We start from the raw sequence: 123,428 nt of genomic DNA, 5'->3' as shown, positions 1-123,428 counted from the left end.
TGACAGGGCACATATTTAATTGTGTTCATGGGAAATGATGTGAGTGAGCATAAGGACTTCAGGCTTTTTTTTCCTTCATCAAACAGCATCAGCAAAACCATTTTCTCCAGAAACCACTGATAGACTGTATGACCACCAACTAAGCAGTTATAGTCTGACAACTTTTAATGAATAATCATTTTTGATCTGGAATAATTTATAGATTGGTTTTTATTAATTTTGAATTATTATCAATTAAAATTATTTTGTATTTTTCAAGTTTTCAAATAAAGTTTTTTTAAATTTGCCAAATTCAAAATATGCCAAGATGTAGAAAGTCTCTTAAAGTATGGGTGAGTATATCTGCATATTTAGCTTTAAAGTCCCACACCAACTATACTTTTTTCTACTGTAAAATTGTTCCCAGTGGTCTTGATTATGCCGTTTTTAGCCAAAATCAAAAAGCCTCTTTTAATAAATAAATTCTGCAGCAATAATCAGAAAATCACCACTGAGTTGTGGGCGGGACTTTTGATGCGGAGGTAACCATCCACTGATTTTCCATCAGTCCTTTATTTACACTATCTCCTGCAAGCTTACAGCCCCTCGTAACCCCAAGCTAACAAAATAAATGTGGAGAGCAATATCGGAGGTATAAGATGTATAGTTTTAAGTAGATCAGACGAAAGCAAAGACGTTAATGGATCTATTTGTCTGCAAGTCGATGCATCAGAATGGGGCAGAGAAGGGAGACTTTGCCCCGCCCATTTCAGTCGCTGTTTTAGCAATTGAGAGCTTTTGCTGTTAAGAGTAAAAATACCTAAATGACAGTAAAATACTGTTTTTCAGATCCCAAGAGTCCCGTCTGTTTTTCCATTTCTACACATTTAGAATATATTGTATTAATATTAGAGGCTGGATTTGTGGCCCATTTCACATTTATTTGTAAAAAAATTTGTGTTTTTTCACCTAATGTATTTATTATGTGGAATTAATTATCAACTGCATTAAATAACAACTAAAATCAAAATTGATAAATGAATTAAGTTGGAAGGTATACTTGTCCCTGTTTTTTTTTTTTTTTAATAATTTTTGTTTTGGCATTCTTTATTTTTTTAATACATAAACAAAAATTAGAGCACAAATCCTGCATTATATGAATCCACTTAAACATGACTGAAAAGTGACAGATTTGGTCTTAACAACCCAAATACACAGTATGGTACCAATGAACCCTGAAAATTCCAAAAAATGTATGTGGCTTTTAAACTAAATCTGTATTGCAATACCACCAAATATGAATTCATCAGTGGTTTTTCGGAGTTGTCCCACAACATGCATTTTCATGAAACATCTTTTCACAACCAGAAAACATTTGTTTTGTTTGCAGGAGGGATTTAAGCCAACCACAGTCTTCCTTCCTGTTCACCCCCTGAATCTGCCCCATATACCATTCAAATAAACCATAATGTTACCAGATCAATTTAGATGATGAATGGTAACCAGATGAAAAAAAAATGCTGGTGGTGACTCAGATTTTAGAAATGTGGCTCCAAAAGCCCGGAGCTGCTTTCCCAGAGGCAACTCAGCATGAGAAAACGACCACAGCTAAAGTCTCTGTTTTACTAGTACATGAAACAGGTTGTAAGTATGACAAATGTATGGCCTTTCATTTGAAAGTAAATCATCGAGTTGAAATAAAAAAGGCACGTGGCAGTTTTGAAACGGGGTCCGGTCACTTCAGACATATTTTTTTGTCCTAAATGTGGTGAAAGAGGTTCCACGGGGACGCAGAGTGAAAACGATTTACTCGTCAAGATTTCAACAGGAATGAGGAGAGCCGTTTCCTAACGTAAAGGTTTCTGATGCTCGCCCCTGTGAAGCTGCGAGGCTCTTTCTGCTACTTCTGCACTCAAATGGAAATCCCTTGAACCCCCGAGGCAACCCGCTCCATGTTTCTGAGTGCTTGTTAATCAAGATTTATGAATGCCAAGCAGCCTCACAAAGCTAAAAGTGAACACCAGTGACAATCAATAACAGATGGGCTTTGTGCACAGCCAGATTGCACTTTGGGGGGGGGGGCTTCAACTTAGTGAAGACATTTTTAGTGAGTTACTTCAAAAAGCTCCCTAGATGTGAAAACAATAGAAACAAAAACACAAGAGGCTCCAATGCGATTAATTTTAAACTAATAATTTTTTTTTTTTTGTTTATTCACAAACCCAAATATTTATAGGATCAAAGACCCGGCATATGGGAGTTCTGCCGCGGAGTCGATTTTTGTTTCAGGTCAAGACAAGTTTGCAGAGACAGATCTTTTGACAGATTAAAATTGATGTTCAGCGTAGGTCAAATAACTGGGAACTAAGGTTTCAACAAGACTGACAGATTTCTGCAGGCGCCAAGTCGAGCAGCTAGACCTTCACTTTCTTTCTTTCTAAATCATTTATCTAATGAAGACTTGCACTGAAAAACAAAAACTAAAATCAAGGCATGTGGTTCAGGATATTAAAATGTTGCTAACCAGGTTAATGTACATTTTTATGCAATCCAATGCATTGCTTTGCCATATTTCTACTTTAACAAGGCAATAATTCATTATCTTTTTAAGTCTAATAAAGCCCTCACAAGTTTCCAAACATCTTCTCCAAGCACATCTTTAACTGAATGACTAAAACCTTTTATTTTGCAGATCCGAACTGTTAAATGTGATTGACTAAGTTCTAAAGTGTTTTTTTTCTCTCTTTAAACCTGTTTTTGCAAACTCCACAAAAAGCCCAACAGTACTGTCATCTATTCCTGTCATCATATTTCCCTTCAATGTGAACAAAGGAATTTATGCTGAAAAGCAGAGAACATCAAAAGCTACGTCAGTGCTTTGATTCTCACTCCTCTAATGTTGCAGCATTTCTTTCATACTTCAGATTTTAAAAAAAGAGTAGCACAACAATTTTCCCATGTACATTTTTTTGTAATATTTTGCAAATTTTTAGCGATTTCTTTAACTCCTGCAGCCCCATCCTCAGTTGGAATCTGAGGTTACTACAGTGGTGCAAGTAAGAGCTTGTGTCCTCCAAGTCTGCTAGAATGAACCCATTGAACTCCCCAAGATGTGGGGAAATATCTCAGAGGCCAAATTCCTGGACCAACTCTGACATCTAGTGGTCAAAAGGTGCAACTTCCCTCTAATAGTAGAGACAACAAAACTAACATTTACCAACAACAACATGTTGGATTGCACATTAGAGTTAGATCAGAAACATAAGTAAGTGTACCATTTTAAAAGGTGATTAAATAGTTTTAAAAAATCCACAAAAAGTTAGAACGGTAGCTGATTTATTGCAGTTGTGAACATGAAGATAAATAAAATAATTCTGTTACAGAGCAAGCCATACATTATCTCTGAACTTCACTGTATGCTGTTATTGCAAAATCAAAACATTATTTTTTGACTGAATGAAACTGGATGTTTTATTTGCAATACTAGAAATGAACAAATTATCAACTGAGCTATTTTTTTTATAGTTATAAGCATTTTAACCCATTCTGTAATACTACAGCTCTTTGAAGAGTGCAACAATTTAAAAAAATGGAAGTACAAATAAAATTTGATTTTTTTAATAAACAATTAATGCAAATAAAAACAGAATTCAATCTACATTAGTTTTTTTGCAAATAAAAAAAATATAAAATCTATATTCCAAAATTAATCTTTGAAACAAACTTTCCTGAACTGAAGTTTCTATATTCCAGAATTAGCCTCTTAATCTCCAACAAGTTACTTGATACACTAACTCAACCAGAAAACCACTAACTAGAGTGGAATAACTATATGCAACCAGCCCTGTTTGGGTGTGAGAGGATTGACATCCATAAGAAAACTGCAGACGTCTGTCTGATTCACTTGTCAGCGTCTGCAAACTGGTCTGGCTCTGAGGGAATGTTGTAGCAGAACCACTTGACAGGGTGCGGGTGGTGCACTTTTGGTTTGTAGTCCATTGTTGTTGGCCTCTCCAAGCCATCCCTTTGTGTGAAAGATGTCCCCCGTAGAGAAAAGTGGATCAAATCCTCAGGACCTGAGAAAGCCACAGAGCAGCAGTCACTTACAAAAACAAGAGCAGAAGCACTTTCTACTAACATGAGTTTAAATGTGCGATTTGTACTGATTTTAGACTATTTTCAGCTCAATTATTGTATTAAATTGTAAGAATCGAGACACAATCCAGTTGGGCTAACTATGTATGTTTCATTACGTGAACAATTATTTTAATTTTTAAGAGTATTTTCTGCTTTTTTTAATGGAGCTAAAAAAGACAATTCAATAAAGTTGTATTTTTTTCTATAAGAGTGATATCTTTTAGACTTCTTAGGAGTTTAAAAAAAAAAATTCCGTACATTAAACGTGTCCCCGATTTTCTGTTTGAGTGTGATAGATCCAATCAAAAAGTAGCTGATTTTATTTCATTTTTTTACCCTATTTTACCCTATTTACTGTATTAGCTTTATTTTTAAACCTTTATTTAACGAGGTAAGCTATTAAGAACAAATTCTTATTTACAATAACGACCTGGGCAGAGAGGAAACACAAGGGTGGTTTGGATATCTCCTGCTAGCTTACAGCCCCTAGTTTTAAATATTGGCTGTTTACATGTTTCCTAATTAATTGCACATTTTAAGTTAACAAAATATGCTTTTAAAAACATTCTGTGCCAATTATTTTGAACTTTTTCACCTCTTAATACACAAATGTACTTAAAATACTAAGCATATATCTGCTGTGCTTTGTTCTTATATTTTTGCACCATAAACATATTTGTTCACATGAGCCTATAGGAAGATTACTGTCCAATAAGAATGCATTTTAGCCTAAAAAACAATCAAAGATAAAACAATATTAAATCCTTAATTTGTTTTGAACGTTTGAGTGCATAAAAGCAGTACTGATGCCATGTTGTATGGAGGTAGGTTACCAAAATGATTGTTTCTCTGTTACCATAAGGGTTGACTCCAAAACACATCTCATCCCAATTATGGAGAGTGACTTCTCGGATCTCATTTTCCCAGTTTTCCTCCTCCTTCGATTGCATGACTGGCGAAGTAGATCCGGCAGGAGGAATTTCATGCTTCCTACAACAAGATTCAAGTTGTAGGTCTTAAAATGTCACCTTTGTGAAGCAAAAACAAATTAAACCATTTAAAAATGTTGGCTAAATTATCAAAGCAACTATTTCCAAGCAGCAAAAATAGATAAAAAAAAAATCAAACATAAGATGACATTGGTTCTTATTTTAATTTACTAGGTCTAAAGTAAATTTCAAAGGAAATATCTAAATCAGAGGTGTCATTTAAGAATGTTAGCTATGTAAAGACCCACTCCAATGAAAATTCTGTTTTATTATTTAATCACAATTAATCACAATTGTTACCAGGTAAAATGTATTTTACAATATGGCAGTTGAGCATGGATCAAATAGGCCACTTTTTATGAAAAAGTGATCTAAAACACAAAAATAGCAATAATAAAGTACTAAAAACCGATTTAATATGTATTTCTTCTGTAAGTGACCATGGGATAAGCAGGATAATATCCGATTAAATGTTTTTACGCACACCGTGGAAACCTGAACCAACAAGTTAAAGGGAAGGACTGTTTCTTCGATTAATTTGCGTTAATACACTGAACCATTCAAATTACAGTGATATATGACAGATAAGTGAATGATGCTGTCTTACCATGTCTTTTTCTGGTGTTTAAAGGTTTTCCCTCTTCTGTTATGCTTCGAGGTTAAAGAGCCGGGATCTGGTTCCACTCGATGAAATTCATACGAATGAGCAACACCGTTTACCCCGACATCCAACGCGCCGCCCGCACTCCCAGCGGCCACTTCATTAGTGGCAGATAAAGGTTTTTCTTTTGTGCCTTTGCTCTTGTAGTTGTGTTTAATATAACCATTAAGTCCACGTGGAGGTGTGGGGCCATGCCATGTACAGGCGTCTGCAGCCTCACTGGTTCGAATACCTCCCATTCCATTTATCAGACCTGTGCTTGTGTTGTCCTTGCTGACCAGGCGCTTGCTTCTCCACCAGTGGGGATGCTCTCTCCTCTCATAGTTCAGGCCACTCTGGGGCATTGCGTCACTTGTAATAAAAAAGGAAAGTCACAACCAGGAGGATTACAGCTTTACATTGTTTGATAAAGTTTTATAAAGTTAAGCAACTCTTACAAATACAAAAATTGACCTACATTTTCAGTTTAAACAATATTAAAAAAATAAGTATTTGTAATATTAGTAATTCTTAATATTAATATTTTTTGTCAAAATCTGCAACACGATTTTCTTTTACAAAATTAGAACCACTTACTTTACATAAATCAAACCTTTACTAAAATGTAGCATAAAAGTGATGATATTTGTATTTTGTAGATAAGTTTTGCTTTGAAAATATTTTATATCTAATGCATTTCAACATTGCTCAACATTTTTAATTTTACGTCAGCTTCTCTTTCGCTGTAGTCACAGTGTTTTGACGCACATCTGCGTCATAAGTCTACACCCTGCATGCGCTTTGATGGTGCAACGCTCAATGGAAACGCTCACTTGAATTTCCCGGACCGTTCTAAACCAGCCAAGACGGGACTGGTCTGGTCCGTACTGCTCAGTGGAAATAAGGGATAATAGAGCTGTTCATGTACAATCTGTTTTTGTTTTATAAGATATTTGTTTGTCACTGATTCTTCTCTTTTTTTAATTTGTCCTTCTCATTAGTCTGTTAAAGAAAATCAATATGTTTACAAAAACTTTAATTCTGGAAGACTTAAGAAAATTAAAAGGTTAAAGTTATTCATGCTAAAACACGTAAATTGGTGTATTCATGTTTCTTTCTTGTCATTTTAGAACTTGAGGGGAAATAGAATTCAAATCATTTCAATTAAATTTAATGAATATCTATGCATATCAAGGGAATTTTTTTTTCCATTGTTGTCAATCTGAAGGTTGGTTATTAAAGTGCCCTATTTGGGCCATTTGTTTATCATCTGTATAAATTTAAGCCAGAGTAGGATCAACTGCAATGGTTTACATTTTATCATCCATCACACACTTGTGAGTAATGGCCTTTTTTCCATTAAAAATGAAATTAACAAAATAGTAAAAATTCAAACATGAAGAGTGGTCATTAATAAATAAAATGCGCGTGGTGTAAACAGAATAATTATTATTTTTACACCACATCCAAGTGTTGCGTGTGTGTGGAGGGAGTTAACATTTTTTGTAGGTTTTTACCTATTTTGCTACCTTTAAACACAAGTCTTTTAGGGTTTTAGGTGTGTACATAGTAAATAGCCAACTTTTAGTTCAGTAAAGTTAGAAAGATATTCACAGATTCAGACTTCCAGGCTCAATAGCTCTTCAGAAAAACATTCAAATATCTCAACCGTCTTGTATCAACACATCTATTTCAAACGAAAAAAGATTGTTTTTTTTCCCGTTTAATGAGAAGTGTTCTCTTCGAGCTGCAGACGGAGAGACGGCACCGAGACGGCTGCAAAGGGACCGTCTACAAAATAAAAGCTTCCAGAGAAGCATATCCTGTAAAAATCAATAATCTCTCAAAAACAAATAAATGTCGGCTTTTATGTGAACTAGTGATGAAGATTTGTCACCATATTCATGCTACAATCAAGATTTTGAAAAAAAAAACCAATTCTTTATTTTATTTTATTATTTTGACTAAATCAATTTTTAATAGATATATAAAACATGAAAAATATGCTCAATAGCTCTTTAAATATTGAATCTACAGTCAATAAACTTTCTGTACGGACTAATGTCAGGCTTACTGTCCTACTACTTTAAAGATTATGGCAGAAATGTACTTAAATCATTTTCAATATTTTTTTTTAATTTAAATATGAATCATATTTGGTCTGGAATGCTTAATAGCTCTAAAGATGTTGAAGCTACTGTCACCAAACTTATTGTACTAACTAAAGATGATCTTACTGCCCTACTACAACCAACATTAGGGCAGAAATGTACTTTATTAATTTTCTAGTATTTTTTTAAATCGAAGTATGGTTTAAAAATGGTTTAAAATCCTCAATAGCTCTAAAGGTATTGAAGCTACAGTCACCAAGCTGTCTGCAATGACTAATGATGAGTTCAATGTTCTACTAAATTAAATATTATGGCAGAAATTTACTTTATTTATCCCCCCCCCCCCACCACCACCACCCCTTTCTAATCTAAATATGGATCATAATTGGTCTAAAATGCTTAATAGCTCTAAAGATATTGAAATTACAGTGACCAAACTTTCTGTATTGCCAAATTATGAGCTTACTGTCCAACTACAACAAATAATATGGCAAAAATTTATTTTCTTTAATTTTTTACTTTTTTTTAATTTTTTTTATTTTGGATCATATTTGGTCTAACATGCACAATATGTCTGAAGATATTGAAGACACCAAACTTTTTGAACTGACCTATTTTCTAGTAGTTTGATCAAATTAAGCTAGCAGCTAGTAGCATTAGCGCAAGTTAGCTCCGATTGACAGCGAAGACGACAGGTAAAAAGCCATAAAAGAAAACAATAAAATAATAGATTAACAGCGCCAAACGTGTTTGTAAGAATTCAAAATGATGGTTTAGTTATAGATAAACATATACGTATTTGTAATGCCTCACTCACCCTTTAAATCAAAGCAGACACGTCAGGACCGGGCGGTAAACACGAGTTGGAGGTAAGGAAAGGATGAGCATAGGTGAGGGCACCTTAACAATTTCAGGTAGGTTTTTTTTTTTTTTACTTTACTTTTTTTTATTTATGTTGCAAACAAAAATGCAATGACATTTTCAATTTAGCAGATTAAATAAATAAGTAAATAAATAAATAGAGCACAAATTTAATCTACACAAGTACTTCCTATGTAAAAAATAAAAAAAGGAAAGCATTTTAGTAAAGGATTAAATTCTCCAACTTCTTTTCAAGCAATTAATTCGACAAATTACACCTTTATGGATTAATTGTGACTTGAAATTATTTAAACATGTCTATGGTTAAAGAGTAATTATAATAGCATTATTGACATGTGTATGTGTCAATATTGGATATTTTTACTTTTAATTTTCCAATCAAGTCAAAATTAACCCTCCAAATTTAACTCTGTATAGCCTATGTGTTAAAGTCAAGGCCCGGGGGCCGGATTCGGCTCTCCGGGTAATTATATCCTGCAGCCTTCCAGATCATTTTAATTTATTGTCATTAATAGCCCAATCTTATCTTGCCTTCATTTCTAACTTTTCTAATTTTTAACAAAACATATTTTAATAAAAAGTAAAATATTGAAAGTTATTTAAGGTTTAAGTTGATTTATTCTGAAATAATATTCCTAGTAGTGTATTTTTATTCATAGTTATGTTAAAAAGTCACATTTTTAGGGTTTTAAAAATTTGGTTTTAGTATGTTTAATAAATGTTTGTCCTGTTCGACCTGCGACCTAAAGTGTGCTTTGGATTTTGGCCCCATTTTCAATTGAGTTTGACACGCCTGCTTTAATCTGCTTTAGTTTTTTTTTTTTTTTTTTTTTGCTTACTTTAAATAAATACAAATCCTAATTAAAAAGACAAATATTCATAAATAGATTTCATGAATATACACATCCTACACAAAGAAATATATAAAAAAAACTTTGAAACTTTATTTACTGAATATACTAAATATCTTCCAATCTAAAAAATATATTTTTTCCACTTTCGTTGGTAAGACTTTAACTGCTACAAAACCTTATGGCATAAGTCTTTATCATGTAAATCAGGTGGATATGACTAAAAATTTACTTTTTTTATTAACTTTATCAAGCAAAAAGCAATAATCTGTCATACACATAATTTGGAAGGTCACTTTTTTTGTTTTATTGACATAAGAATGCATTGCCCACTACTGCAGCTCAGACCACACACTACAACTGAAGAGACAGCACAACCGCCAAAGCCATTTTTATTGCAGTTTAAAGTGGCAAATAGACATCATGAATATTTTCAGAGCAACAGAAGTTTGTGACTTATTTCTTCAACAGGTTGTACCCTTTGATTTGATTCAAATCTTTATTGGCACCAACAAGTACTACTGAGAGGTCAAGTTTGTGAAGAAAAACCAGACACAAATCAGTAAAGTACCGTAATAAGTTAATATTGCTTTAAAGTTGTGACTAAATAAGTAGGAAGACGGGATGTAAAAAGCCAGTTTAAAATGAAATGAATAGAATTTAACCTTAACAAAAAAAAAAAAAAAACGGTGTAAAATTTACTCACAAAACGTATCAGGCTCGAGTACCATATAAAGCATTGAGCTGTACAGCTAAAGCATTACTATCTATGCAACAATAGGTCGCTTTTTCTTGATAAAACAGTACAAAATAGTATTTTTTTTAGTACCAGCTGAGAAAAAACAGTGAGTGGCACATGAATACAAATCGTCACTTTAGAAGTACATTTACAGTTCAAAAACATATAGACAGAATGTACCCTCAGTCTTGAAGAATGTCCTTGAAAGGCACAGACAGAAGAAAAAAAAGGACCATGCAAACAAAACGAAATGTTTGTGCAAGGAAGCAAAACTCTGGTTTAGAATAGTTACATAATACAGCAGATACCCACCTTCTTACACAACTGAATACTGTAGAGTTTTTGTTTTAACATAAAATCTGAATTTATTATTATTATTATTATTATGGATATTCTTTTGACCACGTAGGAACTAAACTGTGAAGTTGTACATTCAAAATATTTACAGCATTAGTTTCAGGGAGCTATCCGGGCTTCACTTAATCCTGTTTTTAGGCAAAAAAAGTTAGTCTCCTGTGCGCATCCAGAATCTGTCGACCTCACTGAGAACAGATCAGGTTCAGAAAGTCTTTAGAATGACTTCCCATCACTCCAAAGTACATCCACCACACATCCAGTACATTCATATCCCTACTCCTCTGTGCAACATTGTTTGGGTCAATTACTACAGTAGAAATACATTTTTTTTTATTAAGTTCTGGCTTTGCCAGCTCATCGAATGGAAGTTCCAGTTAAAAGACCCTCCCTGATTGCCACTTCCGTGCCATAAAGCAGCAGTCTCTCCTAACTAAGGGACACTTCTTCGTGAAAGGGTTCACCATTGTAATGATTGACACTTCAAGTGCTGTTTGCAAGGTTTCCTGGAAGACATCTTATTAAGATTATAAATAAAGTTTGACGCACTCACAGACTTGACAATATTCCTTTTTTCGCCAGCTCACTGAACCTCGACAGTTGTACAGTTTTATATTTCTATTTAAGTCATCCCTCTTTGCTTTATTCTGACGACATCTGCCTCATCTCCTTCAGTCCTCTATTGTCCAAAAAGTAGTCAGAACCAAACCTCCATGATGGGTGTTCGTCTGCAGCTCAGGCAGCAGGCTTGCCTTCATGTCTGCTTCTTAACTTAATGTATTTCCCATATGTTGACAATACATATTAAAAAAGAAAAGATGCTTGTAAATGAAACACCCATTATTACAACAGAAGATGTTACTCTATTCCAGTATTTATGTTCAAGTATCCTGTTTCCACTGACTTGTCAGTTTTAGATGAAAACAAGTCATTTGGGTAAAAGTTATCGGCTCAACGCGTTAAATCAAAGTAGTACAAACACATTTCAGAGCACAGAGTGAAGACAGTTGTCGACTGAGATGGGCAGTCACAGTTTTTTAAGCTATTAGTCAGTAAACGTTGGTTGACTCAGTTAAGTCCCTTTACCTCGACTGAAGATTTAACTGAGCGAGAAGTCCCAACGCAACAAGCAGTCTTGTTCAAGACCGAGTCGGCTTCTCCTTGTTTTCTTCTGTACAGTTCCTGTCCTGAGTTGCCTGCGGGGTCAGATCAGTCAGTTGGAATGACCCAACTCTGCCCGACATTATCACCGTCTTCCTGCGGGCTCACTGCTTGATCTCCAGAATGGAGGGGTTATGGTCGAGGATGGATAGGATGACTTTGTCCATGTACTGCCTCAGACGTAAGTTGATTTCCTCCTGCTGCTTCAGGGCATCCATTAACTGCAGAAACATGTCAAACACTTCATTTTAGTTCATCAGTGATGTTTACACACATCTATGCAAGCCAAAAAAAAAAAAGAAAAAGAAAAGGCAGCAATTATTTATTTTGTTGCTATTAGGAAGTTAATGGACTGTGTCTTGATTTATGAAAAAAAAGAATCTGGCTTTTGTTCTTGAGAGAACATCTGCTATCACTAGAAATTCAGTTTAATTTGCAACTTCTGGCTGTAACGTCCTAACAGATGCAGCAGATAGTTTCAGTGCGAGTTTGCTTTCTTTGCTGAATGTTGATGACAAAGGAAGCTTTTAGAGACCCACTCCAATGAAATCCATGTTGTCAACATGTTCTTTTGGCATTTTTCTCATAATGGAGGACACATTTAAAGAAAATTACAAGAAAATCTGGCTACAGAGAAAAAAATATGGCGCCCCAAAATTCCCAGAAATCCCTCCCCCTGCTGGAGCCGGCTGCAATAAAAGCTTCGTTTTAGCTTTCAACCTTTTTCCCCCTGTTTCTTCTCTTTTATCGACCTTTTTTGACGTTTTTTTAATTTTTTTTTTTTATTCTGTCCGTCACACATAACTCAAAGAAAATTCCGCTAAAAACTGCACTTCTGAGTATTTCTTTATTTAAATCCTTGTGAAGTGAACTGTTAATGTCATTTAATTTGCTTCTATTGAATCAATATTTTTATAAAGTATTAATTAATTCAAAATACAACATTCCATATTAACTGATAGGAATTAATACACTTCAAAAGACAATGAGGTAATAACTTTTCATTTGATGAAAAAAACTATTGGGTATGAAATACTAAAGGCAGTTGAACTGATGTGCATAATATTTATGCTCTTCAAAACTGTTTACCTGGTCTCTGGAAGCGTTCTCTATTTCAGCTGCTAGAGACTGGGCCTTGGTCTGCGTGGCAAACAGGTTCTTGGCTTCAAACAGGCTCAGACTGAGGATCTGACCATTCAGGTCATCATTCTGTTCTTTGAGTTTGTGGTTCTCCTAAAAATCAGGGGAGATGAAAACAGGAACAGATCAGTGCATGTCACACACAAGAGTCTTACAAACGAGACTTGTTCTTTTTTGTGTTTTTTTAAATAAAACAGCCTCTACTTAAGCCTCACACAATATGACAGCAGAACACAGAGCTCAGTACCAACAGACACAGCAATGCTCTTCTAATCTGGACGCAACATGAGTTATGCATGTTAACTGTTCCCTTATTTGTCTGTCGTGTTATGAAAGCTGCAGATTGAAGCCACATTTAACAGCTGGGATCAGATGGGCTTGCTTTTCCCTTGTTCTTTCTCTTTAGACTCCAAACAAGGGAAGTGCAGTGCTGACCCCAAAACGAAGTCTGGGCAAGTTTGAGTCTTTTATTAGTGGTTAATCGGGATGTCAAGAGGCACAGAAGCAATTTTTACCATTACGCCGGGGCCGAGCCCAGCCCCAGACAACACCAGCTGATGGAATTCGGGGGGAAGAAAGTCCTGGGACGTAAACGGATGGACACACACAGAAATATTGAAATAATTGCAGAGGCAAGTAAAAGATTGTACACGGTTCTGCCTCTCTTGTTGTTACAACTGAAATAACTGGTCTGTATGATTCGTCTGGCGGCCATTTTGTCTTTTGTCTTTTCTGTTTTCAGGTTATTTAAAAGGAAATGTGTGGCTTCTTATCTGCTAATAGCAGATACATTATTATTTTCTACAACCTAAGAAACATGTTCAGCTGAAATAGTCTTGATCCAAAGAAAGAATAAAGATCAAGCTTAAAAAGTCTGTTTTTTCTTAAATCTTAAGATCAAATACTTTAGATATATATCTTTAGTTGATGTTAAACCCAACCGAGGCAAAATTAATTTAAAAAAATGTTTTTCGTGCTGCCCATTTCATTGGGTATTACACACAATGTTTTTAACATGTTTTTTTTAAGTGTGCTTTACCATTTTGTTGAGTAGGGAGTTAAAGGCTTAATCCTCCATATTTATCTCTTAAAAGGCCGTGGGGATTATGATTAGTAAAATTACAAGTGTTTTCATTCAATATATAATTAAGCACACCAGTGAATGTTATGGTGAGAACATCAGGGTGTCATCTGCAAAGAGTGTCACTTTAAGTTTATCATATTACATGTTATATTTTCTGTTTTTCATTAAACTTGCCTGATTGATTATCAGCCAGTATTTTTCTATACAGTTCCTAATCTTTAAAAAAAAAAAAACGTCTTAAAAGTCACTTTTATAACCACATGAGACTTTGTTCTGCCGTTTTTTTTTTACTTAGTTTTTAAAATCATTTATTTTTTATTTTACTTTTTGATCGTTTTATCATTTAAATTACCATTCGAATGTTTTGATTGTTAACGTAAAGGGCCATGTTTGATTGTGGTAATGTTAAGGTGCAATATAAATAAGGTGATTGATTGATTAGTTGATTAATTTAGAGGAATCACAAACAGCTCTTTTATTCTTAAATTGTGGCTATTTGGCTTTGAAGAAACTTCAAACTTAACCAATTAACTAACTTATGTTGAAATTTTTGACATATATAGATAGGCTTAACTGATTGAAATTATATTAAAAGGTTTAATCTATTGTCATAGTGGTTTATAATCAGAACAACATAATCTTATTGTATTTTTATGCAAAGATTTGAAAAATATTTGGATTCTACACTAATGTCATGTTTTTATTCACTAGTAAAAGAAGAAAAAGGATGAAGGAACACAAAAGTCATAATAATCAAAAATCTCATGTTTCTTTCATTTTTAATTAAAACTGTTGCTGGAAGATTTGATTAAACACCAAATTAGTTTTATTTTGAAAGGAACTTGAAAACTGTCAAAAGTGAAAGAGGTTAAATTTGTTATATATAGATAAACTCAATTTTAAAGAACATTTCAAAGCTATATTTTATTAATGAATGGCTTAATGGCCATAAAAACATAAATAAAGTGTATTTTTGTAACTTTTATGGATGTGAAACTTTGCAGCTCTCATTGAGTTTTGGCCCATTTTAGTGTTCTTTTAGCGTTAAAGGTTGCAGACCCCTGCTTTAGATTATTAGATCTTAAAAGTTTTAAAAATAATAATCCAAAAAGTGACGTTGCTTGATCATCTGACATCTGCAGCTGAAAAAATGTAGTAAATATGAATAAAATCTCAATGAAGCTCCATCGTTTGAGGCCACAGCTTAAGTGTTGTAGGTTTTGTTGAGGACAGCACTGCTATAAAAAGCTTTTTTGTGAGCTAAGAAAAGGGAACATTATAATTGGTTGTCAGACCTATAGCCTTCCTGCTAATGTCCTACCTAAATCCACTCTGTTGTAATGTGTCTGCAGACAGAAATGTCAAAGGTCTCCCTTGATCTATGGAATGAGTACACCTGCTCCTCGGGGAACACATAAACTCCAGTTTGTGTAAAGATCCGTGACGTTTGTCGGACAAGCGAAAAAATGCGAACGCAATGGCTCAGCAGTTTTTGTAATCAGCGCAAAAAAATCATTTCTAGCCTTAATGATGACAAAGAAATCTTAAACGGAGCGTTTGATTCATACCTGCCTGAGTCTCTTGACCTCGTGCTCGAGCTCCACCTCCCTGGTCCTGCAGCTGAGGTCTGCAAGTCCCGAGGACGAGCTGCGGCTCCGGCCGGGCTTCTCTGCCTCCAGCTTGAAGAGCTGCAAATGCTCCAGCTCGCGGCGCAGGTCCTCTATTAGCTACAAGTCAAACAATGGAGCCATTAACATGGTTACGTAATGCCACGGGGGAGTTTTTCTATGAGCTGCAATAAACAATGCAAAAAAAGGCAACTAAGATGAAGCTCTGAGTGGACGAAATCTACCCCCCCCCTCCTTATGTTGACTGCATAAAATAAGCCTCCTCACCTCCTGCATGGCTTCCTTCTCTTGCTGGAACTGCTGTCTGTTTTGCTTCAATTTGTCCATCATTTTTCTGTAGAGGTCCATTTCATCCTTCAGTCGCAGGCTGGTGTCCTCCAGCTTATTGGTCATCCTTTGCTTCTCCTGATGGTAGGAAAATACACTTTTACCTCCTTTCATTATATAACGGTTGTTCCATTTAATATATGCACCAATTGGCAACAAACAATTTAATAAAATGATTTCTAATTCTGATAATGTTTTAACTCAATTTAAATTTTACAAAAAGGAAGTTACAAAACATATTTTTTAGGAACGTCCACTCTGCAGAGTAAAAATGGAGGAAGAAAAGCCTCACCTCGTCCAGCTTCTCCGTCTGTGACTTTAGACGACACAAGTTAAGAGACATCTCCGTGTTCTCGTCTTCCAGCTGCTTTACTCTACAGAGAAAAAAAATGGAGTAGCATTGATTTTAACTTCAAGATTTTAACTTCATAGATAAGGGGAAAATAATTAAAAAGGAACCCTTTGATAATTATGAATTAAATGATAAAATCCAACGATTCTTCAAAGAAAGGAAAATTTTACACTAAACTAACATGAACTCCAACAGTCTTTACAACTTGTATTAAATTATATTTTGTATCTTTAAATGTATCAACACTTGTGAAAAACAGAAGGATCCTTGTAGTTTAAAACAAGTCAAATATAATAATAATAATAATAATTTTTTCAGGTAAAATAATTACTGTCACTCTTGAAGGCTATATTAGGCATGTCAGTCGTGCATCAGCCTGTGATCAAACGCCATGAACATATTTATGGCTTCTGTCTTGCATACTTGACATTTTTTTAACATCCTGGAACCAAGAGGTTCATCCACTGCTCTAGCGCCCTCTTGTGGTGTTTTCTACCAACAAGCGCACAGAAAGAAGTAAAACTTTACAACAGTTATGATGCCAGGAGCAAAAATGAATGCAGGATTCAGACGCCAACATATTTCTGCTGTAAAAGATGGTCATGAACAACTGTGCAATTTACTGCCCACTAAAAGTGTAATGAGTTTCTACCAACGACACATTTGCAATTAAAATCTTGGCAGAAATCAATCCTGGCACTCACTCAAATAAGACCCCAACAGTTCAGCTGTTATTATATTACCCAAAAAATGCACAAAAGAGGATTTTGTGCTTGTGTGCTTCTCACCGACTGTTGAGTAGATCTATGTGTGTGCTTTTGTCCCTCTCCATCTTGATGTAGACCTCCCGGTGTCTCCGTACCTCCTCCTGCAGAGTTTGCTCTGCTCGGGTTTCTTGGTCCTTCAGCAGCTCCTCCAGTTCGTTAACTCTGAGAAGAAATTTTCTTAGATACTGCATAGAAAAATGATCATTTTATGTCGAACATTTTCTAACCTTACCTGTGCACTAGCTGAGTATTCTCCTGCTTCAGCTTGGACTTGAGGTCTCCATTTATCACAATCTCATTCTCCAGTTCTGCCACCTTCTTCTCAAGAGAAGACACCTGTCATGCAAGGGAATATATAGTTTACATATTAAATAACTGTTTTTGTGCACTTCCTGCTTAAACTAGTGCCACATTCTGCTGCAATTCACAATACTGTGATCCACTCAGATAATTTGCAGACTTCTATTAGAGTATTTATCTGTAATAATAATGAGAATTAAATAAAATATCTGATCCCCGTTTGGGATTCGTCATCCCTACTTAAAAGTAAAAAACGTAAATATTAACAGCTACAAATGTGCAGATGTGCACAATATTAGATGTCTGTCCACCTTCTCGTTGATGTCGATGTCACAGGAGTCGATGCTGTCTCGGAACAGGTCTTCTGTGCTTCCATTACTGCTGCTCAGGTTGCTGTTGTGAAGCAGCTGCCTGTTCAAGCATACATAGAGCTAAACACTCACAGAAAGCAAAAGAAATTGAACAAACTAAACAAACACTCAGCCGGGCACAACACAGAAGTGTGGGCGTCTGACTGTGAACGACTGTGACATGCACGCCATGATGCGGCAGAGTGACTCGACAGTGGCAAGCATACGGCTTCATTACTGAGAGATGGTGACGTAGCAGGGATGAGGAGAGGAGGAAGGAAGGACAAGACAACAGATAAAGAGCAAAAAAAGAGTGGAAGACGTGATCCAGGTCGACACAGATGCCAGTGGAGAGAGGGAGCCAAAGCTTTTATTAAGAACATAGATCAGGCCTGACAGAGCCATTTTAAGTGTCACCATAACTCAGTATATAAGGTTACAATAGACAAAAGCAGCAAAGGGGGACCCAGTACCCAGAGGAGACTATCTAGGCAATGTACAGGCAAAAATGCCGGCTGCTCAAATGTTGATAGGTCTGAACTAACTTTTAATTCAGGAATAGAAGCTTCTTATCCTATACGGTTTACTAAATTACTTAAGTGTTTGAAGGTAGAAAAGCCGTTATTGTGTTATTGCTGTGTGCAAATACAAACAGTGCAGCATGCATGACACAAAAACACAGCCACACCATAAAGGGAATTTTATTTTCAGGACATACGTGTGCTCGGACACTCTTACCTTCCAAAGGCCGTGCTGGAGATTTTTCTGTTGGGACTACAAAAGAAAAAAATAAATAATTGTACATATATACTTAAAAAAAATGTTGTTTACATTTAATTGTCCCTGATATAATAAAGATTGAAGGTGTTAAAAGACATGAAATTAAAATTCTACTGAAAAACTGCATTTAATGTTATAATTTTGTGTTCTTGCAGCATTTTTCTGTTGCTGGAGGACACATAAATAGGCAATTAAAATCAAAATTGCATTTCTAAATATTTATCTATTCAAATTGATGTGAATCAGGAACAGATGCTAAAATGTCATTTGGAAAAGGAGCTTATTTGTGACAGAAAATAAGCCGAGGTTAGCCACAAGCTCCCCTCTCCCAACTCTCAGCAGCAGTGAAGGGAAGGGGGAGTGGGGTTGCCACACATCAATGTCCCACCCACAAATCAGAGGCAAATATTCTATCCTAGAAAATGACATGATAGTCCTAATTAAAAGACCACTGGAAATGCAATTAAATTGATTAAAATATGATCAAAGTGGGTCTTTAAAGGAAAAAAATCTCAATAAAATAAAATGTTACAAGTGGAGTGCAGATTAATTGAGCAGTCTGTGGATTCCTTATTGACAAACAACAACAAATACAATTTTCGAGATCAATTTCTGACTAGATTTGATGATTTTACTTTTTGCATTTTTAAGATATTAAGACCTTTAACGAATAAATCATGTACGTTTTTGGAAAACGTCCTCTACAGTAAAAGTTTTCTGACATAATTTACCAGGAAAATGGGGCACTAGGATATTTTAGGTGGAAATTTCATGGCATCCCTTTAAAAAAAAAAAACTTTAAAACTTAAATTAGATTCGGTAAAAATACATTTTTTATATTTTTTACTGGATTTTTTTTCCCAATGTCACTAAACATGAACAGATAAAACGCATCAGACTGCCAGGCCGTTTAAGACACACAAAACAAAAATAATTTTGATGACATTTTGTTTTGTTTCTTTGAGTCTAGAAATTGTTCATCTTAAAATCTTTGCACAAGCAAAATAAAAAGAATAAAACACAGTTTTACAAGTCTATGCAATAAATTCTGAATAAATGATTTTAAATTCATTATCTTTATTTTACCCTCTGTTTTTAGAAGCTATATGCTATTTACAATCCGTCTTCTTCCTGAAAAAAAAAAATCCTCTTCCACTCTTGACTTATTTTCCAGATTAATTCAACATTTTACTTGGATCAATAGTTCCCTAATGTGTCTGTAGGTTTGGGAGTGTGTTGGTTGGGGAGATTGCAGGTTATCTATACGGCTAATAATGGTGACCTGCAGGGATTTGGTTTCCAGGAATAGCTTTGTCATTACGGTGGCTGTGAAGGTAAAGCCGATATCCTTACATAACAAGTAATTAGCATCTGTGTGTGTGTGGACATGTGTGTGAGACTACTGGAAGAACATTTAGCAACTGTATTGCTCCTCTTTGGTTTAAAAAACAAAATCTAAAGTTCTAAATTAAAATAAACTGAAAGGTTTAAGACAGAATTGAGTAATTAATTAACGATTAATTTGGCACACTTTGTGTTCAATTTTTGCACATTGACAGCCACATTTCAGTCACTACTTTAATTTAGGATTTAAAAAAAAAAAAAACAACTAAAATTAAAAATTTGTGCATTACTTAATTTTATTATGACTCGTTTTGTTCTACATACTTTTAAGAAATCAAGTTTTTCTGCATTCAGACAAAAATTAGACAAAATCTGACCAGTTTTATCACCTATAGAAAGAAGAATTACATTTAAATTAAGCATGGTGGTCTGGATAATGTGGAGACTGTGCCCGGCCGAATCGCAAACAAACATGAGGCACAAGTTTGTTCCTACAGATCAGATCTTAAATTTACATTTCAGCTGGCGAGAACTTCCGCCCGTCAGGTCAGGTGAGGAAAAAACAAAGACAAAGCAGTTTGATATTTTCATGCGTGTTACCTGTTAGCCCTGAGGTTTTTGAGGCGAGCCTCCAGATCATTTAGCTGGTTGACCTTTTTGCTGCACTGTGAACAGTAGACATCCATGAGTTCACCGGTGTAATGGTGTCGCACTTTGCGAGGTGTCTGGCCGGCACTGTAAACAAACAAAAGTACAATTTGTAAAGAATTGCATGGAGACGATTAACAAATTCAGATTCTTTCTCCTATTTGTTATAAATCTCCTTCTCTATTATGAATCAAATCAACATGCCAGCCCTATTGTGTCTGTTTGGTATGCAAGAAAGGAGCATTAGAACTGTATTGACAGTCTATCAGATGAAAGGCTTAATCCCATTAAGGACAAGGCTCTGATTAATATTCATGTGGCCTTGAGGGCAACAACTCCTTCCCTCCACTCCTGCAGGCAGGACTGAATAATACGAGTCGGGGAAGGATTCTGCAGCCGGCAGAGAGGAAACTAAGATGCATGAAATTAAATGGAGCCGGAGCCTCGTTTGCATTTTGCTTCATCATTGCTTAATCTTGGAGAAATTGAACAGACACAAAAAGTCAAATGTATAGTTTTTTTTGTTGCTCTGAGCAGTGATGAGAGTGTGGGGACCACATGCTGCAAGAACCTGCAGAAAACATTGTGGTTTTGAGTTGAGAGGAAGTGTCAGGTTTGGTTCCTGCATCCTGTCAATACATGAAGCATATGCTGAGGTTTGCAGACTCCCTGATCTCTACAGCTCTTTTACCTTTAATCTTGGTGTATACATTGTTTGGTTTTTTTAATTACTTCAGTAATGTTTGTTCTCTCTCATAAATTCCCTTTAGATTGGCAAAATTCTAATGAACTCCTGCCGCTCTGCAGAATCTATGTTCTAGAAAACGACACAAGTTTCTTACATTTGGCTAAAATCGACATAATCATAATTAAAAGACTTCAGTGATAAAGCTTAGTCTCAGTCAGCTTAAAAAGTGCCTTTGACAGGAATGGTTGATTCATTTCTCCTTTGATATTTAACCAACTTTTATGAGGGCAAAAACCAATAACACACCTTACAGATTATTCTCAGACTAATTACTAACCGTTTTATTGCTTACGAAAGCGTCCAACTGTGGTCAAAAGTTGCAAGCATTTATAAAAAGACACAAATCAATGGTAACCTAAAAGACACTGGATTAAAAAGAACATTTAAAGTAACCCTCCTGCTATCTTGTGGGGTCCAGATGACCCTTATATTGATGTGTGATTCCTCCCATGACAAAAACGGACAGGATTTCATGTCTGCCACAGATAAAGATAAAAATTCCTTGGCGTCTTGTGGGGTCCAAATAACCCCATGTGTAAACAGGCATAGATACCACAAGGGTTAATATCGTCTCTGGTGGCACAGGAGTACTTCAGACGAAAAAAATGAAAGAACTTTTTGATTAAATTAAGCCAATTAAACCTAATACAACATTAGGTTTGTAAGAGAGTGCTTTAGGCTTGAAAAGGTCAAAAACAATCACTGTCACCATGGTGGCGTAGCTACACACCGAGTTCCACGAATCACAGAATCAGAGTAAATGATGTGTAAATAAAGAACAATGCAGCTCTGAGTATCACTTTTGGAGTTAAAATGACACCAAAAGGTTGTCAGTGCACATCAGAACTGACAGATATCAACTCCTGAGTTATTTCATGAAAGATGAACACATTTTTGGTTAATGCTGTGTCACACTGCCACTATGTACAATTAGTGCATATTATGTGGATGAAAATTGATTAAATGAAAATATTCAAGGAAAAAGTGACAAAAGTTGTAGTCTTTACGTGAAATTTTCACAGAACTGCATAAAATGTCTCAACAGACAAAATATTTTGAACAGAATTCACCTGAAGAGCCATCGACAGACATCTGCACACATCGACGAATGGCAAACTCAAGAAACATTTATGAATTATGTATCACGAAAGCCCAAAATTACATACAATTTCCAAATTATACATAGTGGTAGTGTGACACAACCTTTATATTCTGTCTGTAACTCCTTATCCTTTAGAGTCCTGTCTCATAAAAAAATTAAAAAATAAAGAATTTTAGAAGCTGTTGTGCTGGAAAACTGTGCAGAACTTCCAGCAAAGCCAGTAAGTAAACAAGAAAACATTTTATAGATTAGATTAATCATCAATACTAAAAGGGAATGCTCAAAAGGGGAGGGGTGCCGTTTAGAGCTCTCACCTCGACGGCACAGATGAGCCGAGGTCAGAGCAGCCGTTGGTTCGAGTCTCGTCCTCCAGACAGGGGCTGCTGGGAGTGTAGTCCGGGTCGTCTCCCTCCCCGTAGTCCTCGAACTGCTCCTCGTTCAGGGAAGCCGAAGAGCGTGTTGAAAGGTCAGAGGTCACGGAGATACTAGTCTGCCCAGCCCTGTAATAAAGAAGGAAAAGGTCAACGTTATGTTTCATACTTTTTAATTTGTTTCTTCGAGCTAAATTAGAGAAGATACTTCTTATAAAATGGGGAATTTTATAAAAAGGTTTAAAATTAATGACAAAACTCCTAACATTTTTGCAAATACATCATTTTCTTTAGCAGAAAAGAGAAAAAAATTTTAGTTAACGACTGGAGTGACTTGAATAAACTGAAATTTTAATTTATGTTAAGTTAGAAGGTAAAAAAGTTCCGCTCGGAGACAAAAATGAAAATCTTTGTGGACATTTTGCAGAAAAAGAAAGTTTTAAACCCGACGGTTACTTACTTCTCCCCAGGAAAAAACAATTCCCCCAGTGCCTCTTCTTTATCTCCAAGTCTGGCGAGGCCGTCTAAGGTGTCTGATCCCTGAGTGCTTTCTACAGCACTGTCCCGGTCCGACTCCCGCTCCCTGCCCTCCTCTTCCTCCTCGGGTTCCTCCGCCTCTTTGGGGAACAGCTGGCTGTCGGGAACGGAGTCAGGATAGGCCGGGGTGCTCATGATGACCGGACAGCTCTGCTCCTCCTCACCTCCCTGGACAGACCAGACGTGTATGTTGTAGAACGTTAAAATGTTCATTCTAGAAGTCTAAATGAACTTTGTCGTCACAGATTCATCTTCAATGATCTTATCCAACCCTGGCTTTCATGAAAAATAGAACAAATAAGTCTCTTATTTTAAGGTTTATCAGATATTCTCTCTCCCTCAACATAAATCTTAATTTTAGATTAATTCCTGCCTTTAACCCGCAATACATCGATAGTGACAGACATCTCACTTGCAGGAATTCCTTCACAGTTGGATTGCTGCTAAGCTCATGATAGGGGGGTCCCTGTTGGGCTGTAGAGGTGAAAGGTCAGAGGTCAGGGGTCCCCCGCTCTGCCTCGCTCCATTTTTCTAAATCAGGAGCCTAACGTCACAGACGAAATGGACTTCTCTCAGCAGGTCGAGCAACTCAAAAGCATAGCTGGGGGGCAGAGTGATCTGTGAGGAAAAACAAACGACGGCAGAGAAGGAACTAGATCGGTAGATAAGAATACAGCTGAAGAGTGAAGATGGAAGAAACAAAGGACTGATTGTGTCTAACACAATGAAACGAACGCCGAAAAACTAATCCTAACGGAAAGTCGGTAAATCCGACATCAATGCAGATTTATGAAGGATTAAACCAGATTAACACTACTTTATCTAATCACCTTAGTTTACCTTGTGTTCAAATGTTCAGTCTTTATCAGTTTCAGATGAAAAAAGTCCAGAATTTGATTATTTTTAGAATGCAACTTTTTAAAATTATATCGCATATAATAGAGTGAAAAATGTAATACAGATGAGAGGAAAAGAAAATTGAAATCCTTAAAAATAACTGCTAACAATAAAAAAATTGTATATGCGTATATATATATATATATATATATATATATATATATATATGGGGATCTGTGGTGGTACAACAGGGTCAACGTGAATCTGAGTCACAATGAACAAAACAAAGCATGAAGGTCTGTTTAGCATTCCCTCCCTGCAGCTGAAAAGAAACAGTGTGAGAAACAGACAGCTATCAGAGAACTAAGAGCCCGTCTCAGTGAGCAAAAAAGAAAAAAAAAATCCAAGAAAACCCTGAAAAAATGTAAAATGTGAACATTACATTTCTGTAATCTGAATTTATTTTGAATAACAAAAGTAACTATGTTATTTGGAAGCTAAAAAATATTATAGATGAAACTGTTAAAGGTAAAAATATCAGATGAGAAGAAAATATATTTTTTTCCTAGACTTGTTGATTCAAGGAAAACTGTTGTGAATACTCGGCATTGTGGTGGCGTTCAAGGTCGTTTTCTGAGAAAGAAATGTTGCGTAGATGGCAGAAATGTGAGTCTTTTTTAGCCTAACTTTAAACTGGAAAACACGAGATCTTCAGCTTTGAAACGAACACAACGCTTTAGGTTTGTGACACACAGGACAACGCATAAACATGTTGATATTTTATGAAATATTGAAGAGTAGCTTTTGACTATAACTGGATTTTCCAGAAAGACAAAAGGGAATAGCACCTTTATGAATGATAGGAAAATAATGATTACTTTGGCTTTTTTTCTTGTTTAAATTAAAAAAGAAATTCAACTAAATATCAAGTTGAATTGGAAAATAGCACCTTTAAAAACATTGTTTTGCTGTAATTTTTAGCAAAAGTGTCCACTGTAGCTGTTTAACTTAAAAAATATATTTTAAAAAGTATTAAATTAGTCACATATTCTAATCTGTGCTGCACAAAAGTGCCACATTGTTGTTACAATAAAAGAGGAAAATATCATGTTTGACTTCTCTAATTTCTTATTTAAGTAAATCAGCTGCAGAATAAGGATCTTATTTGACACAGGAAGTACTTTATTTTGAAAGAAACTCATATGTTACTGAAGTTAACGTTGTTATTTACAGAAAAATAGAACTCTTTTATAATGCAATTATTGTAAATATTTAAAAGTTACAAATGAATATCTTAATGGCCACATAAATATGGATAAAGTACATTTTTCTAAGTGGGTTTTGGTCAGTACGAAGCTGAACTAAATGAGCATTTATTTACCTTATTTACCACTTAAAGTTGGACTCAGATAAATAACACTTTTGGCCTGTACAACAAAAAACGTTAAACTTTTAGGAAACAAAGAAGCACAGCGAGGAGTGTATGCGTGTCATCTCATAGTACAATCTGTACACTCATTCTGCAAGTGGCCTGGAGGCTCCGACTGACAAAACACAAACTCCCAGACTGCTTTGGGCTTCTCTTGAGCTCCAGCAGCATCTAAACTCCCTTTAGCTTCAAACTCAACTCAGTTCAGATCTGCTGTCCTTCACGTCCAATATTAACAGGTTGAAAAGCGATTTCACACTTCAAAATAAAGTGTAAACTCTGAAAAACATTTTTAAATCGAATATAACATTAATATTCTTTTATAAATAGCTGAAAATATGCTTGTTTAATGCAAATGTTTTTCTATAATCTCTTTGAGTCTGACCCACTTAAAATACATTCTTCATACTCTTATTTCCACTTCCTGAGTGTCACCTTACAATATGATTGTAGAACAATTCTCACGTTCAGGCTGCAAAGTGTCATTTTTGACCCACTTTGCTGCTCCCATTTCCTATTATTTCAATAGAAAATAGTCACACAAACAACGTTCATATTTACTGAAAGCTCCGGTCTGCTCGGAAAGTGAGCCGAAATTATTACAAGACAAATAAAGGAAGAAAAGGCAGTACCAGGAGAATCATGGAGAGAAGGGAAAATGTAGAATTTACATCATTTACTGCAGAACAATGGAGAAAATGTCACAGGATATTTGTAGCTTAGAAATAGAGGGGAATAATGAGGAGAAAAAAATACATCATTACAAATCCAAGTTCTTCTTTTCCCAAAATACACACAGTTGTGAATAGAATATGGATAAAAAGCTCATTTTCAGTCAGTGAATGGATATCTGGAAATACTAATTGGGCTGCAGTCACTTCTGCAGTCAACACAGGCTTGACCAGTCGGCCTTAGATCCTGTTCTTTGCTTACCCAATATTGTCAGGTTCAAAAGTGGAACAACTTCGTAGCTGAAGAATTTATGATTATGGTATATAATCATTCTCTAAGAATGATCTAAAAAGAGATCACGATTACCCCCAGTAAAAAAATGATCAAATTAGAAGTAGTATAGTCACAGCTCTTCCTCGCCTCTGTTGCCACATTAGAAGATGCTCAGACAAATTAGTTGAAGGTGTGAAAATTGCATAAAATTTAAAGGACAACCTGTTTCAACAGCACAACTTAATAAACAAACATATTTCAATAAAAATCTCCCATGAGGTTGCTTTGAATAAATATTATGAATAAAAGAAAAGACTTCCTGAAAATATTTTTTTAAGCATCTACTACAGTGATTGAAAATCATCAACAATTTTTAGTTGTAGTTTTACAACTGTTACATGCTTCTGGAGAACACCATCAAGTGTTTGGAACAGTTAGAAGAAAATTATCATAATTCAGTTAATTTTAAAAAAACGAAATACACAAACATCACTACAAAAACTCAATGCAGTCCAGTAATTCTTATTTACAACTTCTAACTAGGGCTGGGTTAAAAAAAAATTTAAAACATCAATTAAACATTCTTTAATTACTATTATTTTAAAAATCCATTGACTGATTTTTCCTAAATATAATTTCTTGTGTTATTTTCATTGTGAATATTTTTGTTTAAATAATAAAGTTGCACCTTTATTCAGTTTAATCAACAGTTTAAGAGAAAGCTGTTTTCCTAAAGAATCCAATTATGAATTTGAGAATCAAATCAAGTTAATTCAGTACTTTGGCAGTGATAATTAATCTTAACTATCATAAACTGATTTAAATGAGAAGAGACAGAAGGATGCTGATTATTAACAGTTGAAACGTCTAAAAGCATCAGTGGATGACAGTAAATGAGCCTCATCAAAAAACAAACAAACAAACAAAAAACAAAAAAAATAATTTAAAAGAAATGGTTTATAATTCAGCTGTCTAGACTAACGCCTCATTTTAAATACACCAGTTTGGAGATCTTTGGCACATTTATTTTTCTCTGAATTTAATAAAAATATGCACCAAGTCTGTTAAATGTCCAAAAAAAAAATAAATAAATAAATAAATAAATGCATCAGTTTTATTAATGAACAGACGCAAACCAAATAACTGAAGAGGACTAAAAAATAATTACAAACAACATGTGAACCAACTCGTCCCTGAAACTCCAAACACTGACTCACATATTTGTTCTTTCTTCAGAGTTTAAGCAGCACAGACGTGGATTACGGCTCTCACAACAGCAACATGCAAATGCTTTTGTTGTGCAGGTGTTGGTGCTGTGGCCGTAGTTACCAGGGAGGCCAACAGTACAGTGTTTTCTTTGTACAATATGTTATGTGTTTGTGTGATAAGGGTGCAGGACAAAAAAAAGGACTCATAAGTATACTATCTCCATAAAGTCTGCTGTGTATTTAAAATCAGGTCCAAGTGAGACACAAAAACCAAGATTTTAAAAGTTTTCAGTCAATCTGTACTATTAGATAAAGTGTATGAAGCAACAAATAGTAATAGAGCGAATATATTAAAGAATTTGATGATAAAAGGCAAAAAGAGAGCCCTGAAATATTAGGGAGATTCCTCAAAGGAAACATATGAAAAGGGGATGGATCAAAGGCTTTTAAAAAACTGAAATAAAAAAAAAAAAAAAAACGGATTTATCTCAGAAGGCTAGTGCAGGAAAAACATCCCAACTGCAGAGGAACTGCAGAGTCTGTTTAGTTTTTACCTATTGTGCATATTTTATGACTCCATCTGTGCATCTGTAAAAACTACAGGCATGAAGCCCAATGAGGCAAATTGAATTTGTGATATTGGGCTATATAAATAAAATTGAATTGAATTGAATTGAATGTGGTAAATGAGGCAAAAAAAATGTTTAAAAAGCAAAAAAAATATCTTGATCTGCTAGTGACAAAAAATGTTGTCTGCAATCCATTGTGGTGATGAGTTTGCCACTAAAAAGCAGTTTATGTGACAGCCAGCAGAGAACAGATAAAGCAAGTTGATAGTTAAAAACAAGACAAAAAACTATGTGTAACTCGTATCATCAGCAAATAAACAAATACTTTGTTTTTTTAGCAGCAGGCTGTGTAACTTAGCTGTCAGTGGACTGCTGTCAACCATAAAAACTGACATGACAAGAGTTTAAACAGCAGAAAATGACAGAAGGGTGTCTCATTTATCGATGGTTTTACAAACGTCAGTCATCCGACAAAAGATACAAAGTTGTCGTAGCCGTTGTTGAAAAGACTCCCACACCACTTGGAAACTGAATCGAGTCTGTGCCGAAAGCAGACGGTCGATACTGTTTTAGTGCTGAACAAACGTGACGGCCGTGCACGCTATTGATCTTCAATTCAAGGAAAGGAAGAGAAAATATGATTGTGAACTCATCAGTGCAAGACTGTTGATCTCACTCACAGCTTTGAGGAAAAAAAACAACTTATGGATCAATTATCAAAAAACTTTTTAATCCAAACGATTTTATAGTAGTATAGATCAATTTGATTAACACGGACAGATTGATCTGGTTGGATCGTAGGAATATAAATCAATTTATTGATTAGGTCAAATAATCGTTACACCTCAACAAAGAAAACTAAATAATTGAAAAGAACTTGTCTGTTGGATTTCTAAAAACTATGAAACTTTAGCATAAAAGAAGGTGCAATGATGCTGAATGTTTTATTATGGAGATAAAATACTCAGTGTATGTGAGTAATTCTTGATTTGTAACTAGTGTCTGCATGTGTGAGTAACTTGGATTTGTGTTTGCATAATTCTTGATTTGTAACTCATACAATACATTTTATATGTAACTGTGTGTACTGGAATTTGTGTATTTAAATGTACACATCTGTTCAATAAAGTAGAAAAAATGTCAAGTTTTTACTAGATATTATTCATACTCTAAGTTCAAAGTGGCTGATAAAAAAAAAAAAAAAAAAAAACTCACGACTCAGCACCTTAGCGAATTTATTAATCATCTACACGAAAATCTCACAACTCCCCATGCACATGCAACACTGACCTGTGTGTAGGTGTGGTTTTGTCTGTGTTTATCAGGCGATTGGTGTGTACTATTTAAAGATTTGTGCACATAGAAGCCATTTTAGTTTTAAACTGCTGTAATTTCAAGGTGTGCATGTTTTGAACATTTTTTGTGTACATGTAAATACACACACTGTTTTGCACAAAATGCATTGTATCAGCTACAAATCAAGAATCACGTACACACAAATCCAGGAAGTCCATTTTCTTTCCGTATTTTACAGAAATTTCAGTTTCTCTTGTGGAAAATTTCCGACGGCTCGTCCTACGGGCGCACGCAACATTAAAGGAATTTAAGAGCTTATAGGGCTTTACAAAGGAGCCGTTTCTTGTTGTGTAACGTAGCTGGGCAGTGAACATTTATGTGTCATCCAAACACAACAGAAAGAGACTCAATAACAACTCCAAAGCGGGAATGATGGTTCAAATCAACTGCATTGATTGGGAATGATCAGATTTAGCTTGACTCAGCGTTAGCAGACACAGGAGGGCAAGCAGAAAAAGACGAAGAAAGAGGAAGGAATATGTGCAGAGGAAAGAAGGGAAGAGAACAGATGAGCAATATCTCAATGCAACATAATTGCTGCCCTGACAAAATACCTTCAGTCAGAGTGGGACTTTGAACCGCTGCTTTGATTTCCACGGCACTGCTTCTTATGCCTCGGAGTGTCTCTGAGCCTCACATCAAGTCAGACGGTAATAGGATTATATGAGACAAGTCATTAAGAGTCTGTCCACAACTTTATATGTTTAAAAAAAAAAAAAAAACCCTCAGAATTAAGGAGTGATTTTATCTTTTTTTTAAAGAATGAGAAGGCAGAATTTCCCAGGGGGATCAGATTTCTGGAAACTACAGCTTGATTACCAGGTGTTTCCCTCAGCAGAATTATGCTGTTTATTCAAAAGGGGTGTGTCCATGGTTTCCTTTAGCTTACTCAAATTTGGAACATTCTGACAAATGTTTTAGACAAACAAATATAGGTCTAGCTATACAAAGCAACAATCTTCCTATAAAAGTGGACAGTTAAAGACCCACTCCAATGAAATGTAATTTTCTCACAATGGAGGACATGTGTAAACACATGTAAGATTAAAATAGCATTTCTGAGTACTTCTTTATTTAAATCGTTGTGACCAAATAAATCTACAGTTGTAAAAAGATTGCAGTTTCCTGCTTCGTTCCAATCTGATGCATCCGCTCGCAGACGAATACATCCATGTACGCCTTTGTTTTGGTACAAAACTGTATGGCAGGGTAGCTTCATTAATGCCGGCCATTTTTGTTGCACCAGTAATGTTATGTTGAGGTTGTAAGGAGCTGTAAGCTAGTGGGAGAGCATGTAAACAGAGGAATGATGGGAAGTGGCGGCGGGCTTACTCTGTGTAAGATCCGCCCACAACTCAGAAGTGAATTTCTTCTGCTGCTCTACAGGAACTATGTCCTAGAAATGATAGTTTTTTTTTGTTTTTGGCTAAAACGGCATAATCAAAATTAAAAGACAACTGGGACTAATGGGATGATGGTATGGCAAGCAAAAGGTATCAAAAATCGCCAGGAAAAGCGGGCAGGGCAGTGTTTTTCTGCCAATTTTCGTAAATTTGGTCTCTAGACATGTAAATGTAATCAGAAACTACAAGTTTTCACTTTTTCTTTGCGTTCAAAGATATTTTGTTTTAATAAATATACCTCATTGAGCAAATGTTTTGATGCGATGTTTGTGAGTGTATATTTATGTTTTGAGTACTTAATATATGCTTTATCCAATATATGTTTTGAAGAGTTTCAAAAACGTAATTTTAGGCTTTTATCTGTTTTTTCCCCATTGTTTTTTTCTTTTTACTGATCCGAAAAGAGACCCTAAAACCGTGACACCATCCGAAACATGAGTTTTGTGATCCCTTACATCCCTATTTTATAATAGATCAAAAGATGTTTGGAATGAGACTTTAAACTTGACACAAAGAGGAGAAACATATTCTGTAGGATCATTCATGTCTTAAGAAGTGTAATTGCCTAACAAAAACATGGGAATGCACAATGTGCAAGTCTTTTATTTTGAAACACAGACTGTATAAAACACACGTGTGTATGAGGGAGCGAACAGGCAGCTTCTTGGATTACCAGGTGAACAGAACAAAGAACAGTGCAGGGAGGAGAGGAGAGGTGTTCTCGATGAAACCCGGCTCAGATCAGCCAGATAAGGCCCTGAGAGCCAAAACATACCCCTGCGACTATTTTTACTACTGGAGTTTAAAGCAGATACAATAAGAAGGATTTAAAACAAAAAAAAAATATTTTCAGAAGGTTTTGACCACAGCGTATGTTTACATTACAGACCTGTTAAACTAGAAGAACTTGAAATAAATCCATCTCCCCGGAGTGATTGATGTGTCATAATACAATGTGCAAATGAATAAATTAAAAAGTGAACCATGCCACGGACAAGGTTCACGAGCACATCGTTAAACTGGTTCCAGCTTCTAACACTCTGTTCAGTCAGAAGACTAGATTACAGAAAGGAAAATGTGTACGCCAGCAAACATGATCTTCCTCCTGCTGCTCGAGCATCAACATTCTGACCTTTTAGGAGGCGTTTTGTGTTCTTCCTCAAAAAGTGGTGCAACTTCCTGAGGTTTTATTGACATATGTTTAGCATAAGAGATCCAAACCAAAAGTTAAATGAGATTTTTTAAACATATGTATGTGGAGAGGATATTGTCTAGTCCACTTCTATCTATTTCTATAAAGTATGTCATTAAATATAAGTTTTAAAATATTGTCCTGTCCTAGAAAAAAACCTTTTGACTTCCTGATTGAAGCTTGTTTGGAAACTGAAGTAAATAATGTAGTTCACAAAGTACCTGCTAAGGTTTTTTAGCAAATATGTCCCGGATCTTTCCTAACTCAACGATAGATATAAACATAGTTTTAGATTTTTTTTCTTTCGTTTTTATGCATCTCATTTTATTTTAGTCAAAAGTGGTTGTGGTTTTATTGATTGACAGGTTAAATTAAATGACTAAAAGTCTTCAGCTCTTAAAGGGTGTGTTTCATAAACTGTCAAATGTATTGGTCCAACCTGTTTTCCTGTCTGGGGAAAGACTTAGGTTCAGTGATGTTTTGCCTTGTCACAAAATAATAATAATTTAAAAAAAAAGGTAAATTAGACTTCAAGGGAAGCTAACAAGTCACATGACTGAACTTGACTCCCATCACTTGCATTGTCACAATCATTGCAGCTCTTACCTAATCTAAACAATAAGTATACATCTTTAATAATTTGAAGGAAAGATACCTATTTTTCATTTTTAGTACAAACATTTGACACTTTCCTGAAATGTTTGACACAATCATATAATCTTAAATCTTAAATAATCTTAATAACAGCTTCATCTGTGCTAATGCAAAATAAGAGAATGCATTTTTGGGCAAAAACAGAAAATGTCCCTGCTTTGGGACTGCTACCTGTCAACTTATAACCCTAGCCCTCATACTGTTTTGTAAACTATTGCACTGAAAATAAGGAAGCAGCTGTAATGAATGACTAAAGCTCAGTGACTGCAGATTAACATCCTCGCTGTCAGAACAGCCCTGCACTGCATGTTAATCTAGTAATTCTAGTCCGGCTGAACGCCGTGCAACAGCAAGGCATCCGGTTTAACGGTAATCTCTAAAGAAAACAAAACCACCCTTTAAAGTCCAACTCTGATCATATATTGATCTATTTTCAAAACCTTCCCAGTGGTCTTTCAATTAGGATTATGTCGTTTTGGTCAAAGTAAAAAATCCTGTGTCGTTTTTCTCGAACATAATTCGTCAAAATTTGTCCCCGAGTTGTGGTGGAACCGTTAGTGCAAAGTGAGTCTGTCCCCATTTCCCATCATCCCTTTGTTTACACACTGTACAGCCCCTCTCACACATTCAACAGCATAACCAGTGCAATAAAAAAAAAGGGCGAGCAATATTGGAGCTATCCAGACTGAAACGTTTTGCAAAGTGAATGTAAAGCACACATCTTAACCATCATTAGCTTTGAACTAACTAAAACTACAGACAATTAAGGTGATAGTTTATTAAACTTTCAATGAATTGTGAAACCTATTTTCTTAATTAGTTTCTGGTATTAAAACAAGGTTAAATCAAATGATGTCTGCATCTGAAACAAGGAACTATTTTCACTAAAGATAAAGTTTTAGTCACACCGACTCAAATATAAAAAAACGACATTGTTGTGGTGCTGAACGCACACAACTTTGTTCAGCTTAACAACACTCTGACTCCATATAATATAAAGTAACAACTAATCGACTTAAATTAGTCATCAACTTTTTTTTATTCGATTAATTGTTGCAGCCCTATCTGCAAGTGGATACATCGGAGTACAGAGGCGATGCTTTTTCCAACAGCATTTTGTCGTCTAAACCTGCTTACATTGGTTTGAATGAAAAAAAAAATACTTAGAAATGCACTTTTAAGATTTTTTTCTAAATATATGTTCTCCATTATGAGAAAAATGCCACAACAACATGTTAAAAACATGATTTCAGTTGTACACATAGACATATGTGTTATGTAATTGTTCGGACAATGACCATAAGTATTGAAAACGACAAGTGCAAATATTAGATAAGTGACTTGAAATCTAGCTGTTTGAATCTAAAAATTGAAAATATAGTGTTGCATCGTGACTGAAGGGGCATTTTAATGATCTATTGCTTAAAAAACAAAACAGGTGGGAGAAAGTTTTTGTGCAGAAATAGCAACATGGATCCTCTACCTGGACGTGCTGTCCTGGCATGACCACCCTCCCTTTCCTGGCTCCTTCTACGGCTTCCCCAGCTTCCAATTAATCCCATTAACATCAGAGGGAGGCTGAAGCGCAACAGAAACCAAACAAGACCGGCGACAGCCAGAAAATGATAGGGAGGGACGGCTGAAAGGCGAGGAGGGTGCAGGCGCAGCGTGGTACACCGACCGCAGAGTGAGCCGGGCCGGCTTTCAAGCGGCGGCGCAGCGGCCCTCCCGCTTCCCCGTCACCGAACCCCCCATTACCGACCCCCCCTTCAACGCTCCCATTCTGTCAAGTACCGTTCCATCATCACCCCCTCCACACGCATTTCGCCTCTTACCCCGTTAACTAGTGAGGGGAGCCCATGTTCGGCAGGCTCCCTGCCTCCCGCGGCCAAGCCCTCATCCACTGAAGTCATTCACCCGGTCCCGCCGCCGAGGGCTCGGCCCCGCGTCCTCCGACGAGCCGCCCTCCGCGCAGGTGTTCCGCGTCCGAGCGGGATGTGAAACACCGCAAACGCCCCCCTCTCTGGCTGCCACGCACTCCCACCGCCGGTAGAGCCACACAAACACGGAGGAGAAAGCTCGGTCCGGGCAACAGTTGTTGAATTCACGGTCCCTCCTCCTCCCCCCCTCCTTCCTGCTGGTTGCGCAGCAACTGGCTTCTGTGGGCGGGGCTTCGCATTGCTGCGCACTCCCGCTCCGTGCTGCCGCCCACTCGCTCTATATTTGCATACAAGGCCCTGCCTGACACTTGGAGAGGGCCTCTGCCCCGAGCGGGCTGGGAGGTGAACAGAAGCAGGTTGTGATGCTGCAGATCCCAGCAGAAACTCAACCAAAAGAAAACATAAACTAAGACGGATAGCTCTAACATGTGAAAAACTTTCATTCATTGCTTTTTTATTTCATTTTTCATAATATGCCACAACTTTATGAGGATTTATTATGGTGCCTAAAAATAAAACTCTTGTTTTGTCACAAATTTATATTGAAAGGACCCATATTCTGTAAAATCATCTATTCAGAGCTTTTAAGTGTATTATATTTGTTAATTCCACATAAAAACAACCCAAAGCGATATTTTGATCCATTTCTGAGCATTTCTCTAAAAAACAAAAACGAGTGGGTCCTTACATTGTGATGTCACAAACTGAGGAACAGCCCCTTCATTGATGCCACCCTCAACTTAGAACCAGATTTCTGATAAATTACTGCTGCTCTGCAGAAACTATGTCCTAGAAAATTGTGCAATTTTAAAAATTACTTTGCTTAAAAATGGTGTTGCCTTAATTAAAAGAACACTGGGAATTAAAAAATTGATCGGAGTGGGATTTTAATTATTTTACTTGTATTAGTTATCTTAAAAAAACAATGAAGTCATAAGACAAGCAATGATATGTGAAAAACATGCCTATTATGTTAAAAAAAACACTTTTGTGTAACATTTACTATTAGTAATAGTGTAGGATGTAACATTAATGTTTGTTCTTGTACGGAAGTGTACCGCACCCTGGATCCTTAATGTCTGTTAAATCTTTGGATTGTCTTCTGGTTCGCAAACCGATTGAAAAAAGTTGTATAATATTTGACCAAATTGTTGTTTTTGTTAGACATTGGAAAGTTCCACTGCTAAAATATCTTCAATAAATGATGTCTTGCAGAGCCATGAAAATATTACCTTGCATTTTGTTATCAAAGTGATAAACAAATATGGTTCTGATAATGAAAGGTCTGACTATATTTTATCTCTCACTTTATTAAAATGATGAACATATATGACATACCTTTCAAAATAAACCCAAGCTAACTTCCATACTAAAGATTTACTTTGATAAATCATGTGATTATAATTTGAGAAAATCCTTTAAAATATGTATGGAATTCAAAGTACACATGCTTTTGCTGGACACAGTTTTGCAAACAAAAGATCATTGCTGATGTATAAGTGTATATGTAATTCCCGTGCAGCGAGTCCAGACACAAGTGGTTTCCTTTTACAGGTGAATTTATTGATGTCTTACACACCGTACACACCGTGAAAACTATAAAAAATACAAACAAAACAATTAATTCTTAACAAAGTAAATACAAACTCAATAATAAACGTTCACACTCACAATAAACATACCTCGTTGGCTGTACACTGCCAAAACAGGAATTAGAACTTTTCTTTTCTTTTTCTTTGGCTTCTTTTCTTGATGGATGTTGATCTTCTCAACGGATCTTACTTCTTTCAACTCTTCTTTTCCTTTTTACTCATTTACGTCTCTGCTTTCTGACTTTGCTAACCACAGCGCCATCTAACGGTGGCTTGGAAAACTACACATTATAAAATAACCTTAAACCTTCAAAATACACATTAAGCTCAAAAGAAAATGTGGCAGTTACAGTATAGCTACACAGCATTGAAGTGTTTTGGGTCATTTTGTTATTTTTTAATGATATTATTTTTAGTAAGTAAACTGAGCAAAGCTTGCTAAATTCTGATTGAAAAATCCTGGTAAAACTGCTTCAACTGGTTGAAACATTTTCAGGGATTCGGTTTAAATTCCATTACTTTTAAGTCAGAAAAGTTATGGCAGTTTTTGAATCCTTGATCTTACGTCTAAGAAGTCACATGATCAGAACAGGAGGAAAGTGCAGGAAGATGGTGAGAAAGATACAGAACAGGAAGGAGATGTGATCCCAAGTGAGGGAACCTTAAAAACCTAATTACAGGGAATGGAATGCACCCCTCCTACAGCCTTTTTCTCTGCTTCTATTCAAACTTTCTCCTTTACTTCCCAAAAAAACTGACAGAAGCTCAGCCAATGGCCTGATCCTATTGTTTATGTGCAATTTGTTAAAAGATTGGTTCAAAGAGGCACTTTACAACCCAATGCATGACTACCTGACTTATTTAAACAACAACACACAGATCTAAATCAGACATCTGGCTTGAACTGTGTGCCAAGAGAGTGTTAACACAATTTAAAATCACAACTACACTCTGTGATTTTTATGTAAATGCATGAGAATACTAAACAGCCAAACAATGGTATAATATTGTCATCCTTTTAATTTTTTTTTCCAGCTCCAACTTAATCTTGAATCTACCTCAACCCAAAACCTAACAGGGTTTTACTTGTCATGAAATGACTAATCTATATCACTAAATATTGACTTTGAATGAAGAGTAGCAACATTAAATGACATTTATTGACATACCAACTGCTCAGCACTAAGTGAAAGTCACCTTAGCTGATCAGTCACTTTATTTTTAGAGCACCTTTCATAAACATGCATAGAACCCAAAAGACATATAAAAAAAGGTTAAAATAATAAAAAGTCATACAATTCCATTTAATAAAGACAACAACAGCAGTGGAAGGAACACAATGTTTAATTTAATTTAATTGTATGAGAGGGAACTATACTGATTCTAAAGATAGGAAGGGTAAAAATGTACAAACTGTACATAAAAGGCTCAAAAGCCAAACAAATAAATGAGTGATTTGCATGTTGATGCAAATAATCAATTTAGCATCTATTTGAAAGCAAATCCATAAGTAACTTCTAATTTCTAGCAGCCAACCAACAACTAGTTTGCGCTTGGGTTCTGTCCTCTATTATTATCCTCTTCTCCTCTCCACCTCTCCACTATTCTTTATCATTTATTTTTCATTTAGTTCTCCATGCCTCTCTTTGGTGCAGTGCGATTCATGTGTTGTTTCCCACTCCCCACCGGGGTAGGGGGATAGATTCCAGATTCCACGTGGTTTGTCTGTGCTCCTGTTCTAGGCAGTGGACGTCACGTCAGCTTTTACTGATCCATACATTTGATTTAGCAAAGGGTTTTTACATCGGATGCCCTTCCTGACACAATAAATCCGGGCTGGGGACCGGTACAAGAAGACCGAGACTGGGAACCCCCTGTTGCTACACAGTTTGGCAGTAAAATGAGTTCTGTAAATGATACGTTAAAAAGACAATTTAGATTTACAATCTTGCAGGATGCAGAAATAAAATCAACATACACAAAACATGTTCCAAGAATTCCAAGAATATATAGTCGTTTATGTTATTAAGATGGTCCATAAAGATCCCAACACAGCTTGGATTGTGGACCAGTAAATTTTCGCTTTATAATTAATTCAATTGTTGATATTTGGCTAGTTATTGAGAGCTAAGCCTGAAAAAATGTCATATTTTCATAATTTCTGAAAAAAAATGTTGCAATAGAAACACAAAAAATGACAAGTTATAGTGCAAAGTACTGGAAAACTGGGTATTTATTTATTTGCTTCAGCTTCTACTGTTTGATCATGAACTAAATATTGACGCATAATCAACTGAAGCCAACAAAAGCAAGCTTCAAAGACAAGCTGAGAGCTTAAAATCTGCTTCACACTTATCATGAATGAATATATGGAGGGCTAAAACATGCACACAACTCTCCCTCACACACATAAAAAAAAAACTCACACAGAATACTACTGGGAAAACACAAACCTAACGAACGTGCACACTCCAGACTTTAGCTGAAGCAGCTCTGTGGGGATCAGCCAGCTGCTTCGGATTCGCAATGCAGCAAGACGGATAGAGGAAGGAGAAAACGGATGCAACGGGAAAAGAGGGCAACAGAAACTTCTGGAAAAATAAATAAAGTTGAAGATTACAGATTTAGAAACACGAGTGGCTGAATATGGAATAACATGAAAACCCATGAATCTATTCATTTATTATTAATTCACTTCATAACTGTTTGGTTTCTCCTCTCATATCAACAGTATCCTGAAGAAGTTCTAAAAAAATCGAACTTCAGTATCACCAATGGAAGGATTTGTAAGACAGAACATTAACAGAAAGTCTCTTTAATCTAAAAGGTGTGATTTCATGTTTAATTTTTAACTAAAAACTAATCATTTTCCTTAGCTATGCCATACTTTTTTCCCCCATTTTTCAGTATATGTCAGTAAATGTAGTGAAGGGAAATGTCCTTTTTTTTTTTTTTTTTTTTNNNNTGGCTACTCGCAAACGTGTAATTCTTATGACCAACACTGCTATAAATATAGACATGCAGCATTTGTCTCAGAAATGACTGTTTTTCATGATAATGATTGTTTTTTATTGACATATGGTGGAACACAAGTACTGAGATATTTAAAAAAAAGGAGAAAGTATTTTTAAAGATCTGAAAAATGTAAATACTGTTCTGTTTCATGCATTTTTAGACATGCATGTACTGTGTGCATGTGACTGTAATATGATGAGTGAAACCAGGCTACTGGGTTAGTGCTGCCTGTGGGGAAAACTCCACAGTTGCAAACTTATTGATTTCTGCTCACATTTTGAAAATCATCTCTTAATGGAAGGGGACAAAAGGGCATGGTGACAGATACAACAATGAATTGTTTCTTTTAAATAAGCACAACATACGGTACAGTAGGTCAAATGTGTTGCTATTTCGCCTTTTGGAGATCCACATCAAGTGTTTACAGTCAACTATATATTTTTTTTTTATGTAAAAGCGTTCCCAGTGGTCTTTTTGATTATGATTATGCAGTTTTTAGCCAAAATCAAAAACCCTTAAAACCCTCAAAAATCATTAAAAATTTCCCTCTGAGTTGTACGCCTCAGCTTATTTCCCATTATCCCTTGGTTTACTCTCTCTTCTGCTAGATTATAGCACCTCACAAACCCAAGCTAACCTTAATGTAGCAAAAAAAAAAAAAAATGGGAGTGTCAGCTGGTGCACAGGATGAGACTGATGCGAGACACCTGTGAAGGGGGTGGGCGGGGCAGCACCTAGAGGGTTTTTCTTCCCACAGTGGTTTGGCTGGAGAGGAGGACGGCAGCGGCACGTAAGGCGCAGGACCCAAAGCAGCAGGCTGCAGGCAGCGGAACACGGCCTAGAGGACTCGCGAATTGGGGCTGCAGGGCGTGCTTGGAGTGGAGGATCTGCTAGAAGAAGATCAGCGGCGCATCGACTCCAGCAAAAGCGACGCGCCGGCTTCAGCGACACTCCGATTCCGGTCCCAGCGGCACTTCAGTTCCAGCCCCAGCGGTGTTCCGGCTTCAGACTCTGCGACTGACTCCGGCTTTGGACCTCAAGTCCCAGGGAGCCCGGTGCTCCGTAGCAGCGCGCAGACGGACACGCACCTTCACAGCAGCAGCCGGGCGGAGTTTTCTTCCCCTCCACACCCCCATGAAAAGAGCTAAGTGGCCGAACTTCCTCTTGAGCCCGCCAACCTTAGCATCCCCTTTTGTTTGATGTTTTTAGTGAAGTCCTTTTACTTTTGACTTGTTATAATGCACGGTTTGGGGGTTGTTTTTACTTCACTTCGAGTTTTAATGTGTTTGTGATGCTAAGTTCGGTCGGGTGGGAGGATTGTGGCGTGACACCCACTTGGGACTCTTTTAATCTGCCTCGCCATTTATTTTAAGGGGACATGTGGTGCTGTATGCTTTTATTTTCGTGTGACGTTGATCACTTTTATTGAAGGTGGCTTCCACTTCAAAACTTTTAATGATTTTATGTCCTTTTAAAGCTAGCGTGTCTTTTTTTTTTACCTGAGCTTTTACAAAGCCCTTTTTACTTTTTATTATTGTCATAATAAAAAAACATCTGTGTGCACACTCCCTGGCCTCTGCTTCTTGTGCCTGGTCGTCTCCCCAGTGGAAGATCGCTTTATCCACCCCTCTGACAGGAGCAACATTGAAGCTAACCAGCTGTAAAGTTTTGTTTCAGACAACACCTTCGACGAGGAAAAACAAGACGTTAATGGATCTATTTGTCTGGATGCATTGCAACAGAACTGTAGTCGAGAATTGAGACTTTGCCTAGTTGCTGCATCACAAACCTGAACTTTTAAGGGTTTCATCTGCTAATCCAACACAATTGAATAAATAAATACTCAGAAACACAGATTTCATTTTAAATCATTTCATATATGTCTTCCTTTATGAGAAAAACGCTACAAGAACATGATAAAAAGAACACCAAAAACATAATTTTCATTGGAGTTGGTCTTTAAATTCCACGAGTAGCTCTTTAATGTTTTTTTTTATACAGTTTTTAAATGTCTTATAGCTTCAGTCTTGTTTCTCCTACACGCACAAACAGTTTAGAGGCTTAATGAACAACCCTGCCTGTTTGTTTTGCTCTTTGAGCTCTGCCTGCTGCATGCCACTTTGACTTATCAGGAAGATAAGAACACCTATGGTCGGTAACTCTTCAGCCTGCGACCACGTGACCTTTTTCTGCGTTATCACACTATCACATCATTACATTTCATGATGACACTGTGACTCAGCAGGAGCAGGGTGCGGGACATCCAAACACTTCAAAAGTTCACAACAAATCACCAGCTTTCACTTGTCAGTGCTTTGTTTTTTTGGGTGAAAAAGTCAAACAATGAAACAAACTTTCCAAGAATTGTACGTGGTTTCACAAAGTGCTATTGACTTCTCAGCTAGTGGCAAATCTTTGATCTTTTTAAGTCATGGGCGTGCAACTAAAAAGCCATTTGGGCAAAAGTTGCTTTTACCAATTCATAAAAATATGGTTTATCTATTTATAATTATAAGACAAGACAATAAACTTTATTGATCCCAAGGGAAATTGGTGGTGGAACAACATATCCAAAGACAAGATGCCCAGAGGTGGGCAGCAGACGCTCAGATCACAGCGCTAATCAGTTTTTTATAATTTTTATAAACATAAGAATTTCAGTTTTATTTACTTTTGACAGTAGCACATTTACGTTCCGTTAAAAACCACCATGTGTCAAACACGGCAGATTTACTTGAATTATAAATGCAGACGAGGAAAACAAAGACGAACATTGATCTAGGTGTCTACAAGTGAATGTATCAGAATGGAGCGGAGCAGGGAGCTTGTGGCCCACCCAGCGTACAGTATGCTCCACGAAACAAATATAATCTTTTTCAAACAGCATTTTTTTCGTCTGCTCCCAACTCCCAACAATTTGAATAACAAAATACTCAGAAATGGAATTGTAATCTTAATTTTCTTTTTACATATGTCCTCCCACATGAGAAAAATGCTATAAGAACATGTTAAAAACACAAATTTGATCGAAGTGGGTCTTTGACACATTTGAAGTGTTTTCACTAATGAGGATTTTTTAGCTTTTTACTAAAAAGTTTTTAGCTATGGTGCTAGTAGAAAAGCAGCCAAAAGAAACCCAAATTATAAAGTCTAAAACCTGTCAGGATGCTGAGCAGACCTCTCTGATGGATTATTGACAGATGAAATCCTGATGATCAAATGGGTACCAACAAATGTCAGAGCAATCAATGAGTTTGATGAGGTGGAAAATGATGACAAGTCTGTTGAAAGAGGAGATAAAATAGCGCATAAGAGTTTTGCATATTCTGTTTAGGCCTGTAGAAGTGTCAGAGCTTCAAACAGAGGCTCTGAAAGAGGATACATTTGCTTTGATAGAAGCAACAGTGGATGAGGAGGGCAGAAACTGAACACAGCAAACCCGCCTCACAACAGCAGCTAATTACCCTGATGGACACAATGAAAAACAGTGAGCTGTAAAAGCAGCTATTGAGCAAGGTCGTGGAATTTAAATAGACTCTGCAGCTAAGTGGGCAAACAGAGGAGACGCAAACACATAAACAGCTTACAGATCTGTGAACCAGCTGCTTTGTGGGAGCCTCAGATCTTCAGGAACAAACGGAAGAGAATACACTTGTCAAAGATGCTTTTTCCACAGTTCAATTCTAACAAAAGGAGGATGCCATGTGTATTGTCTTTTTATTGCATGGAAAGCAACAGTTAAAGTTGCAAGTCCGTGGGTCTCTGAAGTTACGTTCACACAGCTCTCAATGTTCGTTTAAGCTGCCACTTCCAATGAAATGTCTATGTAAATGTGTGTGAATGTGCATTTTGGGCTTCTGCCATCAAAACTTTAACGCTTCTTTAAGATTTCTATAAATTGGAAAAACTATTAGTGAAGATCCAACTTGATTATAGTGATATTTTAGCAGAACGTTGTATACGGTCACCAATGGAAACAAGCATAAAATGTTGCTGTAATGTTAATGAGAATAGCTTCATATGTAGCAATTAGTGGTGTAGGGGGAAATCGCCGTATTTCATTTGACGATACTTGTATCGATTTAAAATCCTGACAAGATGACATTTAATTTATTATTTATGAGCATCCTTACTTTTGTTTTCCAAATTTAGTTGGTAGCACAGCACATCGCGTCTCTTTGAGCATCTCTACACCGCAACCAAAACAACAAGATCAATACATACAATTAATTTGACCTTTATTTAACGTTTTGACCTTTGAATTTTATTACAATGGAAGATGCATTGATATTCAGGTAGAGTTTTTTCTGAGTTATATTCTTTAAAAAAAAGTTAAAAATTGTTCTGGTACAGTATTGTGATATATAATGAGACAGGTATCGGGACTCACCATTTCACACCCCTACTAGTAATATATATATATTTTTAAAGTGCTTCAAAGACCAACAGGAAGTTCTACAAATGCACACCCTCTTTTTTTAAATCACACTTCTCATTTATGGGGAACAAAATGGAGGTATTTACGAGCTCTTGATGCTTTTTTCCTGTGTTTTGACTCCATGACAAACAGGGTTTTGGTGAAACACCTGCTGAAACTGTTTGTGGAAGCCTTAACGCCTTTATGGTGGTGTTGTAACTCTAGGGTGGAGATAGTGCGAAACTGCCGGTGTGACGAGAATTAGTGAGTCGTTCTCTTTAACAGTGGTGCTGTTGAACGTGTTGTTTTGTGTTTGGCGTCCAGACACCATGAAGAAAGACACTAGTCTTACAAAATAGGAAGCATAATAATGATAATAAATAAACCTTGTGTGGAAAACCTGTTCCCCAAACTATTAAGAAAATATAAGCCTAATTTTTTAAATAAACTCATAAATACATTTTTGATCAAACTAGAGACCATAACTCTCTCTGAGAGTGTGACTACAAGTGATTATGTCTGTGGGGGAGAAGGAAGCAGTTATCCAGAAGTGAGATTCTCTAACAGCTTTTCCATTTAGCCACCACATCACAGGACTGTCGACAGCTGAAGCAGACGGACAAAAAGACGGAAATGGTGAAAGGGGAAAAAGGAAAAACAGTTTACTTGCCCAAATTTGAATATTTTCTGCAATATTTAATTACCTTGTTTTTTAATTATTATCATTATTTTATCTACCAGAGCATCAGTAGTGTATGGAGCCCATAAAGGGACATATAGATGTAAAGAAAATTATTCTGGTTTCTTGTGTACACGAGAAAAAAACTCGCCAGTTGACCAAAGCAAGTGTATCGACTTAAGGCAATATGAATTTAGAACTCCTTTTAGCAACGTTCAGAGATTAAATTATGGTGATGCTGGGCAAGGAAAACTGCAATATATTTGTAGGCGAGTTCAAAGGTAAAATAAAGATCAACTGGAAAAGTTGCATTACTTCCAATAATGCTAGTGTGAATGCTTTTTGCTGAAAATGCAGAATCAACTTACTGTAATTACCGAAGGGATATGCTAAAGCGTGAAATATCATTAAAGAACTATGGAAGACTGCTAAAGCTGGCCAACATTTCTTAAAAAAAAAGTTAGTTTGCTTAAAAATCCTCACAGTAAAAGCCAAATTAGTCAAAAACATTAGCCTGTTGCTAAAATATTAGCTAAACTCAAAAGTAGCCTAACAAACTCCAGCAGATAACAAATTCACCAAAACATTAGCCTGTTGCTAAATATTAGCTAAATTACAAATTAGCATGAAAGAAACAGCAGATGTCATGAGCTAGCATAGTGCTAATATGAGCTTATTGCCCAATTATTTTAAAATTACTGTAAACAAGGGTTTCAAAGTGCACAAAGTTTTGAAGAATTTAAAAAATTATTTGCTCAATTTGTTAAAAATTTCAAAAACTATGAAATTTATGATTACCATAGGTCCCGAATGAACTGAATGTTTTGATACCAAGATTGCTGAAATAGCTAAAAGTGTGATTGAGTCTTTTTTAGGTAACTGACAAGCGTGAGTGCAAATGAGTGCAAATGACTGCTTAGAATTGTGTGCACCAGATACTTTCTTACAGGCATGAGATTTTTATTTTTTTTTTTTGCTTTTATGTGCCTTTAGTGTGACCCAAGACAGAAAGCATAGTTTTGAATTATTTAGTAAAATCTGCTGCAAAAGAAGAAAAAAAAAACTAACAATTTAGTAAATTTTTTATATGCATTTTTTTTTTTTTTTCTAACCCATCAACTATAAAGGTAAACCAAACTAATTTACAAGGAAAATGACTGTCACTTCACTATCACTATCAGGTTACAGCATGAGGTTGAAAAACTCATCACATACAGTATAAAAGAATCATACTTCAGTAAAAAGCTAAAACATGATGCAAAAAGGGGGAAATACCCTCATAAATAAAAGCATACAAAAAATTGCTACAGGAAGGCTACAGAACATCAGTGACAGAAAGGCTGAGGTTAGAAGCAAAGCTTATATAATAACATTCAACACCATTTAACACTAAAAGAAAACCACTCTCTCAATATGTGCAACACTCCAGCAATCCTTCTTGGACAGAATTACTAGCATCTAATGGCAACATTTATATATTAAAATCACTGATATTTCAATTAATCTACAAAACCAAACATGCTTTTGATAAAAACACAAAAAGTTAAGTTTGGCTGCATCACACTTTCCCCTTATTTATTTAAACTGCTTTTGCTAAAGTAATGTCCAGACGACATTTTACTAAAGTATCTTAAATAAACAACTTTATGTCAAAATTTCCTCCAACAAACGACAAGAATAGTAACTGATGAACATTTATACTGACATGCATGAAGAAATGTGTCAACACACCAGCTTTTCACAGGGTTTCGCTGAACAAAGTATTAACTTCTCCTTCCTTCTTTTTGGCACACTGCTGTGTTTTCAGACTGTGTTGACAGAAGTGAGCTGTGGTGACAAAGTCAAATGACTCTTACGAAAACTGAAATTGAGAGATGTTATAGTTTTTACAATCAGATATAATTTTTTCTTTGTATTCCTTCCTTCTACTGTGACTTTCAGATAGTGATCAAGTAATCACAAGGCCAAAAACAGATCAAAGGGTTTGCAGCTTATTGCCATTTTTATAGTAGCTCGATAAAAATGTAATCTGCACAGATGATTAAAAAGGTCTATATCATGCTATCATCAACTTTTTGAGTTGTAAGTGTATTATGATGTTCATTCCTCACAAAAAACAACCCAAAAGAAATTTTAATCCATTCACACATATCTGAGCATTCCTCTAAAACACTGTGCCCTGAGCACCAGCCCCTTCCAACCCATGAAAATGAGTGGGTTCTTACAATGTGACGTAGAAAAGTGAGAACATCCCCTTCCAAGAAGAAGGGGATGATGGGTGGGTCTTTAAGAATAAAATAAAATAGGCCTATTAAGGGTTAAATGAAAGCACAGTTGGTGCAGGTTTTTTATTCTTCCAAATGATAGTAAATGATACTTGTTTTGGGTTTCCACAATCAAATTTCTTGCATTCACGTGTTGCCACGCAAGTTTTTAAGTCTGTTTTTGGGCTCTACATACAAAGCACCCAGCCACTGAATGAATCCAAAGTCAAAGCAGGTTGAACAGTAGATCTTCTTGGAACCAGCAGGTACTTCCTGTTTGAAACACAGGGAATAGGGGTTGAACTGTGTAGTGATTCCACAGTTGGGGTTGAACTTTGACCAATCAGAGACTCAGATTTGGTAGTGATGTATGAGTTGCATCAATTTTAAAATAAGGAACTGGCCAACTGTTAAAAAATAGTTTATGGAGGAGAAATCAATTTTAGCGGTTTTATGCCCGGCTGGAATTTAATGACACCAAATCTTTCATGTGTTGCAGTAGAGCCTGGAAAGAGAAAGCCTGGAGCAAGATTCACTAGATTTACACCGTTTTAACATTTCGTACAATACCTCTTCCAACTGTGACAAAAAACTCTGCTGAAATCGGGTGCTATAAAAGCAAGCTCATTCTTGAACACGTGTCACATGTCTGGTGTATTTGCAGTTTTACAAAAGAAGGGACAAACTCAAGTTGTGAAAAATAAAACTTAATTTGCAGGTAAAAACCTTTGTCAGGGATCACAAATTTACCTGTTTGGATAAAAAGGATTGTCTTCACTCGGAGAGGCAAAGGACTGCTTGTTCTGATGAAGCCATGAAACATTCAGTCCAGACTCCGTCTGCTTTTTGCTTCAAAGCAGGACATTTTTTCTTTTTTTTTTTAAGTCTCACTCAAAAACACCACAAAGTAGAGTTTCACTCTGACCAAACAGGTCAGAGCAAAAACACCCAGAACTTTTCAGAATCTTAAGTCCAGAAATAAAGTTCCAACTCAAGAGAAGGATTTTGGAAGAAGCAAAGCAGGAAGCAAAGTGGGTCAAGTCTAAAACATACATTTCCACGACTGCCAAGGGGGAATGCAAAACCACAGGCAAATGAAATGGAATACAGTAAGTTGAAACACTGAAAGAAAAAAAGCAACCAGAGAACTGTGAAGGCAATGAGTTTCATTAAAATGTAGAGGAACTGTAAAAAAGATGTTACTCTGAAAATATTTGTGTAAAATTTATATAACATTTTTTAATGTAAAACTATAACATTTTCTTCAATCTCTTTCTGTTTAAGCAGGTTTTAGTATCATATGCACTCTTGCTGTATAAACACCAGAGCAAATTTAATATATGGAAAACACAATTATTCAAATGAAGACAGAGTGGGAAGAAAAGTTTGTGAATATTTAAAAAAAAAAGATGAAGTTTTCAGACTGTGTGCACATCTAATGGCTCAGGCTTCACGCTCGCTCTCAGCGGAAGGTGACCTTGGTCCTCTAACTGTCTGGTCGTGTGGGAGCACGTTTATCCCAGGATAAAAAATGAAACTCAAAGCTCTCTCAAAGTCAGAATGAGGGCAAACTTGCTTCCATAACACGGGAAGTGTCCGTAATTAATGGTGTAAAAAAATTAAAACATTTCACACCTTCCAAAGAGATACAAATTTGTGTAATTTTCTTAGTTTTGATCAATATATAACTCATTAGATGCTGCTCAGACCAGAAAAATCTGTGAAAATTTTCTTTTTTTCTGTTATGTTCCGGAGAAACAAAAAGAGGTTAGATGAAGAAAGGTGTAGACAAAAATACTTAAATGGAACAGACTTTCCGCTGAAACAGCACAGATTAGTTCAGCTAGATAAAAAAACTACAAGAGTTAGTTTAGGAACTATAAAAGGAAGAAATACTAAAAGCTCAGGGATGAGAAAATAAATCTGGTTTGTTTTATACTTCCTTGGTTGGAGGATGTTCATGCTGGTTGAATGATGATGTGTCCTTGGCTGTAATCGGTGGGGGGTCCTGCTGTTCTTTTTTTAATTCCAGATTCTGGGTGAAAATGAGTGTCGGTGTGTAACAGAACATCTTTTTCTGTTTTCTAACCAGACTTCAGTGCTGGGAGCCCAGAAAATATTCCATGAATTTGGAATGTGCAAAACCTTTTCTTGCCAATGAGGGATGAGAAGAAAATTATAAATGACTAAAATGTTTTTCTGATTTCCTGCGGAAAACGGAATTTTGCCTCTAATTTTTTTTCCTCTGAAGAATGAATGCAGGAATTTGGAGGAAGATTAGCAGAAACTTATTTTGTTAAATAAACTGAAAAATCCCCCAAACCTGAAGTAGCAACACCAGTCCACCAAAAATAACTTAAACCAGAGAACTATATATTCAGACTGAGGGAATGATCAGAAAGAGCTGCTGGTGTGGTGATTACTTAAACCGGGTGTTCACAATAAATGAAAAACAGGCTGGACAAAATGTCAAAAATTGAACTTAAAATATAGTAAAACTTACAGCAAAGTGTATTCAAGCAGCCACTTCCGATAAAAAGTCTACTTAAACGCAAGTTTAAACAACTCTTTCTAAGATCTACATACAAAATGCATAATTAATCACAACAAACCCGACGGCATTTGCGTTGTTTTTTCAAATATAAAAGGCCATTGTGCTCACATGATGGTAATCCACACCCACCATTGCAGGGACGCTAACGAAGAACTGAATTGTTTTCATTTCGTGCCCAAATCGTTAGATTTGCACCACTTGCACCAAGACTTTTCCATCTGTTGGTGGCGGAAATGCACTAGTAAACAGCAGAACAAAGAAAGAGATGAAGCCCCTCCCTGCTAGTCCAGTGTGAACACCGTAGGTTTAGCGCATTCTTGAAAGTGCATCAAATTCCTGCTTTATGCATAGATGAAGAGTTGTTGAGCTGTAATCTGATTAAAGAAAACTTTTAGAAGTTCTTCAATTTCTGTTTAATTTACACAAGCAATGATCATATTTTCAATATCTTAAAGTGAAAGTGATTTTATGACAACATTGTGCAGCTGCCTGCAGGCTACAGAAAACCAGTGAAACCAGTCTGACTGGACTGTAGTCTTGTCACTCAAAAATGATGAGGAGAAAATAATTAAATACACAATGAACCTCATAAGTTTTAGTTCAATTTAAATCATTTACCCACGTTTATTCTAAAATAGCACAGATTACTGAAACTACTAGGCTTTAGTTATCATTTTAACAAAGGATTTAAACAACCCCTTTTCAGTAAATACAATATATTCACTGGAAATAGTTGGAATATTTTTTAGCATAATAGTTTGTATTTTAATGTCATATGTCTCACTCAGAAAAAAACCAAGAAGCTTTATGTGGAAGAACAGTTTATGGTTTAAATAAGAAGAATGTACTTAACAGATACATCTTATTAATAGAATTTGAAGTTTGTATTTGGTTTAATTTAGGAAATAAAAAACGTACAAAACTTTGTCTTTGTTTTTAAAAAACATTATATATTTAAGATTGTTAAAAATATGGTCAGACTGTCTAGACATTTTCAGCATTATTTACTTTTTTGTGAAATGGGTGTGAATTGACATAACATGAGATGACTGGTTCAAAACCTCAGACATTTGTTTTTGTGCAGAAAAGTTCTGACTTTCAGATTATAGTTTTTTTTTGTAGATTTTAAGCACCTGAAAGTATAATATAATGCTGGAAATGAAATCCCCAGTAGTATTAATTCTTCATTGATGCAAAGATATTTGCAAGTATTAAAGTGACACGTGAAACACTTTCAGATCTTTTGGTTTATCGCTTTCTGTTTTGTGTTCAAAGTGGTGATACATGGAACCTCAGCTCCACTTTGCATTGGTTTAATACAGAAACATAAGCTAAAATTGAGGATTTAATAAACCTCAGAGTTGTTTGGTAAAAAGAAAAAGTCTTCATTCTTTGAATGAAGCCAGTTTTCTGTATTTTTCTGACCATAACTGACTTGGCGACTCTGCAGATTCTGCATCAGGAAAACTGCCAGTTCAATGTTCTGATCGGAACAGAAAATCTAATTCCAAAGACAGCTCGTTATTGCTTTCCTTCACGTCACATCAAAGCGAATTATCCTCAGTTTCTGCATTTTATCATGCCAGATGACCATGGCTGTCAACTGTCTGTTTCATCATGTGGTCAGAGCGCTTGCTTTAATGTTGTTCTCAGACATCAGAAGATACACCACCAGGATTAACAAAAACATTTAGTCTAAATCAACTAAACAGAGCTTTTGTTCTTTGTTACAATAATCAGATTTTCTTTAACATTTTCAGATTAGGTAACTAAAGATGAAGCTGCAACTTAGTTCTCCACTAAATCTCTTGTAGACTCAATTTTTGAGGTAATTCCATCATATTTATGATTCTACCATAATTTGTTTTTTTAAAACCACTAGCATTTTTGAAAAAAAAAACAAAAAACATTAAACTATAAAGCAAACAACTGGCCATTAGAATTTTAATAACAAAATATAACATATGTAAAAATCTATCCAAGAATGTTCACAATCTGCTTGATTTCCTGTGCAGATTTTGTCAACATTTTTGTTTTAAGCTGTATTAGTTGGTTTTATTTTTATCAAGACAATAAGAAAATATTGACCTATTAGGAACTAACAGATAACAAACTGTGGTCCATGAACTCATCATCCTTGTGAACTCCTGAGTTGGATGACCTACTTTGGCGGCTTACATACTGGTACAGATTTATATATAAGGGACTCATTGGGTTGCTGTTATAAAAATGTTCAAATATACTATTTTATTAAATGTAGTTGTATTATTTTACTCAGTAGTTCACATAAAAATCCAGGAAAACTAATGCAGATTGAATTTCCAGCTATCCTACAGGCATTCAGCCACTACGCCTGGAGCTAAAAGGGTTCACAGCAAACAGACAAGTGCGATCTGACCTTTAAAACAAACATCTGACACAGGAACAGAAGTCAAGCAGAGATGCTACTGAGCACGGCTTTGAGGAAGGCTTTCAGAGGAAGTTCATGTTACTGTGATGCTGCTTCTGCATCACAAACAATGGCTAACAAAAAGCTTCCTATTTGAACTCTGCTTCCCTTTTCCTCCCCGTTTTATGCAAATTTTATTGAACTTTTTGGTCCATAAACTCTTCTGTGCTTTCCCGTGGTGTAGATTTCTCTTCTTAATGCTTAAAATTCATGACATAAAGGCAAAGTGTGCAAACTAGTCTCCTCCTTGTACTGGTTATATATGTGGTGTGGAGATTAGGTACCAAAGAGATGATTTGGAATAAAGATGGAGAAATGAATCGATGTTGAGGGAGAGGGACTGAAAATGAGGGGTTATTTCTATAGAATGTTAACTAAATATTTTGTGAATGAAAAAAACAATATTGTCAAAAACGATTATTTAAAACAATCATGACAACCCAACATGTTAACATGTTTCCATGGCCACCTGTTTTGTATGTAGAGCCACAAAACGGTCTAAAAAATGTGCGTGAATGCGAGAATTTTTTTTGTGGAAGCCCAAAACATGAATTTACAAAGAACATTTATTGAAAGTTGTTCTTGAACATGCGTTGCCGAGGGCTGCATGAACATATTTTGTTAAATCTCTGCAAGTTTATCCCAGTGAATAAATCAGAAACAATTGTTGTTGTCCAGTTTTAGATCAAACTCTCCGTAAAAGTTGGAGACATTCATTTCAGTTCTAAAATTGTACATTTTGGTGGATTATATAATAAAAGTACAGTTTAGTAAAGTAAACAAATCACAATTTTGGTTTGATTAATACGCTCAATCAAATTAATGATCTTTTATGTTATTTTAAGGTCAATCAAATCCAGCAACAATTTGCTCTAATTAGCTGCTATCCTCAATCTGAAGCTTTTTTTTAAAAATCCAATCAAAGTGGAGCTTTTTATTCTAACTGCATCCATAAAATGCGTTTTACAGACAAGGCAATAAAACCAGCAAACCACATCAAGTCTTTATCTTTCTGCAGATCATCATTGTGCACAGCACAGTGCAAAGAAAGGGGTTACACAGTAAAAATAAAAAAAATATCTCCATGACAACCAAACAAACATTCTGCTACAACTGTCCTCGACAGGTGAGGACAGGAGGAAGGAACAGCAACTACAGACAACACTGTGAGCAATCCAGTCACCTGATATCTAACAAATACATCCCGGATAAAAGAAATTAGGAAACATTATTTGGTGCAGAGAGCCATATACTATTTTTTATGCTTTTTTAACAGTTTGTGAGGTAACTACAGTTCTCCTTGAGCATGAGAACATCTCATCTTGCAGGTGTTGGAAGCTCTTTCGCCTCACAGAGAGCAGATTAAAATGTTCAGACTGCTGCACACTGTGTGTGTTTGCACATATGTTCACGTATCCAAGCAGCCAAACAGCAGGAGAGAGCAGCCTCATAAATCTTCTACAGCATCTCTTGCAGTAATGAGACACTTCTCGTGCTTCTCTTCTTTCACTCCCAGTCTCTGTCTACACACATAAACACACGCACGCACACACACACACACACCTCTGCAGGACTTCTCTGGGCAAGCTGGCATTCCTCTGCTTTCATGCTATGGCAACACAGCCTCACCTCAGAGAATGTCCCTCACATAACTTTGCCTCTGTGCATTCCACTATAGAAGTATGCAAATAAATGTCAACTACTTTGAGTTGCACTCAATTAATCCCATGATAATAAAAAATCTTTGAGGTCATTCATCCGTTTTCTAGTCATGTTTGGGGTCAAGGGGTTGCTGGAGCCTATCACATCTAAAAATTCAGAATCATCCTTTAACCTGTTGAACATATTTTTGGACTGTGGGAGGAAGCTGGAGTGCCCAGAGAAAACCCACACATGCATGAGCAGAACTCCATGCATGCAGGACCCAGCAGACCCTTCCTACTGCAAGGCGAGGGTGCTACACTGGAAATGATCTAACACTGGCAAAGATTTACAACAGTTATTTTACCAGGTACATTTTTACCAGGTTATTGTTTTAGCCTCTGTTTGTTCTTCACCTTCACAAACTTTTCCCCCAAATCGGCACAGTGGAGAATTGTTTCTCATTGAGAGATAGGATCTAGAAATACACTAATCAGGCAAAGAAATCCTTTAACTCCATTCTCTTGACAACAGAAAATCTTGATTTAAGACTCAAAAAATTTAAATTGCTTGGTTTAAAACATTTTTATGAGACATATTATTGCGTTGTATTAAAAAGAATAACTTCATAATACAGAGAAGCCAAAAAAATGAAAATGCGCCAACTTGCATTAAGATTGTTCATGTTGTTCTAAAATGACTTATTTCCACTCATAATACTAACTTTTTGTCCCTGCAATCAAACTGAACGACAATCAGGTCAATAAAAATAAAAAAAAAACTGCAAACTACTTGTGTAAAACTAGCAAAATACACTTTATCAGGCTGTATAACATTCATCTTTAAGTAATTCTATCAAACGGGTAGATTTCTTAGCTTATTTTTCCCCTTCTAAAATGATTTCAATTTTATTTTTTATTAATTTTTCTGAGCTTTCTTGCTAATTAAAAATTACTGGCAGCATACAAAAATAATTTGACTACTTTCTAGTGATTTCTTTTCTTAGGGTCAGTGCTTTTTTCCCTATCTTTAGGCTACCTCTTTTTGTAGTAGAGAAACAAAGATCAAATAACAAAAAATATTATCTATGAAGAAAATTATATTTTACGTTCAGTGAAACAGACATAATGTAAGATATTGTAGTTTGCTCCTGTTCTGTTAGCAAAAGCAGAGCTTCATTTGTGCTGCTCGGAAGGATCAACTCCGTTTAATATCAGATCAATTATGCATACAGACCAACCAAGATGTTCTCAAGCCAGAGGTACCAAACTTTCCTTCAGGATCAAAAGCATCAACATGTTTACTCCAAGAAGGAGCAAGAAAATATATAATTCAGAAATGTTTTTGAGTCTGAACTGAGGGCACGAAGATGTGTAACATTTTTAATATGGAGTTCACATGTGTGGACTTTACTAGAAACTTGTGTTAAATAAACGATGAAGTAAAAGTGATGAAAGCCCAGACTGAATATAAAAAGATTCAGTACTTAAAAGTCTAGCATGCTGACAGTCAGAGAATTACAATGAAGCCTCACTCAGAAGCAGAAGACCACAACGAAATGCTTCTAAAGCTGAAAGATGGTCAGACAGTAACAGGAAAACAGATCTACCTCTCACTGCAGCGACGGAGAGCCAGCCTTCACCAGTCGAGCCCCTCTGGTTGTCTGTGGGCCGAACACTGCAGAGAGGCAAACAGACAGTCTAGTGAGTCACACTTTCAAAGAGCAAATGAGACAGCATTTCCAAAAACAGGGAAGTTCTGCTGCTCTGTTTATCGAAGTCTGAGGCCAATCTAACCGCACTTCTGCTCTTTTGTAAATCTAAGTGTGTACTAACTCACTGTACCAGTGAAAAGAAAAAAAAGGTTTATGAACCTGCTGCTTCTCCAAACAATTCAAGTAAAATTTTTGTTTTGTTGCTTAGTTTTCCAACTTCTAAAAGTTGATTGAAGAAATTGCACTAAATTTCTGTATGGAGCTGAAATGTGACACTTCATGTCAGAAAACCCAATATATATATATATATATATATATATTGGACAATGTAGTTTAATCTTTAAAAAAAAAGTAGGCTACAAGAAGAAAAGAAGAGAATGATATAGTTAGCAACATTTACAAGAATAATTACATTTAAAAAAATAAAAAATCAACATTTGCCTCTTAACTTTTGTGTACTAGAAGACTTCAACCACTTTTTAAATGTCTTTATTTGAAGCTGACTACTGCCGCCAAGTGGACAGGATGAAGTACTGCACCACCTAAATTCACAGCCTGAGATGAAGTTATGTCACAATTTTCCTGTTATTTTTTATTTTTTTTTAAAGGACTCTAAAGTCATTACATGAACAGTATTTTAGTTAGATGGAAAATCATAGGTGACCACAGTTCTGTACAGTCAAAATCCATAAAATTAGTCTTTTTTTTAACCCCAAAAAGTTTGAGGCCTCCAACTTTTCAAGAACAGATTAAATATTTCCCATAATGCACTGCATTAGTCCAAAGTGAGGGTTATTCCTTTTATTTAAATAATTTACATGAGTACCCAGGATGATCAAGTGTTTTGTAGGAATTGTATTCAATTTAATACACATATACCTTGCATGAAGCACACAGCCTGGATAAAATACAACGTTGTGTCATGAAGGGAAAAAAAATATTTGCCAAAAGAATAAAGCTGGTCCGCTGTGGAGATCCTGACACGATGTGTTAAAATGTGAACAACAACAACATGCCGTTGGTTGAGATAAATCAGAGCATCTTTCACATTTTTCCCAAATCCTCACAAAATTCTTCCGTCTGACTCATACTGATTTCCTGCAAGATCAAGGTTTATTTTCTCAGGAAAACAAATGAACAGATTGTAACTAAATGATGAATTCATTCGATAACCAAGGCCAATTTAACCCCACTTGTTTTAATCAGTGAGCTTTAAAAACACTGGAGATTTGATTAAAAAATACTGAAGAAATCTTTCATTACCAGATGGGAAGATGTGGGGACTGATTGCAAATTGGTTTGTTATCTTTTGGGTTATTTATATTGTTAAAAAAAAGTGTTTTTTCCATCCATAACGCTGCTCATAAATGAGCATTTTGCACATTTTATTAAGGACTTTAATGTGTAATAGCTTTGTTCCAGTAATACTGTTGAATACCCTAATGTTTGTATAAATTGTCTTCTTCTCTCTCTTATACATTTTTAGATATAATATAAAGATATGGTATTTATTGTATAAATTCTGACTTTTGTTAAAGATAAGACTCAAGTTTTGTAGTTGAATCTGAAGTGAATTTTGAGTCAAGTTCATTTAGAAAACATTCTGCGCTCAGTTCTTGTCCCAAACTGCTCCGATATTTGAGTTTAGCTCTGCCGAACTGTAATTACAGAACAAACTTGTTTATTTCCTCGACTCCAGTCTCCCAGCTGTGTACATGCAGAGGTCACCAGACCACAAGAATGTATACATGCACACTTCACTGCACCACTATTTGTCAACTCAGAATCCCAAACTTAACCCAAATTGTTTAGAGAAAATCTGGTTATTTGTCTTTCGACCATTCAGAAACATTATGCAGACATTTTTGTTGCCTTTTCTGAAAATAAGAAAGAAAAAAAAACCCCAGAAGAGATGAAGTCGAAGGGAAAACTGGAGGCATTTCACATTTGCATGTCATTGTGTGTCGACTGACGTCAACTCCACAATAGTAGGTCAGGTTGCCACAGAGCAGCCAGTGGGATTAGCCAATGTAGGACAATATCATGCAGCAGAAAAACTGAGATTTGTGCTATTAAAACATTTTTATGTGAAGACATTTTTGCACAACAGCCTAGATTAAAAGAAAATTGTTTGGCACTGATATTAAAGCCAAAAAAAACAACTTATACCACAGTAATTCAGCAGCAGCATGCACTTTATTCACTTTATTCATCGATGTATATTTCCTTTTTTAGTTGCAACAGGGGATGTTTTCAAAGGATTCACGTTTTTAAAACTTTCTTCATGTAAAAGAACATTTTTTTCTGGGTCCTAATCACAATCTCCGTGATGTTCCTAATGACAAGCAATAAGCTGTAAAGGTAAAAATGAATGATAAAAAAGTAGCTGAGAAGTTAACAGATTGATGGAAAAGGCTATGATTTAAAAAAACAAAACAAAGGACTTCAGTAGTTTTTTATTTATTTTGACTTTTACATATGATTTATGTCATTTTTATGCAGATTTGTAACTTATTTTACAATATCGTCTATTTCATATTAGAAATGAAAGTGTGAATATTTATATTTTGTTTACCGTTACTGAGAATTTACTACCAATTATTGTTAGTACATGGATGCAGGCACTCTGCAACGCCACCAAATCCTTTATTATAAGAGTGTTTCCATTTGAATTAACAACAATGAGTGTCTGAAATGTTTTCTTCATAATCATATTTGGTTTTAAAAAACACCATGACTATAATCAGACACAATGCAGGTTGTAGTCAGAACCATTCAAGATTTACACCAAAATTCTGCAGGAAATTCACATTATTATTCATAACTGTAATGAAGTTGGACAAATTTGCAGATTTTTCGAGTCAAAGTTACATTTTCACAATTTAAAAACAATAAAAGTGCAAAGGGGACTGAAAATGTGAATGTTCAGCTTTAATATATTTTCTAAAATATCTTTATTTTGGCTCCATTAAATTTCTCTGCTACTTTGATTGGAGTTTTCTATTGTGTCAAAAACGAATGCGCAACTTCCTTGTTTTGACCTTTTTCACAATAGAGTTAAAGACAATTTTGAAAACTTCCATGTTTCCTGAGTATTACAGTCAAAAAAAAAAAAACTACACAAATATTTTTGTGACCTGTTCTTCTGGTTGATGCCAGAATCACAGCATCTTCTAACAGTTAAAGTCAGAAGCTCTTCACATAAACTGAACAGATCTGTAGAAGTCTAGATCCAACAAATCTAGATTTCATTCACTCTGTTTTCGACAGATATTAGTTTAATGCTTTGGTTGGTAAAATGGGGAAACTGGTATTGCAGAGGAGAAAGAACTGAAACGAAAAAGTCTGAAAGTTCTCATAGACAAACGGAAGAAGGAGACCACAATTCAGCTGGTCAGCTACTACTGATGCCATTTTTTTCAACATTTGATAAAAAAGAAAAAAAAAATCTCCACTGTTACTGACATCAAAGCTCTGCATGGTTAGCTCTCATCACACCTTTTTCATGCTCAAAATAAATCTATTTACTCATGAGCTCATGTTTCTTGGTGTTTTTGTGGTTAATTTGAAGCAAGTCAACATTTTAATCCCACACTACTAATCATCGCCTAAAAAGGAAGCGTTTTTACAGGTTCGACTTCCCCCATTGCTCTGCCTTCAAGAGGATGTCAGATGCTTAAAGAAAACACAGAAAGAGGAAGACACGGAGAGGGAGAGAAAGAAGCACATGGTTCAGAGGTGCTTTATTTATTCCAGTCAGTTCTTCTTCCTCTGAGTCCAGAATGCAGATTCCCAGAACTGGATGTATTGCGCTTTATGCCATGACTTTTGTTCATCTTTGGGGTAAGATTGTGTACATTTTTCTAACATTTAAGCTGTGAGAACTAATCTCAGCATTTTAATGTGGTTTAATATTAAACTTGGATTGACAGATGCTTTTTTAATTTAAAGCAAAGCTTTTTGAAATTAGGATTTGTGACTCCTTCGATTGTTTAAATTTGTTGAAACACAAATTCTCACCTTAATCCATTGTTGAGTCAGACGTTTTCATCATTCTATGAAATAATTTTAAGCTGTATTTTTTTATTTTTCTTTAAGTAGGAAGAGTTTTTGCCTCGACGTCCCCGGCCCCTCTTCCAACACCGACCTTAAAAGTCAAAGTCAGGTCAATCTATTCTGTGGTTCTGGTTTGTCAGGCCCCAAAAGGCAACCATGGAGTTCTGTTCAAGCTGTTCCAGGAAAGAGAGGAGGTACTGATGTTTGAATATATGTGTGTATATTTTCTAACAACTCGTTCTAACTTTTTTTTTCTTGTCTTGTGGAGGTGGACTTAGTGAACTTACAGTATGGGGCTGAGGAGGTCCAGTTCACCGTCAGGGTGGACACGGAAAAGCCTAAAATCTTCTGCTGCCTGTACAAGGACCAGCAGGGACTCTACAGTTTAATAAGTCCCTACTTGGATTTAGACGACCACAACGGTTAGTTTGTTTTTGACGCCACGTTCCAACAATCAAAGTGCATTTTCAGATGGGATTCGTTTCACAGCCAGCCACCATGGTATAAAATAATAAACACTCCCATCCGCTTCACTTTGCACACAAAACCCACTGCCACATGCAGGTGCTCTCTGCGGTCTCTTATTGTCCTCAGAACTGTGGGTGTGTCTGGTAGTAGTTACATCCTGCAGCTCGTATGGAAACCACACACACCCTCTCACACAGACAAACCATCAAACACAACTGTACTCGCTCTGCTGGTGACAGTTACTCACTGTGGTTCTGCTCCAAATTTGGCAAATGTATATCACAAAGACAAGCAATTCAGCAAAAAATAATAATCACTGCATCATAAAAGCATTTTATTCTGCAACAAATTTTGGTCCTTTAGGGGTCATTTATCACAGTCAATGGTAAAATAAATAAAGTTAAAAAAATAAAATAAATCAAAAATATTAATTGACATGTTTTTAACTTCTCATTTAGAAAAAAATATGACTTTCTTTTTTTTGTTTTGCAGATGATGCCCCTACTGTCTTGCCTTCAATCCCCCCTCCGCTCTTGTCTGTGGACCCCCCCACAGACGTGGTAAAACCAGGAGCCACTCTCCGTTTCAGCTGCAGCATCCCCACTCCTCAATCCCAGTCTCAATCCCAGTCCCAGAAGCCTTCATCTTTTCTCCTGCTGAGGACTTCTCATCCTGCAGGGTCTACATCGGTCATCCTAAGCCCTAAGGCCAGTCGGGTTTCAGACACCCCACTGCCTGGGCATTTCACAGTGGGACCAGTGAGGAAAGGAGACGAGGGCGAGTACACCTGCTTCTACCAGATTACCAAAGGACGGGGATTGGTTAACTCAACCGCCAGCAATGTGATTAAAATCATCATTGCAGGTGAGAATGTTCTTGATGATTTTTTGCAGTTTCCTTATATAAAGTATTAAGAATATTCTAGTCCAATATTTGGGCATTAACCTCCATCAACAAATCATCTTGTTGGACCTCTGTTTCCTCAGACAAGCTGCCAACGCCCAGCCTCGTCCTGCAGCAGACAGATGTGTGGCACTTGCTCTGCGCCGGCTCGGCTGCGTACCCCGGTGCCACGTTCTCCCTCTTCCTGGCAGACAATGAAGCTCCTGTTGCCACCCAAAGGACTCCAGTAACCCAGCATCAAGCAGTGTTCCCCCTCCCAGTCCAAGACTCCTCTGTGGCTTTGTATGAGTGCCAATACAGCGTCCTGCTGGGCAGCATGTGGAGCAATTCTGACAGAAGCGTGGCTGTGTCTGTGACTAAAGGTAGAGACTAGAAACGGAAATGCAGGGAAATATTAGTCTGAACGGAGCCCCTGAAGGGACATGGAAGTAGAAAAAAAATGTAGAGAAAAAAAAATCTGGTTACCATCTGATGCACAATAATAAATAAATAAACCTTTTTTCGCTTTAAACAAAATTTACTTAATATATATATATATATATATATATATATATATAATTTTAAAAATGTAAGTAAATTTTTTCTCTAATAATTGAAAAATATGTTTCTCTAAAATTAGAGGTAGAATTGATCTGGTCTAAAATTGAAGCAAAAAAAAAATCCCTAAAAATGGAAGAAAAAAAATATTCAAAAATTGAAATAAAACGTTTTTTTCTCTAAAAATTAAGAAAAAAATAAAAATAAAACATTAAACTATTTTTTTTCTAAAAATAGAAGTAAAAATGTATTTGACAAAAAAGTGAAGTATTTGTTTTCTAAAATTGAAAAAAAAAGTCTTAAATTAAAATAAAATTAAAGTATATATAAAAAATTAAGCTTAAAATGTGTTTTTCTAAAAATTGATGTAAAAAGGTGTTTTTGGTTACTAACTGGTGCACACCAGATAGTAATTGATTTTTTTTTTTTTTTTGCTAAAAATTGAAGCTAAAATAATTCTAAAAATTGAGGTAAAAAAATTGCTTTTCTAAAATGTAAGTAATTTTTTTCTCTAATTTAAGTTAACTTTTTTTTTAACAACAAAATCACTCACCAGTTAGTATTTGTTGAACACCAGTTAGTAACCAGTATGATTTTTTTTTTATTTCAATTTTTCTTTTTTTACTTTAATGTCCCTTTAGGGAAACTTTGAGTCTGAATTTGATTTTTGTTTTTTTTCTTCTAGGAAACTCACCATCATCTTCTTCAGGTAAGCTCTCTAAGATCACTGCAAATGTGGCTTCATCAAGGGGATCTGCACTTCCATGTGTGTCCGTACTGCAGGTGTGGACTGGCCTCTTCTGCTGGGCGCTTCTTCTGCTGCTGTGTTGTTCCTCTGCTCACTGGTGATCATAGCTGTGGTGGCTCACAGAAAAGGTAATTTGAACAAGAATTTCTGACTTTGTCGTCAGCTTTTCTGAAACTCTTTTCGCTTCTTCATCTTTTGTTCCAGTAAAAACAGCAGCTGAGAAAAAGAAGAAGAGGTACTGTATTAAAACTTTAAAAAAAAAAGAAAAACTCTAAAAGTTTTAAGTTTGACTCTGAAATTGTCATTCTGGATGTGAAATGAATGCTGGACGTTGTGCAGTAAAGTTCTGCTTCACTGATCTAGGCAGGAAGCACAGTTCTGGACTAAAGTTCATGGTAGAGACCATGTCGTTGGTGAGTTCTTTTCTTCTTCTTCTAATGACAACTCATTCATTTATTCATCATATTTTTCTACAAACATAATTTTGTACAAAACTGCAATTATTTATCGATTCTTCTGATTGGGATCTTTTGTGTATTTTTAGATCTTACTCTCCGACGAACAAGTTTTACATATCAGGTAAAGATGCACTTCAGTCTTTCACTGCATTTGAAAATATATAAATATGAGGAATCAATGAACCAATACTCCAGCCTCTGATTGATAAGTTTGATCCTCTAGAAAGTGACGATACCAGTAATCACCTAAAACAGAAGTATTCCGTTAGTTTACTACCTACACGACATGTACATGGTTTAAAGTATGCTTACACTCAAAATTAAACTTAAAATGTGCTACTTTTGCTAAGGGGCTGTGTCTGTTGGAACTCCTGGTATGTGTGCTGAAGACTCAGCTACAAACAACTGTAAACGTCTCCCAGCTTCATGCTGTAAACAGTCGGGCACAGACGGCACACACACGCATGAACCTCCCACCAAACAAACCAGACGCTCCCCGAAATGTTGTGAGCTCCACACAGCTCCTCATTAGTGCTGTGTGCAGAGTTTGAGCACGCGTCTCATTAGCTGTGATCACTTTCATTAATTAGCTTGATGAATGGCTCTCATCTGACTAAAGGCTCCCTTCAGGCGCCCTTCCCCTCCGTGCACTCCTACTGAACAACCATCACCCAGGACAGAATGCGGTCAAAATGCAAATAACCATGAAACTATTCACTAATTAGACCTGCTTTCACCTTTTCCTGCAGGGATTCATGTGAGGAAGTTATTATTTTTGGTCAGATTGATCATATTATTGAGAACAGACCACTGGTTGAATTTAAAGAACTGATTGGTCTAAATAGAACAAAAACAAATTATTTAAAGCATTTAAAAATGCTAAACTTTTTAACCCCACTTCTTTTTTTTCAGCCTTTATTAACAGTTGCTGTAAAGTTTAATAGAAAAGAAATGCACAGGTGAATCTGCACATATTTTAATGATGCATTTTACACAAATAAATGAAAAGTTAAATAGATTACAATTTTCCTGATAAATGATCTCATCCTTGCTCTATCCCACAGCAGCAGTCCAGGACTGTGAGGACTGTAATGTTTTTGCAATTTTTTTTAATCTAAGTTTTCTAACCACATACTCAAAAAACCTCCAAAATTCACACAAACCTAGCATCAAGTGGAAAAGGAATTTTTAACATAGTAGACAACACCCTACCTCAAAAAAATAAAAATAAAAAAATGATGACATCATAACAGACCAAACCTTCTCAAATGAATTAGACCAAAATCTCTTAAATCTAAAAAAATAAATAAATAAACAACAGAATTGAAATCGAGGATAAAAGTTGAGAATAAAAGGAAGTTTTGAAATCATTATGGGATGGCCACAAGACCTACAGCCATTTTGTGGCAATATGGGGAAAAGAAAACTTTTGTTCAAGCAATCTTCAACACATTTCCAACACGCGACACCAGGTTAAGTCAACAACAAAAAACGATGTTTCGTTGACCTCAAGAACAAGGAGAGGCCACCATCTTGAATTAAAAAAATTAAAAGACACATTTTGTACCAGCTACAAATTCAAGCTCCTCTTTGGGATTTTGATTAGGGCTCGGAGATACTGAGCATTTGGGTATCGATCCGGTACCGGTCAATATCACCAATATCGTTGTCAAAATCGATATGTACCCTAAAATCTCAATTGTTTTTAATGCTTTTTTTGTATGTTTCCCTTTTAATTACTTCGAATTAGGACAATAGTTTGATTAAATGGAAAATAGATTAAGACTAGATGATTGAAATTAAATCAAAAGTGAAGAATTGAATGCAAAACAGTCAACAAACCAAAAGAAACGAGTAACTATGATGCAAAAATAAATCAAAATATTTAACAATAAAAAAAAACTGGGGAAAATATAAATAATTTGTAAGTTTTTAGCTTTTAAATAGAACAATACAGTTTAAAAATAACTTTTCAAAAGAACAGAAAAGCCCCCATTTTGTCTTTTTTCCTTAGCGAATTTTTCACATGTAGCTCTGAACAGGGTGAAGGGCCTGAAGCAGCTGTTCAGCATGTGAGTGCTGGTCAAAATGGGGTGATGGGAGGCGACGCTGGCGAGGGCCATACAACGCCATAATGATTGTTTTCTCTAAATTTAATACCAAGTTTAACCCACAGATGAGCAAAAACAAAAACCCTCATTCCTAAACACTTAAGTAAATGATTTAAATGGAAGTAAACGTCTCAAAAGAAGGAGGGTATGAAGTTGATTTGTAGTAATATTTTGAACCACCTTGACTCCAAGTTGTTGTTGAGTCAGTGTCAGTCAGGAAACAAGCAGCCATACTTAGCAGTGATCACAGTGGTCGGAAATGAACTCTGCCACAGGAAGCTTGCATGAAGCTCAGATCTCTCCCGCTTGTTTGTGTGCAGGAATGGAACAGCGGGGTCACGGAAACGGCCTCCAGATCATCTCTGTGGAACCCCCTCTCTACATTCACCACCGAGATCCATTAGAAATACCAGTTTCCTCCACACACGTGCTTGTGTGTGTGTGCGTGCACTTTATCAGAGTTTATCTGTGTAGAATCAATTAGTATTTCACAGCAGGACAGGAAAATGTATTGTTTTTTTCAAAGATTTGTGTGCTTGTGACTGTACAATCAGACAGGAAATGATGCTTCTTTGATGTTAAGCTATTAATGGAATCACTGGTTTTATTACAATTTTTCTGCTAAGATAAGTTAATGTTTTTATGATTCTAAAGACTCAACTTTTATGCTAAAAAATCATAAATTACTTTAGTCTTTGTCTTCTTGTCATTAATTTTCTTAGTACAAAACAGTATTTCACTTTAGTAAAATTGTTGTTTACATTCTTTATTCATGCTTTGTACATTTTAGCTAAATAAAAATAAATTAAACATCAGAGTAACTCATTCTTGAGCTGTAGCATCCTATTAACCTACATTTTTTTGCAAATCTTTTTTTCAAGAAACAAAGTAAATACTGTTAAGTTCGAGGTGCTTGGGAGAGGCATTTTTTATTTTTTACTTTAAAGTTTCTGTAAATTTCAAGTAAATTCTGGGTTATGGGTTTCTACTGCTATTTTTAAGTAAAACGAAGACAAAAACAAGTGTTTTAAACAAAATCCTAGCAAAAAGACGTCACTTTTTTTTATTAAAAGGAATAAATAATCTGAATTTAAAAGTCTGCATGAACGTACAAAAAGTCTATAATGGTGTTTTTAACTAAATAAAATAATGTTTTTTTCATGAAAACATTCTTAAATGATATATACTCTGATCAGTTGTTTCAATGACTAATTATACATTTATTTGAATTAATTGTAAGAGCAGCAATTTTGATTTTAGGAAATCACTTTTGTACTGATATAAACTGTCACAGGATATAATTTTATTTTAAGGTTACCTGATGCTGAAATGTTTTTTTTATTTTTTATTTTTATTTATTTATTTATTTATTATTATTAGTTTTATTTTATTTTATTTTTCCTGATGCTGAAATGTGCACGTCAAAATGTCTCTTTTTTAAAAATTCTAAATCTGCTTAACAGTCGGCTAACAGCCTGCAGAGGGCGCTGTTTATATATCCTGTCAATGCCAGACAGCTTTTCAGAAGAACTAAATTATGGCCATTTATCATGTTCCTGATAGTGAAAGAAACACTGCGACCTTGACCTGTTTAAACAGCCTGGTAACGTCTCCGGCTTACATCTGAGTCTTCATTTAAATCCTCCGCTGTATAAAGTAAATAGACTCACACATAAATGCAGGAGTTAGAATTACCTAAAGCTTAACCTTTTTATGCTACTTTTATGATGCACACTAACTCTGCCTTTACACTCCCGGACGCAGCACCATATGAGCTCTGGGTTGCATAAATTTTATTAGGTTTGTTCACACGGAGCTGTCACTCAGTGGCTAAAACACTCAGGTAGGGTGTTTGTATGCAGATGGCTGTTTGTGAACAGAGAAGATGTGAAAATGTTCAATATAAAGCGCCTGCACATGTGAGTCATAGTTAAATTCCATGTGCAGGAGTGGAGATGTGCAGCTGAAGATAAGGGGATTACTGTAGGCAAATCTGTTTAACCGAGAGGCAAAATAACGATAAGAGCGCTCGGAAGTACAAGTTGACAAACTTAAATCCAACCACACCAGCAGAGGATTGTCCTGTGAGCTTTAGGATACAACTTTTAGTAGAAATAATAATTTGAAAATGTTGTTTTAGCAAGAAAAAACGTGTATGCAAACATGAAGCACTAGATAGGATTCTGATAGATTCGTTTATTTAAGAACTCTAGAAATGTGAATAAAGAGTCAAATAAAAAGCATGATGAGATACTCCTGTCTCACACAGCACAGGCCTCACAGAGTGTTGAAGGTTTAAAGCACAGCCTGAACAAAATGAAACTCTGTGTCATTCAGTTTCTCACAAACATCAACGAAAAATATGAAAAAAGGTTCAATAAAAATATATTTTTCTTCATGCTGCTGTCAGATCTCACAATGAGCATCAGTAGCTCTGCACCCAAACACTCCCACCACCCACTGGGCACAAGATGTCTGCCAGATAACTAAAATAAAGCACATTTACTGTAGATGTCAACTGGACATGTCAGATAACTCTATTGTGTTTCTTTATTAAGTTACATTCAGCTCACCATTTTCAATAAAAAGTCTATGGAAACGTTCGTTTCAAGCTTCCGCATTCTCACGTTCCAGTTCCACATACAAAATGCGTGGCTATTCAAGGTTAACTTTGACCAATCAGAGACTCGGATTTGGTAGCGACGTCTAGATGCGTCCACTTTAATTCACTGAAGCGCCAACCGTTTGAGAATTGATCATGTAGGAGAAATTGATAAATGTGGTTTGGCTGAAATTTTACGACACAAATAGAACTTTGAAATAAAAAGTCTGGAGCTTGACACACAAGATTTACACCGCTTTGACGTTTCGTACTTAGCTTCTTCCACCTGTAGGTGGCAGACATGAGCTAGTAAACAGTAGAAAAAGAAAAAGAAGAAGAACCCCCTCCCTACTTGTCCAGTGTGAACATCATGGGCAAAGTTTTTATCTTTAATAGTAAGCTAAAAATAGAGAGTGCTGATCATAATAATGACAAAAATGATTAAATATGTAATTAAAATAAAAACAAATTGATAAATCTCAGATCAGAATGCAACATTCAACTTTAACCAAGTCTGAATCGGTCCTGATTTCCGATCATGTAATCAAAAATTGAGACATCCCAAGACACAATATGTGGATAATATGTGCCAAAAAAGACATAAAAATCATAATATGTAAAATGCAATATAATAAAACATCCTGTAAATGCTCTTCAGGTTTGCTGTTAGCATTGGCCTAGAGGTGGAGTGTCTGGCTGAGGCTGGATGGTTGTGGGTTTGAATCCACAATCCGATCATACCATGTACCTGTCAGGTACGGGGTAGGACACAGACGCAGAGGCAGGATGATCCTTAGAATCGAGTTTAATTACTTTCTCGAAATCTATACTATGAGAAGTAGCAGCTCAAAAACAAGGCTGGAAAGCTCGTAGCACTCGAGAAAGCGCACAGAACCATCTGGCGACGAGTGCAGGAAAACAGGCAGTTTATAAACATAACAACGTAATGAAACACAGCTGTTTAAATTAAGAGGGCAGGTGGAAGTAAGAAGGAAATCAACAGGTGAGGGGGCAAAAACAAAGGGTGAAAACAGAAACAGTCATATCCGGTCCCGAAAACCCCACAGTACCTGTAGCCACTAAACGTTAAAATGTTTTTAGATTTCTCTTAGAGTACAGTTTAAAACATTTACTAAATATTTATTTAAAAAAAAAAAACACTGTGAGACAACTAGAAATCTGTAAATTCTACATTCCAAAATGTGTTCTTGTATCTAACTGGGATTAAAGGATCTCAGAAACGTGCATCATAAATAACTATCTAGTATATATATTAAGCAGTTTCACGTGTGAACTGCATGTTCATTCAGAAGAATCAAAAGAGCACTTAAAAACACTTAAAAGTCCCCTAAAATAAGAATGTAGAAAGCCACAGAAACACTAAAGTGATCCAGTTTTAGATCGTCTTTTAGCATCACAGATCTTCTATGAATATTGTCCTCCGTTACATTTTAAAGGTTTAAAGAAGTCTAAAGAAAACAACCATCCATGCACCTTCAAGATTATTATTTTTTATGATTATATTTAGTTTTTAAGTCAGTATTTATGATGTTATACATTAGTGCATGCGTTCTTTGGGGTTGGGAGTTCAATCAATTATACCATGAGGGTCTCATAGCAACGGAGAATTTCAAGCCTTTTGTACTCACCAAATGTTTCTTGAAGATGACATTTTTTGCAGTTTTGGAATAGATTTCACAATAAAAAGCTAGGCATGATGGGAAAGCAATGTAATGACTTGGGAAATAGTTGCAGAGAAGAGAAATAGACTTCTATGCATTGATGCCTATTGAATGTTTAATGGAAATCTATAGGTGACAACGTTGAATTAAATTTTCTGAAACAAGCTGTCAGGAAAGAAAAGATCCGGTAGACAGAAAACCAAGTTTGGTGGTGTAAATTTAAATGTGACCATAAAGCATGAACTAAAAGAAAAGCAGGTGAGAGAGAACTGGAAACAGACACTCAAATGTATTGAGGACCATTAACACAAATCATGACAGCTTTGAATAATTTACAACCTCAACCTGGTGTGACTGACAGGGACAAAACTTGAAGGAGAACATGACCAAAATAAAAAATATATAATTTTGTACATGTTCTCATTCCTTCTCTATTCTTCTGGATATTTTTCCTGTCCATTCTCTTGCTCTTCCATTAAAGCATTTCCCTTTTGTGTGACTTATCAATCTATTCTTCTTTTCATTCTTGTCATAAAATATAAAAACGTCTCTTCCTGTTACAATCATGGTGACTTCTCAGAAGATTCTGTTTTTCTGACTTTTTCTTTATTTTTACATGCTGAGTCAGCGCTTTTTTTCACTTTTTTCAAACTTGTTAGTCAAGATAGTACTTCGAAAAATGTAAAATGTTCTAAAATATTAAATTTATGAAGTAAATCTGTCTTGCTTTTAAAATTGTGATGAACATTGTAATTATTTTTACTTATACTCAATGGGTATACATGTAAATATATATTGGCTTGACTGTATTACTCATAGTTTTTATTATTGTCATACTGTTCATTTTAGTTGTATTTTATTTTACTTTATTGTTTTAACTCTATTTTTTTCTTGTGATTACGTCTTTCAGTCCAAGTCTTCCTTGGAAAAAAGATCTTATTTCAGTAGGACTTCCTGTTAAAATAAATGTGAATAAAATAATTAGAAGAAACCTTGAAATTACATAAAAATAACAAAAGAATTAATTGAAAAAAAAGTGAAAAATTAGCGCATATTTAGAAATAACTTTTTTTTCTTAGAATTTTTTGAAAATGCAAACTAATAAAACAGATCTGGAAAAATGTATTTTTTTTGTATCTGTCACTGAGACGTCTGCACCTGTCAATATATGTTTCGGTCCACTCCTCCTGATCAAAATGCTTCAACTTTCAGAGAAGTGGAAACTCTAGACAGCTGTTTTCAGCTCCATCCACAAATGTTCAGAAAGATTGAGATCCATACTCACATACTCACTGAAGGACTCTTTAGAAAATTCCAGTTTTTTTCTTTGCAGTTCTCGATTGTTTGTGTTTTGTTCACCATCCTGTTGGAAGATTTGTGACCAAACTTTCCCACTAAACTCTACGCAGCATCTTTCACCTCAGAAAGCCTGTTCCAGCAAAGCCAGACCATAAACAGGCCTCCTCCGTGCTTCACAGTAGACAGTCTCCTTCTCTTGGTTTGTTTCATTTTTGTGGAAACAGAACAGATTCCAAACGTTCCTCCCAGGAGATTTATCAATAAGAACTGTGACAACTTCCAGTTTGTTTTATTTTTTTATGTTGTGCTTTCAAAGGTGGTGTCTTCTTCTGCTGTCTCAAATAAAGTTCACGTAGACGGAGCAATAAATGATGCACGGGTGTACTTTGACTTTGTAGATCACCTTAAATGTTTTCGTTGGATCTTCTGAGCTATCACTCGTTTTATCTGTCCCTTCTTTTTGTTATCTCTTTTCCGTATGCGCCAACATCCAGGAAGGATGAACAACCCGAGCAGCTGTTTCAGATTAAACTTCTGTTTGATTAAAGAGAAAATGAAACAGACAATTATTCAATTTTATTCAACAGTTTTCTGATTTTTCTTTTTAAAGAAAATCCATGGAGATCAATCAGTGGTGCAAAAAATGCACTTTTTAGGAGCTGGTAATCATCATAAAATGTCAATAATCCATTTTTTTAATTAAGTGTATTAATTAATTAAGTGTAACATGGTCTTGTGGGATTTTTCTCATGATTGAGGGCATACGTGAAGAGAATTCAGCTTAAAATTGCCTTTCTGTGTATTTCTTTATTCCAATCAGGAGCAGATGAAGAAAAATGAAATACTGTAATTGTAGTTTTAGCAGTGACGTAGGATCTACAATGGAGTTCCCTGCTCTGCTACATTCTGATGCATCCACTTCTTGACCAATAGATCCATGTTCATCTTAATTTTCCTCGTCCGAGCCGGCTTTACTGCTGGATTGCTCAGATATTGCTCTGTTGCACAGGTAATGTTAGGTTGGGGTTGTGGGGGGGTGTAAGCTAGCGGGAGTGAGTATTAACAAATGGATGATGGGAAGGAAGAGCAGGCTCACTCCATGCCAAATGTCTGTTTTCAAAGGCAAATTTCTACTGAACTTCTGCCACTCTGCAGACACTATGTCCTGGAAAATTTTATATATATATATTTAATAAAAACATCTTAATCATCATTTAAAGACCACCAGAACGCTTTTACAACAGATCAAAAGATGATTGGAGTGGATCTTTAAACGTTTATGACAGTAACTTTGACTGCTGTACTGCTCCATGAACTCGAGCCAGCAGGTGATAGCGAAATCTCATGGAAATGAGTCTGCAGTGGAGGTGACAGATAGGTGCAGATGGTGCACAAACATCTGGAGAGCTGCCCAAGCAGGAGATAACCTTGAAAGCAAGTTTTGCTTTGCAAACCTACATGCTTTGCATCCATTGAAAGAAAAAAAAGGGGGAACGCTTACTGAGATGTAACTTCAACCAAAATTATTTTTCTAAAGTTTGTCTTCGTTTAAGTTTAATGCCCAACCATTGACGATGTGCCGCAAACAGTGCAGCAACAGTGCTGTCTTTAGCTAGCTTATTAATAATTTTGAGTAGTTAATGCAGGTCCACTATTACAATGAACGAGTCTGTTGGACTGAAGTCATGAATTATTTAAAAGGAAGCTGAGGAGGTGTTAAAGTATTTTGCAGAAGGAGTTTTTTTTTTTAATAATTTATTTTGTGCCAAAAAAAACGGCAAAACTCAGGAGAAGTGGGAAAAAATGAGTGACCTTTTGGAATAATCTGTGCCACTTCATGTAGACGAGAGGAAGGAGGGGGGGCAAACAATAGAGTCAGAGCTGCCACTAGTATTGTACGTTTTCACTCAATTTTAAAATGAATTTGCATAAATCTTTATGTGAATTTGTGAGGAGATAAAGCGGAAAATTAAAGGTTAAAACAAAAATATAAATTTTCCATTCTGGATCACAATAATACTGTCAGTAATATTATTGAAGTCTTTTGGGATGGGTTTTGTTGCCCTGAGATTCATTTTAGTTAGGAATAATTAACTATTACTCACCTTTGGTGTTATTTGGGTAAGTTTCAAGCTGTGCAGATAAATACAGAGACAGTGAAGCAGAAGTCGGACAAGCGCGTTATCTACTGTCTCTAACGCAGTCACAAAGTTCAGCCGATGGTCTTGTGACAGATACAATAAAAGAATCAGGTTTATTGCATAGATGATGTTTGAAATCACACCAGACAGTAAAGATGAAAATAACCTTTATTATCACTGGATGGCTCCGGATAATGATCTGCCAGTTGGAATGCTGGTGGTGCAATTCCCGCGTCCGAGAGCTGAGTGCCAAAGGGTCAAAGTGCAAGATCCTGGACTTCATTGTTCACGAGGGATTGCTGGAGCCGACGTGTGCAAAAAATGCAGAAAAAAATAGTAGCGAACGCTGATGTCTGAACCTGACGTGTGCATTTTGTTAGAAATAAAGCATAACTAGCTTTTGCCTCAGTCATCAGCAAAATAAAATGACATGCAAAACAAGGATTTTATGTCCAAGTTTAAGATTTACTCTTTTTAATTTATAAATACAATAACACTGGAAAGATTCGTGAGAGCCTTACATGGCATGAAATTCATATTTGACACTCTTGAAACGAGAACAAGTTGATTCTAGTGAAAGAGAAAGTGCCCAACTCTGGTCCCTGAGGCCCACATGTATGTTTATATTCAACATGTTTCTGCACTAACTGCTGCTGATCACCAGGATCTGGTGTGTTCGGTCAACTAGGAATTCATCAGCAGCAATTAGGAACAGTTGGGAATCCAGTGGATTCAAGGGGCCACTTCCAATAAAAAGACTTTGCGAGGATGCGTAATGTTACAGGATTCCGTGCTAAGAACTCATGGTTACGTGTAGCTACACCCATTCTAAGATCTTTTTCTGGACACAGATTGCAAATCAAACCAGGTTGTACGTTGACCAATCAGAGATTCAGATTTGGTGGTGATGTTTGGCATCCCCTTTATTTCACTGAACCTTTTGAAAATTGATCACGGAGAAGAAAATTATTAAATGAAGTTTGTTCCCGGACAGAATTATATGATACAAACTCTTTCATACATCGGAATAGAGCTGTGAAAGAAAAAACCTATAGCGAGAATTGCAAGATTTGGCCTTTTGCACCAAGTCTCTTCCAACTGCAGGTGGCGGATATGCACTAGTAAACAGTAGCAAAAGAAGAAGAAGCCCCTCCCTGCTTGTTCAGTGTGAACTAAATGCACATTTAAAAACCTGCACTTAGTGCATCACATGCCAGGTGAGTCCATAGATTTAGACGTCCAACCATTGACTGTATAAGAGAACTGATCCCCTCACAAATCCAAACAGGAAGTACCTGCTGGCTTCAAGAAGACAAAATCCCATAGACTTCTATTGAGAAATAAACAGCTATTACTCAGTTATTCCATTTGTCAGAAAAACCAATCCTGCTCTATGACTTTTTATAGCATGTTCTTGCTTATCCTAATTTTTTCTTGACATTTGTATTTATCGCAAATTATAAACTGACCAATCAGAAGCCTCAGTACAAGCACAGTACAAGTGAACTTGCAACAAGCTCAGTCCTGATTGGTGAAAGTGGTTGCCATAGTGATTCAGACCGAGTTAGACCAATCACTGCTTATTGTCTGGCTCCAACATGGCAGCATCTTTTTTGCCCAAAAAAATTTTGATTGAGCCGGAAGTAAACCATTATCTAAGTGGGATGTCTCACTCTGTCCAGTTGTTTTATACAGTCAATGCTTTTTGTTTGTAATTCGTAATACATTAAAATTTACAGAAATAAAACAAAAAAAAACAACATTTTTTTTTACAATGAAGCAATAAAGGGAGACAACAAAGAAACAGCCAAGTTTCTGTACTTTGATTTGACTTCTTCTTTTCCTCATTAAGACTCCTAAAGGATTTTTTTAGTTCATCATCTGCTTATTCCAGTCTCTGAATTCCTTCTGGTTAAAGTCCTTCTTGCATTTCTTCACTGTTGCTCCCTTATCCGAGTTTCTTCTTGCACCTCTTTACACCAATCTTTTATTGCTTTAATTTGAACACCAGATTAAAAAAAAAAAAAAAACTAGTGGTCTCTGTGAGCTCCTCCTCAGGGATCCTCCCTGTTGTAGCCGTTGACCAGCCCTGCTTCCCAGCGCTGCACCAGTGGAGTTTTCTGTCTCGGGGTCCAAGAATTAATGAAAACCTTAGAGTAAAGAAACAAAAGGAATGCTGTGATTATAAAGAACAATGGCCAAATAAATAACTTTCAACATAACTACATAAAACAACATTTTTTGGAGGTTTTGATTAAAGTAGAATGTGGAAAAAAAACAACCGATAAAGGCCAAGCAGCACTCAGCTCTGCTTGTTACGGTCAATTGACTTTCCCTGCCACTGACTGCACACACATCCATCAATTCTCTACTTCAGCTTCACTTATGTGTGAAGATAAGTGAAGATGTGAGGATAGAGGAATGCAAACAGCTTCCTCCAATCTTTTTCCTTCATTTAATCTAACAATGCAATCAATTTTTGTTTGTCTTCGTGTTGCTAAGAAACAAGTTTACAAACCTTAAATGACCCTCTTACTTTACAAAGCTTCTTCTTATTTTCTTTGCTGCAATCAAGCAAGACTTTTGGATGTGATTTGCCTATATTTTCATCTTCCTTTTTAGAAGAGGCTGTTATGATTAATCAATTAAAAGAATGATAAAAGAAGTGGTTGAAAGGGCGAACGCACCTCTGATCGGTTTATCTCCTCTTCATTCGTTTGACTTGGCGGCCACACTGACAACTTTCCCATTTTTTGTCCTGGAAACAAAGACAGGAGGAGCAACAGCATTAACGGCAATCAAATTAAGAATAAATATCCTTATGATAGATGGAGCTGAAAGAATGACACTCGACTGTGCACCGATTTGTTGACATGGAAACAAACATGGCAGCAAACACTGATATAAAGTTGGGCAGACTCTTTATTTGACAAGAGTGAGTCACGGTCATAAAGGGTATTGGCGCACTCTGGTCACTTCAGACCAACAATAATGGGTGGCATCATTATTCGATTATGTAACACAATGTCAGAAACCACAGCCGAAACCTCTAGCTCTGGAAAACCATGTTTCCCAGCCCTGTAGTCGATTCTGAGCTGCAATAAATCAAAAGTTTTGTTCAAGCTGCATCACTTTAACATTTTCAACAACTTAAAGACCTATTCTGATGAAAATCGAGTTTTTCATGGTTTTAGCATGTACATGTTGCATTAATCTGATGATGGAGGACATATATATATATATATATATTTCAAAACTGCTGCATTTTTGTTGCACCAGCAATGTAAGGTTGAGGCTGAGAGGGGCTGTACACTTCCGGGAGGGTTGATGGGAAATGAGCACTCTGCTCCAATAAATTTCCAATAAACTAGTGCTACTCTGCAGAAACTATGTAAAGGAAAACACAAGTTTTTTAAATTTTGGCTAAAAATGGCATGACCATAAATAAAGATCACTAATGCTTTTTCAATAAATCAAAAGATGTTTGGGTTGGGACTTAAAACCAATTTCAAGCATGAATCCAAATTATATTTAAATTCTACACTTGACCATCATATTCTGATTTTTAAAGTAACATATTTATGTCTAAACTCCCATCCTAACCTCCAGAAGACTACATGGTGCAGGATTATATAGTGCCCTGGATTCTAAATGCAATTCGGACACCATGCTCACTGCTAATAAAGGTAAACAAGGATTAAATTAGTTTGAAACTATCAAAAAAATATAAGGAAATTATTCTTCACTCGTAATTTTCTAAATGTGTACGGCCAGAGTTAAACTTTTGTCTTTGACGCTCTTATTTTGAAAGCTTAAAATAAGGGGATTCATAGTGGCACTTAAAATATTCGCTGTGCTACTTTGTAAATATTCCTGTTTTTACAATTATCCCTTAAAATACCCCGAAAACAACAAATACCTCTTATTACAACACTAAATATAGCCTTGGGGGCAGTTAAAACATGCACAATGTGCATGTTGGCTGCACCTGTTACGTGTGGCTAACATGAATTTCCATCCGTTTTTGTGCTGATCGCACTTAGAATATGTGCGAGTAACATCAAGCAAAATAGAACCTGTTAGAATAATATAATAATATTTTCAATTGAACCTCAAATATTGAAGGTTTATTCAGATTTGTATTTGGATTTGTGAACAATCTAAGACAGGAAATGAAAATACAGTTTGGCAGGACATTCATAAAATAAATATTGTACATTTTTCAGTTGAAATTGGTAAGGTTACCTTTTATTATTTATGTAAAAGTGTGTTAAAAAGCATTCAGTTGTCAGCTTTGCCGTTCTAAAACTCTTAAACTGGAAGTATTCACATTTCCGGCCCTGTTGCCTTTTTGTCTGACATCACACGTCTTTGTATGATGAAAATGTGGATGGTTTATCAAAAAACTACATTTAAACATTTTTTTTGACCGCAATGCATTGCGGTCTATATTCACTAATGTAGTGAGCATGGATGCACGCTAGTATTTCGCAAAGACTTTTGGGAAACTTCCAGTGTACTCAATTGATTTAGACAGCATTATAAAATGGCGAACCCACTATATAGTGAGTAGGGAAGGAATTTGGACATTTAGATGTTTGTTTGTTTTGGCTCAGCTCCTTTTTTAATCATTTAACACTTCAGGAGTGGATATCTATAATCCATCCCAACCCTTTTTATTGCTCTCTTGAATACTCAATACAATTTCCAAACCAAACCCCTAAAGTATACTAAGAAAAGTAGTTCAGTGAGAATAATAAAATTGGTATGATTAAAAAAATAAATAGTAAATATGTTTGCTTAGTGTGAAAAGCTTTACGAGTTATAAGATGATACATGCCTGATTTTCAAAGAGAAAGGGCCACACCATGTGTACACACACACAGCTTTTTGTTCTCTTATTGATGTGATAAAAGAAAGCCTGAACTCAACAAACACAACTCATGTATTTTAATGATCAAATGAAGGTCTTTATTTTAATGACTCTATCCAGCATCAATGAGACTTCTTTTCGTCATGCAGCACAAACACCTGATTGCCCTCTCGCTGCGTGCAAACATTTTCAGCCTCCCACAGCTTCACCAACAGCATCATTTTCCACAGTAAACAAAGTTCAACGAGGTCTCACTCTGTGTTTTTTTTCATCTGTTTTGGGGGTTTAAAATCTATTTAGTGACTTCAAACTGTTCCAATCAAGCTAACTTCCTTGTTTTCATGTGAACGTCACACTGTGAGGCTTTTTACTGTAATGGCAGCAAACGGAGTCAAACAGAATGAATTCATGAGACAGCATTTCTTATGAAACTCTTATTGGGAAAGGCTGGATGTTGCAATGAGATATAAAAACAAGATGTATTCACTTTGAGAATGACAAATTTGAACTTTGAGGAGAAGTTTGGGAAACAAAGTCTGCTTTTTGCTGACACATGGCAGCGACTGAAGCATATCAATGCTCTACATTTTTTAGCTTTTAAAGTTTATGGCTTTTTTTGTTTGTCAGGTGAATAATGATTTCCTATGAATTCCACTCTCAGAATTTATGTGCACCTGCAGATTGAGTCAATTTTGGGAAAAGCTCACCTGTTGAAGGTTCAGTTTCCCCCTTGGATGAAGACCCAACAGGGATGGCCTCTCCACCTCCTCCATACAGGCTGATCCGCTGGTTTCGGAGCTCGTTCTCCCTCTCTTGAGCCTGCAGGATTTCCCGCTTCAGTTTGACTAAATGATCTGAAGAGCGTAGCTTAAAGAAGGGGTTCTCCTTAGGTGTGATTTCCTCCTCCTCCTCCTTTCCCCACTGTCTTCCCATCGGTGCATCCCGCCACCCTGCCTTGTTCCACGACAGGGGAGAACTCTCAGACTCAATGACTGACACTTTCTCTGCTTTAAAGAGCTGGCTCTTCTGCACCGGAACCAGGCCGTGCTCCAAGACGATGACCTGCTGACCTGTCTGCTTCGACGGGTCCGGGTGTCTGAAGGACGGGCCGTTCAGTCCTCCTCCTCCGGCGGGGGTTTGCGTCAGCAAGTCGAAGCTGGGTCTCCTCTCCACTTCGGAGTCTTTACAGGTGGATGTTTCGGACTTGGTTTCCTCCAGGGTGGAAGCATCCGTACCGTCGGAGGAGACGGAGGACTGACTCTTATGGTTTTTGACCGTCATCAAGAAAGTTGAATCAGAAGTTGCCTGAAAGGCCTCAAACACCTGTTTCCTCTCCTTTAACTGGCCGGCTGTTCCTCTGTCATAAACACCTGGGATTTTCCCAATCTTGACCAGGTCGTGCTCCCTTTGAGCCTCCTTGTTGATCTCTTGTTGCATCTTTTTGCCAGCAAACTCCCTGTCTTTGTTCTGGGACCACTCTGACTTAGAGGTCAGCGACTGGGAAAGGACAGTTTTTCTCAGGGGGATCTCCACGTACTCAGGAGACGTGGGTCGGTTTGGGAGCCCCCTGGATCTCCTCAGGCTGTGTTCCCGCTCGATGGCCCGCCGGATCTCCCTCTGGATGGGAGTTTCTGCTGAGGCAGTTCCTGGAAAAGCGGTGTAGGGGATGTCCATGGAGCTGTAGGGTGAGAAGTCTGCTGACACGCCACTGTCACTCTGGCTGTCGTCAAACATGTCCTTCTCCATCTTGTGTCTGTTCCGTTGGAGATTAGTTTCTGTGTTGAACCTGCTTGTCTTTGAATCTCCTGGCAGACTTCTGTTGCGTGGCAGCCAAACCGCCTCCTTCCTTTCAAGTCCGCTCCCTTTCTGCCCTTCCTGCCCACCTGTTCGCTGCTTTTCACCGTCCGCTCTCTCCCCCACCCTGCTGCGCCTTTCAGCGGCTGAAACGCAGACTTCACTATCCGTCCCGCCCTGACCCCACATCTCCATGGCGATGGCAGACAAAGGTGGAGGCCCCTCCCCAAACACCTGTTGCACGGCTTCCTGGTTCCTGGCTGGGGGTTTGTGTGAGCTCTGAGGCGACAGCGCCCCCTCCTGTTTGGGTAAGGAGAGCGGTTGAGCAGCATCCTCCTCTTCCTCACTTTCATCAGCATATGGGGGGGAGTTTAAAGCGAACAAATCGCCGGAATTTTTCATGTTAGATTCATTATTTTTATTTGCCACTTGATCTCCTGAAATTGTTTCCTGACTTCTCTCTACAAGCTCGAGGTTTTCTGGCTGTTTTTGACAGACTTCTTTAGGGTCTTGAATCCCCTCTGCCAGCTTCTCCTCCAGGTTTGATAAACCCTTCGTCCCCACGTAAACTCTCTCTGACAAGGAACCGGGTGAAGGTGGAGGTGGGAATTCACAATCCTCCACACCAACTTGATTTGTGTGCTTAAACTGAAAGCATAAAACATCCGATGGTTGTGTGGGAACATGTTCTGACTTTATAGCAGCTTTTTGTGCCATTTGACCATCATCATCATCATCTGCGGGCTCCATCGTTGGGTCTGGAGCTCTGGCATCAACCCCAGACTCCAGGACATCTATATCCTCCTCCGGCACCGCCTTGGGGGCTTTTCTGTCTGTCGGAGAGCAGTCGCAGCTTCTGCTTACCGTCTCTTCACTCTGCAACTCATCCAGCGAGCTCAGAGGACCCCGCGTCTGCCAGACCACGGGCTTTGTTGCCATGGCTGCGACTCTGCTGATGTAAAAGCTTTTTTGGAGCAATCAGGCTGTTTGGCCCCGAGCCAGTCAGTCTGTGTGAAAGCAAAGGGAACACAAAAGACAGAAGAGAGCAGCAGAGTGATTAACATGGGCTGCACAACAAAACGCTGTTATTTAAGGGCACGGTGAGTTTGCATCACAGGATGATGATTCACCTGGATTGCTGGTGACATTTGTTGTGGAGCAGCTCTGAAATGTTAAGTGCCATCTTTTCATTTTGATTTGCATAAGTCACTTGAGCAAAAAGGGAAAATCCTTCCTTATTTTTTCATGTTTTTGTCATTCTGACCCTCAAATTACAGCAAAACGTTGAAGAAAAGCCGTAAACAAAAGCGGATCACAAACAGAAAGGGAAAAAAAGTAGTTTCAGGATGTAGAGTTATGTAAAAGTTCACAAACAAGATGTCATTCACCTTTATGTCCACAGAGCTGAGTCAACTGTCCGACAAGTCAACTTGTTAACTTGTAAAAACACAAAAAAGTCTTAAGTCTTAAGAATAAAAATGCAATTTTGCAGGATTTATCCATCTACAAAAACCTTGTATGTGAGAAAACTGTTTTAAGCTTCCCATCAAAAGGTTTTTGTTTGTTTTCAGCATTCATTCCTCTGTCTATAAAGTCAGAGAACAAAAACAGAGCGCACACACAGAGCTGTGTTAGTCTGCTCAATGCTTAAAAAAACGTCAAAGCATATTTAATGCTGCAGGTTTTCTGCATTTCATTATAGAGAATCCATCCCATCCTTAAAGTGTGACAAAACTGAAAATGTGACGTGACATTTTAAATTTGCTCTCAGCGGCATGAAGTTCAAATGCAATCTTCTGATGTCGTGTTAATTTGTCACCCGCTTCTGTATTAGCTTAAACAGCTGTGTTAGACTGACACAGGAAAAAAATCCTCTCATTATATCAGGGTTTTATTTTATTTTATTTTTTTTTTTTGGAGTGTAAGAGGTGAAAGAGAGAATGCTGTTGCAATAAGTTCTGGCTCCAGGAGCAAAGTATAAAGTTTTCTGCTGAGTTCACCTTTCTTTAATCACCTTAAAGCCTGGAAAACACACAGACTCACACAGTCTAAACTAGCAAAGAGACTGACCATAGAATGTCTGATTATTGAATTTTCTTTTTTCTTTCTCCATTATTATTTCTTCCTTTTCATTTCCAGATGTGCAATGGATCAAAAATGCTCTTGTAATTATGCCTCTTTAACACAAACACTCTCAGCCTCCATTCTGCCGTGTCTCACATGCATCCACAGCAGTCCTTTGCCAAGCCCCTCCGTCCAGGCCCGGTTCCAACGCAGTGGCTGATCATTAAAGGCAGCGTGGATCACAGCCCTGTGAATGACTAATCGTTGATGAACTTGGACGGATGGACAAATAAAATGCAACCGCCTCATCTAAGGATCAGAATATGGGAAGTATATTCACCTCACCTCACAGCCGAGCAAAACCCATCTGCAGCCAGGCTTTTAACAATTTATTTTAATAACAATTTGATTCACTGACATAATATCTATCCAGGATATGCTTAGCAAAAAGTTATCAGTACATTCATATTCACAAACCTGTATCATACATTTCTTAACACTTTCAGAGAAAACCATGTCCATACACATAATCATGTATTATCTTTGGTACACTAAATAACAAGTTATTTGTGAAATTATTCTTGTTATTTTCCCAGAAGTAAGTCAACTTGATCTCTTTCGCTGCTTGTGGGTGCCGCCCATTTCATGACGTCAACCTAGAGCCGGCTTCAGCATCATGTCTGCATCTCGCCCACAAAAACGAAAAACATTTGAACTTTTACAAAGATTGGTGTGCATACTGTATATCTGTCTTCAGCAGCCTCTGCCATCGCTACACTGGTTGTAGTGATGGCCGGGGCTGGCGACTGAGCACCGCTTGCTGAGCGGCAAAGCTGGTGGCTCAGAACCGTTAGCTGAGCGGCGAAGTTAGTGGATGAGCACTGCAAGCTGAGCGGTAAAGCTAGCAGCTGAGCACCACTGGCTGAGGGGCGGAGCTAGCGGCTGAGCACTACTAGCCTAGCAGGGAGGTTAGCGGATGAGCATCGCTAGCTGAGCGTCGAAGTTAGCATCTTATCTGAGCGCTGAAGTTAGTGGATGAGCATCGCTAGCTGAGCGCTGAAGTTAGCATCTAATCTGAGTGACAAAGTTAGTGGATGAGCACCGCTAGCTAAGCAGTGAAGTTATTGGCTGAGCACCACCAACTGAGCGCTGAAGTTATTGGCGGACCACCGCTAACTGAGTGGAGAAGTTAGCGGCTGAGCAGCACTAGATGAGTAGCAAAGCTAGCTGCTGAGTTAGTTAAGCAGGGAAGCTAACGGCTGAGCACTGCTAGCTGAGTGGCAAAGTTAGTGGCTTAGCACTGTAAGCTGAGTGACAAAGCTAGCTGCTGAGAACTGCTAGCTTTGTGGAAAAATTAGGTGTTTATGTTAGCCTGGGGGAGGTGCTGGCAGTGCGGACTCTGTTCTCACTTTGTGACATCAAATTGTGAGGATCTGCTCATATTTGAGGGTTGAAAGGGACTAGTGCTCAGAGTTCAAGTATTTAGAGGAATACTCAGAAATGCAAGAAATAAACCACATAAAAATGTATTTAATGCACCAAAACTACCTTTTTAAAATTTAAAAAAATGATCTTTTTAACATCACTGGAATATTATTCCAGAATAAATCAACTTAAACCTTAAATAACTCTCAGTATTTTACTCTCCATAAAAATATATTTTGTCAAAATTAAACAAGTTGAAATAGCCACAATTATAATTACCCGGAGGGCCGGATCAGGCCCCCGGGCCTTGACTTTGACATGTGTGACTCAGGAGTTTTTTATAGTGAAGCCCTTTAAATGAAGTTAAACATTTAGGTCAAATATTTTTCTCTTTCTTATGTAAAGAACAAGCTGCTCACCAAAGTGCAAACAATTTGTTTGAAAAGTTACAAACCTTTGAATTATTTTACTGACACAAGAAAAGAAGTTTCCCAGTGACTGTATACAGTACATCCTCTCAGATCTGCTTTCCAAATCAGCTGGAGATCATCTATAGTCAGACATAACCTGACCCATTTTAGCAGCAGTTGACAAGTAAAATTACCATCATTCACTGACAGTGTTAAAGTGTTACAGAGAAGCAGAGCCCACGACAAAAAGCCTTTTGTTCTGCCACAAATGTAGGTGTTTTAATAGATTCCGTTCCTTTTTTCTCATCCGAACGTTGCTTTAATTTTTATTCCTAACATCAGTAACAACTGAAACTTCTTCGGTCAAACAAAACACTGCTTTTATCATAAAGTCATGTTCATGTAAATGAACTAATGCAGCCCATTTCCTCCAGAAACAAAAAAGCTTTATTTATCCAGAACAACATTCTTTGTGTCTCATTGTCAAATTTCGACCTTAGCATTAAAAGCCCTCCAGTCTCCAGGGTTGAAAGAGTTTGCTAATTAAAAAAACATTACATAACAGGCTCATGCTTCACTCACTATCTACAAAAGGGTCCTGTTTTAATAAAAAGAAGGAAATTATAATCAGGGCTACTCGAAATGTCTTCACAAATAACATCCATGCATTTTTTCTGGGTTAGAAGACCGTTTTTGATTAAAATCAAAGCCATTTTCTGCTTAACCAGCTATTCCACTGATGCATAATACTCATAATAGTTGGTAAATTAAGCAAAAATACAGAATTTTTCTTGAAAATACCATGATACATACCAGCTGATGAATCGTTTGGAAATTCCTCTGGAAACTGGAGGCCATCAGCACCAAAGAAACCTGTGTGCCGAGTGTTCTCCTGCTGCCTGGACACCCCCCCCCCAACCCTCTTCATGTGCACAAACACCTTCGCAGCACCATTCACACAAACGTGTGCAATATTACAAACGAGTGTGTGTGTGCACGCACAAATGAGGGAGCTCAGGGCTTAGGCGGATTAGAAAATGCATGCTACTAATCCAATTAGTTTGCAACAAACGCTGATTATTAGACCATGTAAGCAAATCAAACAATGTACCAAAGGAGAAAAAAGAGGGGAATGTGATGATTTCACTTTTATTTGGGGTAAAACGTCCAAGACGTGATTTGTGTTTGTTCTTTTATGAAAGTAACCTGTCCAAACACAGGAAATCTTCTTATATCTCAGTCATTTACTAGTATAATTCAATTTTTTAGATGGACAAAAAAAAACACCTGAAAACTTCATCAAACTCAGCTAAAATAGTCTTTGGTTGCATTACCACTCATGACCAGCAGGTGCTGATTTCTGCACATTTTTGTCTATAAAACACTCCATAAAAGTAATGTTTATTACATCTTTTTTCCCATCTGATGAATTTCTTAACTTCTGTTTTTCTCAATAAAGATGGCATTCATAGTAGTAAATCTAAACCCTTTTTCCCCTCACATGTGATTCACTCTGCAGAAAAGACACCTCCAGCACAGCAAGACTCAGGAAGGATAATCTCGCCTGGGGAAGAAAAGATGGGAACAGACAAAAAGAAAAGCAACAGCAGGAGACCACAACAATAAAGCAAAGCTGGACGGTGTGTTTGTAAAAGTTCCAGCTCCTGAGTCGCAGATGTGAGCAGGGAGAAAGAAACGCTGCAGAATCAATGACACGTTTATGAGCCTCGAAGAGAGCAGCTACAGAGAGAATGGATTTTTATACAGGAGAAGTGTTAGGTGTTGATCGAACGAAGGCGCAAAAACAGTCTCACGCTATTTTCCAACTCCCTGCAGGAACAGCAAAGTGTACTGCAAAAAAACAACTCTTAAGAAAATAAAAAGAACCTTGTTTCAAGAAAGAATAGCTTAATTTTTTTCCTGAAAGAAAAGTAATCCTATTAAGAAAGTTTGATCCATATTGATTTACTGTTGAGTTACCAGTCTGGACATTCTCCTCTGACCTCAACAACACATCCACAGAACTGCTGTCCTCTGGATATTTTCTCTTTTTCTGACCATTCTCTGTAAATGTTTTTTTGGTTTATTTATAGAGTTTTTGGTCTAAATTTTACGATTTCTTGTCTTATTTCCAAGCGGTCTGTTTTTGCATTATGATCCCAGCACAAAACATCTTGAGTTAAGTTAGTTTAGATATGTCAAAAACCATGAAAAAATCCTCATGAACTAGAAAAACCACATTTTGATTCAAAAATATGTCTCTTGTAATGAGCAGAATTATTGTAGTCATGTCAGAAATGCTATTTATGTATAATAAGGTAATTCTTGGTTTGTGAATGTCTTCCTGTGAGGATTTGGGGTTTTAAGCTCATGTAACTTTGGTTGATTCTGTTACAAGTGCAGCTTGTTTCTACTCTTTCCCTTATATTCCTATTTAATTTGAAAGTCTTACTTTGCCATTTCCCATTAAAATCTCATAAAAAAATGTTTCTAATTTCCCAATATTTCACATCAGATCAGCTTGTCAGTTTTTGTTCTCTGCTCTCATGATTTATTTTTAAGTCTTTTGGGGTGTTTTTGTGAAGACTCTCTATTTTTTTTTTGTAAAATCATTACATTTTCAATCAGTCTAATATTCTACCATCATCCCCAATACAAATAAAAGATGAATAGCTTTCTTTTGGGAGGAGATGTTTCATAGAAACGGGTTCTAATAGATCAAAGTATCCACTCATCACTGCCAGAGAGTGAACTCTGCTTCTCTTTGTATCATTTGCTTCATCTAACAAGAGGTTTTACAACATCTCCAACATATCTGGAGATGACATTTAATCAGAATAAAACCTATTCGGTGTAATCTATGGGCTAAAACACAATAAAATCAATTAATATTTTAATGGATTTATCAATTTTCTATGATGGAGCGTAGAAAATGGATACAACCACAAAAAAAAGTAATACTACGGGACTTAAAGTGATACATTTACAACCTTAAATCTTGTAAATTTTTTTGTGAATTCATGACTTTTTTTCTCATAAGTGTACAATGTTTTTCTCATAAGTTAATTACTTTTTTTCATAAATGTACATGTTTTAAAGACATAAATTTAAAACTTTAAAGTAATTAATTTAAGACTTTAAAACACATAGATTTACCAGAAGAAAGTGATAAATATAGCCCATGACTTTTAAAGTCATAAACATTTGACTTTTTTCTCCTAACTTAATAATAGTGACTTTTTTTCTCTGAAAATTATGACTTTTATCCTCATAAATTTATGTGTATTTTCAAAATTGTAGATTTATGTCTTTTAATGTCCTAAATTAATTACTTTAAACAGGTGAATTTATAAGAAAGAAAAAAACAAATTTAGCTACGACTTTTAAAGTCATAAATATTTGACTTTTTTCTCCCAACTTAATAATTGTGACTTCTTTTTCTCTGAAGATTATGACTTTTATTCTCATAAATTTGTGTGTATTTTCCAAATTGTAGATTTATGGCTTTTAATGTCTTAAATTAATGACTTTAAACAGGCGAATTTATAAGAAAGAAAGAAACAAATTTAGCAATGTCTTTTAAAGTCATAAAAATACAACTTGATTTTCATAATTTAAGTGAAAAATGGTAGATTTCTTTCTTGCATTGACACTGGAGCTCCAGCGTTAAAGCAATAATTTAAATTCAAAGAAAAGTTCAGATTGGTCCAAAAACAAAATAACACAACACAGAAAGATTAATCTCAAGGTAGTTTAATTCAAAATTCTTTTGTTGAAAATAAAGTGTTTTGTTTTTATCAATCAAAGAACTATTAAAGAAAAAGAACTTTAAAAAAAGCAAATAAATTACACAAGTGAGCAAATTATGACGATAGAACTCGCTGAAACATTTCCCATCATGCCTTTTTTGGTAGTCTTCAGAAAGCTCACAGTCTTGCAGATGGAGTAATTGAAGGTGCTATGTCCGGATCCTTCATGCTCCGCTGTTCACCTCCTGGTCCTGAGGTGTTGCTGCTGTTGATTGGCTCTCGGGCTGCTCTGGACAAAGATCCCTGGAAGGATCCATCACAACAGGCGCCGGCAGCTGGTAACACTTCAGCTGAGCCCTGAACTCCTCCATCTCTTTTGGCTCCACCGTACGCCTCCTGCTCAGCAGGTACAGGTCCACAGAGTGTCTCCGCTTTGAGCTCACAACCCACCGCATCACCAGACAGTCCGGGCAGGACGTTTGGAGCAGAGCTCCGGTGAGCTGGAAGCGATTCCCCACGTCGAAGGTGAAGGCGCGGCCTTCTGCTGAGATGTTGTAAAGGCGATGCTGGCACTCGTCTCCAAAGCGATTGATCTGGGTGTAAGTGAGGGCGTCACTGGAGTTGGAGAAGTACATGGTGATGCTGTCTCTTTGAGCCAGGGCCGCCATAGACGGAGGGTGGTTAAGACTGCCCGCAATTAAAGCCCATCTGCCCTCCAGGTGGCTGGAAGTGGATAAATCTAAAGGGTGGACCAGTTTTTCACAGGGCAGAGGAGATGAACGGGTCACAGAGACCAAGCAGAAGATAGCAACAGCGCACACAGACAGCATGTCTCACCAGGTTGAGGTTTCAGCTGATTGTGTGCGGTTGTGGGTCTGCTTTTGTAGAGCAACTCGGATGAGGAAGTCCCACTTTTGCAACACAAAGCGAGCTTTAGATTTCTTATCTGTGTGATTTCCACTGTTGCGTAAATCACATTAACTTTTATATGACTCACTTTTTCATTCAGTGGATCAATCAATCTGCTTTATTTGTGCGGGAAAACTTCAGAACACAAAGTATTTTCCAGTTTTAACGCATGCATCCACCCACACACGCCCACAACTGCACACACACACAGTTTAAAGGCTACAAACAAACAAAAAAAGTTTCAAAGATTAAATATGATATTGTGGCTTTATTTTTAAATTATTAGAGCAAATTTTTTCTGAATATTCTAAATTAAATGTTCTCTGTCAGACAAAACTCTGTTATTCTCTGTTGAGAAAAGCAAACACATGAAAGAAAGACTTTGAATTTAAACATTTTTACATGTAATTGATGAGTAGGAGAAGGTACTTTAGTGCTTTTATCACCACCTTCCTTTCTCCACAATTATGACACATTTTTCTATGTTTCGAGTTGAGATCTTTATGAAGTTACAGATCATCATACTCATCTTCATCACCTTCATGCAGAGAAGGTCAATTTCTTGCAGTCTGATTTTCCTTCTTTTTTTATTATAATACAATTCTTTGTTTAGGTGAAGTTTTTTTATGTTCAACATACATTTTCCAAAATAGTTTAATCTATATCAGAAAATTTAAATTTAAAGTCTGACTGCAACATTATTTTTTCTATTGGAAATTGTACCCAGTGATCTTTTAATTATGATTTTGTATTTTTAAGCCAAAAATGAAAAACTTGTAATATTTTTTTTAAATTTTGGCACAGAAGTAGCCCTCACTTGATATCCCATCATCCATTGGCAGTACAACAAAAATGGAGAGCAAAATCGGGGCTATTCAGCTCTTGTGGATGCTTCAGAATTGTAGCGGAGCAGGGAGACTTTAACCCACTCATTTCAGTTGCAGCAACACAAACATGAGCTTTTTCATTTTTTTTCTTAATCAATCACGATTTGAATAAAAAAAATAGTAAAATTGTTTGATATATGACCTCCATCAACGCAACAAAAATGATAAAAACACAATTTTCATAGCATTGGGTCTTTAAGGTTTTTCTATCAAGTTAGTAAATGATCAGAAACAATCCGCAAGATTTCTGCAGTACAACTTTATTGATCCAAAGAGATATGTTTGTACATTTTGAAAAGACATAAGTCACAGTAGCATGTAGTCATCTGTAAATTAATCAAAGTCATGACTGCTTTTAAAAACATTTAAATTCAGAGAGAAATCCAGATGTTTAAAGAGCATCATCTGTTGACCGCTTGTCCTTCATTACTTCAGAATTCAACTTAATGCATCAATCAGTCAGGAAGGAGTTTTTCAGGCACTTTGTTGCTCCATCTGTTCTGGACAGAGCTCCTTGGTTGGATCCATCACAACAGGATCAGACATGTTGAAACACTTGGCTTGGGCTGTGAACCCTTCGCCCTCCTGCGGGTTCACCTCCCGTTGTCTGCTGAACAGGTACAGGCGCACAGGTCCATGAGAGCTCTTGTTGAAGAGCATGGTGATGCAGTCAGCACAGGAGCTCCTGAGGAAGCTCACACTGATGTTGTGTTCAGCAAAGCTGAAGCCGCTGCCTTCTACTGTGATGTTGGACTGCATGTATTCACAGCCGTCACTGGAGCTGTAGACGCGTTTCAGGGCCATCTCGGAGCTGTCGGTGTAGTTGTCGAAGCTGATAGTGGCGCTGTCTCGACTCTTGAGTTTCTCCACGTGTGACGGATCGCTGGCAGAAGCTAAAACCAAAACCCAGGAACCTTTCAAGTCAGGAAACTCCACCTGATCTAACGGCCTTGCCAGGTCTTCACAGGGCGTCGGAGCTGAGCGGCTGACAGACGCCCAGCAGAGGAGAGCGACGGCGTACAGAGGGAGCATGTCTCTGGGCTGTGAAATAAGCGTCAAAGTAGAAATGAGTCTGGTACAGGAGTCTGGCTGTTTTTGAAGCTGTTGCAGAAATCTGCCAGATTGGAGGAGTCAGAGGTCTCTTTCTTTCTGTTTATTTTGTGATTGAGAAATAAAAGGACAGTCTGTGACTGTTTGGATTTGATAACAGAGAGGGCTGCTCTGTGTCTTTGCTGATTCAATGTTCAACAGGAATCAAATAAAAATTAAATATTTCGAGATTCAAAATCATGAGAAAAGTCTTTTTTTAACTTCACTTTGCAAGTCATTTCATTATGTGTGACCTCATTGTCGGCAGCACTCGTTCAAGCAGGCACCTCGAAAGAGAAGTCAATGGCCAAATTGTTTCCCTACATTTATCTGGAAAGATAAGGAAAAAATAGTCTCTTCAAATCCAGGCATTACTCCCGCTTGATGACATCATCATAAATCGCCGGTCATCTATGTTAGCATGTAGCTACAAGCGTTTGGAGCATGCATAACAACATTGGTTTGATAGCTTTAAAAATATAAATGTTCCTTGTTTGATATAATTATTTGATTTAGGAATAGGGGCAGATAATATAAGTTTACTTCTTTCTGCTCCTTTTCATTTATTAACTGTTTTATGTTTATGTAGTATTATTTTGATGTTATGTATACTTAATTAAATAAAAATTAATTGAAAAAAAATTTTAATCGACATTTCTGTGCTTCAGAGCACACCCACATGAAGAAATGTATGTCTTCTCCGCGCTATAAGAACCATGCATATCACCCTACCAGTGGAGGGATAGTCAGCCCTAAGTCGCTACGGCTCCTCCTTAAGAAAAAAAAAAAAACTTTCAGACATCACTACAATGCCTCTACAATTAGGACCAGATGGGTAGGGAAGCATTTTGGATTTGGCCTAAGTAAATGCACATGTGTCCATTGCAAGTTCAACCAGGTCAAACTTTGACCAATCAGGGACTCGGATTCGGTAGTTATGCATATATGGCGTCCCCTCTAATATATGGAAGTACCAACTGTTGAAAATCGATCATGAAGGAGAAATGAATAATTGTGGTTTGTGCACGGATGGAATTATATGATACCAAGTCTCTTATGTATCTGAAAGACTTGCACCACTTCGACAAGCCTCTTCTAACTTTAGGTGGCAGACATGGAGTTATAAACAAAAGACAAAGAAAACAAAGAAGAAGCCCTTCCCTGCTTGTCCAGTGTGAACACCTAAACAGCTTCAAGAATGTAAGTTCAGTACGCTCTTCAACTCGTGTCAAACGCCCGATGTGTCTGTAGCTTTACCTTAATGACCTTTTCATGTAGTACAGGGATGGGGATACTTTCTTACTCGTGGGGCACAAAGGGTTCTAAAATTTGGCAGAAGCTCCTAACCAGGAGCAGATTTGTTCTGCTTTTCGGTAATTCACCTTGTAAAAGAAGGATATATCATGGGATCCGGACAAAAACATCCCCTAATCTTGATTGAAAAGGACTTTAGAACAGAGCATTTCATAGTTTTTATTTCAAAACTGCACATTTTGTTCTCATTTTAGGGCCCTTTTCACCAATGGGTTGATGTTCCTCAGGGAAAATCTCAAACACGAGAAATGCTGGCGTTGGAATAGTCTGAAAAATGACAGTCCGACTTGGAAATCACACATGAATATCAGAAAAAAACAACAACTCTACAAACTACATGAATTCAGAATAACTTTAGCAAAGGTGAATGTGTTTGTATTGCGCCCTCTGTGGAGAGACACCTGAACTACACGGATAATTAAACATTTATGAATGTAATTAAAGTCGTTTATTCCACTTTGGTGACCCAGATGAAATAGTTTGTGGCCCCCAGACCGTAGTTTGCCCACCTCCTGGCCTAGTATGAAAGCAGAGCTGTGTTTTGTTAACCTTAAAATGAGATAACAGGTTCTTTGCCCTACCATGACTCAGCAGTTACTCATGAGGACAAATGTGTTACTCATCCCCTCCAAGGTAATGGAAAACTTGTTTTTTTTTTAGTTTTTTTTTTAACACAAGGTGTCACTTCATTCTTCACATTAGAGTCAATACGCGTGTCTCTTATTCTTAATCAGGTCTTCGTCTATTTAAAACTCATTTTGGGTTCAAATTCATAACTCGTAGGTGCATTAAAAAATGTTTTTCTCACGTTTTAAATGAGGATTTGACAAGCGTAACAATTGACCCTAAACTCAGTTGTTTGTGTGTTGATTGAAGACAGAAATAAGACAAACCTCTGCAGTGACTTCCTTTTGTTAGGAATTTATTTAAAGATCTTTTTTGATCTAACTCCACATGCTCTTTGTCCTGCTGTTTTATCAGAGCTCTTTTTATTCCATGAACCTCCCAGGAGGTCCTCCACTATCTTGGTGACTGTTTTTTTTTATATATATAAATCAGAGAAAGATTAAATTCCTAAAGAGGCGTAATTTTAAATATCTGCGGGACGAAAAAAGATCATTTTTAAAGACATCTCAAGATTTATTTTTAGTTAAATATTTATGTTAGCTATTATCACAGTTTAAATGATGAATAAAATAATCTTTTCAAGTCTTTTCATCCTTGAGGTTCAGTTAATATATATCTCTGTATCTTTTATTTATTCTAAGATTAACTTCTTTATTTATTTATTTGTGAATGCAAGAAGGTTTTTACTTTTTCCTTTTTCTAAAAGTCAACATTTCCTCCACCTCTGCTCAGCTACTTTGGTAAGTTTTTCCTTTTAAACTCATGGGTCTATTTAGGTCAATTGATTGTTTTCATGGATTTCCTTCTGCAAGCTCAGGTGCAGAACCATGGATGTACATAAGAGAATCTTACATTCAAAACTCTTTCTTCAGTTCTATTTTTTTTTTTGTAAAGATACACACACAAACACAATCTGGAAAAGTTTTTTTCTTGAAACTCTCTGTATGTTTACAAATGTCTTCCTCATATCTGTGCATGGAAACAACTGTGAATTCTGAAACAAAGGACTGTAATACCCTAAAAAAATCATCCAATCAGACGAGGCCTGACACCAGTGGGAGGGACATATCACCTGTACCTATGAGGATTTTGACATATCTTCTGAATCCATGTTTGTGTTCAAATCCCAGCTGGGTTCTGTGTGGAGTTTGCAAGTTCTCCAGTCTATTTGAAGGCTTTCTCCTTCAGTCCAAAAACATTCTTTATAAGTTAATTTTAGTTTGTAGGTGGTAATGTGTGTGGCCATGTGACATACTGGCGATCTGTTCAGGGAGTACCCTGCCTTTGCGCAAAAGTAGTTTGTATAGGCTCCAGCAACACCAGATCTCCAAAAGCCAGTGGGTTGGGTAGGGATGGGTGGATGGTAATGAAGAATTTATAATGCTTTTCTTACCATATCTAAATTTGATGTATCTAATTTACTGATGTCAGTAAATATGACTTCCTTAGTGCAGCAAATAAACGTAGGAAAATTTAAAGCCAACTATATAAAAAAATAATAAATCATTAAAAAACGACTTTTAAATTGTAATTTGAGATCAAATTTAGTGTAACTAACATAGATAGAGTAGGATTTCCTTCAGCTCCTCTTCATTGGATTGAAAAGGTAAACCTACTAAAATTGTCAATAAAACTATGTAGATTCCCATTAAAGTTCCACTCCAATAATCTTTTGATCTATTTTTAAAGCGTTCCTAGGAGTGTTTTCTTTATGATTATGTCATTTTTAGTCAAAATAAATAAATAAGTGAGTAAATGTGTATTTTTACAGAACCTTTCCTAGATAAAAATCACAAAAGTGACAACACATGAAATTACAAGCAGTCCTGCACATATAGCAGACGAAAAATACAGTAAAAGCAACGTAAAACACTGAAAAAATTAGATTGAAACAAAAGTTCTTATAAAAAAACATCTTGACCAGACTTTTAGCCTCTTAAGACACTAATATGTGAGCTAACTCTACATATGTAGTCACAGGGTCCTAGTTAAGGAGAATTAACGACTGTGGTAATATAGCGGGAGACTGATGACCCAGCCATGTCAACCCTCCGAGTCAGCAGCTCCCTGCTAAGGGTTGCCTAACCAAAACTACCAAAAGAAAACAAATAAACAAAGCCTGCAAATCAAGACTACCAAGGTCCATCCTCAAAGTAACAACACAAAACCCAGCAGATTGCTGAGGACAAAAAACGTGTAAAAGAGAACAAAACAAACCAGCACTATACCAACTTCACCCCAAACTGCAGGTGCCAATTAAGGCACATTGGCCACACCTGCCAGGTGAGCAGAAGGATGGATGGACAAAAAGTCCAGCAGTTGCAGCAAGACACAACACAGAAATGTTTTTTTAAGCTTAATTTTATTTATATTTGTGACAATGAGAAAAAGAACACATTAAAAACACAAAACAACACAATTTTCATCAGAGTGGGTGTTTCAGTTGGGATATCTTTTTAGGCCAAATATATATCTAGTCATATTAAGACTTAAAAAAAAACTGTTGCTTTGAAAACAAATTTAGCATCTTCACATTTTATTTATTGTGAGTCAGAGTTTTGCGGTGTTGCAGTAAATATATTCTTCTCCTTAAATGTACATGTCGAACATCAAATGCATTTCTCAGCATCTCAGTCCATTTCTGGGTCTCTGCTCTTCTCTGGACACAGATCTTTGGTGGGATCCATCACAGCAGGTGGAGGCATGCTCAGACACTCCACCTGAGCTCTGAACTCCTCCATCTCCTTCTCCTCCAGCTGCCTCCTTCTGCTGAACAGGTAAAAGTGCTGCCTCTTCCCCGACTCCACAGTCATGAGGAACAGCATGCAGTCACGGCAGGACGTGTGCACGAACGCTGCGCTGAATTTGCTCTTATCCGTCCCGTCGTAGGTGAAACCGCTGCCCTCCAGGGAGAGGTTGTAGTGGCTGTAGTAGCAGGTGTCGTTCTCACTGAGGCTGCGGGAGTAAGAGATGCTGGTGGTGTTGGCGGGGCTGGAGAAGCTCACAGTGGCGCTGTCTCGCTGTCGGAATATCTCCAGGTATGGCGGGTAGCTGATGCTGCCTGCTATTAACGCCCACCGTCCCGGCAGGCGATGTGGATCGAGCTGATCCATGGGCCGGGTCAACTCCTCACAGGTCAGAGGAACCGAGTGTCCCACAGAGGCCAAACAGATGAGAGTAAAAGCAAAAAGCATGTTGAATTGTTTGCTCTCAGTCCCACGGTGGCTTTAACCAGCAGATGCTGTTGGTGAAAAGAAGAGGCTGCTTTTATAAAGCTTTCAGAAACAGCTTTCACAACACTGAAGTTTCGTACCTGTGGATTCTGAGATTGCGAAACGAATCAATATTTTGAGAACTGCCTGTGCTAATTGATTCTGCACCGCATTGCTCTGAGCTGCCTCACAGTTGCAGAGTGTTTTCTTTTAGGAAGCAGAACAGAATACATTATTCTCCTGATATAATTATATATATTGTGTTACAGAATCAATCCGCGATATCAGCAGTCTCTTTTGAAATGGACATCATTTCAGGAGCCTGCTGGGACTATGTAAGAGTTGCTATGTGTTGAATGAAGGCATAAAGCTCCTAAAATAATAAACCTGTTTAGCTGCACGATCAGAAACATTGTGGTTGACACAGTTCTGGATTTTCCCCAGTTTTGCAACCTCGTCTGTGCCAGAGATAAGAACGCTACTGAGTTTTGCTGATTGTGAAACTTTTTAAAAACTTCCTGAGTTTCCATTTCAATTGATTGTGTGTAGGCAATACATGCAACAAGTAGTACAGTCTTCCAGTCAGTTGGAAATGGGGAGACCCACTTTGATGAAAATTGTGCTTTAACAAGTTCTTGGTGCATTTTTTGGATGATGGAGGACATACACAAAACAAGTCAGCTTGAAAAAGCTTGTAGCAGTCATGTAGAAGCTTTAATCGCTCCATTCTGATGCATCCGCTTGAAGACAACTAGATCTACAGTTGGGCAAAAAAGTATTTAATCAGCCAGCAATTGTGCAACTTCTGCCACTTAAAAAGATGAGAGAGGACTGTAACTTTCATCATAGGTGTACCTCAACTTTGAAAAAAAATCCAGAAAATCACGTTATCTGATTTTTAAAGAATCTTTTCACAAACTATGGAAGAAAATAAGTATTTGGTCACCTACAAACAGGCAAGATTTCTGTAAGAAGTCCTCCAATCGTTACCTGTATTAATGGCACCTGTTTGAACTTAAAGTATGGAGTTGAACTTTTGTCATTAACCAAATGCTTATTTTCCACCATCATTTACAAATAAATTCTTTAAAAATCAGAAAATGTAATTTTCTAGATTTTTTAAAATTCTTTTTGTCTCTCATAGTTGAGGTATACCTATGATGAAAATTACAGGCCTCTCTCATCTTTTTACGTAGGAAAACAATTGGTGGCTGACCAAATACCTTTTGGCCCCACTGTCTGCATGTCTTTGCTTTCCTTGTCTGAGCTGGCATCTGGCTCAAAACTGTACACTTGGATAGCTCCAATATTGCTTGATATTTTTGTTGCACTGGTAATGTTAGGTTGCCCTCTCCCTACCCTGGAAACCCTCCACAGCTCCCTCTGCCTCAACAGAGCGCACACATCATCGAAGATGCTTTACACTCTGGAATCTATCAGTTTGATCTGTTGTTTTCAGGCAAACGCTACTTTTTTTAAAAGAAATTTTTATTTAGCAACAAATTAATGATAATTTCCTCTTTTTAATTATCAGATAATCCACTTTTTCATGCATTTTTAGCTAAAATGTTATTGCACCTATAACAAAGATCTGTCTATCCATCTGGAGGTGTAAGGGGCTGTAAGCTAGTGGAAAAAAGTGTAAACTGATGGATGATGGGATGTGGGGACGGGCTTACTCCGAGCCAAACTATGTACTAGAAAATGAGTTTTAATTCTATTTTGATCAAAAAATGAGAATCCGCCACCAAAGCCTATTAATGTTTTTTCAATCTGACCCTGAAGTGCATTACCAGATTTATGCAGTTTTGGGTTTTCCCTCCTTTAATCTTTCTGTTGCTAAAAAGTGTGACATCAACATACACATGGCTATTAGATTTTTGCACCGTAATAGATAAAAATGAGTTTTTTTATATATTTATTAATCAAGTTTTCACCAACTAAACGTAAAACCACGGTTCTAGGATTAAGTTTGCTTTTTATCACTAATAACAAATCAAATCAAACAAATAAGTTGGTAATTATTTACTTGTAGAACTTTGTACCTTCAGCTTTAAATTGACTCAAGCTTACATAGTTACTTGGTGGTGGCCCCCGCACGCCCTCCCCTCTCAGTTTAAACATGTTTTGGTGGGAGGGCGCTTGAACGGCAGTTTTAACTATCACATTATACACTCCAATACACACACGAGGAAGGCGGTGACCTTCTGCCCCCGACTCCATCCCTCTGTGGGGAGAACTAGGCCGTCAGCGGTGGTGGATGTCCCTTTTGGGTTTTGCCTACTTTGGCACATTGGTTTGATTTTGAATTATATTTTTTTTATTGATGTTCTCAAGAGAGCTGATTGTCTTTTAATCACCTCAATAAACTGTGTGACCTAGAAAGTTCTTGAGGTTCAAAAATGGTTGAAAGGTGACAGAAAAACTATTTTTCCTCGCCTCCTCATGGCTGTATTAGGAGGCTTGATATTTATTAATTAAATATACATTAACAGTTGAAGTTTGGCTATTTTCTATCACAGCAAAAGGCTTTTTTTGGTCATGGTTTTCATGCATATTAACCCATATGAGCCAGAATAAGATATTTTGAAATGATGCAACAAAAATTGATTTAAGCTTTAGATTTATTAGGGATGACAAAGCTGTTGACCTCCATGTCTCGATTCAGGCGGAGGTCCTTTCCAATCAATCAGTTAATATTTTTTTAACAGAATGTCACATTCAGTCCTTAATGTTTCATTTCTGGGCCGAACGACAGAACAAAGTTCCTCCTCCGGATTCATCTCCACAACTGCGGGGAAGTTCAAACACTCCGCTTGACTTTTGAACTCCGAGATCTCGGCGTGCTTCAGCTGTCTCCTCCTGCTGAACAGGTAGATCCCCTCAGAGTTGGACGCCGAGGAGCGCACTTCAACAGTCAACAACCTGCAGTCCGAGCACGACGTCTGCCAGAAGGTGACGGTGTGGTTGGAGTCGTCTACCACCGCCTTCATAAAGCGGCCTTCCAGGGTGAAGTTGGAGAAAAACGTCCAGCATTCATGGCCACTTTTGATAAACTGGGTAAACGAGGACTCGCCCAACTCCAAACTTATACTTTTTGTAGTTTGAAGTTGGAGCAGAAAGCCGTTGCTGTCTTTCACACTGCCTGCAACCAACGCCCATCTTCCAGAAGCATGTTGAAGGTGATCGAACCCATCCAAGTGCTGGATCAGCTTCTGACAGTCCAGCGGAGCTGAGAAGCTCACAGAGACCAGCGACAGAACGGCGAAGAACACACGCAGCATGTTTCTCCTTTCAATCTGCCGCTCTGGACTAATGCAGAGTTTATATTTGCCTCACAAACTGTTTTGCAACGTCAAAAGTTCAGTGACAGAGTGGGCGTAGTTCATAGACATTATTTACACTCAAGATTCACGTTCTGGCTGTCTCAGTTCTTGAACTCCAGTGTTTTGTAAGTAAAAATCAGGACAAAAAAGAAGAGTATTTTCATAATTGCTCAAAATGCAATATTATTCAACATTTTTTTTTAAAAAAAGGGTTGAATTTTATGACTAACTGGAACAGAATAGTCTAAACTCAGAAGACCAGAAACTTCTCGGATGGCACGACTGCCTCGTATTCAGGAAATAAAAGATTATAAACATTTAATCATCGTGGACATCTCCTCTTTGGCATAATCCCTTTCTTAGTGCTCCTAACTAGAAATTATTTTTTAGAATTTTTAATTTATCATTGAGAATATTGTGATAATTCTTTGAAGCTGAATTTCTACTATTTTAAGCAATTTGGCTATATCAACATGTCCCTAAATGAAAAAGAAAGAAAAAAAACTATAGCTTAAAATGTGTATGTGCCAGTCACTGATCCATCTGTGGTAAAACATTAATAACAGTTATTTCTTTTTACACTGAGTTTTACTCATGTTCTTTTATAGACCACAATTTTTTTTACAAAAAAGTGTTTTAATGTAATTTTTACTTAAACTTTTTAATTTTCAGAACAATGGATTTATAAATAGATGTTGTAAAATGCTCTTATTGATTGGATTTTCAATTTGTGAAATCGTGATGTCATACCTCCCGTTTAAAAAAAAAAAAGTAGTGAGCATGATGTCTGAATTGCTTTTGAAATACAAGGCACTAGATGGTCCTAAACTATATCATTTTTTAAGTAATTGATAGTTAGGGTGGGGATTCTGAAATTCAATGTGCGTTTCATGATTTTATTTTAAACCTGTAAAGCACTTTGTATTGCTACTGACTAAAGTGGTTTATAAATCAAGTTTATTTTTTTCTGACAATATTTCTAGTATCTTTCAGACCTCACTTGAAGTAAAACTGACTTTTGATTAAGGGAAAAAAAAACAATAAAACAAACAAACAAAAAACCCGAATGTAATATTTAAATGATTAGATAGTTTTTCTTGCGAACAAGGCCACCCGCTTACTTGTTTAAGACTATATATGTCAACCAGTTTACAATCTTTAAAGTTCGGATTTTGATAAAAATATCTAATATATTTTACATTCTTAAGCCTGTTTTGAGAATCTAATATTTCCTAACGTGCAGTAGATGAGATAGCTGTGAGTTATGTCATAAATTCACCTTAACTGCGAGCAAATGAATCCTGCAGAAACAAATACAGCACAATAAATGTTATCTGATCTCTAAAATACTTAAACAGAACCATTTTTTAGAATTTGATGTTGTTAGAGGAAAAAAAATAATTCAGCTCAACTTGACTGAATACAAACTAAAGAAAAACTAAATTATAGTTTATGCTACTGGTATAAAAGATGTAACAAAAAAAAAAAAAATCAACTATTCAGTACATAAGTCATGTAAAAAGCCTCAAACTCCCTCTCTGATCATCTTTGGATCCATTTTCAAATTATTCCCAGTGCTTTTTTAATTTTAATTATGCTTTTTTTTAACCTGGGTCAAAAACCGGTGTCATTTTCTAGCATACAGGGCAAGGAAAACTCTCCATTGTTAAAAAAAAGGCCACAAGAATATGTTAAAAACCCCAAAAACATAATTTCACTAAAGTGGGTCTTTAATGTTAAATTGGTAACAACTTTTCCCGCTCTTGCTGTACTAGAGATGCCGGATAAAGCCCACACGAGTCAGCTGGTGTATCACAAATGTTAGTTTAATCATTAAACAATCTTAAAAACAAGTCAAATATCTACGTATTTTTATTTACAGCACTTATGCGCGTTCAAACCTTACTCTTTAATGTTAAGCCTTTAATGTACGACAACAAATGTTTTCACACTTTTAGGGAATTTCAATCGTCTGAATCTGGCCCGCTTATTTAGAAAGCAGACAAAACAAAACAGCTTTAAAAAGTAGATAAAACTTGTATCCCACCTATATGTACTGATTAGTATTTCCAATAAAATATTCTCCCAAAAAATACAAAAACTTTTTTAAGAAACTAATTGTGCTCCACAAACCTCTGCAGATCTCTGAACATGTTTAGATACATCGCAGTTTTAGATTCATAAAACAGTTTTAAGTGTCTATACAGCAATAAAAAACATTTTAAGGTTTATTTGAGGTTTATCTGTTAACTAAGAAAATGCAATACAACTTAATAAAAGAGTGGAGTTTTTGTTGGTAATATGAAGAGAATTTATCGAGGTTAAAACCAAAGTTTATGAGAGCCCTTTAATTCTGGACAGATGACTTATTCTTGAAAAAAAAAGCTGAAGAAGTTAGTGAATGTAGTGTATGAATGCAGCAAGAATGCATAAAAAGATGAGAGTAGGAATGTAGACGGAATGGACGACGGCAGCAGGTTTACATGACGGAGCAGCACTGGCAGCTTTTCTGTTTGGGGGTTCTGCTCTCCTCTGGACTCTGAGCCGGTGTCTCTGCACCTGCGGTGCTGTTCCCGCCTGCCGGCTGGTCTGCACTGTTGGAGGCCTCAACTTTTACCAGGAGAGGCTCCTGCTCTCCTGGACCTGATTCTTTGTTTTGCCGGTCCTCAGGACCAGTCAGGGGCACCTCTTGGAACTGTGTCAGTGCTGTGGAAGGGTTTGAGGGTTCTGCAGCGGGCTCGGTTCTGTCTGCTGCAGCTGCATCTTCGTTTGCTGGGCTGATAATAGGGAGCGGTGTCTCGGTGTAGACCGGCACTGCAGTCACCGTGACGCCCTCTAGAGGGCGTGTCAGTGACTGCGGCTCAACAGGTGGCTCTTTTCCCTCCGATTCCCCCAGAGCTTCTGGAGGCGTTTCCGTTTTTACCGCCACCCCCTCCCCTTCGCCTGCTTCTGGATCTAGCAGATGGGTTTTGTCTGATTCCACGGACCCCTGCTGATCTTCCTGGGATGTAAGCTCCTGGGAAACATCATCCCCTTCATCTGTGATGAGCACGCATTCGGCTCTCATCACCAGGGTCCCTTCCTCCTCCTCCTCGTGGTTTGGAATCTGATCAGTAACTTTCATCCCAGGTTCCACCCTCACATTCTCTGCACCTTCGGAGGCTCCGTTTGAGTCCGGGACCCCCCCACCGTTGGTCAGAACAACCGCAGCTTCAACCTCTGCTGGGGTTTGGTTAAGCTTCTCTTCTTCATCAGGAGATTCTTGGAAAAAAATAAGACACAACTGTAAGCCTATAATTTATTCGAGTTAGAAATCAATACTTGACAATTCCCCGTGTTGTGTGCACTGATTGTTAGCAGTCATCGCCTCATTTATTTGTAATGTTGATCTGTCAGAGGCAAAACTCTGTGCAGATAAATTATAGATTTCTTTGTGGTTAAATATTTTAACATTTATTATCTTGGAACTTCATTGGAAGAAATCATTGACATGTTCTGGTTTTCATTATGTTTTGAGCAGGACGGAATGCACGACTGGATTACAGATGGCAGGGATGTGTAGCCTTCAAGTCTTTTTATTTGTCTTTGTAGCTAAAAATCTGTCAAAATATTCTTTAAATCTGGGACAAAACACTTACAGACCTTTGGGGGAATTTAAAGACACGGGGTTAGATTAATGCTACAAATTCCCCTGTCAGCTTGTACGCTTCAAGTCAACATCAACCGAGATCTGCAAACCCGCTGCCCTCTAAAAATGAAAGTTATGCACTTCAGCATTCATTAACATGTACTTGAAATGTATCACAGCAACATGTAATGAACTACTGAGGCAGCATACCTGCGTCTGATTTCTTTTATAATGCAAATGTCCTCTTCTTTAGGATGCAGTGAATGTTAACGGAGGAATCCTTGAACTATTTAAGATCTCTGACAGTCCAGAATACAAAATAACACAAATAGCGTAGCCAAAAAAAAAGCTTGATAAAGAAGAAAATAAAATCATATATAAGACATTTATTCAACTAAATACAGGACCAAGAATAGATTGTTAATTTATTTATTCTGCGATACATCACATCATTGAATAAAATAGATTTTAGTATTTAATTATAATGAAAGACATTAGCATTTAAGTTGATTTTTTTTAAGTCACATTCATAAAAAAAAAGTGGAAATTGTTCCGGTACAGTCATGGGATATATCAATATGTATCGCATCGTGATATGTATCATATCGCCAGAGTCTTGCCAATACACACCTCTACAAATAAGCTGCACCTTTTGCCAAACTATGCAAAATACTGGGATGAAAATCACTTTAAAAACACGTACTAAAGATACTTTTTAATGTTGACAAGAGACAATAATCTACACCAAAATACAAAATAATAAAAACCATTGAGACTTTATTTGAGCCCCGTGTGATTCTTTGTACTTACCGGGTTTCGATGTATCCTTGTCACCATTCTGCAGAACGAGTTCTGAGGGAAAATGAACTGTGAGTTTTTACATGATCCATTTACTTGTACATTAATCAATATGTTTTTCCTTCTCAATTTCTGTTGTTTTTATTCATAGGAAGCACAGAAAATAAAAGTAAAAAAAAAGTCTACTTTAAGGAATAAAATCTGGTCATTAATTATTTTTTTAAAACCACAGCAGCAGACATTAAACCCTCTTTAGGAAGTTGAAATACTCTCAAGAGAAAAGCAAGCGAGCGGTTAGATTTAAAAAGCCTGTAGCTGGGTGACAGCTGCACCTCGACTGATGCTGTTTAATAATTAGATGACAGATTTTTTTTTTTAATTTTAATCTAACACTTTCTCTAGTAAATGCTAATTATTTTCTATTTTCTCAATACACATTTTTATCTTTTTTTAGGTTTATGGGATCCAACTTACCATTTCTGGCATCTTCTACTTGTACAGCCTTCTGTTTAGTAAAAAAATGCAAACAGTTAAAGTTTTCTCACGCATGCATTTATATATATGTATATATATAACCATGAGCAGGAACTATTTTATGCTCAATGACAGAAAGGTTTTTTGTGGTAAAAGTAGTAGTCAAAATATGACATTCTTATTATACTTTTACACTAAAAAAAGAATAGGGGCATCTAAAAGAATTAATGATTTATTGTAAGAACTGAAAAAGTTAAAGGTAAGAATTAACAAAAAACGATAACAAGCTTCACTGAAAGACCCTGGAGCAGACTGTAGAATAAGGCTGACATTTGTGCTCTGCTAGAAAGGGAAGTCAGGTAAAAATACTTTTACTTGACTGCAGGTGAAACAATTATTTTAGAGTGGATCAAGCAGGGTGCTGTTTATGGAACAGGAGGGCTTGCATTCATGAAGCTCCTGCTTTTCAACAAGAGGTGCTACATCAAAGGTACACTGAGAGAGGAAATGCATTATGCATGGCGGAGAGCCACAGACAAAAAGACGGGGAAACATTTCTGTCTAATAGAGGACGATGTAGAAAGCTTGTTCAACACAAAAGCCAGCCCCCCTTTTTGTGTCCGTGCAGCGAGTGTGTGGACGAGCGTGCAGGGTCCGCACCGTTTGACCATCTTCCACTTGTTTCTCTGGGTCCTCCTCCTCCGTATTCTCAACCTCCGATCTGGAATGGACGCACAATAACACAAACACGTAATGCAAAATGATAAATGACATTTCAGTCCTGAAAAGGCAAAAACAGAATGCAATTTGTTTTTTCTCCAAGTACCTTGTGGGGGACTGGGGGTTCTGGTAGGTCGGGGACAAAGGAGCCGGGTCCATCAACCACTGTTCCCTCAAAGACTTCCTCTGAAGAGTTCAGGAGGCAAATATATAAGAAAGGATTTCAATGTTAATGAAATTTAGTTATTTTATTCTAGTAGCAATATCTATAGTGGAAATATAGAGATCCATTTAAAAAAATGAATCCATCAAGCATCAAAGTTTTGTTGTTCTCATTGTAGCCTGTATGAATCTATTTTATGGCTGTAACACATCCTATAAAAAAATAACTTAAATCGTCAGTTACAACATGCATTCATAAAACCACTGTGTTTAATGAGCTACGCAATGAAAGTTTTATGCATCAAACACTTGAACTGATTATAGAGGAATCTGATAAAATCTACTGTGACCAATGCATTTGGAAGCTTGGATTTCGGGAGTCGTAAACCACATCTTCACAATTTAAGTCTGAGATGTGCTGGCACAGTTTTCCTAAAATATGTTTCTGCTGTTGAGGAAGAAGACTATGATGATTAAAGAACTTGGTAGCTGGCTAACGTGAAAAGGAGAGAGTTTGAATGCAAATCAAACACAATAATTACACTACCTAAAACATTCCTTGATGGAACATGGAAGAAAATCTGAACTGGCAAACAAGAAGAGCTGGTAACAATTTAACTAAAAACAAGCGTCTTAAATGGGCATTAAACTTTGCATTAAAGCATAGCAGAATCTTAAAGATTTCATAAGGAAAGTATGACTTTGTCGGAACTTTGAATTTATGAACTTTGATAGAATATGTTCTAGAGGTAAAGAGAACGTCAGATAAGGTTATGCATTAGAAGATGGAAGAGAAAGTGTGACGATTAATGTTGTCAGATATTCAGAGGAGGAACAGTGACTGTGTTGGTAAATGGATATTGAGGCTGGAGCTGCCAAGAAGGAGGACTGGAGAAAGACCAAACGGGAAGTTCATGGATGGAGTGGAGGAGGGCATGAAGTTGGTTGGTGTGAGTGAGGAGGATGCAGAGGAAAGGGTTAGAAGGAGGCGGACGATTTGCTGTGAAAAGCCTAAAGAAAACAGCTAAAAGGAAAAAATAGAAAAGAAGAAGCATCTTCAGGTTAGTAACTGAGTGTTCTTCTAAAATAAGTTGAGTAACAAAATGCAATCAACAGTCAAACATGTTTATTTATACATTTTAATTGAAGTTCTGCTATTTAAAATTAATTTAACTATAATTAAACCATTGAAAAATGAAATTATACACATGAATGTTAATGAGTTGTCACTTCAAAATTGACCTGAATCCTAAAAAGAGAAATAAAAAAAAAATTAATCATTAAAAGGTTTAATGTACTAGTTCAAATGGTGGGTACCTACAGAAAACTGAGGCAACATATTGATGCATCATAGTAACAAACATACACTAACACAAGAAAACCCTGAAACCAAATGCACTTAAATAAGTGTAACCAATTTTTTCTGATTGACAAACACCAAGCTCTGCGTTGTATTTAAGCTTTTGAGAAAATGTAGCTTCTAGCTGTTGAAAAATGGAGCAGAACGACAATTAAGCAAAAAACAAGAAACTATAAGAAAAAAAACACAAACCATGCAAAAAAAACGGTCTGTCAAGCAGACATTCAATGAGGCACTTATCCTCTATTGCATGTCGGGAAAGAAAACAAAGAGTGATGCTGCAGGCAGCTGACCTGGCCTGAAGTGCTGGTATCAGCAAGCATCCAGCAGTAAAGTGCCCCTGAGTCTGACAGTAAACACCAGAAAAGCTGCTCTGATGCCAGCTTTGCCGTGCATAGATTTAGTTTGGCTAACCTTTGGTTAAAATGAATCAAAGCATTGGACTTTTCCACACCGTACACAAACTACAACCAATTCCCAACATTTAGACCCGTTTTACCAGCGTTTCATGATCTCCTGCTTTCACTGCCTGGACACCCTTCCCGTTTGCTCCTATCACATATGTGAATCTGCACCGGGGTTGGACTTAAAGTGGGAGCGAATAAACCGCAGAGGTAATGCTTCCCGTGACAGAAACATTTTTTCGAAAGCCTGTTTTAGCTTGTATCACTGAATTGATAATTGGAGCGCTTCGTCCAATTGCGATCGTTCTCAGGGAAACTCCTGCACACACATGCATTCCTCTCTGCACACAGAAACACTTGTGCTGGGCAAAATTTAGCAGAATTTAAGGAATGTGCAGCGGGGTGGCGTAACCCTGGGGTGTAGGAAATGGGAAGGTCCGACTGGAAATTATGTGAAAACAATAGAAGCTTGACTTCAGAGTGTGTGAACACACATAAAACTGATTTCAGACGAGGAAGGACTCCAGCCCACCAGGAGACTGTACACGTGCAGTGTTGTTACAGGTTTTCGTGTGTGTTTGTGTGTGTGCACGACAAAAACACATCCCTCATACTTACAAGCTGAAATAAGCAAAGAAGAATTTCACCTATTCTTTGTGAGCATGTTTTGGAAAATTTTAACTGACAAGATCTTCTTAAGTATGTGTGTCAGACCTTAAGCTGCCGCTGTTTTATCCTCTCCTCCTCCTTTTCTCTTTTGACTTTGTCCTCCTCTTCTTGCAGCCGACGCTTCTCCTAAAAAAAACAGAAGGAAAAAAAAAATCTGGTTAGTGGAGAAACTATAACACATATACAGCAAAAAAACAGAACAAGAAATACAAAAGATATTTAGAGGAAAAAAGGAAAGTAATAATAAAAAACTGCATTGCCTTGAGAAACTATCAACCCCAGGGACATTTCTCAATTGGGTTGCTTTGTATTTTATTTTGAAACTAGAAAGAAATAAGACCACAAAAAGTAAGACTAAGGCAGCCAATGCCCTGACTTGAGATACAACCAACGCTGAAGATTTCTGTCTAATTCCAGACAAAATTACCTCAGAAATTTCAATACAAAGGCAATTGTCAGATGTAAACTTTGACCTACTCCCACTGATAAATCAATGGGTTCATCACTCCAGGACACTGAAATGTTTACCAAAAACAAGTCAAAATCTGCTCTTGCAAATTGCTTTAAGTTGCTAAAGGAAGATAAAATTAATCACAATCCTAAATAGTCTTCAATTCAGAACAATTGTTGCTACTAAGTGCAGGGATGAAGTTCTCAGAGGTATTGGTTTTCAATTTGTACTACATAAAAAAAATGTTTGCTAAGATCTTTGCTTGGTTGTACTGCAGGCTCTGGGATGTTTGAAACAAATGGTTTCCATGTGTACAAAGAGTACAAAAAATTATATTTTGGAGACTTTGAAGTACTTAACATCTGGAAGAGAATTTGAGGCAATAAAGGTGAATACAAGCACGATACCATGTATGTCCTAGTAGTGGTCTTCTCTTATTGATGCCCGTTTCCAATAACTGTCAAGTTCAAAGAGATGAACAACAAACAGATGCTGTCTAGAAGTGGTTCTCCTTTATGCACGTGTCTGTAGTAAAGGTCAATCTTTAATGACTCATTGCCTTTTGTGCATAGTAATTGGCAATACCTTGCACTGGTTGTGCATGAATACTTTTGCTCTACAGCAGGCATGTCCAAAGTCTGGCCCATGAACCAAATGCAGTCCTTGGGATCCGGCCCTCCGGGTAATTATATGTTATTGTTATTATTGGTCTGATGTTATCTTGTGACTGTTTCGACTTGTATAATTTTGACAAAATATGTTTATTGAGAGTAGAAAATATAAAGTTATTTGAGAATTAAATTGATTTATTGTGGAATAATTTTCTTGCCCGTTTGTATATATAGTGATGTTAAAAAGTTCAGCTTTTAAGTTTTAAAAATGTAGTTTTAGTGTGTTCAGTAAATGTTTATCCTGTTTGGCTCTCGACCAACACTGTGTTTTGGTCTAGATCATTTCTAAAATGTTAATGGTGAATAAAGAAAAGTTGAAACCAAGGGCCACACCTTCCAAGACAAATAGATTTTTTTTTGACTGCATTTTTGGTAAAATGTATTTGGATCCATTAGTTTTCTATGTGAAAGAATAATAAGTATCCCATTACTAAAAAGTATCCAATAAATAGATCATTTTCATTTAATGCTCTTTGAATTGTTAAAATACTTTAAAGAATGCTGACCAAATGGTTGGCCCTCAGAATATTTTTGCATTACCAAATCTGGCTTTCCTTGCAAAAACTTTGGACCTCTGCTCTACAGGCTCAACGAGTTTAAGTGCGGGCTACCAACATGCCCTCTACAGGTTTGCCCATTCTTCTCCCATAGTATCCATCCGTAGGGACGGTTGTGACCAAAGCTTTACCTCTCACTTTTCCCCCTGTAAGGCAAATAATAGCTGGCCTCTAAAACCAACTGCTTCAGAACTGAGCTGTCAGAGTAATTTTTTTGAATAATGTCTAACGAGGTTACGAGGTGTTCCCTCGTTTATCGCAGGAGTTACGTCCTAACCCCTGCTTGTGCTTTTCTGAAAATGGGGATCCTAAGGTAAATCCATGGCAAATTCTGTGCTTGTACCACAAAATCCACAATTATTTTAATAACCGGCTCCACTACAAGGTATATATTTGACAAATAATCTAAAATGTGTAATGGTTCCTAGAACCACACAGTAAATGCCTACATTTTAAAATCATGAATAAGAACAGAATAACAATATTGCTATTGTCCATGAAGCCAAAGTGACAAATTAGACAGAATCACTAATTTACTTTAGAACTCTTCACGGTCTAATGAGTCCTAATTCCGTCAGCACCGGTTAAACGGTGGGGTCAGAATTTGAAGGAAGCAGAGTAAATATATGCAACTACTCAGCCGTTTTAATTAATATTACAGACAGCTTCTGGCATAATAGTGTGGGTGATATTTTCCTGACATCCTTTAAGCCTCCTTAGTGTAATTTTAGCACTGTTACATTACTGTGTTTCAATGCTGTTGCTAACCATTTCCACATCTCTGACCAATCTGCTGACAGCTAGCAGAATAATGCAACATTTCAGAAAGCTTAGTTCATCAGTTCTTTGAGAACACGTTCATGTGGGGGAACAGGACACCTACAGAGTAGCAGAGTGAAACCATCATGTACCGTACGCAGCAGCATTTGAAGTCCCATCAAGCACCTTTAAGAAAGCATCTGAGCTGTCTCTCTTTACCCAGTTTTACTCAAAGTTGTGTCGTTTTTGAGAACTGTGGCACATTTTCTAGCACCGGTGTTTACCAATGGGTAAACAACACCAACCGGTGAATAAGGATTTAAATCCAAACATGGTAAAGAATAATCTCCTTTTGTTCCCTCACTGAAGTCCACATGCTTGTGGGCGCTTGTGTGTTGCAGATTCTGATGCTTTGAAAGCTCATGATGAAATGTTGGTAAAGATATAGTAATTGTTGCATTTCCATAAGACACCCAACAACATGTTTTATCCATTTATAACTATTAAAAAAAAACTGCTCTTCTGAAGTGTGTCTTTTTGTTGTGTACTTACTGCAATGACCTCCAGTCGGTGTTTGTACTTCTCCATCTCATCCATCCTGGCACCTGTCACACAATAGATCAATGATTAGGACCTTCAGTTTGAACAAAAATACACAATCTATAATGACCTGATCACAATATGTCCCACGAAACGTTTTCTAACATCTTTTTCTGTTTGTTTGTTTAGTCTAAACATAAGAACATAGACATCGGTTGATGAACAGCAAAAAGATCTGAAGTCGGAGTTCAACATTTACGTCTAGTTAAGAATGCAATTTGACTAAAATAAGGACCTCACTAAAAATGTCTTCCCACTTTTCAATGTTTCCTTTTGCGTTTGGATTTGACAAAGCCTAAGGCATCTCAATGTAAGGAAGCAAAGACAACATTTGTTTTCCCTGCAGCTGACACTAAATGGGGCGATGTCTGAGGTCCCCAAAACTCAGAGACACGAGAGAAACACAAATAGCAACCAGCTTCTAGCAACGCAGTCATTAGTGAGTTCCTGGAAAACAGTCTGTGTTTGGAGCCACATTTCTTTTCGAAAACAAAAGTCACAAACAAAAAAAAAACAACATGTTATTTTGGAGAATATAGAATCTTTTGTTATCTGTTACAAACACAAACCAAACAACACTGCCACAAACTTGTGTTTGGTATTGGAAACAGACAATAAACCCTTTTACGGTGACCATCCCGGCTGTTGTGGGTGCATTTACGGTCATAATAGCCATCAGCTGATGTCGGCTTTACTCAATGCAAACTGAAAAATTTGAGCTACACTCAGGTCAGGTCTGACCGGTTAAAGGTTGGCTGAAGGATCTAAGGGGTTGAAACTCAATTAACCCAAAAAAACAGAACACAGCCCAAAAATAAACAACCATAAAAACACATACACAAAAAAAGACAGTCAACAACTAATAGATGAACTGGTCAACATAACAGTTATTTCATTTTGCTTCACTCTTCTATAAAACATATTTTCCAGTGAGTTCCTTTTTGACAGAATGAAAAAGAACTACATGAAGGTGGCTTCGTCATACTGTGAGGACAGCCCAATGTAATACAAAGAAGGTTCATGATGATGATGAAAAACAGCAGGATGTCTCAATCTCAAAAGCATTACCAAATACTGTAAAGTTTTGGCAGAATTTGTGTCACCACATTAATACCGATTTATACCCTCAAGTTATTTTGCAAAAACTAGTCAAAGCAAAATACAGTTGCAGATATCATAAAAGTGCTTAAATCTTTGAATTTAATGTCATTTTTGGACAGATCTGACAAGTAAACAAACTTCAATCTAAAATTTAAAAAATGCATTTTATATTCCTTCACAACTTTGAACTTTTCAAATCACCATCAGTGAAGGACTGTTAATGAGCACATTTTACATCCTTAGATTGAATATGACATTGTAGAGAAGCACAGCAACTGTGAGTACTTTCCATAAACTTACAGTAGATTAAGATCCTTTTAAAAGATTTATCATACTTTCTAGGGCTGCACGATATTAGAAAAAACGAGCAATATTAGTGATCAATATCGCAATGACGATATGACTTGCGATAGCAAAACTTTCATTTCACTGCATCCATTGTATTTAAATAAATTCAACAGAACTAAAGTTATACTCCAAATGACTCATACATAGGAGGCAAGTATCTAACGTAAAAGAGGTCCATCTGATTGGTCAAATGCGAAAAGGGTTTTATTTAATTTGTTATATATGTCAAGCTGCCATAAGATCGTTTCTGTATGTGTATATATTTAGGTAAACATTTATTTCAATTTACTGTAAGCTGTGTTTTTATATTTGTGTGTTGCACAGACTAAGATTAAGATGACAATAAATGTGTGATGTGCAGGCCTAATATTTACTTTTAGTTTTTGACCCTTCTAGAGTTCCTTAGGTGCAGGTCTGTTCATGGTCCCAAAAGTCAGAACAAAAACCTACGGTGAGGCCACATTTCAACACTCTCAGCCTCGCCTTCAGCCTGCCTTAGGATGTGAGGACTTCATTCACTGTGGAGGTCTTAAAGAAAAACCTCTAGATTCATCTTTTTATTGTAGCTTTTGAGCAGTTCTTACATGACCACATGTTTTAATTTGATTTTATTGACTGATAGTTTTGGTGGGGTGTTTGTGTGTTGGGTTTTTAGTTATTTTTTATAATTAATGCCATTTTTAACTGCTATATTTTACTATTTATTTTATTGTGTGAAGTATTTAGTGCTGATCTTTAGCAGGTTAAAAGTGTTGTATACCATAAATAAAGTTAAATTTGAACAAAGACAATGTTTACATCCTTTTTATTTTGAAAAACAGACACATTTTGCTTTTTCTTCAAAAATGCCTTGTCTGATGGACCCAATATACATATATACATAAATATACTAAGCTCAAATGCAACTATATCTGAAATAGTTGATTTGCAACACCATTTTTGGGCTACTTGGAATGTTTTCAATGCATGCAGGTCAGAGCATTAATGTGTCTTAGGTCAATTTCTTTTCAAAACAAAAGTTATATATATTCAATTTGTTGTTTCTTGTTTTACTTGAAAAACCTTTTAATGTAGTTATATATTTAAAACATGTCATTTAATACAAAAATGTAAAACTTATCTCTGCTATCCCTAAAATTGGCAGTGAAAATAAGCACAAACTATATCTTAGGTATATTTAAAAAGAGTTGAAAGACAAATTCACAAGTGCATACACTTCAATAGCAATAAGATGCTAAATCTTTTTATGGAAGGTTTTGAATATGTGGATGTGCAGTGACAGCTTACAGTACAAGCCTCCGCAGAGATGAGAGCTTTGTGTTTCTTCAGGGCTCCACAAGAACGCCTAGAATAGAAGTCTGAGATAAACAAGCAAACATAAACCGAGGCTTTGATGAAGAAATATTGAGGCGTTCCCAGTAGATACTCACTGACTTCAATAATTAGGCACCATACAGGAGGATGGAAAAAGACAGGGGCAAGACAAAGTGGGAAAAGTTGAGACATCAATCATGTGCAGCAGGAAAAGTGGAGAGGAGAATGAGGTGACACGATAAGCAGCAACTGGTTAAAACTATTTTAAGCTGAAGATCCCCAAATGTCAGCACTGTGGGAATCACCATGACACCAAAACAAGAGCAAGTGGGGTATGTGACAGGAAGAGTTGAAAGATCTGTGACAATGGATACGCTTTAGAGTAACATGTTCCATTTCTCATGAGAGAGAAATTATCAAGATGTTAATCTACTTTAATCTGAACAGAAAACTTGGACTAAAAACCCTAAATGGTTGAATAAAATAGTCACAATATTCACTACATAGCTGCAATTTCTAAATAGTGTTAAAAAACCCACTGATCATCTTTTGATCTATTTTAGAAGTGTTCCTAGTGTTTTTTTAAATTATTATTATGGCATTTTGGGGCAAAATCAACAAATCAGTATCATTTTCTAGCTTCTACTAGAGCTGCCACAAAGGATTATTTTAATAGTCAACTAATCACCGATTATTTTTTTTAGACTAGTCGACTAATCGGGTTGTGTGCAAACTGGATGTAAAGCACAAATTTTAACCATCATTAGCTTTAAACTAACTAAAACCTAGAAATATAGCATTACCTGTGATAATGATAGTGTGAATGCTGTAAGCTGAATTTGGCCACTTAAGATGCTAGTGCTGATAGCTGAAATCGTTAAAGGTAATAGCTGAAAACTCTGAGCTGATAGCTAGCTAAAATATGAGTTAAATGCCAAATTAGCCTAAAAAACAGAAAAGAAAAAAAAATTAGCTAAACAGCTAGCATGTAGCTGAAATATTTGCTACACTCCAAATTAGCTTAAAAAACAAAAAAAAGATGAAATTAGTCAAAATAGCTATCATGTAGCTGAAATATTAGGTAAAACCCCAAACTAGCCTAATAAACTGAAAAAAAATCCTAAATAGGCCAAAATAGCTAGCATCCCGCTGAAATATGAGCTAAACTCCAAACACCCATAAAAACCTTAATAAATACCAAAATAGTCCAAAAAGCTAGCAGAATGCCATTATAACTTTCAACTTTACAACACTCTGACTCCATATTATCTAAAGTAACGACTAATCGACTATTAAATTAGTTGTCGACTATTTTAATAGTCAATTAGTCGTCCATTAGTCGATTAATCGTGGGAGCCCTAGTTTCTACACTTTGGTGCAGTTGCTGAGAGCTCACCATTTGCACAAGCTTACAGCCCTTAAAACCGCAACCAAACATTTGGTCTATTCACACTGTCGTCAACTGGACATTTTTAAAGCCAAATTTCCCCGCTTGGGATGAATAAAGTATTTCTGTTCTATTGTAAACATAACGGAGTGACTGAAGGTCTCTTCAGTCATTGGCAGGGAAAAGGAGTCAGTCAATAGAGGAGAGAAAAAGCAATGAGAGAAAGATTAATAAGTTTTGCAATCATTTTATGGATAGTCCACTTCTATTTTGCTGAACAATTTGGAATGTCTTTATTAAGGTCAGAGGCGTGCTGCAATGCGGTTGCTGAGGAGGTGACAGCTAAGATGTGTTTACGACGGGGTGTTCAATCCCAAGCCTCGAGCGGCGGCCTCCTGCTGGTTTTCCAGGAATCCAGCATCTGCTGTTGATTACCTGGATCAGGTGTGTTTAGTCAATGAGGAATTTCAATGGCAGGTTTGCTTAGAAAACATGTAGGAGATTGGTTCTCCAAGCCTGGATTTGGACACCCCTGGTTTATGACACATAGATTGGGGAAAACAGTGTGAGAAGCAATGTGTATCACATTCAAAGTTGGTTTATAACTACATTTATTTGTTTAATTGTTGTTGCTCCGCTACTCTATTTACAAAGACTATCTGGCAAAGATAAAGTAGTACTGTGTGGTAAAAATCTACACACCTTCTAAATTCCATGTACATGCGTTTTCTTTTTTTTATGAGCAGTTCAGCCCTTATGCTGTAAAAAAAAAAAAAGAAAGAAAGAAAGAAAACATTCCAATCTAGCCAGCTCTATTCCTCTAGAGATGCATGAGCAAATAAGAGGATGACAGTTGGCTTTTCACAACTAGAACATTTCCGAGGAAACAGACGTGCCAGTCATGCTCTGATATGCTGGAATCAAGTTATTAAGCTCAGCCGAAGACACTAGATTCTCTGCAGGTGAGCGACAACAAACTTTTTTATTTTTCTTTAACAGCAATGTCCTTTTTTAAAGAAGCAAATGACTCCCAAAACATTACAATTGACAAAATAAATGTGTAATATTTCTTGTACAGATACACTTAAGATTATTTCCTCAAATAAACTTAAATTAAATTAGAATTCCAAAAAATGTTAATAGAAGCATGAGGAGCAAATTAAATTGTAAATTACAGACTGAGTTAAAGTAATAAACAAAATGGATTTCAAGCTAGTCGGGGATTCTGATGTATTCAGACTGGGATCATTTTTTTCACTGACACTGGGAATAACATTAAGAGACCTGAATAAAAGATAAACTCCAATTAAAACATCCACCTTGATGCAGAGAAATGTGATAGAATAAAATGAAACAAAAACAAATATCAAATCGTGGCCACCTTGTTTTAGCACAAGGTTGGAGAATCATAAGCTATTAAAATAACAAGTAAATGGAAACAAGGACAGTTTTAAAAAGTCCTTTTTTCAAATGAATAAATACAAATGTTGCCTTTCAAAAAGCACACTGAATAACCTTAAAGGATTCCATTTTGCACAAAAAATGTCCTCTGTAGACATTTATACTGTGCAAAATTAATAAGTTGAATTTATTTTTAATAGTTGGTTTCATTATAAAATCTTTGCACTTTAAGTGGAATCATTTTGCAGAACCAAAATACCAAATACCTGCACAAACTGGATATGAGGAAGATGTAAAAACATCCATGAATTTAGCATTTAGTAGTGAAATACCAATAATAATGAACAGGATGTAGTCGGGAGTTTGTTCAAGGAGCTTTGGAGCATGATATGGAGGAAAACCAATATTTTCCCATCTATTAGGTATGCGTTACTGAAATTGGTACTGGTGTCATGTCATTACTTTTCACTGGACCAATATGTTTTTAGTCTTAACAGCATTGTTCATAGTAATGGTAGTGGCTCAGCAACAGCTCAAAGTAGATTCAGACAGTGCACTCCATCCTAAATGTAAGACGGTAAGGGCATCTTGTAAGGGTGGTAACACCAGTAACCCTTCGCTAAAATACACCAGATTCTAGTGGAGAGAGACTCCACATTCAAACCGTCACATCATCACTTTGTTTTTTTTACAAGTTTCATGGATTCTAAGCCTTTTGCAATCCCCTGATCTATGTCACTTGGACTGTTCCAAATATTAAACTTTAGGGATATATAATTTATTTTATTGATTTTAAAAACTTTGGTAAAGTCTGTAATCTAATGTAAATATGTCAAATTTATCAGTGTCATTAAATGGAAATAAATGCTGAATTGAGACACTTTTGCATGTTACACTTTCATCAGGTCTTTTCAAAAATCAGGTCAGACGTCATAGACGGCCTGATCTGACTGCTGTGACAACATCCAAACTCTGAGTTCTCCCACACTCTCTGTATGTCTCCCTCTCACACTTAGTCACACAATGGACTGGAAAGTCAGAGACAAAGAGTGGGGGCACTCCGAAAGGAACAATAGATGTAAAAAGGCCAGAACTCTGGGATACATCACCACGGCAAAGCTGCTGCTTAACCGACTGCTCAGCAGGGGTTTTGCACTGCAGGGTTTTGAATTTCAGAACAAGAAAGGAAAAAATGTTTCTTAGGTCGTTACCTAAGAGTCAAGCTAAAACTGAAGAAATTATTTTATTATTTTTCATTTTAACAAAGAAAATCTAAAACCTTGAAAAGAGGTTGACACTTTTCATAAAAGTCTACTACAAGAGAGAGAAGTTGTTAGCCTCTAATCAAAAACATGTCGCTTCTATTTTTATTTTTTAGATTAGGCTTTGCACCAAAAAAATAAAAGTAAAAACAATTCGAACTGCTTCTTTCGACTGAAATCTTAAAAAACAGAAAATCTCTAACAATGACTTCCAAACGTGCTTCAAAATGTTAGTATAAAATAATCAAAAATATTTTCTTAAATTTGAGTAATCAAACTAAAGTTACAAGTATAATAACTGCAAGTTTCATATACACATTTTCTGTGCATCTGCATCCACTGGTTAATAAAATTGATTCCTTTTAGGGGGAGTGTCAATAAATCAAGTAACACTGTTGTCATGTAAACGGGGTTGCTGGGATTTTCTGGCTCATCAAGTCAAAAGGTGGGCTGCTATCTCCTTGGTTTGACTTCAGAATTTGCTCCCGTCCCGCCTTTCTTGACATGGAAGACGCCTGTTTTTGCCAGTGCTGGATTGGCAGGGGGACTTGTGACATTCTTGAACATAAACAAATGGTGAATTTGCAAAGAAAGTCGCATCTATGGATGAAACCAGTTCTTTAAAGCCCGTCATCTCTGAACCTTTAGGAACTTTCATCTACTTCCAAAAGAACGCTGTTTACGTTTGACCTCAGTGGCCGTACCTGTTTATGTAACAATGTATATTTGCCTTGTGGGGTAAGAGGAGGTCTATGACCAGATCACTGGAATGGTGACATTCGCGTTGCGAGAACAGATGGGAGAGCAGCAGGAGCTCTGGAATGAACAAAATAAGAATCACTTGGTTGACATTTCCTGGCTTTCTCTGACACGCAAGTAGTGCATAATTAAATCTATACACATCTGAAGATGAAAAAGGAAAATGTTCTGTGGTTGTCTACAGAAAAAAAAAAAAAAAAAAACACTCCCAATTATTTTTCATCAGAGCAATTATCCGGAAAAACCAAAGCATGGGCATTTCATTTTCTTAAAAAGTCGGACTATAAAAACAATAAGAAGCACTGACAGGGAATGCACTGCAATTTGTAGGCTTTGTTGTTCTGTAGCACACAACATTGTTCAGTTATTGATACATCCGACGCCAGCACACAATAAGTTACAGCCCAGACAGGCACGCCCACCTCAGTCTAGGGAAAAACCAATTCATGAGAAGAGACCAGAAAACAGGAACACCATTTATTATGTAAGAAAACAGTTTGTGTCCGACAAATGAGGGAGATGAATTGATGTGCAAGTCCAAAAACAGACTCAATAGAGGATTCTAAAGACAAAACGAGTCAGAAAATCAGTCGACTCAGCAGTGTCGGCCATCCGAATCAATGGCTTCCCGCAACTGGCTGCCTCACCAAATCTTATCTAAAGGACAGCTAAGAGTAGAGTAACAAACGCGGCAATCTGATTGCTGAGGACAAAGGAAAAAGAGACAATAACCACCCTGCTCTTGTTCTCTCCGGTTCGTGCCTCTTGTGGGTTTTACACCCAACAGGTGCAAATCAGAGTCATCGGCTCACACCTGCCAGGTGAGCAGAATGACAGAGAGAGAAGGAAAAAGGAGGAGCATATGTCACTTGATAAGACATCTCAAGATTTAAAGGGTTAGTGCAAGAAACCAGATTATAATGTAGGAATACCCAGCAGCAATATAAGAGCTGATTAATAATGTTTATATATTGTGTTTTTACTCTTCTTCCACAATGTTTAGTACAAAAAAAGGTGTGAGTGCCCCATCATTAGTAATGAGAGGTGTAAGGCTATGTAATGCTATGTTGAGATGAAATTAGCTACTGATTGGTACAGTTTAGAAGTGTGATCTTCTATTAAAAGAAAAAAAAAAAAGGTTTGGATCATTCTACAGCTTTACCAGAATTTTTTTTTTTCATTTTGGCTCCTGTTGCAGATAATGATAATGTTTTTTGTGCTCAATTTCATTTAAACACAATTAAAAGACAAAATAAAAATGAAGCCCACTTACACACCACTGTGAGTATAGATGCATGAGACAGATTATCTTATATGTCACGTGGAATTTAGAAGGCGAAATAAGTAAATCCAGTTTGAGAAGGTATAATTCTGTTGGATCCACCTCCCTACAGTCAACGGATACATCCTGTACATATTTTTATTTTGACAACCCTATTTTTTATTTTTTAAATAGAAGTCAATAGGAAATTTCTCCCTTCCAAAACCTGCCTTCAGTGCATTTTTTCCAACTACAGCATCTGATACTTCCTGGTAAGCATCAAATTTAAAGCAGAAGGTGGGAGCTTGTCCTCCACTCAGTACATTCATTAAATGAGACTGCTTTTTCTGTGTCTGACAACCACACCACATGCAGGCTAAATGGTTTAATCAACAGACTTGTGGTGAGTTGAAACCTCTTCCAACTCCCCACTGACTTGTTCTTAAAATGTGCCTAATGATCTGAGTGCCACTGGCACCATTTATTCCACAGTAGGTTTTAATATGCTTTTTGTTGGTTCACTATCCAGTGAGAAGTGCAAAATAGAAGGGTCTCTGTAAGTTTATGCTTTCAGGATGCTGCTATTTTAATAAAATATGAGTCATGATGTAAAAAAAAAAAAAAACATGCCATATTGTTATATATGGTCTATCTTTTGGAGGTCGGTGCACTTTGCCATTACGTTGTGACTTTTGCTGAGGTATCTGAGTAAGCTAACACATGACAGTGTATTGCAAATTTAGAAAATAATGAATGAACACATAACCTTTGGCCAATGCCAGATTCCAGTCAACAATGACACTGTCATTTCCTCAAAGTCTTCAAAAGTCATGTAAGCTGAACAGTACCTTAACAGTCACAGTGATCAAACCAACTTGAGTTTGGCAGTCAAACATACTTAAACCACAGAATGAGTTAGTAGTCTGTTCAACTATTAAAACAATTTCTTTGCTACTCAAGCATACAAAACTTTCAAGAGTCCAGACTGTAGCAAGGAGTCCAATTTAGTCCCATTTTGTACATATGATACATATTGAAGCAAAGTTCCAGCTGCTAATGCTAGATGTAATTTGAGATGGTTGAATTTCACCAAACCAGGAAATAGTTTTCACTGGTCTAAAATTACATTTTTATTTTACTTAGAACAATAAAGGGGCGAATCATCCAGGCCGCTCGCAGTCTTTACCAAACAGTGGCTAGGATAGGCTCCAGCAACACATTGACCCCAAAATGTAATAAATGAAAGAAATTGTGAACCGTAAATTTGCAGACTGTCCATTTTAGGGGATACTTCAGATAGATTTGGAATCTTCAAAACTAAAAACTACTTTATTTTGACTGAATCATACAAGAGTATCTGTGTAGATTAAATAATCTCTCATCCCCTAACCATAAATCTTAGAAACAATGTTATTTCTGCAATGCTTTGTCCCACACGCCGACTGCAGGACATGCTTACGCGTGTGGTGTTTTGCTTGTTTAGCTCCTCTTGAGCACTAACTGAAAAAAGCAACACTATCTAGACCTGAGCAGAAGTTCAGCAGAGATAGCGTCACATTTCCTGCTCTGGGATAGGCACAAAGACAGAAAGAATTCCAAGGTTGGGACAAGTTGAAAATATCCTCTCAGTCGGGTGTTTGTGTGAATAGAAAACACAAACACTGTCCTTCGGACAATTCATGCAGCACAATTCTTCCTCTAAGCTAAATCACGCTTCAATGTTGTCAGTGGACTAAACTCAGGAAGAACATCTTTATACAAATTCCTAGAAAGTACTTCAATTAGTTAAGTTCTTATTAAACAAGCAATAACTCTTGCTTGGGGGAGTAATAAAACGGATGTTAAGTGCTTTTTCATTGGTTATTGATTCTCAGCTACCAAACTCTGCAGCAAAAATCACAGTTTTTGAGATGGATTTTTTACATATTTGGACAGAAATAGATACTCAGTGGAATGTTGTGTGTGTGCTTTACACTTGTGTGGGTAGAATCTGTAATGCTGTTATGGTACTAGTGCACTAACACATAGCCAAGTTCTTCTGATTGACAGTCCAGGTTGGGGCAATGAAAACACGCCATTCTATATCCCGTGTGCATCAGAAAACACACGTCTCCTACGTTACAAAAAGAACAGTCATTATCGGATTCAGCAACATACTAGAGTCACTCCGAGTCATTTATCACACTGGAACCTCCCAGGAATCACAAAAGAAACCAACAATCACATAGTTATCAGGGTATTAGCTTCACACAAGGTAAGCTTCCAGGCATGATCACAGGGGAGTGTATGCGCTGCAGAGCATCAAAGGCAAAGAAGTATCAAAAGAAATCTAACAGGTCCTGCTGCATGGTGGTTTGCAAGTTTAATGCAATCTGACAATCTGACTAAACAGCGTTGCAAAAAAAGACACTGATGAAAACATGGCCCGTCAGAGGAAGAATTTCTCTTTGCTGCTATAAAAAGATTGGAAGGGGGGGGGATCAATGGCCTTCTGTCAGGTACTGAACAAACACAGGTGCACGCCAGACACACACACTCGCACACATACACACAAAAGATTCTCTGTTCAGCAGGCGGCAGGCTGGTCTTAGCCTTCGCCTGGCGCTGCCCACTGCATCCTGCTGCAGGAACACTTGCACACAAAGAGCTCGCCCATGGAGCTACATCTGATCTCTTTTTGGAATGATCAAGGAAGCATGCTTTCAAACGCACAAACCCTCACTGTAATTATTTTCTTAGCCCTAATCACACCTCAGGTGTGGTTAAATTAGTCGGAACCTTCAGGGTAAACATTTCTGTCCTTTTGTGCCATTGTGCAACTGCTATTTCAGTTGCTGCAAATGACCAATTAAAATGATGAGTCATCTCTCACGGATATTAAAACGCAGTGTTTTAACAAATAACAGAAGTGTATAAACTTTGACTCGTATGACCAAGTAAGCAAGAACTACTGGCTTAGTTCAAGTTAAACCCTTTACCTGGTTACAAGTCTATGTAAATGTGGACATATGCGTGTTAAAGGGTTTCAGGTTCAAAATTTTGGCATTCACTTGTGGCTATGCATTTTTTTTTTAAGTTTGTTTGCCCTACGTACAAACACTCTGAAAGTAAAACCAGTTGAACTTTGACCAATCAGGGACTCAGATTTAGTAGCAATAAACAGGTTGCATTATTTCCAATACACGGAAGTGCCAACCGTTTGAAAATCGATCATGAAGGAGACATTAATAGTTACGGTTTGTGGGGGGCCAGAATTGTATGACACTAAGGCCCAATCCGAATTCTTCCCTTCTCCCTACCCCTCCATTTGTCGGGGCGTTTGCAGCGCTAGGGTTGTCTAAAATTGTTTTTTTAAGGGCCAACCCTTCAAGCAGAGGAATATAGACCCCCTCCGTCGCAAGGGGGTTCCAATTCTCTCTATACCGCGAAGGAGAGGCACTTTTCTTCACGTGGGGGCCCTCAGAAGCACTGTAGTTTACATTTAAACGTAAGTAATGACTTTTTGTTTTTGCATGACCTTTTTGAAGTCATAAAACCGCTATTGTTATGCATTTGAGCTTTGAAAGCTCCACGCTAACGCTAGCTGACTGGCGACTATTGGTGATGTTATCGAGTGGAAGTGACGTCACCATTGTTCCGTAACTCTTCGTTTGGAGGGCAAAATGTAGGGATAGGGAGAAGGCAAGTATTTGGATTGGGCCCAAGTCTTTCATGGTGGATTTCTGCAAAAGAAAAAAAGCCTTAAAAGGAAATTTTCACCACTTTGACATGTTGTGCCAAGCCTCTTCCAACTATGAGTACATGTGCTAGTATCAGGTAGTGATGAACATGTGTGAACATCATATACCAAAAGCGCATTCAAAACCCTGCGTTCAGTGCATCTTGAACATGCCTCACATGCCCAATGTCTATGTAGCTTAACGGGCTAAAGACTCAGAATCAGTTCAGCTTCATGTTGTGCAAATCTTGAGATTTTTTTGGGTCAGAGGACCCTACTTTTTCAAACCTTCCAACTTTTGAGGTCAGACATCATCAGAAATACTAGATCTCTTTGCAGATGTAAGAACATCTCCAAAGCTTCACACCTCTGAGGCATCACATGAGCAATGTCGTCTCTGTTGCATATTAGAAGGATTTGGACTGCATGAGAAAATGTCTGAGACTTTATGCAGCTTTCAACTTTCCGTCTGGAAGGTCACCGCACATATAAATAGCCAAATTCATAGCACAAGTTCTCCATTTAAAGAAATTAGACTGTGAACTCATATGATGATGCTCCTCAAAAAGTCTGGATTATGATCACAAGCTAACACGTAGTCTTTATGAACGGCTGTTTAGCTGTAAATTCAGTTAGAGGAGAAGGAAACAGATTTAAAACGCTAATATGAAAGAGAAAATGTGACTTTAGTGTCCAAACTGAAAGTAAAAATCTAACTTTTAAGACTTAAAACACCATGATTCCACTGCTGTAAAACCTCAAACTGGTGTATTTGAAACAGAGAGATCAACAAGACTGTCAAGGGTTTCACTTTCAGTTTGTCTGCCTTTTGTTTTAGTCTGAGTCGCTGGGATTCAGAAGAATTTAATACTTGGCTTGTTTGACTGTCTCAATCTGCAGACAGCCCCATGCTCTGTTGATCTCATCAATTTTACAGCAAATCTGCTCTAAATGATTGTTTAATCATTGGCCAAATGGTGCACTAAGATAGATTTAGAAATGTAATCAAGGAGTTACATGATCTGGACGATAATGAATTCATCATGTCCACAACACTAAAGAGACTCAAAGAACAACAGAAATTCCAGCTGCACTGTCTTTACCAGAACCACCAGCATTGATTGAAAGTGTTCTTAGAGTAATAAATATGCTGCATCTATTTATCAAGTCTACCTCAATGTGTCAAGAAAGTCAAACCATGGTTTCTGCATTTATTTTGGTCGCTGCAACAACAAACAGATGGTGAACGCAAGTCCAAATTGTGAACATGGATATATATGAGTTTTGGTGAAGCTCCTGAATACTTGCCAAGTCAAATTCACCATCTGCCACACAAAACATTAAATATGAATTTTAGAAGGATGTGGGGTTATATTAATCAAGTTTCAGGGCCATTGAGTTGAGCAGCAGGAAAAAAACTCAGCATGTTGAATGCTTTAATTTCTGTTAAGACTCTTCAAATCTATAGCCGTATAAATGCACATTCTTGTCAAGAGCGAAGACTGTGATGAGCAACAGCAACGACTTGTGATGTTGAATACAAATGAAAGTAAAGGATAAGTCAAATTTAGGAACTTGTAGACTTTTTAAGTTCTAGATTGCATTAATATTAATTTCAACAACAGCTAAATGTTTATTCCTTCTATATCAGCTGAGTTTTAGGTACAAATTCACACCTTTAGTGTCTCACTTAACCCGTGCATTCAATGCATTTTTTTTTTTTGGAGATTCTGAGTAAAGTCTTTTGATCCTTCATCTGAG

The 123,428-nt window shown here is 36.8% G+C and overlaps 6 protein-coding genes and 1 long non-coding RNA gene across 12 annotated transcripts; 1 reads left to right on the top strand and 6 right to left on the bottom strand.

The window, feature by feature from the left end:
- Window positions 1-3,302: 3,302 nt before the first annotated feature.
- On the bottom strand, window positions 3,303-8,921 carry LOC112157217. Of its 2 annotated transcripts, none has more exons than XM_036213380.1 (4): window positions 8,674-8,921; window positions 5,713-6,118; window positions 4,973-5,106; window positions 3,303-4,055 (listed from the first exon to the last, which is right to left on the bottom strand). In XM_036213380.1, exons 2-4 carry the CDS (start codon window positions 6,108-6,110, stop codon window positions 3,880-3,882), a joined length of 708 nt encoding a protein of 235 aa, XP_036069273.1. In that variant the 5' UTR covers window positions 6,111-6,118; window positions 8,674-8,921; the 3' UTR covers window positions 3,303-3,879. The 2 variants fall into 2 exon arrangements, with proteins under 2 accessions (XP_036069273.1, XP_024145599.1); XM_024289831.2 differs by having other exon boundaries at window positions 4,950-5,106; window positions 5,713-6,117.
- Window positions 8,922-9,956: 1,035 nt separating this feature from the next.
- On the bottom strand, window positions 9,957-55,189 carry rab11fip4b (RAB11 family interacting protein 4 (class II) b). 4 transcript variants are annotated; one of them, XM_024289828.2, is made up of 14 exons: window positions 55,075-55,189; window positions 23,245-23,489; window positions 22,728-22,913; window positions 20,516-20,650; window positions 18,530-18,565; window positions 17,753-17,852; window positions 17,374-17,477; window positions 17,163-17,303; window positions 16,315-16,396; window positions 15,963-16,100; window positions 15,636-15,794; window positions 13,499-13,564; window positions 12,933-13,076; window positions 9,957-12,064 (listed from the first exon to the last, which is right to left on the bottom strand). In XM_024289828.2, exons 2-14 carry the CDS (start codon window positions 23,454-23,456, stop codon window positions 11,948-11,950), a joined length of 1,620 nt encoding a protein of 539 aa, XP_024145596.1. In that variant the 5' UTR covers window positions 23,457-23,489; window positions 55,075-55,189; the 3' UTR covers window positions 9,957-11,947. The 4 variants fall into 4 exon arrangements, with proteins under 4 accessions (XP_024145596.1, XP_024145593.1, XP_024145594.1 ...); XM_024289825.2 differs by lacking the exon at window positions 55,075-55,189 and adding an exon at window positions 34,750-35,031; XM_024289826.2 differs by lacking the exon at window positions 55,075-55,189 and adding an exon at window positions 34,398-34,610.
- A 2,210-nt stretch (window positions 55,190-57,399) lies between these two features.
- LOC112157302 lies at window positions 57,400-66,553 on the top strand. 2 transcript variants are annotated; one of them, XM_024289975.2, is made up of 11 exons: window positions 57,400-59,022; window positions 59,278-59,429; window positions 59,504-59,657; window positions 60,196-60,567; window positions 60,690-60,968; window positions 61,829-61,852; window positions 61,927-62,019; window positions 62,096-62,126; window positions 62,255-62,304; window positions 62,436-62,470; window positions 64,781-66,553. In XM_024289975.2, exons 1-11 carry the CDS (start codon window positions 58,962-58,964, stop codon window positions 64,862-64,864), a joined length of 1,335 nt encoding a protein of 444 aa, XP_024145743.1. In that variant the 5' UTR covers window positions 57,400-58,961; the 3' UTR covers window positions 64,865-66,553. The 2 variants fall into 2 exon arrangements, with proteins under 2 accessions (XP_024145743.1, XP_024145744.1); XM_024289976.2 differs by having other exon boundaries at window positions 57,401-59,022; window positions 59,281-59,429.
- On the bottom strand, window positions 59,258-61,976 carry LOC118599087. The gene is made up of 2 exons (XR_004948373.1): window positions 61,838-61,976; window positions 59,258-60,975 (listed from the first exon to the last, which is right to left on the bottom strand). It is a non-coding gene; the product is annotated as an uncharacterized LOC118599087 (long non-coding RNA).
- A 6,075-nt stretch (window positions 66,554-72,628) lies between the features above and the next one.
- On the bottom strand, window positions 72,629-83,619 carry si:ch211-207j7.2. The gene is made up of 4 exons (XM_024289271.2): window positions 83,564-83,619; window positions 77,765-79,858; window positions 74,872-74,942; window positions 72,629-74,334 (listed from the first exon to the last, which is right to left on the bottom strand). Exons 2-4 carry the CDS (start codon window positions 79,788-79,790, stop codon window positions 74,239-74,241), a joined length of 2,193 nt encoding a protein of 730 aa, XP_024145039.1. The 5' UTR covers window positions 79,791-79,858; window positions 83,564-83,619; the 3' UTR covers window positions 72,629-74,238.
- A 10,049-nt stretch (window positions 83,620-93,668) lies between these two features.
- LOC112157110 lies at window positions 93,669-94,581 on the bottom strand. Its single transcript, XM_024289653.2, has one exon. It carries the CDS (start codon window positions 94,517-94,519, stop codon window positions 93,956-93,958), a length of 564 nt encoding a protein of 187 aa, XP_024145421.1. The 5' UTR covers window positions 94,520-94,581; the 3' UTR covers window positions 93,669-93,955.
- A 2,562-nt stretch (window positions 94,582-97,143) lies between these two features.
- palm3 (paralemmin 3) lies at window positions 97,144-111,906 on the bottom strand. The gene is made up of 8 exons (XM_036213370.1): window positions 111,853-111,906; window positions 109,069-109,121; window positions 106,124-106,204; window positions 103,590-103,669; window positions 103,424-103,484; window positions 102,764-102,794; window positions 102,302-102,343; window positions 97,144-101,124 (listed from the first exon to the last, which is right to left on the bottom strand). The coding sequence occupies exons 2-8, from the start codon at window positions 109,111-109,113 to the stop codon at window positions 100,343-100,345; spliced, it is 1,122 nt and encodes a 373-aa protein (XP_036069263.1). The 5' UTR covers window positions 109,114-109,121; window positions 111,853-111,906; the 3' UTR covers window positions 97,144-100,342.
- Window positions 111,907-123,428: the final 11,522 nt, after the last annotated feature.

Source organism: Oryzias melastigma, linkage group LG1 (genome assembly GCF_002922805.2).
Source record: "Oryzias melastigma strain HK-1 linkage group LG1, ASM292280v2, whole genome shotgun sequence".
In the NCBI taxonomy this organism is placed as follows: Eukaryota; Metazoa; Chordata; class Actinopteri; order Beloniformes; family Adrianichthyidae; genus Oryzias; species Oryzias melastigma.
This window is presented reverse-complemented; position numbering and strand designations above follow the sequence as displayed.

What these genes read in the sequence shown, in the direction of transcription:
- si:ch211-207j7.2 (XM_024289271.2), bottom strand. Translation starts at nt 79,790, where the DNA reads ATGGCAACAAAGCCCGTGGTCTGGCAGACGCGGGGTCCTCTGAGCTCG. An exon ending in GGAAACTGAACCTTCAACAG is followed by an intron (nt 74,943 to 77,764) that starts GTGAGCTTTTCC and finishes CTTTGTTTCCAG; the next exon opens with GACAAAAAATGGGAAAGTTG. An exon ending in AGGAGATAAACCGATCAGAG is followed by an intron (nt 74,335 to 74,871) that starts GTGCGTTCGCCC and finishes CTTTACTCTAAG; the next exon opens with GTTTTCATTAATTCTTGGAC.
- palm3 (XM_036213370.1), bottom strand. Translation starts at nt 109,113, where the DNA reads ATGGATGAGATGGAGAAGTACAAACACCGACTGGAGGTCATTGCA. An exon ending in TAAAACAGCGGCAGCTTAAG is followed by an intron (nt 103,670 to 106,123) that starts GTCTGACACACA and finishes TGAACTCTTCAG; the next exon opens with AGGAAGTCTTTGAGGGAACA. An exon ending in AAGTGGAAGATGGTCAAACG is followed by an intron (nt 102,795 to 103,423) that starts GTGCGGACCCTG and finishes TTTACTAAACAG; the next exon opens with AAGGCTGTACAAGTAGAAGA.
- LOC112157110 (XM_024289653.2), bottom strand. Translation starts at nt 94,519, where the DNA reads ATGCTTTTTGCTTTTACTCTCATCTGTTTGGCCTCTGTGGGACACTCG.
- rab11fip4b (XM_024289825.2), bottom strand. Translation starts at nt 34,827, where the DNA reads ATGACTTCAGTGGATGAGGGCTTGGCCGCGGGAGGCAGGGAGCCTGCC. An exon ending in TTGTTTTTTCCTGGGGAGAA is followed by an intron (nt 22,914 to 23,244) that starts GTAAGTAACCGT and finishes TCTTTATTACAG; the next exon opens with GGCTGGGCAGACTAGTATCT. An exon ending in AAAAACCTCAGGGCTAACAG is followed by an intron (nt 18,566 to 20,515) that starts GTAACACGCATG and finishes TTTCTTTTGTAG; the next exon opens with TCCCAACAGAAAAATCTCCA.
- LOC112157217 (XM_036213380.1), bottom strand. Translation starts at nt 6,110, where the DNA reads ATGCCCCAGAGTGGCCTGAACTATGAGAGGAGAGAGCATCCCCACTGG. An exon ending in AAACACCAGAAAAAGACATG is followed by an intron (nt 5,107 to 5,712) that starts GTAAGACAGCAT and finishes ATCTTGTTGTAG; the next exon opens with GAAGCATGAAATTCCTCCTG. An exon ending in TTTTGGAGTCAACCCTTATG is followed by an intron (nt 4,056 to 4,972) that starts GTAACAGAGAAA and finishes TGGCTTTCTCAG; the next exon opens with GTCCTGAGGATTTGATCCAC.
- LOC112157302 (XM_024289975.2), top strand. Translation starts at nt 58,962, where the DNA reads ATGCAGATTCCCAGAACTGGATGTATTGCGCTTTATGCCATGACTTTT. An exon ending in TGTTCCAGGAAAGAGAGGAG is followed by an intron (nt 59,430 to 59,503) that starts GTACTGATGTTT and finishes TGTCTTGTGGAG; the next exon opens with GTGGACTTAGTGAACTTACA. An exon ending in TGGTAGAGACCATGTCGTTG is followed by an intron (nt 62,305 to 62,435) that starts GTGAGTTCTTTT and finishes GTGTATTTTTAG; the next exon opens with ATCTTACTCTCCGACGAACA.